Source organism: Phalangium opilio, unplaced genomic scaffold (assembly GCF_054372755.1).
Source record: "Phalangium opilio isolate 3A_F unplaced genomic scaffold, DU_Popi_V2 ptg000017l_1, whole genome shotgun sequence".
NCBI lineage: Eukaryota > Metazoa > Arthropoda > Arachnida > Opiliones > Phalangiidae > Phalangium > Phalangium opilio.
The window spans coordinates 11435789-11576190 of NW_028324151.1; the positions used below are offsets into that span (position 1 = coordinate 11435789).

At 34.6% G+C, this 140402-nt stretch overlaps 79 pseudogenes; all 79 read left to right on the forward strand.

Annotated features, from left to right (window-relative positions):
• The first annotated feature begins 4835 nt into the window (after positions 1-4835).
• On the forward strand, positions 4836-4954 carry LOC149703767 (5S ribosomal RNA; annotated as a pseudogene).
• Positions 4955-8781: 3827 nt separating this feature from the next.
• On the forward strand, positions 8782-8900 carry LOC149703768 (5S ribosomal RNA; annotated as a pseudogene).
• A 3264-nt stretch (positions 8901-12164) lies between these two features.
• Positions 12165-12283, forward strand: LOC149703769 (5S ribosomal RNA; annotated as a pseudogene).
• Positions 12284-15547: 3264 nt separating this feature from the next.
• Positions 15548-15666, forward strand: LOC149703770 (5S ribosomal RNA; annotated as a pseudogene).
• Positions 15667-19949: 4283 nt separating this feature from the next.
• Positions 19950-20068, forward strand: LOC149703771 (5S ribosomal RNA; annotated as a pseudogene).
• A 5063-nt stretch (positions 20069-25131) lies between these two features.
• Positions 25132-25250, forward strand: LOC149703772 (5S ribosomal RNA; annotated as a pseudogene).
• A 1399-nt stretch (positions 25251-26649) lies between these two features.
• LOC149703773 (5S ribosomal RNA) lies at positions 26650-26768 on the forward strand (annotated as a pseudogene).
• Positions 26769-28167: 1399 nt separating this feature from the next.
• LOC149703774 (5S ribosomal RNA) lies at positions 28168-28286 on the forward strand (annotated as a pseudogene).
• Positions 28287-28424: 138 nt separating this feature from the next.
• Positions 28425-28543, forward strand: LOC149703775 (5S ribosomal RNA; annotated as a pseudogene).
• A 3751-nt stretch (positions 28544-32294) lies between these two features.
• On the forward strand, positions 32295-32413 carry LOC149703776 (5S ribosomal RNA; annotated as a pseudogene).
• Positions 32414-33582: 1169 nt separating this feature from the next.
• LOC149703777 (5S ribosomal RNA) lies at positions 33583-33701 on the forward strand (annotated as a pseudogene).
• A 1171-nt stretch (positions 33702-34872) lies between these two features.
• Positions 34873-34991, forward strand: LOC149703778 (5S ribosomal RNA; annotated as a pseudogene).
• A 139-nt stretch (positions 34992-35130) lies between these two features.
• On the forward strand, positions 35131-35249 carry LOC149703779 (5S ribosomal RNA; annotated as a pseudogene).
• A 914-nt stretch (positions 35250-36163) lies between these two features.
• LOC149703780 (5S ribosomal RNA) lies at positions 36164-36282 on the forward strand (annotated as a pseudogene).
• A 1171-nt stretch (positions 36283-37453) lies between these two features.
• On the forward strand, positions 37454-37572 carry LOC149703781 (5S ribosomal RNA; annotated as a pseudogene).
• A 398-nt stretch (positions 37573-37970) lies between these two features.
• LOC149703782 (5S ribosomal RNA) lies at positions 37971-38089 on the forward strand (annotated as a pseudogene).
• Positions 38090-39002: 913 nt separating this feature from the next.
• Positions 39003-39121, forward strand: LOC149703783 (5S ribosomal RNA; annotated as a pseudogene).
• Positions 39122-39777: 656 nt separating this feature from the next.
• Positions 39778-39896, forward strand: LOC149703784 (5S ribosomal RNA; annotated as a pseudogene).
• A 1429-nt stretch (positions 39897-41325) lies between these two features.
• LOC149703785 (5S ribosomal RNA) lies at positions 41326-41444 on the forward strand (annotated as a pseudogene).
• Positions 41445-43130: 1686 nt separating this feature from the next.
• LOC149703786 (5S ribosomal RNA) lies at positions 43131-43249 on the forward strand (annotated as a pseudogene).
• Positions 43250-43903: 654 nt separating this feature from the next.
• LOC149703787 (5S ribosomal RNA) lies at positions 43904-44022 on the forward strand (annotated as a pseudogene).
• A 1171-nt stretch (positions 44023-45193) lies between these two features.
• LOC149703788 (5S ribosomal RNA) lies at positions 45194-45312 on the forward strand (annotated as a pseudogene).
• Positions 45313-45966: 654 nt separating this feature from the next.
• LOC149703789 (5S ribosomal RNA) lies at positions 45967-46085 on the forward strand (annotated as a pseudogene).
• Positions 46086-48592: 2507 nt separating this feature from the next.
• LOC149703790 (5S ribosomal RNA) lies at positions 48593-48711 on the forward strand (annotated as a pseudogene).
• A 1143-nt stretch (positions 48712-49854) lies between these two features.
• LOC149703791 (5S ribosomal RNA) lies at positions 49855-49973 on the forward strand (annotated as a pseudogene).
• Positions 49974-51372: 1399 nt separating this feature from the next.
• On the forward strand, positions 51373-51491 carry LOC149703792 (5S ribosomal RNA; annotated as a pseudogene).
• Positions 51492-51629: 138 nt separating this feature from the next.
• Positions 51630-51748, forward strand: LOC149703793 (5S ribosomal RNA; annotated as a pseudogene).
• A 4784-nt stretch (positions 51749-56532) lies between these two features.
• On the forward strand, positions 56533-56651 carry LOC149703794 (5S ribosomal RNA; annotated as a pseudogene).
• A 1169-nt stretch (positions 56652-57820) lies between these two features.
• LOC149703795 (5S ribosomal RNA) lies at positions 57821-57939 on the forward strand (annotated as a pseudogene).
• Positions 57940-59110: 1171 nt separating this feature from the next.
• Positions 59111-59229, forward strand: LOC149703796 (5S ribosomal RNA; annotated as a pseudogene).
• Positions 59230-59368: 139 nt separating this feature from the next.
• Positions 59369-59487, forward strand: LOC149703797 (5S ribosomal RNA; annotated as a pseudogene).
• A 914-nt stretch (positions 59488-60401) lies between these two features.
• LOC149703798 (5S ribosomal RNA) lies at positions 60402-60520 on the forward strand (annotated as a pseudogene).
• A 1169-nt stretch (positions 60521-61689) lies between these two features.
• LOC149703799 (5S ribosomal RNA) lies at positions 61690-61808 on the forward strand (annotated as a pseudogene).
• A 1171-nt stretch (positions 61809-62979) lies between these two features.
• LOC149703800 (5S ribosomal RNA) lies at positions 62980-63098 on the forward strand (annotated as a pseudogene).
• A 139-nt stretch (positions 63099-63237) lies between these two features.
• LOC149703801 (5S ribosomal RNA) lies at positions 63238-63356 on the forward strand (annotated as a pseudogene).
• A 914-nt stretch (positions 63357-64270) lies between these two features.
• Positions 64271-64389, forward strand: LOC149703802 (5S ribosomal RNA; annotated as a pseudogene).
• Positions 64390-65560: 1171 nt separating this feature from the next.
• Positions 65561-65679, forward strand: LOC149703803 (5S ribosomal RNA; annotated as a pseudogene).
• Positions 65680-66077: 398 nt separating this feature from the next.
• On the forward strand, positions 66078-66196 carry LOC149703804 (5S ribosomal RNA; annotated as a pseudogene).
• Positions 66197-66850: 654 nt separating this feature from the next.
• Positions 66851-66969, forward strand: LOC149703805 (5S ribosomal RNA; annotated as a pseudogene).
• A 1429-nt stretch (positions 66970-68398) lies between these two features.
• LOC149703806 (5S ribosomal RNA) lies at positions 68399-68517 on the forward strand (annotated as a pseudogene).
• A 396-nt stretch (positions 68518-68913) lies between these two features.
• Positions 68914-69032, forward strand: LOC149703807 (5S ribosomal RNA; annotated as a pseudogene).
• Positions 69033-71495: 2463 nt separating this feature from the next.
• On the forward strand, positions 71496-71614 carry LOC149703808 (5S ribosomal RNA; annotated as a pseudogene).
• A 1431-nt stretch (positions 71615-73045) lies between these two features.
• LOC149703809 (5S ribosomal RNA) lies at positions 73046-73164 on the forward strand (annotated as a pseudogene).
• A 1173-nt stretch (positions 73165-74337) lies between these two features.
• Positions 74338-74456, forward strand: LOC149703810 (5S ribosomal RNA; annotated as a pseudogene).
• Positions 74457-77692: 3236 nt separating this feature from the next.
• On the forward strand, positions 77693-77811 carry LOC149703811 (5S ribosomal RNA; annotated as a pseudogene).
• A 1170-nt stretch (positions 77812-78981) lies between these two features.
• Positions 78982-79100, forward strand: LOC149703812 (5S ribosomal RNA; annotated as a pseudogene).
• Positions 79101-82336: 3236 nt separating this feature from the next.
• On the forward strand, positions 82337-82455 carry LOC149703813 (5S ribosomal RNA; annotated as a pseudogene).
• A 3495-nt stretch (positions 82456-85950) lies between these two features.
• LOC149703814 (5S ribosomal RNA) lies at positions 85951-86069 on the forward strand (annotated as a pseudogene).
• A 2203-nt stretch (positions 86070-88272) lies between these two features.
• Positions 88273-88391, forward strand: LOC149703815 (5S ribosomal RNA; annotated as a pseudogene).
• Positions 88392-89817: 1426 nt separating this feature from the next.
• LOC149703816 (5S ribosomal RNA) lies at positions 89818-89936 on the forward strand (annotated as a pseudogene).
• A 140-nt stretch (positions 89937-90076) lies between these two features.
• On the forward strand, positions 90077-90195 carry LOC149703817 (5S ribosomal RNA; annotated as a pseudogene).
• Positions 90196-90333: 138 nt separating this feature from the next.
• Positions 90334-90452, forward strand: LOC149703818 (5S ribosomal RNA; annotated as a pseudogene).
• A 140-nt stretch (positions 90453-90592) lies between these two features.
• On the forward strand, positions 90593-90711 carry LOC149703819 (5S ribosomal RNA; annotated as a pseudogene).
• Positions 90712-93942: 3231 nt separating this feature from the next.
• On the forward strand, positions 93943-94061 carry LOC149703820 (5S ribosomal RNA; annotated as a pseudogene).
• A 654-nt stretch (positions 94062-94715) lies between these two features.
• On the forward strand, positions 94716-94834 carry LOC149703821 (5S ribosomal RNA; annotated as a pseudogene).
• Positions 94835-95231: 397 nt separating this feature from the next.
• Positions 95232-95350, forward strand: LOC149703822 (5S ribosomal RNA; annotated as a pseudogene).
• Positions 95351-96006: 656 nt separating this feature from the next.
• Positions 96007-96125, forward strand: LOC149703823 (5S ribosomal RNA; annotated as a pseudogene).
• Positions 96126-96263: 138 nt separating this feature from the next.
• LOC149703824 (5S ribosomal RNA) lies at positions 96264-96382 on the forward strand (annotated as a pseudogene).
• Positions 96383-97036: 654 nt separating this feature from the next.
• On the forward strand, positions 97037-97155 carry LOC149703825 (5S ribosomal RNA; annotated as a pseudogene).
• A 138-nt stretch (positions 97156-97293) lies between these two features.
• LOC149703826 (5S ribosomal RNA) lies at positions 97294-97412 on the forward strand (annotated as a pseudogene).
• Positions 97413-98066: 654 nt separating this feature from the next.
• LOC149703827 (5S ribosomal RNA) lies at positions 98067-98185 on the forward strand (annotated as a pseudogene).
• A 397-nt stretch (positions 98186-98582) lies between these two features.
• On the forward strand, positions 98583-98701 carry LOC149703828 (5S ribosomal RNA; annotated as a pseudogene).
• Positions 98702-99357: 656 nt separating this feature from the next.
• On the forward strand, positions 99358-99476 carry LOC149703829 (5S ribosomal RNA; annotated as a pseudogene).
• A 138-nt stretch (positions 99477-99614) lies between these two features.
• On the forward strand, positions 99615-99733 carry LOC149703830 (5S ribosomal RNA; annotated as a pseudogene).
• Positions 99734-100387: 654 nt separating this feature from the next.
• LOC149703831 (5S ribosomal RNA) lies at positions 100388-100506 on the forward strand (annotated as a pseudogene).
• Positions 100507-100644: 138 nt separating this feature from the next.
• Positions 100645-100763, forward strand: LOC149703832 (5S ribosomal RNA; annotated as a pseudogene).
• A 140-nt stretch (positions 100764-100903) lies between these two features.
• Positions 100904-101022, forward strand: LOC149703833 (5S ribosomal RNA; annotated as a pseudogene).
• A 395-nt stretch (positions 101023-101417) lies between these two features.
• LOC149703834 (5S ribosomal RNA) lies at positions 101418-101536 on the forward strand (annotated as a pseudogene).
• Positions 101537-101674: 138 nt separating this feature from the next.
• On the forward strand, positions 101675-101793 carry LOC149703835 (5S ribosomal RNA; annotated as a pseudogene).
• A 138-nt stretch (positions 101794-101931) lies between these two features.
• On the forward strand, positions 101932-102050 carry LOC149703836 (5S ribosomal RNA; annotated as a pseudogene).
• Positions 102051-102190: 140 nt separating this feature from the next.
• LOC149703837 (5S ribosomal RNA) lies at positions 102191-102309 on the forward strand (annotated as a pseudogene).
• A 653-nt stretch (positions 102310-102962) lies between these two features.
• On the forward strand, positions 102963-103081 carry LOC149703838 (5S ribosomal RNA; annotated as a pseudogene).
• Positions 103082-103477: 396 nt separating this feature from the next.
• Positions 103478-103596, forward strand: LOC149703839 (5S ribosomal RNA; annotated as a pseudogene).
• A 138-nt stretch (positions 103597-103734) lies between these two features.
• Positions 103735-103853, forward strand: LOC149703840 (5S ribosomal RNA; annotated as a pseudogene).
• A 140-nt stretch (positions 103854-103993) lies between these two features.
• On the forward strand, positions 103994-104112 carry LOC149703841 (5S ribosomal RNA; annotated as a pseudogene).
• A 910-nt stretch (positions 104113-105022) lies between these two features.
• On the forward strand, positions 105023-105141 carry LOC149703842 (5S ribosomal RNA; annotated as a pseudogene).
• Positions 105142-105797: 656 nt separating this feature from the next.
• On the forward strand, positions 105798-105916 carry LOC149703843 (5S ribosomal RNA; annotated as a pseudogene).
• A 654-nt stretch (positions 105917-106570) lies between these two features.
• LOC149703844 (5S ribosomal RNA) lies at positions 106571-106689 on the forward strand (annotated as a pseudogene).
• A 138-nt stretch (positions 106690-106827) lies between these two features.
• LOC149703845 (5S ribosomal RNA) lies at positions 106828-106946 on the forward strand (annotated as a pseudogene).
• The last annotated feature ends 33456 nt before the right edge of the window (positions 106947-140402 follow it).

The window sequence follows — 140402 nt, forward strand, 5'->3', positions numbered from 1 at the left end:
GGAATTCGTTTTACTTAAATTTAAATCAGAGTTACGCTCTGAGTCTATAATTTGATTTAAATCAGAGTTAAGCTCTGGGTCTACGCGTAAATCTAACTCAGAATTATGTTCTGAATCTACACTAGAATTTAAATCTAAATTATGATCTGAATTTTGATCAAAGTTCTCGTTAGATAGAGAATAATTTTCCGTACCTTCGGACGAGACTAAATCTAAATTATCTTGATTTGTCACAGAACGAGATTGTGATCGCGTACAAGGCCTAACTTTATCCATAAACATGCATAAAAAATTGTCCTTGACTTAAAACTTTTGGTAAAAAGTATTGTCCAACCTGATTTGATGTTCTTGTAGCGTCCCGCAGTCCGCTGATAATTGGAAGGATCTTGATCACAGTCTCTTATATAGTTTCTTATGATCACAGTCTCTTAATTTCTTTTACGTGAAGATAGAATCGTTGTCCCGCAGTGCAACGTCGGAAATTCTGTATTCCAGGGGGTCTACGTCCGTCCCGCAGTCCGGTAGTAGATGAGAAGAGTTGGTCCGCAGTCCAACGTCAGGAATTTAAGGTTATTATTTTATACCGTCCCGCAGTCCGGCAACAGAGAATCGTCGATGGTGAGCAGCCTCGTCAAAGTTAAGTCGTGAAGATGCGTCGTAGCTGAGGAGCCCCGCAGGTCACCTCCCAACGAAAAAGCGGATCTTCGATCAGCGACAGAAAAAGACGACAGATACGGCGATATGGGATCACCGTCGACAATCTGGATAACCTCAGGACCATCGGAAGAGTCCGGCGAAAAAGTTCATTTGGGCAGGCGTCTCGGGTAACCGAAAACGATGCAAACGGCGCCTCCACCAAAGTTGTAGCGGGCGTTGGGGTTGTTAGGCCCCGGGACGGTCGGCTATGCCGTCGTCGACCGGATACAAACGAATTTAAAAATGAAAAGCCGTGGGGGTAAAATATTCCAAAGAACTTTATTTACATGGTCCAGCGTGCTTCTCTTTCAATATACAAAAAAGGAATCTCGTCTTCCTATAATCCACGTTTCCTTTTATACCCTTTCGCTTGGTCTGAGATGAGGGGGACCTCGGCGGTGTTTTACCGTTTTAAAAACCCGGGGAAAAGGAAACGTGAATCTTACAAACATCGGAAGATTTTACAAAATACGAAAACCCAAGAGTTTTCTAAGCTCAGTGGTGAGTCATGGAAGAAACCAAGGGAGAAACCAAAGTGGTATCAGAAGTAAATAATAAGTGGCAAAAGTGCCTTGTTACATGTTTTAAAAAGATGCAGGAAGTTTAATTTGTCTAATTAATTTTAAATTCGAATTATTTACTAGTGCTCTCGGCAACGGCCATATCACGCGGAAAACACCGGTTCTCGTCCGACCATTGAAGTTAAGCAGCTTCGTGCGCAGGCAGAACTTGGGACTGAGGCCCTTTAGGAACACTGAGTGCCGTTGGCTTTTTCACTTTTGTTATCTCTTTTTAATTCCAACAGATATGAAAAAAGCAAACATATTTTATTTTTGTTATTGTTTAAAAAGATGCAGAAAGTTTAATTTGTCTAATTAATTTTAAATTCGAATTACCACAAGTAGAATAATCTTACACCAAGTTCCTATGTAAGATTTTTTGCCGTAGCCTCTGTGTCTGAATGTTCTGACGTTAAGCTTTTAAAAGTTTCCAACGGAGCTCGCGTGAATGGAGAGATAAAATTTCGAAAATCTCATCTCGGCCACGACCGAGAACGAGCTTTTGAAGCAGCGTTCCACAGCTGTGGAGAGTGAAGTAAAACAGGCGGGGCTAATTTTTTTAAAATGAGTAAGTTTAGCATGGAGGGTTTCTCCCACTGTGTTTACGTTTTTTATGGCAACGGCGTATCGTGTGGAGTGCTAAGGGGGGTCGAATTTTTTAAGTGAAACCCAGTTTTTACCTCTTCGTGTGACGTAGTCCAGGAGAGGTTCTGTAACGGCCGTGTCTGTGTGTGTGTGTGTGTCTGTCTGTCTGTCTGTCTGTCTGAAAAAGTCATGAAGGAGGCATAGATCATTAATACGATGGCGAATTACAACATTGTCTATTTTGAGGTTGTGTAACCGCTGAGGTGCCCGACTGTTTTCCATTCCTTGTGTAAGCTTAGAAAACTGATTTTGAGCTTTTTACCTCTCCGAGTGACGTATGTCACGGAGAAGTTCTGTAACGATCGTGTGTGTTTGTGTGTGTGTCTGTTGTTACACGCACGTGACCACGTTCGCTGTTTGCAAATCGGAGCAAACGTGTTCGCCATTTCCGAACTGCTTTCACAGTCACGGAAATGTCTCCTCTACTTGAGTTCTCACACCACCATCTTCTGGTCTTTGTCCATCCCACACATACACCAGTCTGTTCTTACTGGCTTCTAATCACCGCCATCTTTTATTCTTCGTCCATCCCCATGGACACCAGTCTGTACATAATGGCTTCTAATCACCACCATCTTCTGGTCTTCGTCCATTCCACTTGGACACCAGTCTGTACATACTGGCTTCTAATCACCACCATCTTCTGTTTTTTGTCAATCCCACATTGACACCAGTCTGCACTTACACTGGCTTCTAACACCACCATCCACTGGTCTTCCGTCTAATCCACATAGACACCAATCTGTATCATTGGCTTCTACTCCATTATCATCGTTTGGTTGTAGGATATACGCGGCGATCAGCTAGGGTTACGAGAAACGTCTAGCCTCCCTAAGGTGGGATCGCCACCAAAGGTTTTCGCAATTGCGCTTTTTCCTTTCTATTATAATGGAAACGAATCGTATATATACCCCAAAATTTGAAGAAAGTGGGCAAGAGGGGTATCCTTCACTTTAAACGTCAATATTAGCAAAGTGTGAGATGATAATAGGTATAACTTTATTTTAATCGATTTAACTATTATAAATGTTAATTATTGAAGATTAAAATAATTAAAAATAATTATATTTATTTAAATATTAAAGATAAACCTCTCGTGCAAAGAGAGAGATTATCATCGCCTCCTATATCTGCCAAGGCCCGTGCATGCGATATATTTCATTCATTGCCTCCTATATCTATCAAGGCCCGTGCATTGCGATATTTTTTTTTCAAAACAACAACCAAAATGGGAAGCTCCTCTCAGAAACATAATAATTTCTTTTCTCTGTATATGAAATGAAAATATGGATAATATTCCGCTCCTTCTTTAATGGTATCAATCCTTGCCTGTCTATTAATATTTTACGTAGTAGTAATACGTTTTTAGTGAAGTTTAGAGAGGATAAACGTAAGCGAGATTGTTTCGGAAAAAAAATACTGCTTCCACTAATGGGTTTATACTCCTTGTGTCTGTGTGTGTCCGTCCATTGTTACACTAGTGCGTCGCGTTAGCAGTTAGCCTTGTGTTGATGTGTTAAGAAATCATACAGAACCTTAATATTCCCTTTTTCCATAATATAAAGTGAATATGTGGAAGTATTTTTCGTAATTATGATGCATTAAGTACTTTTGTAGCTTTAAAGCTCTGTTTCATTTTGATATTCCAAAGATGTTTTTTAATATTGTTATTTGAAATGGCTGTTTACATATTGCTTAAGCTATACTACATCTGTATATAGAATAATCCTTGGTTTAGTGATTTCATGAAGAAAACTAAGACCTAGACTCCGGCGGGTATAACAAGTATTATCCGCAATAGGCTTAGTGAAATAAAGAGTGAATAATTGAGGCCTGAGGTGAAGTAAACTTGTGTCTGAAATGAAGAGACATCAACGGTTCAGAGTGAGCCGAAAGATAAATACACTCTTAAATAATCATGTAAAGATTTTATAATGGAAGAAAAGATCATGGTGGCAATTTAATTAGTAAAAGCGCTAATGGTGAACGGGTAGTAGCTACAGACTTATTATTCTCTTTATGGTGCGCATTGACTATTAGTGCGTCTAGCTACAATTTAGCTTTGGTGTTATTTAACGTTAACATTCATGTTGGCAAACTAGGAATATTGTTGAGGTGAGACGAGACGATAGTGTTTACACTGCAAACCAGTTGTGAATGAAGCTATAAGAATATAGGCTAAACAGCTGAAGCGTAGACTTCATTTCCTGTTCTTTTCCCCATTGACTGATTTCCATGTGCCCAAGATTTATCCTTATTGGATGTAAAATGTCGTCTGCTTTACTGTACATTCGCTATGTTTGGAATACTGCTTCAATATTTCGTAAATTTTTACTTCAAAAAAAAAGAAATAATTCCATATATAGGTAAATAAGTTTGTAGTAGTAGACCTCATGACACGGAGAGGTAATATTTTGGTTTTCCCAACTTGTTAGCGGCTAATGTTAGTTGGCGCCGAGAAAAATTGTTAGGAGAGAAAAACTTTGGGTGTTCAACCACTATTTACTCTACTGTAGATACATTCGGCCTAGCCTTGGGATATCAAGTTTTAGGAACACTCGAGATGAGACGTTCGTTAGAGAGAACCTGACACACAATACCCTCATTCCTAAGCTGGAAATCTAGGTCCTTGGTGTTAGATTTGTCACCTTGTGGAATTACTAACAAGTTCTCTCGGCAACGGCCATATCACGCTGATAACACCGGTTCCCGTCCAATCATTGAAGTTAAGCAGCTTCGAGCGCAGGCAGAACTTGGGAGGGAGACCATTTAGGAACGCTGCATGCCGTTGGCTTTTTAATTTTTGTTTTTTCTTTTAAATTCTACCAGATATGAAAAAAGCAAACATATTTTATTTGTGTTATTGTTTTAAAAGATGCAGGAAGTTTAATTTGTCTAGTTAATTTTAAATTCGAATTATTTACTAGTGCTCTTGGCGACGGCCATATCGCGCTGAAAACAACGGTTCTCGTCCGATCATTGAAGCTAAGCAGCTTCGAGCGCAGGCAGCACTCGGGAGGGAGACCATTTAGGAACAATGCGTGCCGTTGGCTTTTTCACTTTGTTATCTCTTTTAAATTCCACCAGATATGAAGAAAACTAACATATTTTCTTTTTGTTATTGTTTTTAAAACATACAGGAAGTTTAATTTGTCTAATTAATTTTAATTTCAAATTCGAATTATAAACTAGTGCTCTCGGCAACGGCCATATCACGCGGAAAACACCGGTTCTTGTCCGACCGTTGAAGTTAAGCAGCTTCGAGCGCAGGCAGTACTTGGGAGGGAGGCCATTAAGGAACACTGAGTGCCGTTGGCTTTTTAAATTTGGTTTTCTCTTTTAAATTCCACCAGATATGAAAAAAACAAAGATATTTTATTTTTGTTATTGTTTTACAAAGAAGCAGAAAGCTTAATTTGTCTAATTAATTTTGATTTCAAATTCGAATTATTTACTAGTGCTCTCGGCAATGGCCATATCACGCGGAAAACACCGGTTCTCGTCCTATCATTAAAGTTAAGTAACTTTGAGCGCAGGCAGTACTTGGGAGGGAGACCATTTAGGATCAATGCGTTCCGTTGGCTTTTTCACTTTTGTTTTCTCTTTTAAATTCCACCAGATATGAAGAAAACTAACATATTTTCTTTTTGTTATTGTTTTTAAAACATACAGGAAGTTTAATTTGTCTAATTAATTTTAATTTCAAATTCGAATTATAAACTAGTGCTCTCGGCAACGGCCATATCACGCGGAAAACACCGGTTCTTGTCCGACCGTTGAAGTTAAGCAGCTTCGAGCGCAGGCAGTACTTGGGAGGGAGGTCATTAAGGAACACTGAGTGCCGTTGGCTTTTTAAATTTGGTTTTCTCTTTTAAATTCTACCAGATATGAAAAAAGCAAACATATTTTGTTTTTGTTATTGTTTAAAAAGATGCAGAAAGTTTAATTTTTCCAATTAATTTCAAATTTGAATTATTAACTAGTGCTCTCGGCAACGGCCATATCACGCTGAAAACACCGGTTCTCGTCCTATCTTTAAAGTTAAGTAACTTCGAGCGCAGGCAGTACTTGGGAGGGAGACCATTTAGGATCAATGTGTTCCGTTGGCTTTTTCACTTTTGTTTTCTCTTTTAAATTCCACCAGATATGAAGAAAACTAACATATTTTCTTTTTGTTATTGTTTTTAAAACATACAGGAAGTTTAATTTGTCTAATTAATTTTAATTTCAAATTCGAATTATAAACTAGTGCTCTCGGCAACGGCCATATCACGCGGAAAACACCGGTTCTTGTCCGACCGTTGAAGTTAAGCAGCTTCGAGCGCAGGCAGTACTTGGGAGGGAGGCCATTAAGGAACACTGAGTGCCGTTGGCTTTTTAAATTTGGTTTTCTCTTTTAAATTCCACCAGATATGAAGAAAACTAACATATTTTCTTTTTGTTATAGTTTTTAAAACATACAGGAAGATTAATTTGTCTAATTAATTTTAATTTCAAATTCGAATTATAAACTAGTGCTCTCGGCAACGGCCATATCACGCGGAAAACACCGGTTCTTGTCCGACCGTTGAAGTTAAGCAGCTTCGAGCGCAGGCAGTACTTGGGAGGGAGGCCATTAAGGAACACTGAGTGCCGTTGGCTTTTTAAATTTGGTTTTCTCTTTTAAATTCTACCAGATATGAAAAAAGCAAACATATTTTGTTTTTGTTATTGTTTAAAAAGATGCAGAAAGTTTAATTTGTCCAATTAATTTCAAATTTGAATTATTAACTAGTGCTCTCGGCAACGGCCATATCACGCTGAAAACACCGGTTCTCGTCCTATCTTTAAAGTTAAGTAACTTCGAGCGCAGGCAGTACTTGGGAGGGAGACCATTTAGGATCAATGCGTTCCGTTGGCTTTTTCACTTTTGTTTTCTCTTTTAAATTCCACCAGATATGAAGAAAACTAACATATTTTCTTTTTGTTATTGTTTTTAAAACATACAGGAAGTTTAATTTGTCTAATTAATTTTAATTTCAAATTCGAATTATAAACTAGTGCTCTCGGCAACGGCCATATCACGCGGAAAACACCGGTTCTTGTCCGACCGTTGAAGTTAAGCAGCTTCGAGCGCAGGCAGTACTTGGGAGGGAGGCCATTAAGGAACACTGAGTGCCGTTGGCTTTTTAAATTTGGTTTTCTCTTTTAAATTCTACCAGATATGAAAAAAGCAAACATATTTTGTTTTTGTTATTGTTTAAAAAGATGCAGAAAGTTTAATTTGTCCAATTAATTTCAAATTTGAATTATTAACTAGTGCTCTCGGCAACGGCCATATCACGCTGAAAACACCGGTTCTCGTCCTATCTTTAAAGTTAAGTAACTTCGAGCGCAGGCAGTACTTGGGAGGGAGACCATTTAGGAACAATGCGTGCCGTTGGCTTTCTCACTTTTGTTTTCTCTTTTAAATTCCACCAGATATGAAATAAACAAACATGTTTTCTTTTTGTTATTGTTTTAAAACATGCAGGAAGTTTAATTTGTCTAAATAATTTTAATTTCAAATTCGAATAATAAACTAGTGCTCTCGGTAAGGGTCATATCACGCTGAAAACACCGGTTCCAGTCTGATCATTGAAGTTAAGCAGCTTCGAGCTTAGGCAGAACTTGGGAGGGAGACCAGTTAGGAACACTGGGTGCCGTTGGCTTTTTCACTTTTGTTATCTCTTTTAAATTTCAACAGATATGAAAAAAGCAAACATATTTTATTTTTGTTATTGTTTTAAAAAGATGCAGAAAGTTAAATTTGTCCAATTAATTTCAAATTTTAATTATTAACTAGTGCTATCGGCAACGGCCATATCACGCTGATAACACCGGTTCTTGTCCAATCATTGAAGTTAAGCAGCTTCTAGCGCAGGCAGAACTTGGGAGGGAGATCATTTAGGAACACTGCGAGCCGTTGGCTTTTTCACTTTTGTTTTCTCTTTTAAATTCCACCAGATATGAAGAAAACTAACATATTTTCTTTTTGTTATTGTTTTTAAAACATGCAGGAAGTTTAATTTGTCTAATTAATTTTAATTTCAAATTCGAATTATAAACTAATGGTCTCGGCAACGGCCATACCACGCTGAAAACACCGGTTCCAGTCCGATATTAGAAGTTAAGCAGCTCCGAGCGCAGGCAGCACTTGGGAGGGAGACCATTTAGGAACAATGCGTGTCGTTGGCCTTTTCAATTTTGTTTCTTCTTTTAAAATCCACCAGATATGAAATAAACAAACATGTTTTCTTTTTGTTATTGTTTTAAAACATGCAGGAAGTTTAATTTGTCTAAGTAATTTTAATTTCAAATTCGAATAATAAACTACTGCTCTCGGTAAGGGTCATATCACGCTGAAAACACCGGTTTCAGTCCGATCATTGAAGTTAAGCAGCTTCGAGCTTAGGCAGAACTTGGGAGGGAGACCATTTAGGAACACTGGGTGCCGTTGGTTTTTTCACTTTTGTTATCTCTTTTAAATTTCAACAGATATGAAAAAAGCAAACATATTTTATTTTTGCTATTGTTTTAAAAAAATGCAGGAAGTTTAATTTGTCTAATTAACTTTAAATTCGAATTTCTAACTAGTGTTCTCGGCAACGGCCATATCACGCGGAAAACACTGGTTCTCGTCCGACATTGACGTTAAGCAGCTTTGAGCGCAGGCAGAACTTGGGAGGGAGGCCATTTAGGAACACTGAGTGCCGTTGGCTTTTTCAGTTTTGTTATCTCTTTTTAATTCCACCAGATATGAAAAAAGTAAACAAATTTTATTTTTGTTATTGTTTTAAAAAGATGCAGAAAGTTTAATTTTCCACTTAATTTCAAATTTTAATTTTTAACTAGTCCTCTCGGCAACGGCCATATCACGATGATGACACCGGTTCTCGTCCGATCATTGAAGTTAAGCAGCTTCGAGCGCAGGCAGCACTTGGGAGGGAGACCATTTAGGAAAAATGCGTGTCGTTGGCTTTTTCAATATTGTTTTTTCTTTTAAATTCCACCTGATATGAAATAAACAAACATGTTTTCTTTTTGTTATTGTTTTAAAACATGCAGGAAGTTTAATTTGTCTATATAATTTTAATTTCAAATTCGAATAATAAACTAGTGCTCTCGGTAAGTGCCATATCACGCTGAAAACACCGGTTCCAGTCCGATCATTGAAGTTAAGAAGCTTCGAGCTTAGGCAGAACTTGGGAGGGAGACCATTTAGGAACACTGGGTGCCGTTGGCTTTTTCACTTTTGTTATCTCTTTTAAATTTCAACAGATATGAAAAAAGCAAACATATTTTATTTTTGTTATTGTTTTAAAAAGATGCAGGAAGTTTAATTTGTCCAATTAATTTCAAATACGAATTATTTACTAGTGCTCTCGGCAACGGCCATATCACGCTGACAACACCGGTTCTCGTCCAATCAGTGAAGTTAAGCAGCTTCGAGCGCAGGCAGAACTTGGGAGGGAGGCCATTTAGGAACACTGAGTGCCGTTGGCTTTTTCACTTTTGTTATCTCTTTTTAATTCCACCAGATATGAAAAAAGTAAACAAATATTATTTTTGTTATTGTTTTAAAAAGATGCAAAAAGTTTAATTTGTCCAATTAATTTCAAATACGAATTATTAACTAGTGCTCTCGGCAACGGCCATATCACGCTGACAACACCGGTTCTCGTCCAATCAATGAAGTTAAGCAGCTTCTAGCGCAGGCAGAACTTGGGAGGGAGACCATTTAGGAACACTGCGAGCCGTTGGGTTTTTCATTTTTGTTTTCTCTTTTAAATTCTACCAGATATCAAAAAAGCAAACATATTTTATTTTTGTTATTGTTTAAAAAGATGCAGGAAGTTTAATTTGTCTAATTATATTTAATTTCGAATTATTAACTAGTGCTCTCAGCAACGGCCATATCACGCGGAAAACACCGGTTCTCGTCCGACCATTGAAGTTAAGCAGCTTCGTGCGCAGGCAGAACTTGGGATTGAGGCCATTTAGGAACATTGTGTGCCCTCTGGCTTTTTCCCTTTTGTTATCTCTTTTAAATTCCTCCAGATATGAGAAAAGTAAACAAATTTTATTTTTGTTATTGTTTTAAAAAGATGCAGAAAGTTTAATTTGTCCAATTAAATTAAAATTCGAATTATTAACTAGTGCTCTCGGCAACAGCCATATCACGCTGATATCACCGGTTCTCGTCCAATCAATGAAGTTAAGCAGATTCTAGCGCAGACAGAACTTGGGAGGGAGACCATTTAGGAACAATGCGAGCCGTTGGCTTTTTCAATATTGTTTTTTCTTTTAAATTCCACCAGATATGAAATAAACAAACATGTTTTCTTTTTGTTATTGTTTTAAAACATGCAGGAAGTTTAATTTGTCTAAATAATTTTAATTTCAAATTCGAATAAAAAACTAGTGCTCTCGGTAAGGGCCATATCACGCTGAAAAAACCGGTTCCAGTCCGATCATTGAAGTTAAGCAGCTTCGAGCTTAGGCAGAACTTGGGAGGGAGACCATTTAGGAACACTGGGTGCCGTTGGCTTTTTCACTTTTGTTATCTCTTTTAAATTTCAACAGATATGAAAAAAGCAAACATATTTTATTTTTGTTATTGTTTTAAAAAGATGCAGGAAGTTTAATTTGTCTAATTAATTTTAAATTCGAATTACTAACTAGTGCTCTCGGCAACGGCCATATCACGCGGAAAACACCGGTTCTCGTCCGACATTGACGTTAAGCAGCTTCGTGCGCAGGCAGAACTTGGGATTGAGGCCATTAAGGAACATTGAGTGCCGTTGGCTTTTTCCCTTTTGTTATCTCTTTTTAATTCCTCCAGATATGAAAAAAGCAAACATATTTTATTTTTGTTATTGTTTTAAAAAGATGCAGAACGTTTAATTTGTCGAATTAATTTTAAATTCGAATTATTTACTAGTGCTCTCGGCAACGGCCATATCACGATGATAACACCGGTTCTCGTCCGATCATTGAAGTTAAGCAGCTTCGAGCGCAGGCAACACATGGGAAGGAGACCATTTAGGAAAAATGCGTGTCGTTGGCTTTTTCAATATTGTTTTTTCTTTTAAATTCCACCAGATATGAAATAAACAAACATGTTTTCTTTTTGTTATTGTTTTAAAACATGCAGGAAGTTTAATTTGTCTAAATAATTTTAATTTCAAATTCGAATAATAAACTAGTGCTCTGCGTAAAACACCGGTTCCAGTCCGATCATTGAGGTTAAGCAGCTTCGAGTATAGGCAGAACTTGGGAGGGAGACCATTTAGGAACACTGGGTGCCGTTGGCTTTTTCCCTTTTGTTATCTCTTTTTAATTCCTCTAGATATGAAAAAAGCAAACATATTTTATTTTTGTCATTGTTTTAAAAAGATGCAGAAAGTTTAATTTGTCTAATTAATTTTAATTTCAAATTTGAATTATAAACTAATGGTCTCGGCAACGGCCATACCACGCTGAAAACACCGGTTCCAGTCCGATCATAGAAGTTTAGCAGCTTCGAGCGCAGGCAGCACTTGGGAGGGAGACCATTTAGGAACAATGCGTGTCGTTGGCCTTTTCAATTTTGTTTTTTCTTTTAAAATCCACCAGATATGAAATAAACAAACATGTTTTCTTTTTGTTATTGTTTTAAAACATGCAGGAAGTTTAATTTGTCTAAATAATTTTAATTTCAAATTCGAATAATAAACTAGTGCTCTCGGTAAGGGTCATATCACGCTGAAAACACCGGTTCCAGTCCGATCATTGAAGTTAAGCAGCTTCAAGCTTAGGCAGAACTTGGGAGGGAGACCATTTAGGAACACTGGGTGCCGTTGGCTTTTTCACTTTTGTTATCTCTTTTAAATTTCAACAGATATGAAAAAGCAAACATATTTTATTTTTGCTATTGTTTTAAAAAGATGCAGGAAGTTTAATTTGTCTAATTAATTTAAATTCGAATTACTAACTAGTGTTCTCGGCAATGGCCATATCACGCGGAAAACACTGGTTCTCGTCCGACATTGACGTTAAGCAGCTTCGAGCGCAGGCAGAACTTGGGAGGGAGGCCATTTAGGAACACTGAGTGCCGTTGGCTTTTTCACTTTTGTAATCTCTTTTTAATTCCACCAGATATGAAAAAAGTAAACAAATTTTATTTTTGTTATTGTTTTAAAAAGATGCAGAAAGTTTAATTTTCCACTTAATTTCAAATTTTAATTTTTAACTAGTCCTCTCGGCAACGGCCATATCACGATGATGACACCGGTTCTCGTCCGATCATTGAAGTTAAGCAGCTTCGAGCGCAGGCAGCACTTGGGAGGGAGACCATTTAGGAAAAATGCGTGTCGTTGGCTTTTTCAATATTGTTTTTTCTTTTAAATTCCACCTGATATGAAATAAACAAACATGTTTTCTTTTTGTTATTGTTTTAAAACATGCAGGAAGTTTAATTTGTCTATATAATTTTAATTTCAAATTCGAATAATAAACTAGTGCTCTCGGTAAGTGCCATATCACGCTGAAAACACCGGTTCCAGTCCGATCATTGAAGTTAAGAAGCTTCGAGCTTAGGCAGAACTTGGGAGGGAGACCATTTAGGAACACTGGGTGCCGTTGGCTTTTTCACTTTTGTTATCTCTTTTAAATTTCAACAGATATGAAAAAAGCAAACATATTTTATTTTTGTTATTGTTTTAAAAAGATGCAGGAAGTTTAATTTGTCCAATTAATTTCAAATACGAATTATTTACTAGTGCTCTCGGCAACGGCCATATCACGCTGACAACACCGGTTCTCGTCCAATCAGTGAAGTTAAGCAGCTTCGAGCGCAGGCAGAACTTGGGAGGGAGGCCATTTAGGAACACTGAGTGCCGTTGGCTTTTTCACTTTTGTTATCTCTTTTTAATTCCACCAGATATGAAAAAAGTAAACAAATATTATTTTTGTTATTGTTTTAAAAAGATGCAAAAAGTTTAATTTGTCCAATTAATTTCAAATACGAATTATTAACTAGTGCTCTCGGCAACGGCCATATCACGCTGACAACACCGGTTCTCGTCCAATCAATGAAGTTAAGCAGCTTCTAGCGCAGGCAGAACTTGGGAGGGAGACCATTTAGGAACACTGCGAGCCGTTGGGTTTTTCATTTTTGTTTTCTCTTTTAAATTCTACCAGATATCAAAAAAGCAAACATATTTTATTTTTGTTATTGTTTAAAAAGATGCAGGAAGTTTAATTTGTCTAATTATATTTAATTTCGAATTATTAACTAGTGCTCTCAGCAACGGCCATATCACGCGGAAAACACCGGTTCTCGTCCGACCATTGAAGTTAAGCAGCTTCGTGCGCAGGCAGAACTTGGGATTGAGGCCATTTAGGAACATTGTGTGCCCTCTGGCTTTTTCCCTTTTGTTATCTCTTTTAAATTCCTCCAGATATGAGAAAAGTAAACAAATTTTATTTTTGTTATTGTTTTAAAAAGATGCAGAAAGTTTAATTTGTCCAATTAAATTAAAATTCGAATTATTAACTAGTGCTCTCGGCAACAGCCATATCACGCTGATATCACCGGTTCTCGTCCAATCAATGAAGTTAAGCAGATTCTAGCGCAGACAGAACTTGGGAGGGAGACCATTTAGGAACAATGCGAGCCGTTGGCTTTTTCAATATTGTTTTTTCTTTTAAATTCCACCAGATATGAAATAAACAAACATGTTTTCTTTTTGTTATTGTTTTAAAACATGCAGGAAGTTTAATTTGTCTAAATAATTTTAATTTCAAATTCGAATAAAAAACTAGTGCTCTCGGTAAGGGCCATATCACGCTGAAAAAACCGGTTCCAGTCCGATCATTGAAGTTAAGCAGCTTCGAGCTTAGGCAGAACTTGGGAGGGAGACCATTTAGGAACACTGGGTGCCGTTGGCTTTTTCACTTTTGTTATCTCTTTTAAATTTCAACAGATATGAAAAAAGCAAACATATTTTATTTTTGTTATTGTTTTAAAAAGATGCAGGAAGTTTAATTTGTCTAATTAATTTTAAATTCGAATTACTAACTAGTGCTCTCGGCAACGGCCATATCACGCGGAAAACACCGGTTCTCGTCCGACATTGACGTTAAGCAGCTTCGTGCGCAGGCAGAACTTGGGATTGAGGCCATTAAGGAACATTGAGTGCCGTTGGCTTTTTCCCTTTTGTTATCTCTTTTTAATTCCTCCAGATATGAAAAAAGCAAACATATTTTATTTTTGTTATTGTTTTAAAAAGATGCAGAACGTTTAATTTGTCGAATTAATTTTAAATTCGAATTATTTACTAGTGCTCTCGGCAACGGCCATATCACGATGATAACACCGGTTCTCGTCCGATCATTGAAGTTAAGCAGCTTCGAGCGCAGGCAACACATGGGAAGGAGACCATTTAGGAAAAATGCGTGTCGTTGGCTTTTTCAATATTGTTTTTTCTTTTAAATTCCACCAGATATGAAATAAACAAACATGTTTTCTTTTTGTTATTGTTTTAAAACATGCAGGAAGTTTAATTTGTCTAAATAATTTTAATTTCAAATTCGAATAATAAACTAGTGCTCTGCGTAAAACACCGGTTCCAGTCCGATCATTGAGGTTAAGCAGCTTCGAGTATAGGCAGAACTTGGGAGGGAGACCATTTAGGAACACTGGGTGCCGTTGGCTTTTTCCCTTTTGTTATCTCTTTTTAATTCCTCTAGATATGAAAAAAGCAAACATATTTTATTTTTGTCATTGTTTTAAAAAGATGCAGAAAGTTTAATTTGTCTAATTAATTTTAATTTCAAATTTGAATTATAAACTAATGGTCTCGGCAACGGCCATACCACGCTGAAAACACCGGTTCCAGTCCGATCATAGAAGTTTAGCAGCTTCGAGCGCAGGCAGCACTTGGGAGGGAGACCATTTAGGAACAATGCGTGTCGTTGGCCTTTTCAATTTTGTTTTTTCTTTTAAAATCCACCAGATATGAAATAAACAAACATGTTTTCTTTTTGTTATTGTTTTAAAACATGCAGGAAGTTTAATTTGTCTAAATAATTTTAATTTCAAATTCGAATAATAAACTAGTGCTCTCGGTAAGGGTCATATCACGCTGAAAACACCGGTTCCAGTCCGATCATTGAAGTTAAGCAGCTTCAAGCTTAGGCAGAACTTGGGAGGGAGACCATTTAGGAACACTGGGTGCCGTTGGCTTTTTCACTTTTGTTATCTCTTTTAAATTTCAACAGATATGAAAAAGCAAACATATTTTATTTTTGCTATTGTTTTAAAAAGATGCAGGAAGTTTAATTTGTCTAATTAATTTAAATTCGAATTACTAACTAGTGTTCTCGGCAATGGCCATATCACGCGGAAAACACTGGTTCTCGTCCGACATTGACGTTAAGCAGCTTCGAGCGCAGGCAGAACTTGGGAGGGAGGCCATTTAGGAACACTGAGTGCCGTTGGCTTTTTCACTTTTGTAATCTCTTTTTAATTCCACCAGATATGAAAAAAGTAAACAAATTTTATTTTTGTTATTGTTTTAAAAAGATGCAGAAAGTTTAATTTTCCACTTAATTTCAAATTTTAATTTTTAACTAGTCCTCTCGGCAACGGCCATATCACGATGATGACACCGGTTCTCGTCCGATCATTGAAGTTAAGCAGCTTCGAGCGCAGGCAGCACTTGGGAGGGAGACCATTTAGGAAAAATGCGTGTCGTTGGCTTTTTCAATATTGTTTTTTCTTTTAAATTCCACCTGATATGAAATAAACAAACATGTTTTCTTTTTGTTATTGTTTTAAAACATGCAGGAAGTTTAATTTGTCTATATAATTTTAATTTCAAATTCGAATAATAAACTAGTGCTCTCGGTAAGTGCCATATCACGCTGAAAACACCGGTTCCAGTCCGATCATTGAAGTTAAGAAGCTTCGAGCTTAGGCAGAACTTGGGAGGGAGACCATTTAGGAACACTGGGTGCCGTTGGCTTTTTCACTTTTGTTATCTCTTTTAAATTTCAACAGATATGAAAAAAGCAAACATATTTTATTTTTGTTATTGTTTTAAAAAGATGCAGGAAGTTTAATTTGTCCAATTAATTTCAAATACGAATTATTTACTAGTGCTCTCGGCAACGGCCATATCACGCTGACAACACCGGTTCTCGTCCAATCAGTGAAGTTAAGCAGCTTCGAGCGCAGGCAGAACTTGGGAGGGAGGCCATTTAGGAACACTGAGTGCCGTTGGCTTTTTCACTTTTGTTATCTCTTTTTAATTCCACCAGATATGAAAAAAGTAAACAAATATTATTTTTGTTATTGTTTTAAAAAGATGCAAAAAGTTTAATTTGTCCAATTAATTTCAAATACGAATTATTAACTAGTGCTCTCGGCAACGGCCATATCACGCTGACAACACCGGTTCTCGTCCAATCAATGAAGTTAAGCAGCTTCTAGCGCAGGCAGAACTTGGGAGGGAGACCATTTAGGAACACTGCGAGCCGTTGGGTTTTTCATTTTTGTTTTCTCTTTTAAATTCTACCAGATATCAAAAAAGCAAACATATTTTATTTTTGTTATTGTTTAAAAAGATGCAGGAAGTTTAATTTGTCTAATTATATTTAATTTCGAATTATTAACTAGTGCTCTCAGCAACGGCCATATCACGCGGAAAACACCGGTTCTCGTCCGACCATTGAAGTTAAGCAGCTTCGTGCGCAGGCAGAACTTGGGATTGAGGCCATTTAGGAACATTGTGTGCCCTCTGGCTTTTTCCCTTTTGTTATCTCTTTTAAATTCCTCCAGATATGAGAAAAGTAAACAAATTTTATTTTTGTTATTGTTTTAAAAAGATGCAGAAAGTTTAATTTGTCCAATTAAATTAAAATTCGAATTATTAACTAGTGCTCTCGGCAACAGCCATATCACGCTGATATCACCGGTTCTCGTCCAATCAATGAAGTTAAGCAGATTCTAGCGCAGACAGAACTTGGGAGGGAGACCATTTAGGAACAATGCGAGCCGTTGGCTTTTTCAATATTGTTTTTTCTTTTAAATTCCACCAGATATGAAATAAACAAACATGTTTTCTTTTTGTTATTGTTTTAAAACATGCAGGAAGTTTAATTTGTCTAAATAATTTTAATTTCAAATTCGAATAAAAAACTAGTGCTCTCGGTAAGGGCCATATCACGCTGAAAAAACCGGTTCCAGTCCGATCATTGAAGTTAAGCAGCTTCGAGCTTAGGCAGAACTTGGGAGGGAGACCATTTAGGAACACTGGGTGCCGTTGGCTTTTTCACTTTTGTTATCTCTTTTAAATTTCAACAGATATGAAAAAAGCAAACATATTTTATTTTTGTTATTGTTTTAAAAAGATGCAGGAAGTTTAATTTGTCTAATTAATTTTAAATTCGAATTACTAACTAGTGCTCTCGGCAACGGCCATATCACGCGGAAAACACCGGTTCTCGTCCGACATTGACGTTAAGCAGCTTCGTGCGCAGGCAGAACTTGGGATTGAGGCCATTAAGGAACATTGAGTGCCGTTGGCTTTTTCCCTTTTGTTATCTCTTTTTAATTCCTCCAGATATGAAAAAAGCAAACATATTTTATTTTTGTTATTGTTTTAAAAAGATGCAGAACGTTTAATTTGTCGAATTAATTTTAAATTCGAATTATTTACTAGTGCTCTCGGCAACGGCCATATCACGATGATAACACCGGTTCTCGTCCGATCATTGAAGTTAAGCAGCTTCGAGCGCAGGCAACACATGGGAAGGAGACCATTTAGGAAAAATGCGTGTCGTTGGCTTTTTCAATATTGTTTTTTCTTTTAAATTCCACCAGATATGAAATAAACAAACATGTTTTCTTTTTGTTATTGTTTTAAAACATGCAGGAAGTTTAATTTGTCTAAATAATTTTAATTTCAAATTCGAATAATAAACTAGTGCTCTGCGTAAAACACCGGTTCCAGTCCGATCATTGAGGTTAAGCAGCTTCGAGTATAGGCAGAACTTGGGAGGGAGACCATTTAGGAACACTGGGTGCCGTTGGCTTTTTCCCTTTTGTTATCTCTTTTTAATTCCTCTAGATATGAAAAAAGCAAACATATTTTATTTTTGTCATTGTTTTAAAAAGATGCAGAAAGTTTAATTTGTCTAATTAATTTTAATTTCAAATTTGAATTATAAACTAATGGTCTCGGCAACGGCCATACCACGCTGAAAACACCGGTTCCAGTCCGATCATAGAAGTTTAGCAGCTTCGAGCGCAGGCAGCACTTGGGAGGGAGACCATTTAGGAACAATGCGTGTCGTTGGCCTTTTCAATTTTGTTTTTTCTTTTAAAATCCACCAGATATGAAATAAACAAACATGTTTTCTTTTTGTTATTGTTTTAAAACATGCAGGAAGTTTAATTTGTCTAAATAATTTTAATTTCAAATTCGAATAATAAACTAGTGCTCTCGGTAAGGGTCATATCACGCTGAAAACACCGGTTCCAGTCCGATCATTGAAGTTAAGCAGCTTCAAGCTTAGGCAGAACTTGGGAGGGAGACCATTTAGGAACACTGGGTGCCGTTGGCTTTTTCACTTTTGTTATCTCTTTTAAATTTCAACAGATATGAAAAAGCAAACATATTTTATTTTTGCTATTGTTTTAAAAAGATGCAGGAAGTTTAATTTGTCTAATTAATTTAAATTCGAATTACTAACTAGTGTTCTCGGCAATGGCCATATCACGCGGAAAACACTGGTTCTCGTCCGACATTGACGTTAAGCAGCTTCGAGCGCAGGCAGAACTTGGGAGGGAGGCCATTTAGGAACACTGAGTGCCGTTGGCTTTTTCGCTTTTGTAATCTCTTTTTAATTCCACCAGATATGAAAAAAGTAAACATATTTTATTTTTGTTATTGTTTTAAAAAGATGCAGAAAGTTTAATTTGTCGAATTAATTTTAAATTCGAATTATTTACTAGTGCTCTCGGCAACGGCCATATCACGATGATAAAACCGGTTCTCGTCCGATCATTGAAGTTAAGCAGCTTCGAGCGCAGGCAACACATGGGAAGGAGACCATTTAGGAAAAATGCGTGTCGTTGGCTTTTTCAATATTGTTTTTTCTTTTAAATTCCACCAGATATGAAATAAACAAACATGTTTTCTTTTTGTTATTGTTTTAAAACATGCAGGAAGTTTAATTTGTCTAAATAATTTTAATTTCAAATTCGAATAATTAACTAGTGCTCTGCGTAAAACACCGGTTACAGTCCGATCATTGAGGTTAAGCAGCTTCGAGTATAGGCAGAACTTGGGAGGGAGACCATTTAGGAACACTGGGTGCCGTTGGCTTTTTCCCTTTTGTTATCTCTTTTTAATTCCTCCAGATATGAAAAAAGCAAACATATTTTATTTTTGTTATTGTTTAAAAAAGATGCAGAAAGTTTAATTTGTCTAATTAATTTTAATTTCAAATTTGAATTATAAACTAATGGTCTCGGCAACGGCCATACCTTGCTGAAAACACCGGTTCCAGTCCGATCATAGAAGTTTAGCAGCTTCGAGCGCAGGCAACACTTGGGAGGGAGACCATTAGGAACAATGCGTGTCGTTGGCCTTTTCAATTTTGTTTTTTCTTTTAAAATCCACCAGATATGAAATAAAAAAACATGTTTTCTTTTTGTTATTGTTTTAAAACATGCAGGAAGTTTAATTTGTCTAAATAATTTTAATTTCAATTCGAATAATAAACTAGTGCTCTGCGTATAACACCTTTTCCAGTCCGATCATTGAGGTTAAGCAGCTTCGAGTATAGGCAGAACTTGGGAGGGAGACCATTTCGGAACACTGGTTGCCGTTGGCTTTTTCACATTTGTTATCTCTTTTAAATTTCAACAGATATGAAAAAAGCAAACATATTTTATTTTTGATATTGTTTTAAAAAGATGCAGAAAGTTTAATTTGATTAATTAATTTTAAGTTCGAATTTTTAACTAGTGCTCTCGGCAACGGCCATATCACGCGGAAAACAACGGTTCTCGTCCGATCATTGAAGTTAAGCAGCTTCGAGCGCTGGTAGAACTTGGGAGGGAGACCATTTAGGAACTCTGCGTGCCGTTGGCTTTTTCATTTTTATTTCTCTTTTAATTTCCACCACATATGAAAAAAACAAACATTTTATTTTTGTTATTGTTTTAAAAAGATGCAGGAAGTTTAATTTGTCTAATTAATTTTAAATTCGAATTATTAACTAGTACTCTCGGCAATGGCCATATCACGCTGAAAACAACGGTTCTCGTCCGACCGTTGAAGTTCAGCTGCTTCGAGCGCAGGCAGTACTTGGGAGGGAGGCCATTTAGGAACACTGAGTGCCGTTGGCTTTTTAAATTTGGTTTTCTCTTTTAAATTCTACCAGTATTGAAAAAAGCAAACATATTTTGTTTTTGTTATTTTTTAAAAAGATGCAGGAAGTTTAATTTGTCTAATTTTTTTAAAATTCGAATTTTTAACTAGTGCTCTCGGCAACGGCCATATCACGCAGAAGACACCGGTTCTCGTCCGACCATTGAAGTTAAGCAGCTTCGAGAGCAGGCAGAACTTGGGAGGGAGACCATTTAGGAACAATGCGTGCCGTTGGCTTTTTCACTTTGTTATCTCTTTAAAATTCCACCAGATATGAAAAAAGCAAACATATTTTATTTTTGTTATTGTTTTAAAATGATGCAGGAAGTTTAATTTGTCTAATTAATTTTAAATTCGAATTATTTACTAGTGCTCTCGGCGACTGCCATATCATGCTGAAGTTTAGCAGCTTCGAGCGCAGGCAGAACTTTGGAGGGAGACCGTTTAGGAACACTGCGTGCCGTTGGCTTTTTCACTTTTGTTTTCCCTTTTAATTTCCACCAGATATGAAATAAACAAACATGTTTTCTTTTTGTTATTGTTTTAAAACATGCAGGAAGTTTAATTTGTCTAAATAATTTTAATTTCAAATTCGAATAAAAAACTAGTGCTCTCGGTAAGGGCCATATCACGATGAAAAAACCGGTTCCAGTCCGATCATTGAAGTTAAGCAGCTTCGAGCTTAGGCAGAACTTGGGAGGGAGACCATTTAGGAACACTGGGTGCCGTTGGCTTTTTCACTTTTGTTATCTCTTTTAAATTTCAACAGATATGAAAAAAGCAAACATATTTTATTTTTGTTATTGTTTTAAAAAGATGCAGGAAGTTTAATTTGTCTAATTAATTTTAAATTCGAATTACTAACTAGTGCTCTCGGCAACGGCCATATCACGCGGAAAACACCGGTTCTCGTCCGACATTGACGTTAAGCAGCTTCGTGCGCAGGCAGAACTTGGGATTGAGGCCATTAAGGAACATTGAGTGCCGTTGGCTTTTTCCCTTTTGTTATCTCTTTTTAATTCCTCCAGATATGAAAAAAGCAAACATATTTTATTTTTGTTATTGTTTTAAAAAGATGCAGAAAGTTTAATTTGTCGAATTAATTTTAAATTCGAATTATTTACTAGTGCTCTCGGCAACGGCCATATCACGATGATAACACCGGTTCTCGTCCGATCATTGAAGTTAAGCAGCTTCGAGCGCAGGCAACACATGGGAAGGAGACCATTTAGGAACAATGCGTGTCGTTGGCTTTTTCAATATTGTTTTTTCTTTTAAAATCCACCAGATATGAAATAAACAAACATGTTTTCTTTTTGTTATTGTTTTAAAACATGCAGGAAGTTTAATTTGTCTAAATAATTTTAATTTCAAATTCGAATAATAAACTAGTGCTCTCGGTAAGGGTCATATCACGCTGAAAACACCGGTTCCAGTCCGATCATTGAAGTTAAGCAGCTTCAAGCTTAGGCAGAACTTGGGAGGGAGACCATTTAGGAACACTGGGTGCCGTTGGCTTTTTCACTTTTGTTATCTCTTTTAAATTTCAACAGATATGAAAAAGCAAACATATTTTAATTTTGCTATTGTTTTAAAAAGATGCAGGAAGTTTAATTTGTCTAATTAATTTAAATTCGAATTACTAACTAGTGTTCTCGGCAATGGCCATATCACGCGGAAAACACTGGTTCTCGTCCGACATTGACGTTAAGCAGCTTCGAGCGCAGGCAGAACTTGGGAGGGAGGCCATTTAGGAACACTGAGTGCCGTTGGCTTTTTCACTTTTGTAATCTCTTTTTAATTCCACCAGATATGAAAAAAGTAAACATATTTTATTTTTGTTATTGTTTTAAAAAGATGCAGAAAGTTTAATTTGTCGAATTAATTTTAAATTCGAATTATTTACTAGTGCTCTCGGCAACGGCCATATCACGATGATAACACCGGTTCTCGTCCGATCATTGAAGTTAAGCAGCTTCGAGCGCAGGCAACACATGGGAAGGAGACCATTTAGGAAAAATGCGTGTCGTTGGCTTTTTCAATATTGTTTTTTCTTTTAAATTCCACCAGATATGAAATAAACAAACATGTTTTCTTTTTGTTATTGTTTTAAAACATGCAGGAATTTTAATTTGTCTAAATAATTTTAATTTCAAATTCGAATAATTAACTAGTGCTCTGCGTAAAACACCGGTTACAGTCCGATCATTGAGGTTAAGCAGCTTCGAGTATAGGCAGAACTTGGGAGGGAGACCATTTAGGAACACTGGGTGCCGTTGGCTTTTTCCCTTTTGTTATCTCTTTTTAATTCCTCCAGATATGAAAAAAGCAAACATATTTTATTTTTGTTATTGTTTAAAAAAGATGCAGAAAGTTTAATTTGTCTAATTAATTTTAATTTCAAATTTGAATTATAAACTAATGGTCTCGGCAACGACCATACCACGCTGAAAACACCGGTTCCAGTCCGATCATAGAAGTTTAGCAGCTTCGAGCGCAGGCAACACTTGGGAGGGAGACCATTAGGAACAATGCGTGTCGTTGGCCTTTTCAATTTTGTTTTTTCTTTTAAAATCCACCAGATATGAAATAAAAAAACATGTTTTCTTTTTGTTATTGTTTTAAAACATGCAGGAAGTTTAATTTGTCTAAATAATTTTAATTTCAATTCGAATAATAAACTAGTGCTCTGCGTAAAACACCGGTTCCAGTCCGATCATTGAGGTTAAGCAGCTTCGAGTATAGGCAGAACTTGGGAGGGAGACCATTTCGGAACACTGGTTGCCGTTGGCTTTTTCACATTTGTTATCTCTTTTAAATTTCAACAGATATGAAAAAAGCAAACATATTTTATTTTTGTTATGGTTTTAAAAAGATGCAGGAAGTTTAATTTGTCTAATTAATTTTAAATTCGAATTATTAACTAGTACTCTCGGCAATGGCCATATCACGCTGAAAACAACGGTTCTCGTCCGACCGTTGAAGTTCAGCTGCTTCGAGCGCAGGCAGTACTTGGGAGGGAGGTCATTTAGGAACACTGAGTGCCGTTGGCTTTTTAAATTTGGTTTTCTCTTTTAAATTCTACCAGTATTGAAAAAAGCAAACATATTTTGTTTTTGTTATTTTTTAAAAAGATGCAGGAAGTTTAATTTGTCTAATTTTTTTAAAATTCGAATTTTTAACTAGTGCTCTCGGCAACGGCCATATCACGCAGAAGACACCGGTTCTCGTCCGACCATTGAAGTTAAGCAGCTTCGAGAGCAGGCAGAACTTGGGAGGGAGACCATTTAGGAACAATGCGTGCCGTTGGCTTTTTCACTTTGTTATCTCTTTAAAATTCCACCAGATATGAAAAAAGCAAACATATTTTATTTTTGTTATTGTTTTAAAAAGATGCAGGAAGTTTAATTTGTCTAATTAGTTTTAAATTCGAATTATTTACTAGTGCTCTCGGCGACTGCCATATCATGCTGAAGTTTAGCAGCTTCGAGCGCAGGCAGAACTTTGGAGGGAGACCGTTTAGGAACACTGCGTGCCGTTGGCTTTTTCACTTTTGTTTTCCCTTTTAATTTCCACCACATATGAAAAAAGCAAACATATTTTATTTTTGTAATTGTTTTAAAAAGATGCAGGAAGGTTAATTTGTCTAATTAATTTTAAATTCCAATTATAATATTAAGCTAGCTAGCTAGCTAGCTTATTGGACCAAGTCATCTTGCGACTTATTGCCACTTATCTAGCACCTTTACAATGCATAGAGGGGTGGTGGCTAGCCCCTATGCCACAGTTAACCAACAGCGCCCTATACTAAATATTACCGTTAACCTCTGCAAGTTTTGATGGAAAGGAGAAACCGGGTTAGACCGCGGAGGAAATCTCCTTAAACAAGCGGGGAGAGAACTTGCAAACTCTACGCAGAAGGATTTCTTCCCAGATTTTCACCCGGTGCAACAGTCCGGGATCAAACCCGGGATCCTCTTGCTGCGAGGCGAAAGCGCTAACCGCTACGCCACCCCACCATATTTACTAGTGCTCTTGGCGACGGCCATATCACGCTGAAAACAACGGTTCTCGCCCGATCATTGAAGTTAAGCAGCTTCAAGCGCATTCAGCACTTGGGAGGGAGACCATTTAGGAACAATGCTAGCCGTTGGCTTTTTCACTTTTGTTTTCTCTTTTAAATTACACCAGATATGAAAAAAGCAAACATTTTATTTTTGTTATTGTTTTAAAAAGATGCAGGAAGTTTAATTTGTCTAATTAATTTTAAATTCGAATTATTTACTAGTGCTCTCGGCGACTGCCATATCATGCTGAAGTTTAGCAGCTTCGAGCGCAGGCAGAACTTTGGAGGGACACCATTTAGGAACACTGCGTGCCGTTAGCTTTTTCATTTTTTTTTCTCTTTTAAATTCTACCAGATATGAATAAAGCAAACATATTTTATTTTTGTTATTGTTTAAAAAGATGCAGAAAGTTTAATTGGTTTAATTAATTTTAAGTTCGAATTTTTAACTAGTGCTCTCGGCAACGGCCATATCACGCGGGAAACAACGGTTCTCGTCCGATCATTGAAGTTAAGCAGCTTCGAGCGCTGGTAGAACTTGAGAGGGAGACCATTTAGGAACTCTGCGTGCCGTTGGCTTTTTCATTTTTGTTTTCTCTTTTAATTTCCACCACATATGAAAAAAGCAAACATTTTATTTTTGTTATTGTTTTAAAAAGATGCAGGAAGTTTAATTTGTCTAATTAATTTTAAATTCGAATTATTAACTAGTGCTCTCGGCAGCGGCCATATCACGCTGATAACACCGGTTCTCGTCCGCTCATTGAAGTTAAGCAGCTTCGAGCGCAGGCTGTACTTGGGAGGGAGACCGTTTAGGAACACTGCGTGCCGTTTCCTTTTTCACTTTTGTTATCTCTTTAAATTCCACCAGATATGAAAAAAGCAATCATTTTGTTTTTGATATTGTTTTAAAAAGATGCAGGAAGTTTAATTTGTCAAATTAATTTTAAGTTCGAATTAATAACTAGTGCTCTCGGCAACGGCCATATCACGCGGAAAACGCCGGTTCTCGTCCGACCATTGAAAATAAGCAGCTTCGAACGCAGGCAGAACTTTGGAGGAAGACCATTTAGGAACACTGCGTGCCGTTGGCTTTTTCATTTTTGTTTTCTCTTTTAAATTCTACCAGATATGAAAAAAGCAAACATATTTTATTTTTGTCATTGTTTTAAATGATGCAGGAAGTTCAATTTGTCTAATTAACTTTAAATTCGAATTATTAACTAGTGCTCTCGGCAACGGCCATATCAAGCGGGAAATACCTTTTCTCGTCCGACCATTGAAGTTAAGCAGCTTCGAACGCAGGCAGAACTTGGGAGGGAGACAATTTAGGAACACTGCGTGCCGTTGGCTTTTTCACTTTTGTTTTCTCTTTTAATTCCACAAGATATGATAAAAGCAAACATTTTATTTTTGTTATTGTTTTAAAAAGATGCAGGAAGTTTAATTTGTCTAATTAATTTTAAATTTGAATTATTTACTAGTACTCTCGGCGACTGCCATATCACGCTGAAAACAAAGGTTCTCGTCCGCTCATTGAAGTTTAGCAGCTTCGAGCGCAGGCAGAACTTTGGAGGGACACCATTTAGGAACACTGCGTGCCGTTAGCTTTTTCATTTTTTTTTCTCTTTTAAATTCTACCAGATATGAAAAAAGCAAACATTTTATTTTTGTTATTGTTTTAAAAAGATGCAGGAAGTTTAATTTGTCTAATTAATTTTAAATTCGAATTATTTACTAGTGCTCTCGGCGACTGCCATATCATGCTGAAGTTTAGCAGCTTCGAGCGCAGGCAGAACTTTGGAGGGACACCATTTAGGAACACTGCGTGCCGTTAGCTTTTTCATTTTTTTTCTCTTTTAAATTCTACCAGATATGAATAAAGCAAACATATTTTATTTTTGTTATTGTTTAAAAAGATGCAGAAAGTTTAATTGGTTTAATTAATTTTAAGTTCGAATTTTTAACTAGTGCTCTCGGCAACGGCCATATCACGCGGGAAACAACGGTTCTCGTCCGATCATTGAAGTTAAGCAGCTTCGAGCGCTGGTAGAACTTGAGAGGGAGACCATTTAGGAACTCTGCGTGCCGTTGGCTTTTTCATTTTTGTTTTCTCTTTTAATTTCCACCACATATGAAAAAAGCAAACATTTTATTTTTGTTATTGTTTTAAAAAGATGCAGGAAGTTTAATTTGTCTAATTAATTTTAAATTCGAATTATTAACTAGTGCTCTCGGCAGCGGCCATATCACGCTGATAACACCGGTTCTCGTCCGCTCATTGAAGTTAAGCAGCTTCGAGCGCAGGCTGTACTTGGGAGGGAGACCGTTTAGGAACACTGCGTTCCGTTTCCTTTTTCACTTTTGTTATCTCTTTAAATTCCACCAGATATGAAAAAAGCAATCATTTTGTTTTTGATATTGTTTTAAAAAGATGCAGGAAGTTTAATTTGTCAAATTAATTTTAAGTTCGAATTAATAACTAGTGCTCTCGGCAACGGCCATATCACGCGGAAAACGCCGGTTCTCGTCCGACCATTGAAAATAAGCAGCTTCGAACGCAGGCAGAACTTTGGAGGAAGACCATTTAGGAACACTGCGTGCCGTTGGCTTTTTCATTTTTGTTTTCTCTTTTAAATTCTACCAGATATGAAAAAAGCAAACATATTTTATTTTTGTCATTGTTTTAAATGATGCAGGAAGTTCAATTTGTCTAATTAACTTTAAATTCGAATTATTAACTAGTGCTCTCGGCAACGGCCATATCAAGCGGGAAATACCTTTTCTCGTCCGACCATTGAAGTTAAGCAGCTTCGAACGCAGGCAGAACTTGGGAGGGAGACAATTTAGGAACACTGCGTGCCGTTGGCTTTTTTACTTTTGTTTTCTCTTTTAATTCCACAAGATATGATAAAAGCAAACATTTTATTTTTGTTATTGTTTTAAAAAGATGCAGGAAGTTTAATTTGTCTAATTAATTTTAAATTTGAATTATTTACTAGTACTCTCGGCGACTGCCATATCACGCTGAAAACAAAGGTTCTCGTCCGCTCATTGAAGTTTAGCAGCTTCGAGCGCAGGCAGAACTTTGGAGGGACACCATTTAGGAACACTGCGTGCCGTTAGCTTTTTCATTTTTTTTTCTCTTAGAAATTCTACCAGATATGAAAAAAGCAAACATTTTATTTTTGTTATTGTTTTAAAAAGATGCAGGAAGTTTAATTTGTCTAATTAATTTTAAATTCGAATTATTTACTAGTGCTCTCGGCGACTGCCATATCATGCTGAAGTTTAGCAGCTTCGAGCGCAGGCAGAACTTTGGAGGGACACCATTTAGGAACACTGCGTGCCGTTAGCTTTTTCATTTTTTCTCTCTTTTAAATTCTACCAGATATGAATTAAGCAAACATATTTTATTTTTGATATTGTTTTAAAAAGATGCAGGAAGTTTAATTTGTTTAATTAATTTTAAGTTCGAATTTTTAACTAGTGCTCTCGGCAACGGCCATATCACGCGGAAAACAACGGTTCTCGTCCGATCATTGAAGTTAATCAGCTTCGAGCGCTGGTAGAACTTGGGAGGGAGACCATTTAGGAACTCTGCGTGCCGTTGGCTTTTTCATTTTTATTTCTCTTTTAATTTCCACCACATATGAAAAAAGCAAACATTTTATTTTTGTTATTGTTTTAAAAAGATGCAGGAACTTTAATTTGTCTAATTAATTTTATATTCGAATTATTAACTAATGCTCTCGGCAGCGGCCATATCACGCTGATAACACCGGTTCTCGTCCGCTCATTGAAGTTAAGCAGCTTCGAGCGCAGGCTGTACTTGGGAGGGAGACCGTTTAGGAACACTGCGTGCCGTTTCCTTTTTCACTTTTGTTATCTCTTTAAATTCCACCAGATATGAAAAAAGCAATCATTTTATTTTTGATATTGTTTTAAAAAGATGCAGGAAGTTTAATTTGTCTAATTAATTTTAAGTTCGAATTAATAACTAGTGCTCTCGGCAACGGCCATATCACGCGGAAAACGCCGGTTCTCGTCCGACCATTGAAAATAAGCAGCTTCGAACGCAGGCAGTACTTGGGAGGGAGACCATTTAGGAACACTGCGTGCCGTTGGCTTATTCACTTTTGTTTTCTCTTTTAAATTCCACCAGATATGAAAAAAGCAAACATTTTATTTTTGTTATTGTTTTAAAAAGATGCAGGAAGTTTAATTTGTCTAATTAATTTTAAATTCGAATTATTTACTAGTGCTCTCGGCGACTGCCATATCACGCTGAAAACAACGGTTCTCGTCCGCTCATTGAAGTTAAGCAGCTTCGAGCGCAGGCAGAACTTTGGAGGGAGACCATTTAGGAACACTGCGTGCCGTTGGCTTTTTCATTTTTGTTTTCTCTTTTAAATTCTACCAGATATGAAAAAAGCAAATATATTTTATTTTTGTTATTGTTTAAAAAGGTGCAGAAAGTTTAATTTGTCTAATTAATTTTAAGTTCGAATTAATAACTAGTGCTCTCGGCAACGGCCATATCAAGCGGGAAATACCTTTTCTCGTCCGACCATTGAAGTTAAGCAGCTTCGAACGCAGGCAGAACTTGGGAGGGAGACAATTTAGGAACACTGCGTGCCGTTGGCTTTTTCACTTTTGTTTTCTCTTTTAATTCCACAAGATATGAAAAAAGCAAACATTTTATTTTTGTTATTGTTTTAAATAGATGCAGGAAGTTTAATTTGTCTAATTAATTTTAAATTTGAATTATTTACTAGTGCTCTCGGCAACGGCCATATCATGCGGAAAACGCCGGTTCTCGTCCGACCATTGAAGTTTAGCAGCTTCGAACGCAGGCAGAACTTGGGAGGGAGACCATTTAGGAACACTGCGTGCCGTTGGCTTTTTCACTTTTGTTTTCTCTTTTAAATTCCACCAGATATGAAAAAAGCAAATATTTTATTTTTGTTATTGTTTTAAAAAGATGAGGGAAGTTTAATTTGTCTAATTAATTTTAAATTCGAATTATTTACTAGTACTCTCGGCGACTGCCATATCACGCTGAAAACAACGGTTCTCGTCCGCTCATTGAAGTGAAGCAGCTTCGAGCGCAGGCAGAACTTTGGAGGGAGACCAATTAGGAACACTGCGTGCCGTTGGCTTTTTCATTTTTGTTTTCTCTTTTAAATTCTACCAGATATGAAAAAAGCAAACATATTTTATTTTTGTCATTGTTTAAAAAGATGCAGGAAGTTTAATTTGTCTAATTAGTTTTAAATTCGAATTATTTACTAGTGCTCTCGACAACGGCCATATAACGATGAAAACACCGGTTCTGGTCCGATAATTGAAGATAAGCAGCTTCGAGCGCAGACAGTACTTCGGAGGGACACCATTTAGGAACACTGCGTGCCGTTGGCTTTTTCACTTTTGTTTTCTCTTTTAAATTCCAACAGATATGAAAAAAGCAAACATTTTATTTTTGTTATTGTTTTAAAAGATGCAGGAAGTTTAATTTGTCTAATTAATTTTAAATTCGAATTATTTACTAGTGCTCTTGGCGACTGCCGTATCACGCTGAAAACAACGGTTCTCGTACGCTCATTGAAGTTTAGCAGCTTCGAGCGCAGGCAGAACTTTGGAGGGACACCATTTAGGAACACTGCGTGCCGTTGGCTTTTTCATTTTTTAATTCTCTTTTAAATTCTACCAGATATGAAAAAAGCAAACATATTTTATTTTTGTTATTGTTTAAAAAGATGCAGAAAGTTTAATTTGTTTAATTAATTTTAAGTTCGAATTTTTAACTAGTGCTCTCGGCAACGGCCATATCACGCGGAAAAAACGGTTCTCGTCCGATCATTGAAGTTAAGCAGCTTCGAGCGCTGGTAGAACTTGAGAGGAAGACCATTTAGGAACTCTGCGTGCCGTTGGCTTTTTCATGTTTGTTTTCTCTTTTAATTTCCACCACATATGAAAAAAGCAAACATTTTATTTTTGTTATTGTTTTAAAAAGATGCAGGAAGTTTAATTTGTCTAATTAATTTTAAATTCGAATTATTTACTAGTGCTCTCGGCGACTGCCATATCACGCTGAAAACAACGGTTCTCGTCCGCTCATTGAAGTTAAGCAGCTTCGAGCGCAGGCAGAACTTTGGAGGGAGACCATTTAGGAACACTGCGTGCCGTTGGCTTTTTCATTTTTGTTTTCTCTTTTAAATTCTACCAGATATGAAAAAAGCAAATATATTTTATTTTTGTTATTGTTTAAAAAGGTGCAGAAAGTTTAATTTGTCTAATTAATTTTAAGTTCGAATTAATAACTAGTGCTCTCGGCAACGGCCATATCAAGCGGGAAATACCTTTTCTCGTCCGACCATTGAAGTTAAGCAGCTTCGAACGCAGGCAGAACTTGGGAGGGAGACAATTTAGGAACACTGCGTGCCGTTGGCTTTTTCACTTTTGTTTTCTCTTTTAATTCCACAAGATATGAAAAAAGCAAACATTTTATTTTTGTTATTGTTTTAAATAGATGCAGGAAGTTTAATTTGTCTAATTAATTTTAAATTTGAATTATTTACTAGTGCTCTCGGCAACGGCCATATCATGCGGAAAACGCCGGTTCTCGTCCGACCATTGAAGTTTAGCAGCTTCGAACGCAGGCAGAACTTGGGAGGGAGACCATTTAGGAACACTGCGTGCCGTTGGCTTTTTCACTTTTGTTTTCTCTTTTAAATTCCACCAGATATGAAAAAAGCAAATATTTTATTTTTGTTATTGTTTTAAAAAGATGAGGGAAGTTTAATTTGTCTAATTAATTTTAAATTCGAATTATTTACTAGTACTCTCGGCGACTGCCATATCACGCTGAAAACAACGGTTCTCGTCCGCTCATTGAAGTGAAGCAGCTTCGAGCGCAGGCAGAACTTTGGAGGGAGACCAATTAGGAACACTGCGTGCCGTTGGCTTTTTCATTTTTGTTTTCTCTTTTAAATTCTACCAGATATGAAAAAAGCAAACATATTTTATTTTTGTCATTGTTTAAAAAGATGCAGGAAGTTTAATTTGTCTAATTAGTTTTAAATTCGAATTATTTACTATTGCTCTCGACAACGGCCATATAACGATGAAAACACCGGTTCTGGTCCGATAATTGAAGATAAGCAGCTTCGAGCGCAGACAGTACTTCGGAGGGACACCATTTAGGAACACTGCGTGCCGTTTGCTTTTTCACTTTTGTTTTCTCTTTTAAATTCCAACAGATATGAAAAAAGCAAACATTTTATTTTTGTTATTGTTTTAAAAGATGCAGGAAGTTTAATTTGTCTAATTAATTTTAAATTCGAATTATTTACTAGTGCTCTTGGCGACTGCCGTATCACGCTGAAAACAACGGTTCTCGTACGCTCATTGAAGTTTAGCAGCTTCGAGCGCAGGCAGAACTTTGGAGGGACACCATTTAGGAACACTGCGTGCCGTTGGCTTTTTCATTTTTTAATTCTCTTTTAAATTCTACCAGATATGAAAAAAGCAAACATATTTTATTTTTGTTATTGTTTAAAAAGATGCAGAAAGTTTAATTTGTTTAATTAATTTTAAGTTCGAATTTTTAACTAGTGCTCTCGGCAACGGCCATATCACGCGGAAAAAACGGTTCTCGTCCGATCATTGAAGTTAAGCAGCTTCGAGCGCTGGTAGAACTTGAGAGGGAGACCATTTAGGAACTCTGCGTGCCGTTGGCTTTTTCATTTTTGTTTTCTCTTTTAATTTCCACCACATATGAAAAAAGCAAACATTTTATTTTTGTTATTGTTTTAAAAAGATGCAGGAAGTTTAATTTGTCTAATTAATTTTAAATTCAAATTATTAACTAGTGCTCTCGGCAGCGGCCATATCACGCTGATAACACCGGTTCTCGTCCGCTCATTGTAGTTAAGCAGCTTCGAGCGCAGGCTGTACTTGGGAGGGAGACCGTTTAGGAACACTGCGTGCCGTTTCCTTTTTCACTTTTGTTATCTCTTTAAATTCCACCAGATATGAAAAAAGCAATCATTTTATTTTTGATATTGTTTTAAAAAGATGCAGGAAGTTTAATTTGTCTAATTAATTTTAAGTTCGAATTAATAACTAGTGCTCTCGGCAACGGCCATATCACGCGGAAAACGCCGGTTCTCGTCCGACCATTGAAAATAAGCAGCTTCGAACGCAGGCAGAACTTTGGAGGAAGACCATTTAGGAACACTGCGTGCCGTTGGCTTTTTCATTTTTGTTTTCTCTTTTAAATTCTACCAGACATGAAAAAAGCAAACATATTTTATTTTTTTCATTGTTTTAAATGATGCAGGAAGTTCAATTTGTCTAATTAACTTTAAATTCGAATTATTAACTAGTGCTCTCGGCAACGGCCATATCAAGCAGGAAATACCTTTTCTCGTCCGACCATTGAAGTTAAGCAGCTTCGAACGCAGGCAGAACTTGGGAGGGAGACAATTTAGGAACACTGCGTGCCGTTGGCTTTTTCACTTTTGTTTTCTCTTTTAATTCCACAGGATATGAAAAAAGCAAACATTTTATTTTTGTTATTGTTTTAAATAGATGCAGGAAGTTTAATTTGTCTAATTAATTTTAAATTCGAATTAGTTACTAGTGCTCTCGGCGACTGCCATATCACGCTGAAAACAACTGTTCTCGTCCGCTCATTGAAGTTAAGCAGCTTCGAGCGCAGGCAGAACTTTGGAGGGAGACCAATTAGGAACACTGCGTGCCGTTGGCTTTTCATTTTTGTTTTCTCTTTTAAATTCTACCAGATATGAAAAAAGCAAACATATTTTATTTTTGTTATTGTTTAAAAAGACGCAGAAAGTTTAATTTGTCTAATTAATTTTAAGTTCGAATTATTAACTAGTGCTCTCGGCGACTGCCATATCACGCTGAAAACATCGGTTCTCGTCCGCTCATTGAAGTTAAGCAGCTTTGAGCGCAGGCAGAACTTTGGAGGGAGACAATTTAGGAACACTGCGTGCCGTTGGCTTTTTCATTTTGTTTTCTCTTTTAATTTCCACCACATATGAAAAAAGCAAACATTTTATTTTTGTTATTGTTTTAAAAAGATGCAGGAAGTTTAATTTGTCTAATTAATTTTAAATTCAAATTATTAACTAGTGCTCTCGGCAGCGGCCATATCACGCTGATAACACCGGTTCTCGTCCGCTCATTGTAGTTAAGCAGCTTCGAGCGCAGGCTGTACTTGGGAGGGAGACCGTTTAGGAACACTGCGTGCCGTTTCCTTTTTCACTTTTGTTATCTCTTTAAATTCCACCAGATATGAAAAAAGCAATCATTTTATTTTTGATATTGTTTTAAAAAGATGCAGGAAGTTTAATTTGTCTAATTAATTTTAAGTTCGAATTAATAACTAGTGCTCTCGGCAACGGCCATATCACGCGGAAAACGCCGGTTCTCGTCCGACCATTGAAAATAAGCAGCTTCGAACGCAGGCAGAACTTTGGAGAAAGACCATTTAGGAACATTGCGTGCCGTTGGCTTTTTCATTTTTGTTTTCTCTTTTAAATTCTACCAGACATGAAAAAAGCAAACATATTTTATTTTTGTCATTGTTTTAAATGATGCAGGAAGTTCAATTTGTCTAATTAACTTTAAATTCGAATTATTAACTCGTGCTCTCGGCAACGGCCATATCAAGCGGGAAATACCTTTTCTCGTCCGACCATTGAAGTTAAGCAGCTTCGAACGCAGGCAGAACTTGGGAGGGAGACAATTTAGGAACACTGCGTGCCGTTGGCTTTTTCACTTTTGTTTTCTCTTTTAATTCCACAAGATATGAAAAAAGCAAACATTTTATTTTTTTTATTGTTTTAAATAGATGCAGGAAGTTTAATTTGTCTAATTAATTTTAAATTCGAATTAGTTACTAGTGCTCTCGGCGACTGCCATATCACGCTGAAAACAACTGTTCTCGTCCGCTCATTGAAGTTAAGCAGCTTCGAGCGCAGGCAGAACTTTGGAGGGAGACCAATTAGGAACACTTCGTGCCGTTGGCTTTTTCATTTTTGTTTTCTCTTTTAAATTCTACCAGATATGAAAAAAGCAAACATATTTTATTTTTGTTATTGTTTAAAAAGACGCAGAGAGTTTAATTTGTCTAATTAATTTTAAGTTCGAATTATTAACTAGTGCTCTCGGCGACTGCCATATCACGCTGAAAACATCGGTTCTCGTCCGCTCATTGAAGTTAAGCAGCTTTGAGCGCAGGCAGAACTTTGGAGGGAGACAATTTAGGAACACTGCGTGCCGTTGGCTTTTTCATTTTGTTTTCTCTTTTAAATTCTACCAGATATGAAAAAAGAAAACATATTTTATTTTTGTCATTGTTTAAAAAGATGCAGGAAGTTTAATTTGTCTAATTAATTTTAAATTCGAATTATTTACTAGTGCTCTCGGCGACGGCCATATCACGCTGAAAACAACGGTTCTCGTCCGATCATTGAAGCTAAGCAGCTTCGAGCGCAGGCAGTACTTGGGAGGGAGACCATTTAGGAACACTGCGTGCCGTTGGCTTATTCACTTTTGTTTTCTCTTTTAAATTCCACCAGATATGAAAAAAGGAAACATTTTATTTTTGTTATTTTTTAAAAAAGATGAGGGATGTTTAATTTGTCTAATTAATTTTAAATTTGACTTATCAACTAGAGCTCTCGGCAACGGCCATATCACGATGAAAACACCGGTTCTGGTCCGATCATTGAAGATAAGCAGCTTCGAGCGCAGACAGTACTTGGGAGGGACACCATTTAGGAACACTGCGTGCCGTTGGCTTTTTCATTTTTGTTTTCTCTTTTAAATTCTACCAGATATGAAAAAAGCAAATATATATTTTATTTTTGTTATTGTTTAAAAAGGTGCAGAAAGTTTAATTTGTCTAATTAATTTTAAGTTCGAATTAATAACTAGTGCTCTCGGCAACGGCCATATCACGCGGAAAACGCCGGTTCTCGTCCGACCATTGAAAATAAGCAGCTTCGAACGCAGGCAGAACTTTGGAGGAAGACCATTTAGGAACACTGCGTGCCGTTGGCTTTTTCATTTTTGTTTTCTCTTTTAAATTCTACCAGATATGAAAAAAGCAAACATATTTTATTTTTGTCATTGTTTTAAATGATGCAGGAAGTTCAATTTGTCTAATTAACTTTAAATTCGAATTATTAACTAGTGCTCTCGGCAACGGCCATATCAAGCGGGAAATACCTTTTCTCGTCCGACCATTGAAGTGAAGCAGCTTCGAGCGCAGGCAGAACTTGGGAGGGAGACAATTTAGTAACACTGCGTGCCGTTGGCTTTTTCACTTTTGTTTTCTCTTTAAATTCCACAAGATATGAAAAAAGCAAACATTTTATTTTTGTTATTGTTTTAAAAAGATGCAAGAAGTTTAATTTGTTTAATTAATTTTAAGTTCGAATTTTTAACTAGTGCTCTCGGCAACGGCCATATCACGCGGAAAAAACGGTTCTCGTCCGCTCATTGAAGTTAAGCAGCTTCGAGCGCAGGCAGAACTTTGGAGGGAGACAATTTAGGAACACTGCGTGCCGTTGGCTTTTTCATTTTGTTTTCTCTTTTAATTTCCACCACATATGAAAAAAGCAAACATTTTATTTTTGTTATTGTTTTAAAAAGATGCAGGAAGTTTAATTTGTCTAATTAATTTTAAATTCAAATTATTAACTAGTGCTCTCGGCAGCGGCCATATCACGCTGATAACACCGGTTCTCGTCCGCTCATTGTAGTTAAGCAGCTTCGAGCGCAGGCTGTACTTGGGAGGGAGACCGTTTAGGAACACTGCGTGCCGTTTCCTTTTTCACTTTTGTTATCTCTTTAAATTCCACCAGATATGAAAAAAGCAATCATTTTATTTTTGATATTGTTTTAAAAAGATGCAGGAAGTTTAATTTGTCTAATTAATTTTAAGTTCGAATTAATAACTAGTGCTCTCGGCAACGGCCATATCACGCGGAAAACGCCGGTTCTCGTCCGACCATTGAAAATAAGCAGCTTCGAACGCAGGCAGAACTTTGGAGGAAGACCATTTAGGAACACTGCGTGCCGTTGGCTTTTTCATTTTTGTTTTCTCTTTTAAATTCTACCAGACATAAAAAAAGCAAACATATTTTATTTTTGTCATTGTTTTAAATGATGCAGGAAGTTCAATTTGTCTAATTAACTTTAAATTCGAATTATTAACTAGTGCTCTCGGCAACGGCCATATCAAGCGGGAAATACCTTTTCTCGTCCGACCATTGAAGTTAAGCAGCTTCGAACGCAGGCAGAACTTGGGAGGGAGACAATTTAGGAACACTGCGTGCCGTTGGCTTTTTCACTTTTGTTTTCTCTTTTAATTCCACAAGATATGAAAAAAGCAAACACTTTATTTTTGTTATTGTTTTAAATAGATGCAGGAAGTTTAATTTGTCTAATTAATTTTAAATTCGAATTAGTTACTAGTGCTCTCGGCGACTGCCATATCACGCTGAAAACAACTGTTCTCGTCCGCTCATTGAAGTTAAGCAGCTTCGAGCGCAGGCAGAACTTTGGAGGGAGACCAATTAGGAACACTTCGTGCCGTTGGCTTTTTCATTTTTGTTTTCTCTTTTAAATTCTACCAGATATGAAAAAAGCAAACATATTTTATTTTTGTTATTGTTTAAAAAGACGCAGAAAGTTTAATTTGTCTAATTAATTTTAAGTTCGAATTATTAACTAGTGCTCTCGGCGACTGCCATATCACGCTGAAAACATCGGTTCTCGTCCGCTCATTGAAGTTAAGCAGCTTTGAGCGCAGGCAGAACTTTGGAGGGAGACAATTTAGGAACACTGCGTGCCGTTGGCTTTTTCATTTTGTTTTCTCTTTTAAATTCTACCAGATATGAAAAAAGAAAACATATTTTATTTTTGTCATTGTTTAAAAAGATGCAGGAAGTTTAATTTGTCTAATTAATTTTAAATTCGAATTATTTACTAGTGCTCTCGGCGACGGCCATATCACGCTGAAAACAACGGTTCTCGTCCGATCATTGAAGCTAAGTAGCTTCGAGCGCAGGCAGTACTTGGGAGGGAGACCATTTAGGAACACTGCGTGCCGTTGGCTTTTTCACTTTTGTTTTCTCTTTTAAATTCCACCAGATATGAAAAAAGCAAACATTTTATTTTTGTTATTGTTTTAAAAAGATGCAGGAAGTTTAATTTGTCTAATTAATTTTAAATTCGAATTATTTACTAGTGCTCTCGGCGACTGCCGTATCACGCTGAAAACAACGGTTCTCGTACGCTCATTGAAGTTTAGCAGCTTCGAGCGCAGGCAGAACTTTGGAGGGACACCATTTAGGAACACTGCGTGCCGTTGGCTTTTTCATTTTTTAATTCTCTTTTAAATTCTACCAGATATGAAAAAAGCAAACATATTTTATTTTTGTTATTGTTTAAAAAGATGCAGAAAGTTTAATTTGTTTAATTAATTTTAAGTTCGAATTTTTAACTAGTGCTCTCGGCAACGGCCATATCACGCGGAAAACAACGGTTCTCGTCCGCTCATTGAAGTTAAGCAGCTTCGAGCGCAGGCTGTACTTGGGAGGGAGACCGTTTAGGAACACTGCGTGCCGTTTCCTTTTTCACTTTTGTTATCTCTTTAAATTCCACCAGATATGAAAAAAGCAATCATTTTATTTTTGATATTGTTTTAAAAAGATGCAGGAAGTTTAATTTGTCTAATTAATTTTAAGTTCGAAATAATAACTAGTGCTCTCGGCAACGGCCATATCACACGGAAAACGCCGGTTCTCTTCCGACCATTGAAAATAAGCAGCTTCGAACGCAGGCAGAACTTTGGAGGAAGACCATTTAGGAACACTGCGTGCCGTTGGCTTTTTCATTTTTGTTTTCTCTTTTAAATTCTACCAGACATGAAAAAAGCAAACATATTTTATTTTTGTCATTGCTTTAAATGATGCAGGAAGTTCAATTTGTCTAATTAACTTTAAATTCGAATTATTAACTAGTGCTCTCGGCAACGGCCATATCAAGCGGGAAATACCTTTTCTCGTCCGACCATTGAAGTTAAGCAGCTTCGAACGCAGGCAGAACTTGGGAGGGAGACAATTTAGGAACACTGCGTGCCGTTGGCTTTTTAACTTTTGTTTTCTCTTTTAATTCCACAAGATATGAAAAAAGCAAACATTTTATTTTTGTTATTGTTATAAAAAGATGCAGGAAGTTTAATGTGTCTAATTAATTTTAAATTCGAATTATTTACTAGTGCTCTCGGCGACTGCCATATCACGCTGAAAACAACGGTTCTCGTCCGCTCATTGAAGTTAAGCAGCTTCGAGCGCAGGCAGAACTTTGGAGGGAGACCATTTAGGAACACTGCGTGCCGTTGGCTTTTTCATTTTTGTTTTCTCTTTTAAATTCTACCAGATATGAAAAAAGCAAACATATTTTATTTTTGATATTGTTTAAAAAGATGCAGAAAGTTTAATTTGTCTAATTAATTTTTAGTTCGAATTATTAACTAGTGCTCTCGGCAACGGCCATATCACGCGGAAAACACCGGTTCTCGTCCAACCATTGAAGTTAAGCAGCTTCGAGCGCAGGCAGAACTTTGGAGGGAGACCATTTAGGAACACTACGTGCCGTTGGCTTTTTCATTTTTGTTTTCTCTTTTAATTTCCACCACATATGAAAAAAGCAAACATTTTATTTTTGTTATTGTTTTAAAAAGATGCAGGAAGTTTAATTTGTCTAATTAATTTTAAATTCGAATTATTAACTAGTGCTCTCGGCAGCAGCCATATCACGCCGAAAACAACGGTTCTCGTCTGATCATTGAAGTTAAGCAGCTTCGAGCGAAGGCAGAACTTGGGAGGGAGACCATTTAGGTACTCTGCTTGCCGTTGGCTTTTTCACTTTTGTTTTCTCTTTTAAATTACACCAGATATGAAAAAAGCAAACATTTTATTTTTGTTATTGTTATAAAAAGATGCAGGAAGTTTAATGTGTCTAATTAATTTTAAATTCGAATTATTTACTAGTGCTCTCGGCGACTGCCATATCACGCTGAAAACAACGGTTCTCGTCCGCTCATTGAAGTTAAGCAGCTTCGAGCGCAGGAAAAACTTTGGAGGGAGACCATTTAGGAACACTGCGTGCCGTTGGCTTTTTCATTTTTGTTTTCTCTTTTAAATTCTACCAGATATGAAAAAAGCAAACATATTTTATTTTTGATATTGTTTAAAAAGATGCAGAAAGTTTAATTTGTCTAATTAATTTTTAGTTCGAATTATTAACTAGTGCTCTCGGCAACGGCCATATCACGCGGAAAACACCGGTTCTCGTCCAACCATTGAAGTTAAGCAGCTTCGAGCGCAGGCAGAACTTTGGAGGGAGACCATTTAGGAACACTACGTGCCGTTGGCTTTTTCATTTTTGTTTTCTCTTTTAATTTCCACCACATATGAAAAAAGCAAACATTTTATTTTTGTTATTGTTTTAAAAAGATGCAGGAAGTTTAATTTGTCTAATTAATTTTAAATTCGAATTATTAACTAGTGCTCTCGGCAGCAGCCATATCACGCCGAAAACAACGGTTCTCGTCTGATCATTGAAGTTAAGCAGCTTCGAGCGAAGGCAGAACTTGGGAGGGAGACCATTTAGGTACTCTGCTTGCCGTTGGCTTTTTCATTTTTGTTTTCTCTTTTAATTTCCACCACATATGAAAAAAGCAAACATTTTAATTTTGTTATTGTTTTAAAAAGATGCAGGAAGTTTAATTTGTCTAATTAATTTTAAATTCCAATTATTTACTAGTGCTCTCGGCGACTGCCATATCACGCTGAAAACAACGGTTCTCGTCCGCTCATTGAAGTTAAGCAGCTTCGAGCGCAGGAAAAACTTTGGAGGGAGACCATTTAGGAACACTGCGTGCCGTTGGCTTTTTCATTTTTGTTTTCTCTTTTAAATTCTACCAGATATGAAAAAAGCAAACATATTTTATTTTTGTTATTGTTTAAAAAGATGCAGAAAGTTAAATTTGTCTAATTAATTTTAAGTTCGAATTATTAACTAGTGCTCTTGGCAACGGCCATATCACGCGGAAAACACCGGTTCTCGTCCAACCATTGAAGTTAAGCAGCTTCGAGCGCAGGCAGAACTTTGGAGGGAGACCATTTAGGAACACTGCGTGGCGTTGGCTTTTTCATTTTTGTTTCCTCTTTTAAATTCTACCAGATACGAAAAAAGCAAACATATTTTATTTTTGTCATTATTTAAAAAGATGCAGGAAGTTTAATTTGTCTAATTAACTTTAAATTCGAATTATTAACTAGTGCTCTCGGCAACGGCCATATCAAGCGGGAAATACCTTTTCTCGTCCGACCATTGAAGTTAGCAGCTTCGAACGCAGGCAGAACTTGGGACGAGACCATTTAGGAACAATGCGTGCCGTTGGTTTTTCACTTTTGTTTTCTCTTTTAAATTACACCAGATATGAAAAAAGCAAACATTTTATTTTTGTTATTGTTATAAAAAGATGCAGGAAGTTTAATGTGTCTAATTAATTTTAAATTCGAATTATTTACTAGTGCTCTCGGCGACTGCCATATCACGCTGAAAACAACGGTTCTCGTCCGCTCATTGAAGTTAAGCAGCTTCGAGCGCAGGAAAAACTTTGGAGGGAGACCATTTAGGAACACTGCGTGCCGTTGGCTTTTTCATTTTTGTTTTCTCTTTTAAATTCTACCAGATATGAAAAAAGCAAACATATTTTATTTTTGTTATTGTTTAAAAAGATGCAGAAAGTTAAATTTGTCTAATTAATTTTAAGTTCGAATTATTAACTAGTGCTCTTGGCAACGGCCATATCACGCGGAAAACACCGGTTCTCGTCCAACCATTGAAGTTAAGCAGCTTCGAGCGCAGGCAGAACTTTGGAGGGAGACCATTTAGGAACACTGCGTGCCGTTGGCTTTTTCATTTTTGTTTTCTCTTTTAAATTCTACCAGATACGAAAAAAGCAAACATATTTTATTTTTGTCATTATTTAAAAAGATGCAGGAAGTTTAATTTGTCTAATTAACTTTAAATTCGAATTATTAACTAGTGCTCTCGGCAACGGCCATATCAAGCGGGAAATACCTTTTCTCGTCCGACCATTGAAGTTAGCAGCTTCGAACGCAGGCAGAACTTGGGACGAGACCATTTAGGAACAATGCGTGCCGTTGGTTTTTCACTTTTGTTTTCTCTTTTAAATTACACCAGATATGAAAAAAGCAAACATTTTATTTTTGTTATTGTTATAAAAAGATGCAGGAAGTTTAATGTGTCTAATTAATTTTAAATTCTAATTATTTACTAGTGCTCTCGGCGACTGCCATACTATGCTGAAAACAAAGGTTCTCGTTCGCTCATTGAAGTTTAGCAGCTTCGAGCGCAGGCAGGACTTTGGAGGGACACCATTTAGGAACACTGCGTGCCGTTGGCTTTTTCACTTTTCTTTTCTCTTTTAAATTCCACCAGATATGAAAAAAGCAAATATTTTATTTTTGTTATTGTTTTAAAAAGATGCAGCAAGTTTAATTTGTCTAATTAATTTTAAGTTCGAATTAATAACTAGTGCTCTCGGCAACGGCCATATCACGCGGAAAACGGCGGTTCTCGTCCGACCATTGAAAATAAGCAGCTTCGAACGCAGGCAGAACTTTGGAGGAAGACCATTTAGGAACACTGCGTGCCGTTGGCTTTTTCATTTTTGTTTTCTCTTTTAAATTCTACCAGATATGAAAAAAGCAAACATATTTTATTTTTGTCATTGTTTTAAATGATGCAGGAAGTTCAATTTGTCTAATTAACTTTAAATTCGAATTATTAACTGGTGCTCTCGGCAACGGCCATATCAAGCGGGAAATACCTTTTCTCGTCCGACCATTGAAAATAAGCAGCTTCGAACGCAGGCAGAACTTTGGAGGAAGACCATTTAGGAACACTGCTTGCCGTTGGCTTTTTCACTTTTGTTTTCTCTTTTAATTCCACAAGATATGAAAAAAGCAAACATTTTATTTTTGTTATTGTTTTAAAAAGATACAGGAAGTTTAATTTGTCTAATTAATTTTAAATTTGAATTATTTACTAGTGCTCTCGGCAACGGCCATATCATGCGGAAAACGCCGGTTCTCGTCCGACCATTGAAGTTTAGCAGCTTCGAACGCAGGCAGAACTTGGGAGGGAGACCATTTAGGAACACTGCGTGCCGTTGGCTTTTTCACTTTTGTTTTCTCTTTTAAATTCCACCAGATATGAAAAAAGCAAATATTTTATTTTTGTTATTGTTTTAAAAAGATGAGGGAAGTTTAATTTGTCTAATTAATTTTAAATTCGAATTATTTACTAGTACTCTCGGCGACTGCCATATCACGCTGAAAACAACGGTTCTCGTCCGCTCATTGAAGTGAAGCAGCTTCGAGCGCAGGCAGAACTTTAGAGGGAGACCAATTAGGAACACTGCGTGCCGTTGGCTTTTTCATTTTTGTTTTCTCTTTTAAATTCTACCAGATATGAAAAAAGCAAACATATTTTATTTTTGTCATTGTTTAAAAAGATGCAGGAAGTTTAATTTGTCTAATTAGTTTTAAATTCGAATTATTTACTAGTGCTCTCGACAACGGCCATATCACGATGAAAACACCGGTTCTGGTCCGATAATTGAAGATAAGCAGCTTCGAGCGCAGACAGTACTTGGGAGGGACACCATTTAGGAACACTGCGTGCCGTTGGCTTTTTCACTTTTGTTTTCTCTTTTAAATTCCAACAGATATGAAAAAGGCAAACATTTTATTTTTGTTATTGTTTTAAAAGATGCAGGAAGTTTAATTTGTCTAATTAATTTTAAATTCGAATTATTTACTAGTGCTCTTGGCGACTGCCGTATCACGCTGAAAACAACGGTTCTCGTACGCTCATTGAAGTTTAGCAGCTTCGAGTGCAGGCAGAACTTTGGAGGGACACCATTTAGGAACACTGCGTGCCGTTGGCTTTTTCATTTTTTAATTCTCTTTTAAATTCTACCAGATATGAAAAAAGCAAACATATTTTATTTTTGTTATTGTTTAAAAAGATGCAGAAAGTTTAATTTGTTTAATTAATTTTAAGTTCGAATTTTTAACTAGTGCTCTCGGCAACGGCCATATCACGCGGAAAAAACGGTTCTCGTCCGATCATTGAAGTTAAGCAGCTTCGAGCGCTGGTAGAACTTGGGAGGGAGACCATTTAGGAACTCTGCGTGCCGTTGGCTTTTTCATTTTTGTTTTCTCTTTTAATTTCCACCACATATGAACAAAGCAAACATTTTATTTTTGTTATTGTTTTAAAAAGATGCAGGAAGTTTAATTTGTCTAATTAATTTTAAATTCAAATTATTAACTAGTGCTCTCGGCAGCGGCCATATCACGCTGATAACACCGGTTCTCGTCCGCTCATTGTAGTTAAGCAGCTTCGAGCGCAGGCTGTACTTGGGAGGGAGACCGTTTAGGAACACTGCGTGTCGTTTCCTTTTTCACTTTTGTTATCTCTTTAAATTCCACCAGATATGAAAAAAGCAATCATTTTATTTTTGATATTGTTTTAAAAAGATGCAGGAAGTTTAATTTGTCTAATTAATTTTAAGTTCGAATTAATAACTAGTGCTCTCGGCAACGGCCATATCACGCGGAAAACGGCGGTTCTCGTCCGACCATTGAAAATAAGCAGCTTCGAACGCAGGCAGAACTTTGGAGGAAGACCATTTAGGAACACTGCGTGCCGTTGGCTTTTTCATTTTTGTTTTCTCTTTTAAATTCTACCAGATATGAAAAAAGCAAACATATTTTATTTTTGTCATTGTTTTAAATGATGCAGGAAGTTCAATTTGTCTAATTAACTTTAAATTCGAATTATTAACTGGTGCTCTCGGCAACGGCCATATCAAGCGGGAAATACCTTTTCTCGTCCGACCATTGAAAATAAGCAGCTTCGAACGCAGGCAGAACTTTGGAGGAAGACCATTTAGGAACACTGCTTGCCGTTGGCTTTTTCACTTTTGTTTTCTCTTTTAATTCCACAAGATATGAAAAAAGCAAACATTTTATTTTTGTTATTGGTTTAAAAAGATACAGGAAGTTTAATTTGTCTAATTAATTTTAAATTTGAATTATTTACTAGTGCTCTCGGCAACGGCCATATCATGCGGAAAACGCCGGTTCTCGTCCGACCATTGAAGTTTAGCAGCTTCGAACGCAGGCAGAACTTGGGAGGGAGACCATTTAGGAACACTGCGTGCCGTTGGCTTTTTCACTTTTGTTTTCTCTTTTAAATTCCACCAGATATGAAAAAAGCAAATATTTTATTTTTGTTATTGTTTTAAAAAGATGAGGGAAGTTTAATTTGTCTAATTAATTTTAAATTCGAATTATTTACTAGTACTCTCGGCGACTGCCATATCACGCTGAAAACAACGGTTCTCGTCCGCTCATTGAAGTGAAGCAGCTTCGAGCGCAGGCAGAACTTTAGAGGGAGACCAATTAGGAACACTGCGTGCCGTTGGCTTTTTCATTTTTGTTTTCTCTTTTAAATTCTACCAGATATGAAAAAAGCAAACATATTTTATTTTTGTCATTGTTTAAAAAGATGCAGGAAGTTTAATTTGTCTAATTAGTTTTAAATTCGAATTATTTACTAGTGCTCTCGACAACGGCCATATCACGATGAAAACACCGGTTCTGGTCCGATAATTGAAGATAAGCAGCTTCGAGCGCAGACAGTACTTGGGAGGGACACCATTTAGGAACACTGCGTGCCGTTGGCTTTTTCACTTTTGTTTTCTCTTTTAAATTCCAACAGATATGAAAAAGGCAAACATTTTATTTTTGTTATTGTTTTAAAAGATGCAGGAAGTTTAATTTGTCTAATTAATTTTAAATTCGAATTATTTACTAGTGCTCTTGGCGACTGCCGTATCACGCTGAAAACAACGGTTCTCGTACGCTCATTGAAGTTTAGCAGCTTCGAGTGCAGGCAGAACTTTGGAGGGACACCATTTAGGAACACTGCGTGCCGTTGGCTTTTTCATTTTTTAATTCTCTTTTAAATTCTACCAGATATGAAAAAAGCAAACATATTTTATTTTTGTTATTGTTTAAAAAGATGCAGAAAGTTTAATTTGTTTAATTAATTTTAAGTTCGAATTTTTAACTAGTGCTCTCGGCAACGGCCATATCACGCGGAAAAAACGGTTCTCGTCCGATCATTGAAGTTAAGCAGCTTCGAGCGCTGGTAGAACTTGGGAGGGAGACCATTTAGGAACTCTGCGTGCCGTTGGCTTTTTCATTTTTGTTTTCTCTTTTAATTTCCACCACATATGAACAAAGCAAACATTTTATTTTTGTTATTGTTTTAAAAAGATGCAGGAAGTTTAATTTGTCTAATTAATTTTAAATTCAAATTATTAACTAGTGCTCTCGGCAGCGGCCATATCACGCTGATAACACCGGTTCTCGTCCGCTCATTGTAGTTAAGCAGCTTCGAGCGCAGGCTGTACTTGGGAGGGAGACCGTTTAGGAACACTGCGTGTCGTTTCCTTTTTCACTTTTGTTATCTCTTTAAATTCCACCAGATATGAAAAAAGCAATCATTTTATTTTTGATATTGTTTTAAAAAGATGCAGGAAGTTTAATTTGTCTAATTAATTTTAAGTTCGAATTAATAACTAGTGCTCTCGGCAACGGCCATATCACGCGGAAAACGCCGGTTCTCGTCCGACCATTGAAAATAAGCAGCTTCGAACGCAGGCAGAACTTTGGAGGAAGACCATTTAGGAACACTGCGTGCCGTTGGCTTTTTCATTTTTGTTTTCTCTTTTAAATTCTACCAGACATGAAAAAAGCAAACATATTTTATTTTTGTCATTGTTTTAAATGATGCAGGAAGTTCAATTTGTCTAATTAACTTTAAATTCGAATTATTAACTAGTGCTCTCGGCAACGGCCATATCAAGCGGGAAATACCTTTTCTCGTCCGACCATTGAAGTTAAGCAGCTTCGAACGCAGGCAGAACTTGGGAGGGAGACAATTTAGGAACACTGCGTGCCGTTGTCTTTTTCACATTTGTTATCTCTTTTAAATTTCAACAGATATGAAAAAAGCAAACATATTTTATTTTTGTTATGGTTTTAAAAAGATGCAGGAAGTTTAATTTGTCTAATTAATTTTAAATTCGAATTATTAACTAGTACTCTCGGCAATGGCCATATCACGCTGAAAACAACGGTTCTCGTCCGACCGTTGAAGTTCAGCTGCTTCGAGCGCAGGCAGTACTTGGGAGGGAGGCCATTTAGGAACACTGAGTGCCGTTGGCTTTTTAAATTTGGTTTTCTCTTTTAAATTCTACCAGTATTGAAAAAAGCAAACATATTTTGTTTTTGTTATTTTTTAAAAAGATGCAGGAAGTTTAATTTGTCTAATTTTTTTAAAATTCGAATTTTTAACTAGTGCTCTCGGCAACGGCCATATCACGCAGAAGACACCGGTTCTCGTCCGACCATTGAAGTTAAGCAGCTTCGAGAGCAGGCAGAACTTGGGAGGGAGACCATTTAGGAACAATGCGTGCCGTTGGCTTTTTCACTTTGTTATCTCTTTAAAATTCCACCAGATATGAAAAAAGCAAACATATTTTATTTTTGTTATTGTTTTAAAAAGATGCAGGAAGTTTAATTTGTCTAATTAGTTTTAAATTCGAATTATTTACTAGTGCTCTCGGCGACTGCCATATCATGCTGAAGTTTAGCAGCTTCGAGCGCAGGCAGAACTTTGGAGGGAGACCGTTTAGGAACACTGCGTGCCGTTGGCTTTTTCACTTTTGTTTTCCCTTTTAATTTCCACCACATATGAAAAAAGCAAACATATTTTATTTTTGTAATTGTTTTAAAAAGATGCAGGAAGGTTAATTTGTCTAATTAATTTTAAATTCCAATTATAATATTAAGCTAGCTAGCTAGCTAGCTTATTGGACCAAGTCATCTTGCGACTTATTGCCACTTATCTAGCACCTTTACAATGCATAGAGGGGTGGTGGCTAGCCCCTATGCCACAGTTAACCAACAGCGCCCTATACTAAATATTACCGTTAACCTCTGCAAGTTTTGATGGAAAGGAGAAACCGGGTTAGACCGCGGAGGAAATCTCCTTAAACAAGCGGGGAGAGAACTTGCAAACTCTACGCAGAAGGATTTCTTCCCAGATTTTCACCCGGTGCAACAGTCCGGGATCAAACCCGGGATCCTCTTGCTGCGAGGCGAAAGCGCTAACCGCTACGCCACCCCACCATATTTACTAGTGCTCTTGGCGACGGCCATATCACGCTGAAAACAACGGTTCTCGCCCGATCATTGAAGTTAAGCAGCTTCAAGCGCATTCAGCACTTGGGAGGGAGACCATTTAGGAACAATGCTAGCCGTTGGCTTTTTCACTTTTGTTTTCTCTTTTAAATTACACCAGATATGAAAAAAGCAAACATTTTATTTTTGTTATTGTTTTAAAAAGATGCAGGAAGTTTAATTTGTCTAATTAATTTTAAATTCGAATTATTTACTAGTGCTCTCGGCGACTGCCATATCATGCTGAAGTTTAGCAGCTTCGAGCGCAGGCAGAACTTTGGAGGGACACCATTTAGGAACACTGCGTGCCGTTAGCTTTTTCATTTTTTTTTCTCTTTTAAATTCTACCAGATATGAATAAAGCAAACATATTTTATTTTTGTTATTGTTTAAAAAGATGCAGAAAGTTTAATTGGTTTAATTAATTTTAAGTTCGAATTTTTAACTAGTGCTCTCGGCAACGGCCATATCACGCGGGAAACAACGGTTCTCGTCCGATCATTGAAGTTAAGCAGCTTCGAGCGCTGGTAGAACTTGAGAGGGAGACCATTTAGGAACTCTGCGTGCCGTTGGCTTTTTCATTTTTGTTTTCTCTTTTAATTTCCACCACATATGAAAAAAGCAAACATTTTATTTTTGTTATTGTTTTAAAAAGATGCAGGAAGTTTAATTTGTCTAATTAATTTTAAATTCGAATTATTAACTAGTGCTCTCGGCAGCGGCCATATCACGCTGATAACACCGGTTCTCGTCCGCTCATTGAAGTTAAGCAGCTTCGAGCGCAGGCTGTACTTGGGAGGGAGACCGTTTAGGAACACTGCGTGCCGTTTCCTTTTTCACTTTTGTTATCTCTTTAAATTCCACCAGATATGAAAAAAGCAATCATTTTGTTTTTGATATTGTTTTAAAAAGATGCAGGAAGTTTAATTTGTCAAATTAATTTTAAGTTCGAATTAATAACTAGTGCTCTCGGCAACGGCCATATCACGCGGAAAACGCCGGTTCTCGTCCGACCATTGAAAATAAGCAGCTTCGAACGCAGGCAGAACTTTGGAGGAAGACCATTTAGGAACACTGCGTGCCGTTGGCTTTTTCATTTTTGTTTTCTCTTTTAAATTCTACCAGATATGAAAAAAGCAAACATATTTTATTTTTGTCATTGTTTTAAATGATGCAGGAAGTTCAATTTGTCTAATTAACTTTAAATTCGAATTATTAACTAGTGCTCTCGGCAACGGCCATATCAAGCGGGAAATACCTTTTCTCGTCCGACCATTGAAGTTAAGCAGCTTCGAACGCAGGCAGAACTTGGGAGGGAGACAATTTAGGAACACTGCGTGCCGTTGGCTTTTTCACTTTTGTTTTCTCTTTTAATTCCACAAGATATGATAAAAGCAAACATTTTATTTTTGTTATTGTTTTAAAAAGATGCAGGAAGTTTAATTTGTCTAATTAATTTTAAATTTGAATTATTTACTAGTACTCTCGGCGACTGCCATATCATGCTGAAGTTTAGCAGCTTCGAGCGCAGGCAGAACTTTGGAGGGACACCATTTAGGAACACTGCGTGCCGTTAGCTTTTTCATTTTTTTTTCTCTTTTAAATTCTACCAGATATGAATAAAGCAAACATATTTTATTTTTGTTATTGTTTAAAAAGATGCAGAAAGTTTAATTGGTTTAATTAATTTTAAGTTCGAATTTTTAACTAGTGCTCTCGGCAACGGCCATATCACGCGGGAAACAACGGTTCTCGTCCGATCATTGAAGTTAAGCAGCTTCGAGCGCTGGTAGAACTTGAGAGGGAGACCATTTAGGAACTCTGCGTGCCGTTGGCTTTTTCATTTTTGTTTTCTCTTTTAATTTCCACCACATATGAAAAAAGCAAACATTTTATTTTTGTTATTGTTTTAAAAAGATGCAGGAAGTTTAATTTGTCTAATTAATTTTAAATTCGAATTATTAACTAGTGCTCTCGGCAGCGGCCATATCACGCTGATAACACCGGTTCTCGTCCGCTCATTGAAGTTAAGCAGCTTCGAGCGCAGGCTGTACTTGGGAGGGAGACCGTTTAGGAACACTGCGTTCCGTTTCCTTTTTCACTTTTGTTATCTCTTTAAATTCCACCAGATATGAAAAAAGCAATCATTTTGTTTTTGATATTGTTTTAAAAAGATGCAGGAAGTTTAATTTGTCAAATTAATTTTAAGTTCGAATTAATAACTAGTGCTCTCGGCAACGGCCATATCACGCGGAAAACGCCGGTTCTCGTCCGACCATTGAAAATAAGCAGCTTCGAACGCAGGCAGAACTTTGGAGGAAGACCATTTAGGAACACTGCGTGCCGTTGGCTTTTTCATTTTTGTTTTCTCTTTTAAATTCTACCAGATATGAAAAAAGCAAACATATTTTATTTTTGTCATTGTTTTAAATGATGCAGGAAGTTCAATTTGTCTAATTAACTTTAAATTCGAATTATTAACTAGTGCTCTCGGCAACGGCCATATCAAGCGGGAAATACCTTTTCTCGTCCGACCATTGAAGTTAAGCAGCTTCGAACGCAGGCAGAACTTGGGAGGGAGACAATTTAGGAACACTGCGTGCCGTTGGCTTTTTTACTTTTGTTTTCTCTTTTAATTCCACAAGATATGATAAAAGCAAACATTTTATTTTTGTTATTGTTTTAAAAAGATGCAGGAAGTTTAATTTGTCTAATTAATTTTAAATTTGAATTATTTACTAGTACTCTCGGCGACTGCCATATCACGCTGAAAACAAAGGTTCTCGTCCGCTCATTGAAGTTTAGCAGCTTCGAGCGCAGGCAGAACTTTGGAGGGACACCATTTAGGAACACTGCGTGCCGTTAGCTTTTTCATTTTTTTTTCTCTTAGAAATTCTACCAGATATGAAAAAAGCAAACATTTTATTTTTGTTATTGTTTTAAAAAGATGCAGGAAGTTTAATTTGTCTAATTAATTTTAAATTCGAATTATTTACTAGTGCTCTCGGCGACTGCCATATCATGCTGAAGTTTAGCAGCTTCGAGCGCAGGCAGAACTTTGGAGGGACACCATTTAGGAACACTGCGTGCCGTTAGCTTTTTCATTTTTTTTCTCTTTTAAATTCTACCAGATATGAATTAAGCAAACATATTTTATTTTTGATATTGTTTTAAAAAGATGCAGGAAGTTTAATTTGTTTAATTAATTTTAAGTTCGAATTTTTAACTAGTGCTCTCGGCAACGGCCATATCACGCGGAAAACAACGGTTCTCGTCCGATCATTGAAGTTAATCAGCTTCGAGCGCTGGTAGAACTTGGGAGGGAGACCATTTAGGAACTCTGCGTGCCGTTGGCTTTTTCATTTTTATTTCTCTTTTAATTTCCACCACATATGAAAAAAGCAAACATTTTATTTTTGTTATTGTTTTAAAAAGATGCAGGAACTTTAATTTGTCTAATTAATTTTATATTCGAATTATTAACTAATGCTCTCGGCAGCGGCCATATCACGCTGATAACACCGGTTCTCGTCCGCTCATTGAAGTTAAGCAGCTTCGAGCGCAGGCTGTACTTGGGAGGGAGACCGTTTAGGAACACTGCGTGCCGTTTCCTTTTTCACTTTTGTTATCTCTTTAAATTCCACCAGATATGAAAAAAGCAATCATTTTATTTTTGATATTGTTTTAAAAAGATGCAGGAAGTTTAATTTGTCTAATTAATTTTAAGTTCGAATTAATAACTAGTGCTCTCGGCAACGGCCATATCACGCGGAAAACGCCGGTTCTCGTCCGACCATTGAAAATAAGCAGCTTCGAACGCAGGCAGTACTTGGGAGGGAGACCATTTAGGAACACTGCGTGCCGTTGGCTTATTCACTTTTGTTTTCTCTTTTAAATTCCACCAGATATGAAAAAAGCAAACATTTTATTTTTGTTATTGTTTTAAAAAGATGCAGGAAGTTTAATTTGTCTAATTAATTTTAAATTCGAATTATTTACTAGTGCTCTCGGCGACTGCCATATCACGCTGAAAACAACGGTTCTCGTCCGCTCATTGAAGTTAAGCAGCTTCGAGCGCAGGCAGAACTTTGGAGGGAGACCATTTAGGAACACTGCGTGCCGTTGGCTTTTTCATTTTTGTTTTCTCTTTTAAATTCTACCAGATATGAAAAAAGCAAATATATTTTATTTTTGTTATTGTTTAAAAAGGTGCAGAAAGTTTAATTTGTCTAATTAATTTTAAGTTCGAATTAATAACTAGTGCTCTCGGCAACGGCCATATCAAGCGGGAAATACCTTTTCTCGTCCGACCATTGAAGTTAAGCAGCTTCGAACGCAGGCAGAACTTGGGAGGGAGACAATTTAGGAACACTGCGTGCCGTTGGCTTTTTCACTTTTGTTTTCTCTTTTAATTCCACATGATATGAAAAAAGCAAACATTTTATTTTTGTTATTGTTTTAAATAGATGCAGGAAGTTTAATTTGTCTAATTAATTTTAAATTTGAATTATTTACTAGTGCTCTCGGCAACGGCCATATCATGCGGAAAACGCCGGTTCTCGTCCGACCATTGAAGTTTAGCAGCTTCGAACGCAGGCAGAACTTGGGAGGGAGACCATTTAGGAACACTGCGTGCCGTTGGCTTTTTCACTTTTGTTTTCTCTTTTAAATTCCACCAGATATGAAAAAAGCAAATATTTTATTTTTGTTATTGTTTTAAAAAGATGAGGGAAGTTTAATTTGTCTAATTAATTTTAAATTCGAATTATTTACTAGTACTCTCGGCGACTGCCATATCACGCTGAAAACAACGGTTCTCGTCCGCTCATTGAAGTGAAGCAGCTTCGAGCGCAGGCAGAACTTTGGAGGGAGACCAATTAGGAACACTGCGTGCCGTTGGCTTTTTCATTTTTGTTTTCTCTTTTAAATTCTACCAGATATGAAAAAAGCAAACATATTTTATTTTTGTCATTGTTTAAAAAGATGCAGGAAGTTTAATTTGTCTAATTAGTTTTAAATTCGAATTATTTACTAGTGCTCTCGACAACGGCCATATAACGATGAAAACACCGGTTCTGGTCCGATAATTGAAGATAAGCAGCTTCGAGCGCAGACAGTACTTCGGAGGGACACCATTTAGGAACACTGCGTGCCGTTGGCTTTTTCACTTTTGTTTTCTCTTTTAAATTCCAACAGATATGAAAAAAGCAAACATTTTATTTTTGTTATTGTTTTAAAAGATGCAGGAAGTTTAATTTGTCTAATTAATTTTAAATTCGAATTATTTACTAGTGCTCTTGGCGACTGCCGTATCACGCTGAAAACAACGGTTCTCGTACGCTCATTGAAGTTTAGCAGCTTCGAGCGCAGGCAGAACTTTGGAGGGACACCATTTAGGAACACTGCGTGCCGTTGGCTTTTTCATTTTTTAATTCTCTTTTAAATTCTACCAGATATGAAAAAAGCAAACATATTTTATTTTTGTTATTGTTTAAAAAGATGCAGAAAGTTTAATTTGTTTAATTAATTTTAAGTTCGAATTTTTAACTAGTGCTCTCGGCAACGGCCATATCACGCGGAAAAAACGGTTCTCGTCCGATCATTGAAGTTAAGCAGCTTCGAGCGCTGGTAGAACTTGAGAGGAAGACCATTTAGGAACTCTGCGTGCCGTTGGCTTTTTCATTTTTGTTTTCTCTTTTAATTTCCACCACATATGAAAAAAGCAAACATTTTATTTTTGTTATTGTTTTAAAAAGATGCAGGAAGTTTAATTTGTCTAATTAATTTTAAATTCGAATTATTTACTAGTGCTCTCGGCGACTGCCATATCACGCTGAAAACAACGGTTCTCGTCCGCTCATTGAAGTTAAGCAGCTTCGAGCGCAGGCAGAACTTTGGAGGGAGACCATTTAGGAACACTGCGTGCCGTTGGCTTTTTCATTTTTGTTTTCTCTTTTAAATTCTACCAGATATGAAAAAAGCAAATATATTTTATTTTTGTTATTGTTTAAAAAGGTGCAGAAAGTTTAATTTGTCTAATTAATTTTAAGTTCGAATTAATAACTAGTGCTCTCGGCAACGGCCATATCAAGCGGGAAATACCTTTTCTCGTCCGACCATTGAAGTTAAGCAGCTTCGAACGCAGGCAGAACTTGGGAGGGAGACAATTTAGGAACACTGCGTGCCGTTGGCTTTTTCACTTTTGTTTTCTCTTTTAATTCCACAAGATATGAAAAAAGCAAACATTTTATTTTTGTTATTGTTTTAAATAGATGCAGGAAGTTTAATTTGTCTAATTAATTTTAAATTTGAATTATTTACTAGTGCTCTCGGCAACGGCCATATCATGCGGAAAACGCCGGTTCTCGTCCGACCATTGAAGTTTAGCAGCTTCGAACGCAGGCAGAACTTGGGAGGGAGACCATTTAGGAACACTGCGTGCCGTTGGCTTTTTCACTTTTGTTTTCTCTTTTAAATTCCACCAGATATGAAAAAAGCAAATATTTTATTTTTGTTATTGTTTTAAAAAGATGAGGGAAGTTTAATTTGTCTAATTAATTTTAAATTCGAATTATTTACTAGTACTCTCGGCGACTGCCATATCACGCTGAAAACAACGGTTCTCGTCCGCTCATTGAAGTGAAGCAGCTTCGAGCGCAGGCAGAACTTTGGAGGGAGACCAATTAGGAACACTGCGTGCCGTTGGCTTTTTCATTTTTGTTTTCTCTTTTAAATTCTACCAGATATGAAAAAAGCAAACATATTTTATTTTTGTCATTGTTTAAAAAGATGCAGGAAGTTTAATTTGTCTAATTAGTTTTAAATTCGAATTATTTACTAGTGCTCTCGACAACGGCCATATAACGATGAAAACACCGGTTCTGGTCCGATAATTGAAGATAAGCAGCTTCGAGCGCAGACAGTACTTCGGAGGGACACCATTTAGGAACACTGCGTGCCGTTGGCTTTTTCACTTTTGTTTTCTCTTTTAAATTCCAACAGATATGAAAAAAGCAAACATTTTATTTTTGTTATTGTTTTAAAAGATGCAGGAAGTTTAATTTGTCTAATTAATTTTAAATTCGAATTATTTACTAGTGCTCTTGGCGACTGCCGTATCACGCTGAAAACAACGGTTCTCGTACGCTCATTGAAGTTTAGCAGCTTCGAGCGCAGGCAGAACTTTGGAGGGACACCATTTAGGAACACTGCGTGCCGTTGGCTTTTTCATTTTTTAATTCTCTTTTAAATTCTACCAGATATGAAAAAAGCAAACATATTTTATTTTTGTTATTGTTTAAAAAGATGCAGAAAGTTTAATTTGTTTAATTAATTTTAAGTTCGAATTTTTAACTAGTGCTCTCGGCAACGGCCATATCATGCGGAAAACGCCGGTTCTCGTCCGACCATTGAAGTTTAGCAGCTTCGAACGCAGGCAGAACTTGGGAGGGAGACCATTTAGGAACACTGCGTGTAGTTGGCTTTTTCACTTTTGTTTTCTCTTTTAAATTCCACCAGATATGAAAAAAGCAAATATTTTATTTTTGTTATTGTTTTAAAAAGATGAGGGAAGTTTAATTTGTCTAATTAATTTTAAATTCGAATTATTTACTAGTACTCTCGGCGACTGCCATATCACGCTGAAAACAACGGTTCTCGTCCGCTCATTGAAGTGAAGCAGCTTCGAGCGCAGGCAGAACTTTGGAGGGAGACCAATTAGGAACACTGCGTGCCGTTGGCTTTTTCATTTTTGTTTTCTCTTTTAAATTCTACCAGATATGAAAAAAGCAAACATATTTTATTTTTGTCATTGTTTAAAAAGATGCAGGAAGTTTAATTTGTCTAATTAGTTTTAAATTCGAATTATTTACTATTGCTCTCGACAACGGCCATATAACGATGAAAACACCGGTTCTGGTCCGATAATTGAAGATAAGCAGCTTCGAGCGCAGACAGTACTTCGGAGGGACACCATTTAGGAACACTGCGTGCCGTTTGCTTTTTCACTTTTGTTTTCTCTTTTAAATTCCAACAGATATGAAAAAAGCAAACATTTTATTTTTGTTATTGTTTTAAAAGATGCAGGAAGTTTAATTTGTCTAATTAATTTTAAATTCGAATTATTTACTAGTGCTCTTGGCGACTGCCGTATCACGCTGAAAACAACGGTTCTCGTACGCTCATTGAAGTTTAGCAGCTTCGAGCGCAGGCAGAACTTTGGAGGGACACCATTTAGGAACACTGCGTGCCGTTGGCTTTTTCATTTTTTAATTCTCTTTTAAATTCTACCAGATATGAAAAAAGCAAACATATTTTATTTTTGTTATTGTTTAAAAAGATGCAGAAAGTTTAATTTGTTTAATTAATTTTAAGTTCGAATTTTTAACTAGTGCTCTCGGCAACGGCCATATCACGCGGAAAAAACGGTTCTCGTCCGATCATTGAAGTTAAGCAGCTTCGAGCGCTGGTAGAACTTGAGAGGGAGACCATTTAGGAACTCTGCGTGCCGTTGGCTTTTTCATTTTTGTTTTCTCTTTTAATTTCCACCACATATGAAAAAAGCAAACATTTTATTTTTGTTATTGTTTTAAAAAGATGCAGGAAGTTTAATTTGTCTAATTAATTTTAAATTCAAATTATTAACTAGTGCTCTCGGCAGCGGCCATATCACGCTGATAACACCGGTTCTCGTCCGCTCATTGTAGTTAAGCAGCTTCGAGCGCAGGCTGTACTTGGGAGGGAGACCGTTTAGGAACACTGCGTGCCGTTTCCTTTTTCACTTTTGTTATCTCTTTAAATTCCACCAGATATGAAAAAAGCAATCATTTTATTTTTGATATTGTTTTAAAAAGATGCAGGAAGTTTAATTTGTCTAATTAATTTTAAGTTCGAATTAATAACTAGTGCTCTCGGCAACGGCCATATCACGCGGAAAACGCCGGTTCTCGTCCGACCATTGAAAATAAGCAGCTTCGAACGCAGGCAGAACTTTGGAGGAAGACCATTTAGGAACACTGCGTGCCGTTGGCTTTTTCATTTTTGTTTTCTCTTTTAAATTCTACCAGACATGAAAAAAGCAAACATATTTTATTTTTTTCATTGTTTTAAATGATGCAGGAAGTTCAATTTGTCTAATTAACTTTAAATTCGAATTATTAACTAGTGCTCTCGGCAACGGCCATATCAAGCAGGAAATACCTTTTCTCGTCCGACCATTGAAGTTAAGCAGCTTCGAACGCAGGCAGAACTTGGGAGGGAGACAATTTAGGAACACTGCGTGCCGTTGGCTTTTTCACTTTTGTTTTCTCTTTTAATTCCACAGGATATGAAAAAAGCAAACATTTTATTTTTGTTATTGTTTTAAATAGATGCAGGAAGTTTAATTTGTCTAATTAATTTTAAATTCGAATTAGTTACTAGTGCTCTCGGCGACTGCCATATCACGCTGAAAACAACTGTTCTCGTCCGCTCATTGAAGTTAAGCAGCTTCGAGCGCAGGCAGAACTTTGGAGGGAGACCAATTAGGAACACTGCGTGCCGTTGGCTTTTCATTTTTGTTTTCTCTTTTAAATTCTACCAGATATGAAAAAAGCAAACATATTTTATTTTTGTTATTGTTTAAAAAGACGCAGAAAGTTTAATTTGTCTAATTAATTTTAAGTTCGAATTATTAACTAGTGCTCTCGGCGACTGCCATATCACGCTGAAAACATCGGTTCTCGTCCGCTCATTGAAGTTAAGCAGCTTTGAGCGCAGGCAGAACTTTGGAGGGAGACAATTTAGGAACACTGCGTGCCGTTGGCTTTTTCATTTTGTTTTCTCTTTTAATTTCCACCACATATGAAAAAAGCAAACATTTTATTTTTGTTATTGTTTTAAAAAGATGCAGGAAGTTTAATTTGTCTAATTAATTTTAAATTCAAATTATTAACTAGTGCTCTCGGCAGCGGCCATATCACGCTGATAACACCGGTTCTCGTCCGCTCATTGTAGTTAAGCAGCTTCGAGCGCAGGCTGTACTTGGGAGGGAGACCGTTTAGGAACACTGCGTGCCGTTTCCTTTTTCACTTTTGTTATCTCTTTAAATTCCACCAGATATGAAAAAAGCAATCATTTTATTTTTGATATTGTTTTAAAAAGATGCAGGAAGTTTAATTTGTCTAATTAATTTTAAGTTCGAATTAATAACTAGTGCTCTCGGCAACGGCCATATCACGCGGAAAACGCCGGTTCTCGTCCGACCATTGAAAATAAGCAGCTTCGAACGCAGGCAGAACTTTGGAGAAAGACCATTTAGGAACATTGCGTGCCGTTGGCTTTTTCATTTTTGTTTTCTCTTTTAAATTCTACCAGACATGAAAAAAGCAAACATATTTTATTTTTGTCATTGTTTTAAATGATGCAGGAAGTTCAATTTGTCTAATTAACTTTAAATTCGAATTATTAACTCGTGCTCTCGGCAACGGCCATATCAAGCGGGAAATACCTTTTCTCGTCCGACCATTGAAGTTAAGCAGCTTCGAACGCAGGCAGAACTTGGGAGGGAGACAATTTAGGAACACTGCGTGCCGTTGGCTTTTTCACTTTTGTTTTCTCTTTTAATTCCACAAGATATGAAAAAAGCAAACATTTTATTTTTTTTATTGTTTTAAATAGATGCAGGAAGTTTAATTTGTCTAATTAATTTTAAATTCGAATTAGTTACTAGTGCTCTCGGCGACTGCCATATCACGCTGAAAACAACTGTTCTCGTCCGCTCATTGAAGTTAAGCAGCTTCGAGCGCAGGCAGAACTTTGGAGGGAGACCAATTAGGAACACTTCGTGCCGTTGGCTTTTTCATTTTTGTTTTCTCTTTTAAATTCTACCAGATATGAAAAAAGCAAACATATTTTATTTTTGTTATTGTTTAAAAAGACGCAGAGAGTTTAATTTGTCTAATTAATTTTAAGTTCGAATTATTAACTAGTGCTCTCGGCGACTGCCATATCACGCTGAAAACATCGGTTCTCGTCCGCTCATTGAAGTTAAGCAGCTTTGAGCGCAGGCAGAACTTTGGAGGGAGACAATTTAGGAACACTGCGTGCCGTTGGCTTTTTCATTTTGTTTTCTCTTTTAAATTCTACCAGATATGAAAAAAGAAAACATATTTTATTTTTGTCATTGTTTAAAAAGATGCAGGAAGTTTAATTTGTCTAATTAATTTTAAATTCGAATTATTTACTAGTGCTCTCGGCGACGGCCATATCACGCTGAAAACAACGGTTCTCGTCCGATCATTGAAGCTAAGCAGCTTCGAGCGCAGGCAGTACTTGGGAGGGAGACCATTTAGGAACACTGCGTGCCGTTGGCTTATTCACTTTTGTTTTCTCTTTTAAATTCCACCAGATATGAAAAAAGGAAACATTTTATTTTTGTTATTTTTTAAAAAAGATGAGGGATGTTTAATTTGTCTAATTAATTTTAAATTTGACTTATCAACTAGAGCTCTCGGTAACGGCCATATCACGATGAAAACACCGGTTCTGGTCCGATCATTGAAGATAAGCAGCTTCGAGCGCAGACAGTACTTGGGAGGGACACCATTTAGGAACACTGCGTGCCGTTGGCTTTTTCATTTTTGTTTTCTCTTTTAAATTCTACCAGATATGAAAAAAGCAAATATATATTTTATTTTTGTTATTGTTTAAAAAGGTGCAGAAAGTTTAATTTGTCTAATTAATTTTAAGTTCGAATTAATAACTAGTGCTCTCGGCAACGGCCATATCACGCGGAAAACGCCGGTTCTCGTCCGACCATTGAAAATAAGCAGCTTCGAACGCAGGCAGAACTTTGGAGGAAGACCATTTAGGAACACTGCGTGCCGTTGGCTTTTTCATTTTTGTTTTCTCTTTTAAATTCTACCAGATATGAAAAAAGCAAACATATTTTATTTTTGTCATTGTTTTAAATGATGCAGGAAGTTCAATTTGTTTAATTAACTTTAAATTCGAATTATTAACTAGTGCTCTCGGCAACGGCCATATCAAGCGGGAAATACCTTTTCTCGTCCGACCATTGAAGTGAAGCAGCTTCGAGCGCAGGCAGAACTTGGGAGGGAGACAATTTAGTAACACTGCGTGCCGTTGGCTTTTTCACTTTTGTTTTCTCTTTAAATTCCACAAGATATGAAAAAAGCAAACATTTTATTTTTGTTATTGTTTTAAAAAGATGCAAGAAGTTTAATTTGTTTAATTAATTTTAAGTTCGAATTTTTAACTAGTGCTCTCGGCAACGGCCATATCACGCGGAAAAAACGGTTCTCGTCCGCTCATTGAAGTTAAGCAGCTTCGAGCGCAGGCAGAACTTTGGAGGGAGACAATTTAGGAACACTGCGTGCCGTTGGCTTTTTCATTTTGTTTTCTCTTTTAATTTCCACCACATATGAAAAAAGCAAACATTTTATTTTTGTTATTGTTTTAAAAAGATGCAGGAAGTTTAATTTGTCTAATTAATTTTAAATTCAAATTATTAACTAGTGCTCTCGGCAGCGGCCATATCACGCTGATAACACCGGTTCTCGTCCGCTCATTGTAGTTAAGCAGCTTCGAGCGCAGGCTGTACTTGGGAGGGAGACCGTTTAGGAACACTGCGTGCCGTTTCCTTTTTCACTTTTGTTATCTCTTTAAATTCCACCAGATATGAAAAAAGCAATCATTTTATTTTTGATATTGTTTTAAAAAGATGCAGGAAGTTTAATTTGTCTAATTAATTTTAAGTTCGAATTAATAACTAGTGCTCTCGGCAACGGCCATATCACGCGGAAAACGCCGGTTCTCGTCCGACCATTGAAAATAAGCAGCTTCGAACGCAGGCAGAACTTTGGAGGAAGACCATTTAGGAACACTGCGTGCCGTTGGCTTTTTCATTTTTGTTTTCTCTTTTAAATTCTACCAGACATGAAAAAAGCAAACATATTTTATTTTTTTCATTGTTTTAAATGATGCAGGAAGTTCAATTTGTCTAATTAACTTTAAATTCGAATTATTAACTAGTGCTCTCGGCAACGGCCATATCAAGCAGGAAATACCTTTTCTCGTCCGACCATTGAAGTTAAGCAGCTTCGAACGCAGGCAGAACTTGGGAGGGAAACAATTTAGGAACACTGCGTGCCGTTGGCTTTTTCACTTTTGTTTTCTCTTTTAATTCCACAGGATATGAAAAAAGCAAACATTTTATTTTTGTTATTGTTTTAAATAGATGCAGGAAGTTTAATTTGTCTAATTAATTTTAAATTCGAATTAGTTACTAGTGCTCTCGGCGACTGCCATATCACGCTGAAAACAACTGTTCTCGTCCGCTCATTGAAGTTAAGCAGCTTCGAGCGCAGGCAGAACTTTGGAGGGAGACCAATTAGGAACACTGCGTGCCGTTGGCTTTTCATTTTTGTTTTCTCTTTTAAATTCTACCAGATATGAAAAAAGCAAACATATTTTATTTTTGTTATTGTTTAAAAAGACGCAGAAAGTTTAATTTGTCTAATTAATTTTAAGTTCGAATTATTAACTAGTGCTCTCGGCGACTGCCATATCACGCTGAAAACATCGGTTCTCGTCCGCTCATTGAAGTTAAGCAGCTTTGAGCGCAGGCAGAACTTTGGAGGGAGACAATTTAGGAACACTGCGTGCCGTTGGCTTTTTCATTTTGTTTTCTCTTTTAATTTCCACCACATATGAAAAAAGCAAACATTTTATTTTTGTTATTGTTTTAAAAAGATGCAGGAAGTTTAATTTGTCTAATTAATTTTAAATTCAAATTATTAACTAGTGCTCTCGGCAGCGGCCATATCACGCTGATAACACCGGTTCTCGTCCGCTCATTGTAGTTAAGCAGCTTCGAGCGCAGGCTGTACTTGGGAGGGAGACCGTTTAGGAACACTGCGTGCCGTTTCCTTTTTCACTTTTGTTATCTCTTTAAATTCCACCAGATATGAAAAAAGCAATCATTTTATTTTTGATATTGTTTTAAAAAGATGCAGGAAGTTTAATTTGTCTAATTAATTTTAAGTTCGAATTAATAACTAGTGCTCTCGGCAACGGCCATATCACGCGGAAAACGCCGGTTCTCGTCCGACCATTGAAAATAAGCAGCTTCGAACGCAGGCAGAACTTTGGAGAAAGACCATTTAGGAACATTGCGTGCCGTTGGCTTTTTCATTTTTGTTTTCTCTTTTAAATTCTACCAGACATGAAAAAAGCAAACATATTTTATTTTTGTCATTGTTTTAAATGATGCAGGAAGTTCAATTTGTCTAATTAACTTTAAATTCGAATTATTAACTCGTGCTCTCGGCAACGGCCATATCAAGCGGGAAATACCTTTTCTCGTCCGACCATTGAAGTTAAGCAGCTTCGAACGCAGGCAGAACTTGGGAGGGAGACAATTTAGGAACACTGCGTGCCGTTGGCTTTTTCACTTTTGTTTTCTCTTTTAATTCCACAAGATATGAAAAAAGCAAACATTTTATTTTTTTTATTGTTTTAAATAGATGCAGGAAGTTTAATTTGTCTAATTAATTTTAAATTCGAATTAGTTACTAGTGCTCTCGGCGACTGCCATATCACGCTGAAAACAACTGTTCTCGTCCGCTCATTGAAGTTAAGCAGCTTCGAGCGCAGGCAGAACTTTGGAGGGAGACCAATTAGGAACACTTCGTGCCGTTGGCTTTTTCATTTTTGTTTTCTCTTTTAAATTCTACCAGATATGAAAAAAGCAAACATATTTTATTTTTGTTATTGTTTAAAAAGACGCAGAGAGTTTAATTTGTCTAATTAATTTTAAGTTCGAATTATTAACTAGTGCTCTCGGCGACTGCCATATCACGCTGAAAACATCGGTTCTCGTCCGCTCATTGAAGTTAAGCAGCTTTGAGCGCAGGCAGAACTTTGGAGGGAGACAATTTAGGAACACTGCGTGCCGTTGGCTTTTTCATTTTGTTTTCTCTTTTAAATTCTACCAGATATGAAAAAAGAAAACATATTTTATTTTTGTCATTGTTTAAAAAGATGCAGGAAGTTTAATTTGTCTAATTAATTTTAAATTCGAATTATTTACTAGTGCTCTCGGCGACGGCCATATCACGCTGAAAACAACGGTTCTCGTCCGATCATTGAAGCTAAGCAGCTTCGAGCGCAGGCAGTACTTGGGAGGGAGACCATTTAGGAACACTGCGTGCCGTTGGCTTATTCACTTTTGTTTTCTCTTTTAAATTCCACCAGATATGAAAAAAGGAAACATTTTATTTTTGTTATTTTTTAAAAAAGATGAGGGATGTTTAATTTGTCTAATTAATTTTAAATTTGACTTATCAACTAGAGCTCTCGGTAACGGCCATATCACGATGAAAACACCGGTTCTGGTCCGATCATTGAAGATAAGCAGCTTCGAGCGCAGACAGTACTTGGGAGGGACACCATTTAGGAACACTGCGTGCCGTTGGCTTTTTCATTTTTGTTTTCTCTTTTAAATTCTACCAGATATGAAAAAAGCAAATATATATTTTATTTTTGTTATTGTTTAAAAAGGTGCAGAAAGTTTAATTTGTCTAATTAATTTTAAGTTCGAATTAATAACTAGTGCTCTCGGCAACGGCCATATCACGCGGAAAACGCCGGTTCTCGTCCGACCATTGAAAATAAGCAGCTTCGAACGCAGGCAGAACTTTGGAGGAAGACCATTTAGGAACACTGCGTGCCGTTGGCTTTTTCATTTTTGTTTTCTCTTTTAAATTCTACCAGATATGAAAAAAGCAAACATATTTTATTTTTGTCATTGTTTTAAATGATGCAGGAAGTTCAATTTGTTTAATTAACTTTAAATTCGAATTATTAACTAGTGCTCTCGGCAACGGCCATATCAAGCGGGAAATACCTTTTCTCGTCCGACCATTGAAGTGAAGCAGCTTCGAGCGCAGGCAGAACTTGGGAGGGAGACAATTTAGTAACACTGCGTGCCGTTGGCTTTTTCACTTTTGTTTTCTCTTTAAATTCCACAAGATATGAAAAAAGCAAACATTTTATTTTTGTTATTGTTTTAAAAAGATGCAAGAAGTTTAATTTGTTTAATTAATTTTAAGTTCGAATTTTTAACTAGTGCTCTCGGCAACGGCCATATCACGCGGAAAAAACGGTTCTCGTCCGCTCATTGAAGTTAAGCAGCTTCGAGCGCAGGCAGAACTTTGGAGGGAGACAATTTAGGAACACTGCGTGCCGTTGGCTTTTTCATTTTGTTTTCTCTTTTAATTTCCACCACATATGAAAAAAGCAAACATTTTATTTTTGTTATTGTTTTAAAAAGATGCAGGAAGTTTAATTTGTCTAATTAATTTTAAATTCAAATTATTAACTAGTGCTCTCGGCAGCGGCCATATCACGCTGATAACACCGGTTCTCGTCCGCTCATTGTAGTTAAGCAGCTTCGAGCGCAGGCTGTACTTGGGAGGGAGACCGTTTAGGAACACTGCGTGCCGTTTCCTTTTTCACTTTTGTTATCTCTTTAAATTCCACCAGATATGAAAAAAGCAATCATTTTATTTTTGATATTGTTTTAAAAAGATGCAGGAAGTTTAATTTGTCTAATTAATTTTAAGTTCGAATTAATAACTAGTGCTCTCGGCAACGGCCATATCACGCGGAAAACGCCGGTTCTCGTCCGACCATTGAAAATAAGCAGCTTCGAACGCAGGCAGAACTTTGGAGGAAGACCATTTAGGAACACTGCGTGCCGTTGGCTTTTTCATTTTTGTTTTCTCTTTTAAATTCTACCAGACATAAAAAAAGCAAACATATTTTATTTTTGTCATTGTTTTAAATGATGCAGGAAGTTCAATTTGTCTAATTAACTTTAAATTCGAATTATTAACTAGTGCTCTCGGCAACGGCCATATCAAGCGGGAAATACCTTTTCTCGTCCGACCATTGAAGTTAAGCAGCTTCGAACGCAGGCAGAACTTGGGAGGGAGACAATTTAGGAACACTGCGTGCCGTTGGCTTTTTCACTTTTGTTTTCTCTTTTAATTCCACAAGATATGAAAAAAGCAAACACTTTATTTTTGTTATTGTTTTAAATAGATGCAGGAAGTTTAATTTGTCTAATTAATTTTAAATTCGAATTAGTTACTAGTGCTCTCGGCGACTGCCATATCACGCTGAAAACAACTGTTCTCGTCCGCTCATTGAAGTTAAGCAGCTTCGAGCGCAGGCAGAACTTTGGAGGGAGACCAATTAGGAACACTTCGTGCCGTTGGCTTTTTCATTTTTGTTTTCTCTTTTAAATTCTACCAGATATGAAAAAAGCAAACATATTTTATTTTTGTTATTGTTTAAAAAGACGCAGAAAGTTTAATTTGTCTAATTAATTTTAAGTTCGAATTATTAACTAGTGCTCTCGGCGACTGCCATATCACGCTGAAAACATCGGTTCTCGTCCGCTCATTGAAGTTAAGCAGCTTTGAGCGCAGGCAGAACTTTGGAGGGAGACAATTTAGGAACACTGCGTGCCGTTGGCTTTTTCATTTTGTTTTCTCTTTTAAATTCTACCAGATATGAAAAAAGAAAACATATTTTATTTTTGTCATTGTTTAAAAAGATGCAGGAAGTTTAATTTGTCTAATTAATTTTAAATTCGAATTATTTACTAGTGCTCTCGGCGACGGCCATATCACGCTGAAAACAACGGTTCTCGTCCGATCATTGAAGCTAAGTAGCTTCGAGCGCAGGCAGTACTTGGGAGGGAGACCATTTAGGAACACTGCGTGCCGTTGGCTTTTTCACTTTTGTTTTCTCTTTTAAATTCCACCAGATATGAAAAAAGCAAACATTTTATTTTTGTTATTGTTTTAAAAAGATGCAGGAAGTTTAATTTGTCTAATTAATTTTAAATTCGAATTATTTACTAGTGCTCTCGGCGACTGCCGTATCACGCTGAAAACAACGGTTCTCGTACGCTCATTGAAGTTTAGCAGCTTCGAGCGCAGGCAGAACTTTGGAGGGACACCATTTAGGAACACTGCGTGCCGTTGGCTTTTTCATTTTTTAATTCTCTTTTAAATTCTACCAGATATGAAAAAAGCAAACATATTTTATTTTTGTTATTGTTTAAAAAGATGCAGAAAGTTTAATTTGTTTAATTAATTTTAAGTTCGAATTTTTAACTAGTGCTCTCGGCAACGGCCATATCACGCGGAAAACAACGGTTCTCGTCCGCTCATTGAAGTTAAGCAGCTTCGAGCGCAGGCTGTACTTGGGAGGGAGACCGTTTAGGAACACTGCGTGCCGTTTCCTTTTTCACTTTTGTTATCTCTTTAAATTCCACCAGATATGAAAAAAGCAATCATTTTATTTTTGATATTGTTTTAAAAAGATGCAGGAAGTTTAATTTGTCTAATTAATTTTAAGTTCGAAATAATAACTAGTGCTCTCGGCAACGGCCATATCAAGCGGGAAATACCTTTTCTCGTCCGACCATTGAAGTTAAGCAGCTTCGAACGCAGGCAGAACTTGGGAGGGAGACAATTTAGGAACACTGCGTGCCGTTGGCTTTTTAACTTTTGTTTTCTCTTTTAATTCCACAAGATATGAAAAAAGCAAACATTTTATTTTTGTTATTGTTATAAAAAGATGCAGGAAGTTTAATGTGTCTAATTAATTTTAAATTCGAATTATTTACTAGTGCTCTCGGCGACTGCCATATCACGCTGAAAACAACGGTTCTCGTCCGCTCATTGAAGTTAAGCAGCTTCGAGCGCAGGCAGAACTTTGGAGGGAGACCATTTAGGAACACTGCGTGCCGTTGGCTTTTTCATTTTTGTTTTCTCTTTTAAATTCTACCAGATATGAAAAAAGCAAACATATTTTATTTTTGATATTGTTTAAAAAGATGCAGAAAGTTTAATTTGTCTAATTAATTTTTAGTTCGAATTATTAACTAGTGCTCTCGGCAACGGCCATATCACGCGGAAAACACCGGTTCTCGTCCAACCATTGAAGTTAAGCAGCTTCGAGCGCAGGCAGAACTTTGGAGGGAGACCATTTAGGAACACTACGTGCCGTTGGCTTTTTCATTTTTGTTTTCTCTTTTAATTTCCACCACATATGAAAAAAGCAAACATTTTATTTTTGTTATTGTTTTAAAAAGATGCAGGAAGTTTAATTTGTCTAATTAATTTTAAATTCGAATTATTAACTAGTGCTCTCGGCAGCAGCCATATCACGCCGAAAACAACGGTTCTCGTCTGATCATTGAAGTTAAGCAGCTTCGAGCGAAGGCAGAACTTGGGAGGGAGACCATTTAGGTACTCTGCTTGCCGTTGGCTTTTTCATTTTTGTTTTCTCTTTTAATTTCCACCACATATGAAAAAAGCAAACATTTTAATTTTGTTATTGTTTTAAAAAGATGCAGGAAGTTTAATTTGTCTAATTAATTTTAAATTCCAATTATTTACTAGTGCTCTCGGCGACTGCCATATCACGCTGAAAACAACGGTTCTCGTCCGCTCATTGAAGTTAAGCAGCTTCGAGCGCAGGAAAAACTTTGGAGGGAGACCATTTAGGAACACTGCGTGCCGTTGGCTTTTTCATTTTTGTTTTCTCTTTTAAATTCTACCAGATATGAAAAAAGCAAACATATTTTATTTTTGTTATTGTTTAAAAAGATGCAGAAAGTTAAATTTGTCTAATTAATTTTAAGTTCGAATTATTAACTAGTGCTCTTGGCAACGGCCATATCACGCGGAAAACACCGGTTCTCGTCCAACCATTGAAGTTAAGCAGCTTCGAGCGCAGGCAGAACTTTGGAGGGAGACCATTTAGGAACACTGCGTGGCGTTGGCTTTTTCATTTTTGTTTCCTCTTTTAAATTCTACCAGATACGAAAAAAGCAAACATATTTTATTTTTGTCATTATTTAAAAAGATGCAGGAAGTTTAATTTGTCTAATTAACTTTAAATTCGAATTATTAACTAGTGCTCTCGGCAACGGCCATATCAAGCGGGAAATACCTTTTCTCGTCCGACCATTGAAGTTAGCAGCTTCGAACGCAGGCAGAACTTGGGACGAGACCATTTAGGAACAATGCGTGCCGTTGGTTTTTCACTTTTGTTTTCTCTTTTAAATTACACCAGATATGAAAAAAGCAAACATTTTATTTTTGTTATTGTTATAAAAAGATGCAGGAAGTTTAATGTGTCTAATTAATTTTAAATTCGAATTATTTACTAGTGCTCTCGGCGACTGCCATATCACGCTGAAAACAACGGTTCTCGTCCGCTCATTGAAGTTAAGCAGCTTCGAGCGCAGGAAAAACTTTGGAGGGAGACCATTTAGGAACACTGCGTGCCGTTGGCTTTTTCATTTTTGTTTTCTCTTTTAAATTCTACCAGATATGAAAAAAGCAAACATATTTTATTTTTGTTATTGTTTAAAAAGATGCAGAAAGTTAAATTTGTCTAATTAATTTTAAGTTCGAATTATTAACTAGTGCTCTTGGCAACGGCCATATCACGCGGAAAACACCGGTTCTCGTCCAACCATTGAAGTTAAGCAGCTTCGAGCGCAGGCAGAACTTTGGAGGGAGACCATTTAGGAACACTGCGTGCCGTTGGCTTTTTCATTTTTGTTTTCTCTTTTAAATTCTACCAGATACGAAAAAAGCAAACATATTTTATTTTTGTCATTATTTAAAAAGATGCAGGAAGTTTAATTTGTCTAATTAACTTTAAATTCGAATTATTAACTAGTGCTCTCGGCAACGGCCATATCAAGCGGGAAATACCTTTTCTCGTCCGACCATTGAAGTTAGCAGCTTCGAACGCAGGCAGAACTTGGGACGAGACCATTTAGGAACTCTGCGTGCCGTTGGCTTTTTCATTTTTGTTTTCTCTTTTAATTTCCACCACATATGAACAAAGCAAACATTTTATTTTTGTTATTGTTTTAAAAAGATGCAGGAAGTTTAATTTGTCTAATTAATTTTAAATTCAAATTATTAACTAGTGCTCTCGGCAGCGGCCATATCACGCTGATAACACCGGTTCTCGTCCGCTCATTGTAGTTAAGCAGCTTCGAGCGCAGGCTGTACTTGGGAGGGAGACCGTTTAGGAACACTGCGTGTCGTTTCCTTTTTCACTTTTGTTATCTCTTTAAATTCCACCAGATATGAAAAAAGCAATCATTTTATTTTTGATATTGTTTTAAAAAGATGCAGGAAGTTTAATTTGTCTAATTAATTTTAAGTTCGAATTAATAACTAGTGCTCTCGGCAACGGCCATATCACGCGGAAAACGCCGGTTCTCGTCCGACCATTGAAAATAAGCAGCTTCGAACGCAGGCAGAACTTTGGAGGAAGACCATTTAGGAACACTGCGTGCCGTTGGCTTTTTCATTTTTGTTTTCTCTTTTAAATTCTACCAGACATGAAAAAAGCAAACATATTTTATTTTTGTCATTGTTTTAAATGATGCAGGAAGTTCAATTTGTCTAATTAACTTTAAATTCGAATTATTAACTAGTGCTCTCGGCAACGGCCATATCAAGCGGGAAATACCTTTTCTCGTCCGACCATTGAAGTTAAGCAGCTTCGAACGCAGGCAGAACTTGGGAGGGAGACAATTTAGGAACACTGCGTGCCGTTGTCTTTTTCACTTTTGTTTTCTCTTTTAAATTCCACAAGATATGAAAAAAGCAAACATTTTATTTTTGTTATTGTTTTAAAAAGATGCAGCAAGTTTAATTTGTCTAATTAATTTTAAATTCGAATTATTTACTAGTGCTCTCGGCGACTGCCATATCACGCTGAAAACAACGGTTCTCGTCCGCTCATTGAAGTTAAGCAGCTTCGAGCGCAGGCAGAACTTTGGAGAGAGACCAATTTGGAACACTGCGTGCCGTTGGCTTTTTCATTTTTGTTTTCTCTTTTAAATTCTACCAGATATGAAAAAAGCAAACATATTTTATTTTTGTTATTGTTTAAAAAGACGCAGAAAGTTTAATTTGTCTAATTAATTTTAAGTTCGAATTATTAACTAGTGCTCTCGGCGACTGCCATATCACGCTGAAAACATCGGTTCTCGTCCGCTCATTGAAGTTAAGCAGCTTTGAGCGCAGGCAGAACTTTGGAGGGAGACAATTTAGGAACACTGCGTGCCGTTGGCTTTTTCATTTTGTTTTCTCTTTTAAATTCTACCAGATATGAAAAAAGCAAACATATTTTATTTTTGTTATTGTTTAAAAAGACGCAGAAAGTTTAATTTGTCTAATTAATTTTAAGTTCTAATTATTAACTAGTGCTCTCGGCGACTGCCATATCACGCTGAAAACATCGGTTCTCGTCCGCTCATTGAAGTTAAGCAGCTTTGAGCGCAGGCAGAACTTTGGAGGGAGACAATTTAGGAACACTGCGTGCCGTTGGCTTTTTCATTTTGTTTTCTCTTTTAAATTCTACCAGACATGAAAAAAGCAAACATATTTTATTTTTGTCATTGTTTTAAATGATGCAGGAAGTTCAATTTGTCTAATTAACTTTAAATTCGAATTATTAACTAGTGCTCTCGGCAACGGCCATATCAAGCGGGAAATACCTTTTCTCGTCCGACCATTGAAGTTAAGCAGCTTCGAACGCAGGCAGAACTTGGGAGGGAGACAATTTAGGAACACTGCGTGCCGTTGTCTTTTTCACTTTTGTTTTCTCTTTTAAATTCCACAAGATATGAAAAAAGCAAACATTTTATTTTTGTTATTGTTTTAAAAAGATGCAGCAAGTTTAATTTGTCTAATTAATTTTAAATTCGAATTATTTACTAGTGCTCTCGGCGACTGCCATATCACGCTGAAAACAACGGTTCTCGTCCGCTCATTGAAGTTAAGCAGCTTCGAGCGCAGGCAGAACTTTGGAGAGAGACCAATTTGGAACACTGCGTGCCGTTGGCTTTTTCATTTTTGTTTTCTCTTTTAAATTCTACCAGATATGAAAAAAGCAAACATATTTTATTTTTGTTATTGTTTAAAAAGACGCAGAAAGTTTAATTTGTCTAATTAATTTTAAGTTCGAATTATTAACTAGTGCTCTCGGCGACTGCCATATCACGCTGAAAACATCGGTTCTCGTCCGCTCATTGAAGTTAAGCAGCTTTGAGCGCAGGCAGAACTTTGGAGGGAGACAATTTAGGAACACTGCGTGCCGTTGGCTTTTTCATTTTGTTTTCTCTTTTAAATTCTACCAGATATGAAAAAAGCAAACATATTTTATTTTTGTTATTGTTTAAAAAGACGCAGAAAGTTTAATTTGTCTAATTAATTTTAAGTTCTAATTATTAACTAGTGCTCTCGGCGACTGCCATATCACGCTGAAAACATCGGTTCTCGTCCGCTCATTGAAGTTAAGCAGCTTTGAGCGCAGGCAGAACTTTGGAGGGAGACAATTTAGGAACACTGCGTGCCGTTGGCTTTTTCATTTTGTTTTCTCTTTTAAATTCTACCAGATATGAAAAAAGAAAACATATTTTATTTTTGTCATTGTTTAAAAAGATGCAGGAAGTTTAATTTGTCTAATTAATTTTAAATTCGAATTATTTACTAGTGCTCTCGGCGACGACCATATCACGCTGAAAACAACGGTTCTCGTCCGATCATTGAAGCTAAGCAGCTTCGAGCGCAGGCAGTACTTGGGAGGGAGACCATTTAGGAACACTGCGTGCCGTTGGCTTATTCACTTTTGTTTTCTCTTTTAAATTCCACCAGATATGAAAAAAGGAAACATTTTATTTTTGTTATTGTTTTAAAAAGATGCAGGAAGTTTAATTTGTCTAATTAATTTTAAATTCGAATTATTTACTAGTGCTCTCGGCGACTGCCATATCACGCTGAAAACAACGGTTCTCGTCCGCTCATTGAAGTTAAGCAGCTTCGAGCGCAGGCAGAACTTTGGAGGGAGACCATTTAGGAACACTGCGTGCCGTTGGCTTTTTCATTTTTGTTTTCTCTTTTAAATTCTACCAGATATGAAAAAAGCAAATATATTTTATTTTTGTTATTGTTTAAAAAGGTGCAGAAAGTTTAATTTGTCTAATTAATTTTAAGTTCGAATTAATAACTAGTGCTCTCGGCAACGGCCATATCACGCGGAAAACGCCGGTTCTCGTCCGACCATTGAAAATAAGCAGCTTCGAACGCAGGCAGAACTTTGGAGGAAGACCATTTAGGAACACTGCGTGCCTTTGGCTTTTTCATTTTTGTTTTCTCTTTTAAATTCTACCAGATATGAAAAAAGCAAACATATTTTATTTTTGTCATTGTTTTAAATGATGCAGGAAACTCAATTTGTTTAATTAACTTTAAATTCGAATTATTAACTAGTGCTCTCGGCAACGGCCATATCAAGCGGGAAATACCTTTTCTCGTCCGACCATTGAAGTTAAGCAGCTTCGAACGCAGGCAGAACTTGGGAGGGAGACAATTTAGTAACACTGCGTGCCGTTGGCTTTTTCACTTTTGTTTTCTCTTTTAATTCCACAAGATATGAAAAAAGCAAACATTTTATTTTTGTTATTGTTTTAAAAAGATGCAGGAAGTTTAATTTGTCTAATTAATTTTAAATTTGAATTATTTACTAGTACTCTCGGCGACTGCCATATCACGCTGAAAACAACGGTTCTCGTCCGCTCATTGAAGTGAAGCAGCTTCGAGCGCAGGCAGAACTTTGGAGGGAGACCAATTAGGAACACTGCGTGCCGTTGGCTTTTTCATTTTTGTTTTCTCTTTTAAATTCTACCAGATATGAAAAAAGCAAACATATTTTATTTTTGTTATTGTTTAAAAAGACGCAGAAAGTTTAATTTGTCTAATTAATTTTAAGTTCGAATTATTAACTAGTGCTCTCGGCGACTGCCATATCACGCTGAAAACATCGGTTCTCGTCCGCTCATTGAAGTTAAGCAGCTTTGAGCGCAGGCAGAACTTTGGAGGGAGACAATTTAGGAACACTGCGTGCCGTTGGCTTTTTCATTTTGTTTTCTCTTTTAAATTCTACCAGATATGAAAAAAGAAAACATATTTTATTTTTGTCATTGTTTAAAAAGATGCAGGAAGTTTAATTTGTCTAATTAATTTTAAATTCGAATTATTTACTAGTGCTCTCGGCGACGACCATATCACGCTGAAAACAACGGTTCTCGTCCGATCATTGAAGCTAAGCAGCTTCGAGCGCAGGCAGTACTTGGGAGGGAGACCATTTAGGAACACTGCGTGCCGTTGGCTTATTCACTTTTGTTTTCTCTTTTAAATTCCACCAGATATGAAAAAAGGAAACATTTTATTTTTGTTATTGTTTTAAAAAGATGCAGGAAGTTTAATTTGTCTAATTAATTTTAAATTCGAATTATTTACTAGTGCTCTCGGCGACTGCCATATCACGCTGAAAACAACGGTTCTCGTCCGCTCATTGAAGTTAAGCAGCTTCGAGCGCAGGCAGAACTTTGGAGGGAGACCATTTAGGAACACTGCGTGCCGTTGGCTTTTTCATTTTTGTTTTCTCTTTTAAATTCTACCAGATATGAAAAAAGCAAATATATTTTATTTTTGTTATTGTTTAAAAAGGTGCAGAAAGTTTAATTTGTCTAATTAATTTTAAGTTCGAATTAATAACTAGTGCTCTCGGCAACGGCCATATCACGCGGAAAACGCCGGTTCTCGTCCGACCATTGAAAATAAGCAGCTTCGAACGCAGGCATAACTTTGGAGGAAGACCATTTAGGAACACTGCGTGCCTTTGGCTTTTTCATTTTTGTTTTCTCTTTTAAATTCTACCAGATATGAAAAAAGCAAACATATTTTATTTTTGTCATTGTTTTAAATGATGCAGGAAACTCAATTTGTTTAATTAACTTTAAATTCGAATTATTAACTAGTGCTCTCGGCAACGGCCATATCAAGCGGGAAATACCTTTTCTCGTCCGACCATTGAAGTTAAGCAGCTTCGAACGCAGGCAGAACTTGGGAGGGAGACAATTTAGTAACACTGCGTGCCGTTGGCTTTTTCACTTTTGTTTTCTCTTTTAATTCCACAAGATATGAAAAAAGCAAACATTTTATTTTTGTTATTGTTTTAAAAAGATGCAGGAAGTTTAATTTGTCTAATTAATTTTAAATTTGAATTATTTACTAGTACTCTCGGCGACTGCCATATCACGCTGAAAACAACGGTTCTCGTCCGCTCATTGAAGTGAAGCAGCTTCGAGCGCAGGCAGAACTTTGGAGGGAGACCAATTAGGAACACTGCGTGCCGTTGGCTTTTTCATTTTTGTTTTCTCTTTTAAATTCTACCAGATATGAAAAAAGCAAACATATTTTATTTTTGTCATTGTTTAAAAAGATGCAGGAAGTTTAATTTGACTAATTAGTTTTAAATTCGAATTATTTACTAGTGCTCTCGGCGTCGGCCATATCACGCTGAAAACAACGGTTCTCGTACGATCATTGAAGTTAAGCAGCATCGAGCGCAGGCAGTACTTGGGAGGGAGACCATTTAGGAACACTGCGTGCCGTTGGCTTATTCACTTTTGTTTTCTCTTTTAAATTCCACCAGATATGAAAAAACGAAACATTTTATTTTTGTTATTTTTTAAAAAAGATGAGGGATGTTTAATTTGTCTAATTAATTTTAAATTTGACTTATCAACTAGAGCTCTCGACAACGGCCATATCACGATGAAAACACCGGTTCTGGTCCGATAATTGAAGATAAGCAGCTTCGAGGGCAGACAGTACTTGGGAGGGACACCATTTAGGAACACTGCGTGCCGTTGGCTTTTTCACTTTTGTTTTCTCTTTTAAATTCCAACAGATATGAAAAAAGCAAACATTTTATTTTTGTTATTGTTTTAAAAAGATGCAGGAAGCTTAATTTGTCTAATTAATTTTAAATTCGAATTATTTACTAGTGCTCTCGGCGACTGCCGTATCACGCTGAAAACAACGGTTCTCGTACGCTCATTGAAGTTTAGCAGCTTCGAGCGCAGGCAGAACTTGGGAGGGAGACCATTTAGGAACTCTGCGTGCCGTTGGCTTTTTCATTTTTGTTTTCTCTTTTAATTTCCACCACATATGAAAAAAGCAAACATTTTATTTTTGTTATTGTTTTAAAAAGATGCAGGAAGTTTAATTTGTCTAATTAATTTTAAATTCGAATTATTAACTAGTGCTCTCGGCAGCGGCCATATCACGCTGATAACACCGTTCTCGTCCACTCATTGAAGTTAAGCAGCTTCGAGCGCAGGCTGTACTTGGGAGGGAGACCGTTTAGGAACACTGCGTGCCGTTTCCTTTTTCACTTTTGTTATCTCTTTAAATTCCACCAGATATGAAAAAAGCAATCATTTTATTTTTGATATTGTTTTAAAAAGATGCAGGAAGTTTAATTTGTCTAATTAATTTTAAGTTCGAAATAATAACTAGTGCTCTCGGCAACGGCCATATCACGCAGAAAACGCCGGTTCTCTTCCGACCATTGAAAATAAGCAGCTTCGAACGCAGGCAGAACTTTGGAGGAAGACCATTTAGGAACACTGCGTGCCGTTGACTTTTTCATTTTTGTTTTCTCTTTTAAATTCTACCAGACATGAAAAAAGCAAACATATTTTATTTTTGTCATTGTTTTAAATGATGCAGGAAGTTCAATTTGTCTAATTAACTTTAAATTCGAATTATTAACTAGTGCTCTCGGCAACGGCCATATCAAGCGGGAAATACCTTTTCTCGTCCGACCTCTGAAGTTAAGCAGCTTCGAACGCAGGCAGAACTTGGGAGGGAGACAATTTAAAAACACTGCGTGCCGTTGGCTTTTTAACTTTTGTTTTCTCTTTTAATTCCACAAGATATGAAAAAAGCAAACATTTTATTTTTGTTATTGTTTTAAATAGATGCAGGAAGTTTAATTTGTCTAATTAATTTTAAATTCGAATTATTTACTAGTGCTCTCGGCGACTACAATATCACGCTGAAAACAATTGTTCTCGTCCGCTCATTGAAGTTAAGCAGCTTCGAGCGCAGGCAGAACTTTGGAGGGAGACCAATTAGGAACACTGCGTGCCGTTGGCTTTTTCATTTTTGTTTTCTCTTTTAAATTCCACCAGATATGAAAAAAGCAAATATTTTATTTTTGTTATTGTTTTAAAAAGATGCAGCAAGTTTAATTTGTCTAATTAATTTTAAATTCGAATTATTTACTAGTGCTCTCGGCGACTGCCATATCACGCTGAAAACAACGGTTCTCGTCCGCTCATTGAAGTTAAGCAGCTTCGAGCGCAGGAAAAACTTTGGAGGGAGACCATTTAGGAACACTGCGTGCCGTTGGCTTTTTCATTTTTGTTTTCTCTTTTAAATTCTACCAGATATGAAAAAAGCAAACATATTTTATTTTTGTTATTGTTTAAAAAGATGCAGAAAGTTAAATTTGTCTAATTAATTTTAAGTTCGAATTATTAACTAGTGCTCTTGGCAACGGCCATATCACGCGGAAAACACCGGTTCTCGTCCAACCATTGAAGTTAAGCAGCTTCGAGCGCAGGCAGAACGCTGGAGGGAGACCATTTAGGAACACTGCGTGCCGTTGGCTTATTCACTTTTGTTTTCTCTTTTAAATTCCACCAGATATGAAAAAAGGAAACATTTTATTTTTGTTATTGTTTTAAAAAGATGCAGGAAGTTTAATTTGTCTAATTAATTTTAAATTCGAATTATTTACTAGTGCTCTCGGCGACTGCCATATCACGCTGAAAACAACGGTTCTCGTCCGCTCATTGAAGTTAAGCAGCTTCGAGCGCAGGCAGAACTTTGGAGGGAGACCATTTAGGAACACTGCGTGCCGTTGGCTTTTTCATTTTTGTTTTCTCTTTTAAATTCTACCAGATATGAAAAAAGCAAATATATTTTATTTTTGTTATTGTTTAAAAAGGTGCAGAAAGTTTAATTTGTCTAATTAATTTTAAGTTCGAATTAATAACTAGTGCTCTCGGCAACGGCCATATCACGCGGAAAACGCCGGTTCTCGTCCGACCATTGAAAATAAGCAGCTTCGAACGCAGGCAGAACTTTGGAGGAAGACCATTTAGGAACACTGCGTGCCTTTGGCTTTTTCATTTTTGTTTTCTCTTTTAAATTCTACCAGATATGAAAAAAGCAAACATATTTTATTTTTGTCATTGTTTTAAATGATGCAGGAAATTCAATTTGTTTAATTAACTTTAAATTCGAATTATTAACTAGTGCTCTCGGCAACGGCCATATCAAGCGGGAAATACCTTTTCTCGTCCGACCATTGAAGTTAAGCAGCTTCGAACGCAGGCAGAACTTGGGAGGGAGACAATTTAGTAACACTGCGTGCCGTTGGCTTTTTCACTTTTGTTTTCTCTTTTAATTCCACAAGATATGATAAAAGCAAACATTTTATTTTTGTTATTGTTTTAAAAAGATGCAGGAAGTTTAATTTGTCTAATTAATTTTAAATTTGAATTATTTACTAGTACTCTCGGCGACTGCCATATCACGCTGAAAACAACGGTTCTCGTCCGCTCATTGAAGTGAAGCAGCTTCGAGCGCAGGCAGAACTTTGGAGGGAGACCAATTAGGAACACTGCGTGCCGTTGGCTTTTTCATTTTTGTTTTCTCTTTTAAATTCTACCAGATATGAAAAAAGCAAACATATTTTATTTTTGTCATTGTTTAAAAAGATGCAGGAAGTTTAATTTGTCTAATTAGTTTTAAATTCGAATTATTTACTAGTGCTCTCGGCGACGGCCATATCACGCTGAAAACAACGGTTCTCGTACGATCATTGAAGTTAAGCAGCATCGAGCGCAGGCAGTACTTGGGAGGGAGACCATTTAGGAACACTGTGTGCCGTTGGCTTATTCACTTTTGTTTTCTCTTTTAAATTCCACCAGATATGAAAAAACGAAACATTTTATTTTTGTTATTTTTTAAAAAAGATGAGGGATGTTTAATTTGTCTAATTAATTTTAAATTTGACTTATCAACTAGAGCTCTCGACAACGGCCATATCACGATGAAAACACCGGTTCTGGTCCGATAATTGAAGATAAGCAGCTTCGAGGGCAGACAGTACTTGGGAGGGACACCATTTAGGAACACTGCGTGCCGTTGGCTTTTTCACTTTTGTTTTCTCTTTTAAATTCCAACAGATATGAAAAAAGCAAACATTTTATTTTTGTTATTGTTTTAAAAAGATGCAGGAAGCTTAATTTGTCTAATTAATTTTAAATTCGAATTATTTACTAGTGCTCTCGGCGACTGCCGTATCACGCTGAAAACAACGGTTCTCGTACGCTCATTGAAGTTTAGCAGCTTCGAGCGCAGGCAGAACTTTGGAGGGACACCATTTAGGAACACTGCGTGCCGTTGGCTTTTTCATTTTTTAATTCTCTTTTAAATTCTACCAGATATGAAAAAAGCAAACATATTTTATTTTTGTTATTGTTTAAAAAGATGCAGAAAGTTTAATTTGTTTAATTAATTTTAAGTTCGAATTTTTAACTAGTGCTCTCGGCAACGGCCATATCACGCGGAAAACAACGGTTCTCGTCCGATCATTGAAGTTAAGCAGCTTCGAGCGCTTGTAGAACTTGGGAGGGAGACCATTTAGGAACTCTGCGTGCCGTTGGCTTTTTCATTTTTGTTTTCTCTTTTAATTTCCACCACATATGAAAAAAGCAAACATTTTATTTTTGTTATTGTTTTAAAAAGATGCAGGAAGTTTAATTTGTCTAATTAATTTTAAATTCGAATTATTAACTAGTGCTCTCGGCAGCGGCAATATCACGCTGATAACACCGTTCTCGTCCACTCATTGAAGTTAAGCAGCTTCGAGCGCAGGCTGTACTTGGGAGGGAGACCGTTTAGGAACACTGCGTGCCGTTTCCTTTTTCACTTTTGTTATCTCTTTAAATTCCACCAGATATGAAAAAAGCAATCATTTTATTTTTGATATTGTTTTAAAAAGATGCAGGAAGTTTAATTTGTCTAATTAATTTTAAGTTCGAAATAATAACTAGTGCTCTCGGCAACGGCCATATCACGCGGAAAACACCGGTTCTCGTACGATCATTGAAGTTAAGCAGCATCGAGCGCAGGCAGTACTTGGGAGGGAGACCATTTAGGAACACTGCGTGCCGTTGGCTTATTCACTTTTGTTTTCTCTTTTAAATTCCACCAGATATGAAAAAACGAAACATTTTATTTTTGTTATTTTTTAAAAAAGATGAGGGATGTTTAATTTGTCTAATTAATTTTAAATTTGACTTATCAACTAGAGCTCTCGACAACGGCCATATCACGATGAAAACACCGGTTCTGGTCCGATAATTGAAGATAAGCAGCTTCGAGGGCAGACAGTACTTGGGAGGGACACCATTTAGGAACACTGCGTGCCGTTGGCTTTTTCACTTTTGTTTTCTCTTTTAAATTCCAACAGATATGAAAAAAGCAAACATTTTATTTTTGTTATTGTTTTAAAAAGATGCAGGAAGCTTAATTTGTCTAATTAATTTTAAATTCGAATTATTTACTAGTGCTCTCGGCGACTGCCGTATCACGCTGAAAACAACGGTTCTCGTACGCTCATTGAAGTTTAGCAGCTTCGAGCGCAGGCAGAACTTGGGAGGGAGACCATTTAGGAACTCTGCGTGCCGTTGGCTTTTTCATTTTTGTTTTCTCTTTTAATTTCCACCACATATGAAAAAAGCAAACATTTTATTTTTGTTATTGTTTTAAAAAGATGCAGGAAGTTTAATTTGTCTAATTAATTTTAAATTCGAATTATTAACTAGTGCTCTCGGCAGCGGCCATATCACGCTGATAACACCGTTCTCGTCCACTCATTGAAGTTAAGCAGCTTCGAGCGCAGGCTGTACTTGGGAGGGAGACCGTTTAGGAACACTGCGTGCCGTTTCCTTTTTCACTTTTGTTATCTCTTTAAATTCCACCAGATATGAAAAAAGCAATCATTTTATTTTTGATATTGTTTTAAAAAGATGCAGGAAGTTTAATTTGTCTAATTAATTTTAAGTTCGAAATAATAACTAGTGCTCTCGGCAACGGCCATATCACGCAGAAAACGCCGGTTCTCTTCCGACCATTGAAAATAAGCAGCTTCGAACGCAGGCAGAACTTTGGAGGAAGACCATTTAGGAACACTGCGTGCCGTTGACTTTTTCATTTTTGTTTTCTCTTTTAAATTCTACCAGACATGAAAAAAGCAAACATATTTTATTTTTGTCATTGTTTTAAATGATGCAGGAAGTTCAATTTGTCTAATTAACTTTAAATTCGAATTATTAACTAGTGCTCTCGGCAACGGCCATATCAAGCGGGAAATACCTTTTCTCGTCCGACCTCTGAAGTTAAGCAGCTTCGAACGCAGGCAGAACTTGGGAGGGAGACAATTTAAAAACACTGCGTGCCGTTGGCTTTTTAACTTTTGTTTTCTCTTTTAATTCCACAAGATATGAAAAAAGCAAACATTTTATTTTTGTTATTGTTTTAAATAGATGCAGGAAGTTTAATTTGTCTAATTAATTTTAAATTCGAATTATTTACTAGTGCTCTCGGCGACTACAATATCACGCTGAAAACAATTGTTCTCGTCCGCTCATTGAAGTTAAGCAGCTTCGAGCGCAGGCAGAACTTTGGAGGGAGACCAATTAGGAACACTGCGTGCCGTTGGCTTTTTCATTTTTGTTTTCTCTTTTAAATTCCACCAGATATGAAAAAAGCAAATATTTTATTTTTGTTATTGTTTTAAAAAGATGCAGCAAGTTTAATTTGTCTAATTAATTTTAAATTCGAATTATTTACTAGTGCTCTCGGCGACTGCCATATCACGCTGAAAACAACGGTTCTCGTCCGCTCATTGAAGTTAAGCAGCTTCGAGCGCAGGAAAAACTTTGGAGGGAGACCATTTAGGAACACTGCGTGCCGTTGGCTTTTTCATTTTTGTTTTCTCTTTTAAATTCTACCAGATATGAAAAAAGCAAACATATTTTATTTTTGTTATTGTTTAAAAAGATGCAGAAAGTTAAATTTGTCTAATTAATTTTAAGTTCGAATTATTAACTAGTGCTCTTGGCAACGGCCATATCACGCGGAAAACACCGGTTCTCGTCCAACCATTGAAGTTAAGCAGCTTCGAGCGCAGGCAGAACGCTGGAGGGAGACCATTTAGGAACACTGCGTGCCGTTGGCTTATTCACTTTTGTTTTCTCTTTTAAATTCCACCAGATATGAAAAAAGGAAACATTTTATTTTTGTTATTGTTTTAAAAAGATGCAGGAAGTTTAATTTGTCTAATTAATTTTAAATTCGAATTATTTACTAGTGCTCTCGGCGACTGCCATATCACGCTGAAAACAACGGTTCTCGTCCGCTCATTGAAGTTAAGCAGCTTCGAGCGCAGGCAGAACTTTGGAGGGAGACCATTTAGGAACACTGCGTGCCGTTGGCTTTTTCATTTTTGTTTTCTCTTTTAAATTCTACCAGATATGAAAAAAGCAAATATATTTTATTTTTGTTATTGTTTAAAAAGGTGCAGAAAGTTTAATTTGTCTAATTAATTTTAAGTTCGAATTAATAACTAGTGCTCTCGGCAACGGCCATATCACGCGGAAAACGCCGGTTCTCGTCCGACCATTGAAAATAAGCAGCTTCGAACGCAGGCAGAACTTTGGAGGAAGACCATTTAGGAACACTGCGTGCCTTTGGCTTTTTCATTTTTGTTTTCTCTTTTAAATTCTACCAGATATGAAAAAAGCAAACATATTTTATTTTTGTCATTGTTTTAAATGATGCAGGAAATTCAATTTGTTTAATTAACTTTAAATTCGAATTATTAACTAGTGCTCTCGGCAACGGCCATATCAAGCGGGAAATACCTTTTCTCGTCCGACCATTGAAGTTAAGCAGCTTCGAACGCAGGCAGAACTTGGGAGGGAGACAATTTAGTAACACTGCGTGCCGTTGGCTTTTTCACTTTTGTTTTCTCTTTTAATTCCACAAGATATGAAAAAAGCAAACATTTTATTTTTGTTATTGTTTTAAAAAGATGCAGGAAGTTTAATTTGTCTAATTAATTTTAAATTTGAATTATTTACTAGTACTCTCGGCGACTGCCATATCACGCTGAAAACAACGGTTCTCGTCCGCTCATTGAAGTGAAGCAGCTTCGAGCGCAGGCAGAACTTTGGAGGGAGACCAATTAGGAACACTGCGTGCCGTTGGCTTTTTCATTTTTGTTTTCTCTTTTAAATTCTACCAGATATGAAAAAAGCAAACATATTTTATTTTTGTCATTGTTTAAAAAGATGCAGGAAGTTTAATTTGTCTAATTAGTTTTAAATTCGAATTATTTACTAGTGCTCTCGGCGACGGCCATATCACGCTGAAAACAACGGTTCTCGTACGATCATTGAAGTTAAGCAGCATCGAGCGCAGGCAGTACTTGGGAGGGAGACCATTTAGGAACACTGTGTGCCGTTGGCTTATTCACTTTTGTTTTCTCTTTTAAATTCCACCAGATATGAAAAAACGAAACATTTTATTTTTGTTATTTTTTAAAAAAGATGAGGGATGTTTAATTTGTCTAATTAATTTTAAATTTGACTTATCAACTAGAGCTCTCGACAACGGCCATATCACGATGAAAACACCGGTTCTGGTCCGATAATTGAAGATAAGCAGCTTCGAGGGCAGACAGTACTTGGGAGGGACACCATTTAGGAACACTGCGTGCCGTTGGCTTTTTCACTTTTGTTTTCTCTTTTAAATTCCAACAGATATGAAAAAAGCAAACATTTTATTTTTGTTATTGTTTTAAAAAGATGCAGGAAGCTTAATTTGTCTAATTAATTTTAAATTCGAATTATTTACTAGTGCTCTCGGCGACTGCCGTATCACGCTGAAAACAACGGTTCTCGTACGCTCATTGAAGTTTAGCAGCTTCGAGCGCAGGCAGAACTTTGGAGGGACACCATTTAGGAACACTGCGTGCCGTTGGCTTTTTCATTTTTTAATTCTCTTTTAAATTCTACCAGATATGAAAAAAGCAAACATATTTTATTTTTGTTATTGTTTAAAAAGATGCAGAAAGTTTAATTTGTTTAATTAATTTTAAGTTCGAATTTTTAACTAGTGCTCTCGGCAACGGCCATATCACGCGGAAAACAACGGTTCTCGTCCGATCATTGAAGTTAAGCAGCTTCGAGCGCTTGTAGAACTTGGGAGGGAGACCATTTAGGAACTCTGCGTGCCGTTGGCTTTTTCATTTTTGTTTTCTCTTTTAATTTCCACCACATATGAAAAAAGCAAACATTTTATTTTTGTTATTGTTTTAAAAAGATGCAGGAAGTTTAATTTGTCTAATTAATTTTAAATTCGAATTATTAACTAGTGCTCTCGGCAGCGGCAATATCACGCTGATAACACCGTTCTCGTCCACTCATTGAAGTTAAGCAGCTTCGAGCGCAGGCTGTACTTGGGAGGGAGACCGTTTAGGAACACTGCGTGCCGTTTCCTTTTTCACTTTTGTTATCTCTTTAAATTCCACCAGATATGAAAAAAGCAATCATTTTATTTTTGATATTGTTTTAAAAAGATGCAGGAAGTTTAATTTGTCTAATTAATTTTAAGTTCGAAATAATAACTAGTGCTCTCGGCAACGGCCATATCACGCAGAAAACGCCGGTTCTCTTCCGACCATTGAAAATAAGCAGCTTCGAACGCAGGCAGAACTTTGGAGGAAGACCATTTAGGAACACTGCGTGCCGTTGACTTTTTCATTTTTGTTTTCTCTTTTAAATTCTACCAGACATGAAAAAAGCAAACATATTTTATTTTTGTCATTGTTTTAAATGATGCAGGAAGTTCAATTTGTCTAATTAACTTTAAATTCGAATTATTAACTAGTGCTCTCGGCAACGGCCATATCAAGCGGGAAATACCTTTTCTCGTCCGACCTCTGAAGTTAAGCAGCTTCGAACGCAGGCAGAACTTGGGAGGGAGACAATTTAAAAACACTGCGTGCCGTTGGCTTTTTAACTTTTGTTTTCTCTTTTAATTCCACAAGATATGAAAAAAGCAAACATTTTATTTTTGTTATTGTTTTAAATAGATGCAGGAAGTTTAATTTGTCTAATTAATTTTAAATTCGAATTATTTACTAGTGCTCTCGGCGACTACAATATCACGCTGAAAACAATTGTTCTCGTCCGCTCATTGAAGTTAAGCAGCTTCGAGCGCAGGCAGAACTTTGGAGGGAGACCAATTAGGAACACTGCGTGCCGTTGGCTTTTTCATTTTTGTTTTCTCTTTTAAATTCCACCAGATATGAAAAAAGCAAATATTTTATTTTTGTTATTGTTTTAAAAAGATGCAGCAAGTTTAATTTGTCTAATTAATTTTAAATTCGAATTATTTACTAGTGCTCTCGGCGACTGCCATATCACGCTGAAAACAACGGTTCTCGTCCGCTCATTGAAGTTAAGCAGCTTCGAGCGCAGGAAAAACTTTGGAGGGAGACCATTTAGGAACACTGCGTGCCGTTGGCTTTTTCATTTTTGTTTTCTCTTTTAAATTCTACCAGATATGAAAAAAGCAAACATATTTTATTTTTGTTATTGTTTAAAAAGATGCAGAAAGTTAAATTTGTCTAATTAATTTTAAGTTCGAATTATTAACTAGTGCTCTTGGCAACGGCCATATCACGCGGAAAACACCGGTTCTCGTCCAACCATTGAAGTTAAGCAGCTTCGAGCGCAGGCAGAACGCTGGAGGGAGACCATTTAGGAACACTGCGTGCCGTTGGCTTATTCACTTTTGTTTTCTCTTTTAAATTCCACCAGATATGAAAAAAGGAAACATTTTATTTTTGTTATTGTTTTAAAAAGATGCAGGAAGTTTAATTTGTCTAATTAATTTTAAATTCGAATTATTTACTAGTGCTCTCGGCGACTGCCATATCACGCTGAAAACAACGGTTCTCGTCCGCTCATTGAAGTTAAGCAGCTTCGAGCGCAGGCAGAACTTTGGAGGGAGACCATTTAGGAACACTGCGTGCCGTTGGCTTTTTCATTTTTGTTTTCTCTTTTAAATTCTACCAGATATGAAAAAAGCAAATATATTTTATTTTTGTTATTGTTTAAAAAGGTGCAGAAAGTTTAATTTGTCTAATTAATTTTAAGTTCGAATTAATAACTAGTGCTCTCGGCAACGGCCATATCACGCGGAAAACGCCGGTTCTCGTCCGACCATTGAAAATAAGCAGCTTCGAACGCAGGCAGAACTTTGGAGGAAGACCATTTAGGAACACTGCGTGCCTTTGGCTTTTTCATTTTTGTTTTCTCTTTTAAATTCTACCAGATATGAAAAAAGCAAACATATTTTATTTTTGTCATTGTTTTAAATGATGCAGGAAATTCAATTTGTTTAATTAACTTTAAATTCGAATTATTAACTAGTGCTCTCGGCAACGGCCATATCAAGCGGGAAATACCTTTTCTCGTCCGACCATTGAAGTTAAGCAGCTTCGAACGCAGGCAGAACTTGGGAGGGAGACAATTTAGTAACACTGCGTGCCGTTGGCTTTTTCACTTTTGTTTTCTCTTTTAATTCCACAAGATATGAAAAAAGCAAACATTTTATTTTTGTTATTGTTTTAAAAAGATGCAGGAAGTTTAATTTGTCTAATTAATTTTAAATTTGAATTATTTACTAGTACTCTCGGCGACTGCCATATCACGCTGAAAACAACGGTTCTCGTCCGCTCATTGAAGTGAAGCAGCTTCGAGCGCAGGCAGAACTTTGGAGGGAGACCAATTAGGAACACTGCGTGCCGTTGGCTTTTTCATTTTTGTTTTCTCTTTTAAATTCTACCAGATATGAAAAAAGCAAACATATTTTATTTTTGTCATTGTTTAAAAAGATGCAGGAAGTTTAATTTGTCTAATTAGTTTTAAATTCGAATTATTTACTAGTGCTCTCGGCGACGGCCATATCACGCTGAAAACAACGGTTCTCGTACGATCATTGAAGTTAAGCAGCATCGAGCGCAGGCAGTACTTGGGAGGGAGACCATTTAGGAACACTGTGTGCCGTTGGCTTATTCACTTTTGTTTTCTCTTTTAAATTCCACCAGATATGAAAAAACGAAACATTTTATTTTTGTTATTTTTTAAAAAAGATGAGGGATGTTTAATTTGTCTAATTAATTTTAAATTTGACTTATCAACTAGAGCTCTCGACAACGGCCATATCACGATGAAAACACCGGTTCTGGTCCGATAATTGAAGATAAGCAGCTTCGAGGGCAGACAGTACTTGGGAGGGACACCATTTAGGAACACTGCGTGCCGTTGGCTTTTTCACTTTTGTTTTCTCTTTTAAATTCCAACAGATATGAAAAAAGCAAACATTTTATTTTTGTTATTGTTTTAAAAAGATGCAGGAAGCTTAATTTGTCTAATTAATTTTAAATTCGAATTATTTACTAGTGCTCTCGGCGACTGCCGTATCACGCTGAAAACAACGGTTCTCGTACGCTCATTGAAGTTTAGCAGCTTCGAGCGCAGGCAGAACTTTGGAGGGACACCATTTAGGAACACTGCGTGCCGTTGGCTTTTTCATTTTTTAATTCTCTTTTAAATTCTACCAGATATGAAAAAAGCAAACATATTTTATTTTTGTTATTGTTTAAAAAGATGCAGAAAGTTTAATTTGTTTAATTAATTTTAAGTTCGAATTTTTAACTAGTGCTCTCGGCAACGGCCATATCACGCGGAAAACAACGGTTCTCGTCCGATCATTGAAGTTAAGCAGCTTCGAGCGCTTGTAGAACTTGGGAGGGAGACCATTTAGGAACTCTGCGTGCCGTTGGCTTTTTCATTTTTGTTTTCTCTTTTAATTTCCACCACATATGAAAAAAGCAAACATTTTATTTTTGTTATTGTTTTAAAAAGATGCAGGAAGTTTAATTTGTCTAATTAATTTTAAATTCGAATTATTAACTAGTGCTCTCGGCAGCGGCAATATCACGCTGATAACACCGTTCTCGTCCACTCATTGAAGTTAAGCAGCTTCGAGCGCAGGCTGTACTTGGGAGGGAGACCGTTTAGGAACACTGCGTGCCGTTTCCTTTTTCACTTTTGTTATCTCTTTAAATTCCACCAGATATGAAAAAAGCAATCATTTTATTTTTGATATTGTTTTAAAAAGATGCAGGAAGTTTAATTTGTCTAATTAATTTTAAGTTCGAAATAATAACTAGTGCTCTCGGCAACGGCCATATCACGCAGAAAACGCCGGTTCTCTTCCGACCATTGAAAATAAGCAGCTTCGAACGCAGGCAGAACTTTGGAGGAAGACCATTTAGGAACACTGCGTGCCGTTGACTTTTTCATTTTTGTTTTCTCTTTTAAATTCTACCAGACATGAAAAAAGCAAACATATTTTATTTTTGTCATTGTTTTAAATGATGCAGGAAGTTCAATTTGTCTAATTAACTTTAAATTCGAATTATTAACTAGTGCTCTCGGCAACGGCCATATCAAGCGGGAAATACCTTTTCTCGTCCGACCTTTGAAGTTAAGCAGCTTCGAACGCAGGCAGAACTTGGGAGGGAGACAATTTAAAAACACTGCGTGCCGTTGGCTTTTTAACTTTTGTTTTCTCTTTTAATTCCACAAGATATGAAAAAAGCAAACATTTTATTTTTGTTATTGTTTTAAATAGATGCAGGAAGTTTAATTTGTCTAATTAATTTTAAATTCGAATTATTTACTAGTGCTCTCGGCGACTACAATACCACGCTGAAAACAATTGTTCTCGTCCGCTCATTGAAGTTAAGCAGCTTCGAGCGCAGGCAGAACTTTGGAGGGAGACCAATTAGGAACACTGCGTGCCGTTGGCTTTTTCATTTTTGTTTTCTCTTTTAAATTCCACCAGATATGAAAAAAGCAAATATTTTATTTTTGTTATTGTTTTAAAAAGATGCAGCAAGTTTAATTTGTCTAATTAATTTTAAATTCGAATTATTTACTAGTGCTCTCGGCGACTGCCATATCACGCTGAAAACAACGGTTCTCGTCCGCTCATTGAAGTTAAGCAGCTTCGAGCGCAGGAAAAACTTTGGAGGGAGACCATTTAGGAACACTGCGTGCCGTTGGCTTTTTCATTTTTGTTTTCTCTTTTAAATTCTACCAGATATGAAAAAAGCAAACATATTTTATTTTTGTTATTGTTTAAAAAGATGCAGAAAGTTAAATTTGTCTAATTAATTTTAAGTTCGAATTATTAACTAGTGCTCTTGGCAACGGCCATATCACGCGGAAAACACCGGTTTTCGTCCAACCATTGAAGTTAAGCAGCTTCGAGCGCAGGCAGAACTCTGGAGGGAGACCATTTAGGAACACTGCGTGCCGTTGGCTTTTTCATTTTTGTTTTCTCTTTTAAATTCTACCAGATACGAAAAAAGCAAACATATTTTATTTTTGTCATTATTTAAAAAGATGCAGGAAGTTTAATTTGTCTAATTAACTTTAAATTCGAATTATTAACTAGTGCTCTCGGCAACGGCCATATCAAGCGGGAAATACCTTTTCTCGTCCGACCATTGAAGTTAGCAGCTTCGAACGCAGGCAGAACTTGGGAGGGAGACCATTTAGGAACAATGCGTGCCGTTGGTTTTTCACTTTTGTTTTCTCTTTTAAATTACACCAGATATGAAAAAACCAAACATTTTATTTTTGTTATTGTTATAGAAAGATGCAGGAAGTTTAATGTGTCTAATTAATTTTAAATTCTAATTATTTACTAGTGCTCTTGGCGACTGCCATACTATGCTGAAAACAAAGGTTCTCGTTCGCTCATTGAAGTTTAGCAGCTTCGAGCGCAGGCAGAACTTTGGAGGGACACCATTTAGGAACACTGCGTGCCGTTGGCTTTTTCACTTTTGTTTTCTCTTTTAAATTCCACCAGATATGAAAAAAGCAAATATTTTATTTTTGTTATTGTTTTAAAAAGATGCAGCAAGTTTAATTTGTCTAATTAATTTTAAATTGGAATTATTTACTAGTGCTCTCGGCGACTGCCATACTATGCTGAAAACAAAGGTTCTCGTTCGCTCATTGAAGTTAAGCAGCTTCGAGCGCAGGCAGAACTTTGGAGGGAGACCATTTAGGAACACTGCGTGCCGTTGGCTTTTTCATTTTTGTTTTGTCTTTTAAATTCTACCAGATATGAAAAAAGCAAACATATTTTATTTTTGATATTGTTTTAAAAGATGCAGAAAGTTTAATTTGTCTAATTAATTTTTAGTTCGAATTATTAACTAGTGCTCTCGGCAACGGCCATATCACGCGGAAAACACCGGTTCTCGTCCAACCATTGAAGTTAAGCAGCTTCGAGCGCAGGCAGAAGTTTGGAGGGAGACCATTTAGGAACACTACGTGCCGTTGGCTTTTTCATTTTTGTTTTCTCTTTTAATTTCCACCACATATGAAAAAAGCAAACATTTTATTTTTGTTATTGTTTTAAAAAGATGCAGGAAGTTTAATTTGTCTAATTAATTTTAAATTCGAATTATTAACTAGTGCTCTCGGCAGCAGCCATATCACGCTGAAAACAACGGTTCTCGTCTGATCATTGAAGTTAAGCAGCTTCGAGCGAAGGCAGAACTTGGGAGGGAGACCATTTAGGTACTCTGCCTGCCGTTGGCTTTTTCATTTTTGTTTTCTCTTTTAATTTCCACCACATATGAAAAAAGCAAACATTTTATTTTTGTTATTGTTTTAAAAAGATGCAGGAAGTTTAATTTGTCTAATTAATTTTAAATTCGAATTAACTAGTGCTTTCGGCAACGGCCATATCACGCGGAAAACACCGGTTCTCGTCCGACCATTGAAGTTAAGCAGCTTCGAGCGCAGGCAGAACTTTGGAGGGAGACCATTAAGGAACACTGCGTGCCGTTGGCTTTTTCATTTTTGTTTTCTCTTTTAAATTCTACCAGATATGAAAAAAGCAAACATATTTTATTTTTGTTATTGTTTAAAAAGATGCAGAAAGTTTAATTTGTCTAATTAATTTTAAGTTCGAATTATTAACTAGTGCTCTCGGCAACGGCCATATCACGCGGAAAACACCGGTTCTCGTCCGATCATTGAAGTTAAGCAGCTTCGAGCGCAGGCAGTACTTGGGAGGGAGACCATTTAGGAACACTGCGTGCCGTTGGCTTATTCACTTTGTTTTCTCTTTTAAATTCCACCAGATATGAAGAAAGGAAACATTTTATTTTTGTTATTTTTTTAAAAAGATGAGGGTAGTTTAATTTGTCTAATTAATTTTAAATTTGACTTATCAACTAGACCTCTCGGCCACGGCCATATCACGATGAAAACACCGGTTCTGGTCCGATCATTGAAGTTAAGCAGCTTCGAGCGCAGACAGTACTTGGGAGGGACACCATTTAGGAACACTGCGTGCCGTTGTCTTTTTCACTTTTGTTTTCTCTTTTAAATTCCACCAGATATGAAAAAAGCAAACATATTTTATTTTTTTTATTGTTTAAAAAGATGCAGAAAGTTTAATTTGTCTAATTAATTTTAAGTTCGAATTATTAACTAGTGCTCTCGGCAACGGCCATATCACGCGGAAAACACCGGTTCTCGTCCGATCATTGAAGTTAGGCAGCTTCGAGCGCAGGCAGTACTTGGGAGGGAGACCATTTAGGAACACTGCGTGCCGTTGGCTTATTCACTTTGTTTTCTCTTTTAAATTCCACCAGATATGAAAAAAGGAAACATTTTATTTTTGTTATTTTTTAAAAAGATGAGGGAAGTTGAATTTGTCTAATTAATTTTAAATTTGACTTATCAACTAGAGCTCTCGGCAACGGCCATATCACGATCAAACCACCGGTTCTGGTCCGATCATTGAATTTAAGCAGCTTCGAGCGCAGACAGTACTTGGGAGGGACACCATTTAGGAACACTGCGTGCCGTTGGCTTTTTCACTTTTGTTTTCTCTTTTAAATTCCACCAGATATGAAAAAAGCAAACATATTTTATTTTTGTCATTATTTAAAAAGATGCAGGAAGTTTAATTTGTCTAATTAATTTTAAATTCGAATTATTAACTAGTGCTCTCGGCAGCGGCCATATCACGCTGAAAACAACGGTTTTCGTCTGATCATTGAAGTTAAGCAGCTTCGAGCGCAGGCAGAACTCGGGAGGGAGACCATTTAGGACCTCTGCGTGCCGTTGGCTTTTTCATTTTTGTTTTTTCTTTTAAATTACACCAGATATGAAAAAAGCAAACATTTTATTTTTGTTATTGTTTTGAAAAGATGCAGGAAGTTTAATTTGTCTAATTAATTTTAAATTCGAATTATTTACTAGTGCTCTCGGCGACTCCCATATCACGCTGAAAACAACGGTTCTCGTCCGCTCATTGAAGTTAAGCAGCTTCGAACGCAGGCAGAACTTGGGAGGGAGACCATTTAGGAACACTGCGTGCTTTGGCTTTTTCACTTTTGTTTTCTCCTTTAAATTCCACCAGATATGAAAAAAGCAAACATTTTATTTTTGTTATTGTTTTAAAAAGATGCAGGAAGTTTAATTTGTCTAATTACTTTTAAATTCGAATTTTTTACTAGTGCTCTCGGCGACTGCCATATCACGCTGAAAACAACGGTTCTCGTCCGCTCATTGAAGTTAAGCAGCTTCGAGCGCAGGCAGAACTTTGGAGGGAGACCATTTAGGAACACTGCGTGCCGTTGGCTTTTTCATTTTTGTTTTTTCTTTTAAATTACACCAGATATGAAAAAAGCAAACATTTTATTTTTGTTATTGTTTTGAAAAGATGCAGCAAGTTTAATTTGTCTAATTAATTTTAAGTTCGAATTAATAACTAGTGCTCTCGGCAACGGCCATATCACGCGGAAAACGCCGGTTCTCGTCCGACCATTGAAGTTTAGCAGCTTCGAGCGCAGGCAGAACTTTGGAGGGAGACCATTTAGGAACACTGCGTGCCTTTGGCTTTTTCACTTTTGTTTTCTCTTTTAAATTCCACCAGATATGAAAAAAGCAAACATTTTATTTTTGTTATTGTTTTAAAAAGATGCAGCAAGTTTAATTTGTCTAATTACTTTTAAATTCGAATTATTTACTAGTGCTCTCGGCGACTGCCATATCACGCTGAAAACAACGGTTCTCGTCCGCTCATTGAAGTTAAGCAGCTTCGAGCGCAGGCAGAACTTTGGAGGGAGACCATTTAGGAACACTGCGTGCCGTTGGCTTTTTCATTTTTGTTTTCTCTTTTAAATTCCACCAGATATGAAAAAAGCAAACATTTTATTTTTGTTATTGTTTTAAAAAGATGCAGGAAGTTTAATTTGTCTAATTAATTTTAAGTTCGAAATAATAACTAGTGCTCTCGGCAACGGCCATATCACGCGGAAAACGCCGGTTCTCGTCCGACCATTGAAGTTTAGCAGCTTCGAACGCAGGCAAAACTTGGTATGGAGACCATTTAGGAACACTGCGTGCCGTTGGCTTTTTCACTTTTGTTTTCTCTTTTAAATTCCACCAGATATGAAAAAAGCAAACATTTTATTTTTGTTATTGTTTAAAAAAGATGCAGCAAGTTTAATTTGTCTAATTAATTTTAAGTTCGAATTAATAACTAGTGCTCTCGGCAACGGCCATATCACGCGGAAAACGCCGGTTCTCGTCCGACCATTGAAGCTTAGCAGCTTCGAACGCAGGCAGAACTTGGGAGGGAGACCATTTAGGAACACTGCGTGCCGTTGGCTTTTTCACTTTTGTTTTCTCTTTTAAATTCCACCAGATATGAAAAAAGCAAACATTTTATTTTTGTTATTGTTTTAAAAAGATGCAGGAAGTTTATTTTGTCTAATTAATTTTAAATTCGAATTATTTACTAGTGCTCTCGGCAACGACCATATCATGCGGAAAACGCCGGTTGTCGTCCGACCATTGAAGTTTAGCAGCTTCGAACGCAGGCAGAACTTGGGAGGGAGACCATTTAGGAACACTGCGTGCCGTTGGCTTTTTCACTTTTGTTTTCTCTTTTAAATTCCACCAGATATGAAAAAAGGAAACATTTTATTTTTGTTATTTTTTAGAAAGATGAGGGAAGTTTAATTTGTCTAATTAATTTTAAGTTCGAATTAATAACTAGTGCTCTCGGCAACGGCCATATCACGCGGAAAACGCCGGTTCTCGTCCGACCATTGAAGTTTAGCAGCTTCGAACGCAGGCAGAAATTGGGAGGGAGACCATTTAGGAACACTGCGTGCCTTTGGCTTTTTCACTTTTGTTTTCTCTTTTAAATTCCACCAGATATGAAAAAAGCAAACATTTTATTTTTGTTATTGTTTTAAAAAGATGCAGCAAGTTTAATTTGTCTAATTGATTTTAAATTCGAATTATTTACTAGTGCTCTCGGCGACTGCCATATCAGGCTGAAAACAACGGTTCTCGTCCGCTCATTGAAGTTAAGCAGCTTCGAGCGCAGGCAGAACTTTGGAGGGAGACCATTTAGGAACACTGCGTGCCGTTGGCTTTTTCATTTTTGTTTTCTCTTTTAAATTCCACCAGATATGAAAAAAGCAAACATTTTATTTTTGTTATTGTTTTAAAAAGATGCAGGAAGTTTATTTTGTCTAATTAATTTTAAATTCGAATTATTTACTAGTGCTCTCGGCAACGACCATATCATGCGGAAAACGCCGGTTGTCGTCCGACCATTGAAGTTTAGCAGCTTCGAACGCAGGCAGAACTTGGGAGGGAGACCATTTAGGAACACTGCGTGCCGTTGGCTTTTTCACTTTTGTTTTCTCTTTTAAATTCCACCAGATATGAAAAAAGGAAACATTTTATTTTTGTTATTTTTTAGAAAGATGAGGGAAGTATAATTTGTCTAATTAATTTTAAATTTGACTTATCAACTAGAGCTCTCGGCAACGGCCATATCACGATGAAAACACCGGTTCTGGTCCGATCATTGAAGTTAAGCAGCTTCGAGCGCAGACAGTACTTGGGAGGGACACCATTTAGGAACACTGCGTGCAGTTGGCTTTTTCACTTTTGTTTTCTCTTTTAAATTCCACCAGATATGAAAAAAGCAAACATTTTATTTTTGTTATTGTTTTAAAAAGATGCAGCAAGTTTAATTTGTCTAATTGATTTTAAATTCGAATTATTTACTAGTGCTCTCGGCGACTGCCATATCAGGCTGAAAACAACGGTTCTCGTCCGCTCATTGAAGTTAAGCAGCTTCGAGCGCAGGCAGAACTTTGGAGGGAGACCATTTAGGAACACTGCGTGCCGTTGGCTTTTTCATTTTTGTTTTCTCTTTTAAATTCCACCAGATATGAAAAAAGCAAACATTTTATTTTTGTTATTGTTTTAAAAAGATGCAGGAAGTTTATTTTGTCTAATTAATTTTAAATTCGAATTATTTACTAGTGCTCTCGGCAACGACCATATCATGCGGAAAACGCCGGTTGTCGTCCGACCATTGAAGTTTAGCAGCTTCGAACGCAGGCAGAACTTGGGAGGGAGACCATTTAGGAACACTGCGTGCCGTTGGCTTTTTCACTTTTGTTTTCTCTTTTAAATTCCACCAGATATGAAAAAAGGAAACATTTTATTTTTGTTATTTTTTAGAAAGATGAGGGAAGTATAATTTGTCTAATTAATTTTAAATTTGACTTATCAACTAGAGCTCTCGGCAACGGCCATATCACGATGAAAACACCGGTTCTGGTCCGATCATTGAAGTTAAGCAGCTTCGAGCGCAGACAGTACTTGGGAGGGACACCATTTAGGAACACTGCGTGCAGTTGGCTTTTTCACTTTTGTTTTCTCTTTTAAATTCCACCAGATATGAAAAAAGCAAACATTTTATTTTTGTTATTGTTTTAAAAAGATGCAGCAAGTTTAATTTGTCTAATTAATTTTAAATTCGAATTATTTACTAGTGCTCTCGGCGACTGCCATATCACGCTGAAAACAACGGTTCTCGTCCGCTCATTGAAGTTAAGCAGTTTCGAGCGCAGGCAGTCCTTGGGAGGGAGACCATTTAGGAACACTTCGTGGCGTTGGCTTTTTCATTTTTGTTTTCTCTTTTAAATTCCACCAGATATGAAAAAAGCAAACATTTTATTTTTGTTATTGTTTTAAAAAGATGCAGGAAGTTTAATTTGTCTAATCAACTTTAAATTCGAGTTTTTAACTAGTGCTCTCGGCAACGGCCATATCAAGCGGGAAATACCTTTTCTCGTCCGACCATTGAAGTTAAGCAGCTTCGAACGCAGGCAGAACTTGGGAGGGAGACCATTTAGGAACACTGCGTGCCGTTGGCTTTTTCATATTTGTTTTCTTTTTTAAATTCCACCAGATATGAAAAAAGCAAACATTTTATTTTTGTTATTGTTTTAAAAAGATGCAGGAAGTTTAATTTGTCTAATTAATTTTAAGTTCGAATTAATAACTAGTGCTCTCGGCAACGGCCATATCACGCGGAAAACGCCGGTTCTCGTCCGACCATTGAAGTTTAGCAGCTTCGAACGCAGAAAGAACTTGGGAGGGAGACCATTTAGGAACACTGCGTGCCGTTGGCTTTTTCACTTTTGTTTTCTCTTTTAAATTCCACCAGATATGAAAAAAGCAAACATTTTATTTTTGTTATTGTTTTAAAAAGATGCAACAAGTTTAATTTGTCTAATTAATTTTAAATTCGAATTATTTACTAGTGCTCTCGGCGACAGCCATATCATGCTGAAAACAACGGTTCTCGTCCGCTCATTGAAGTTAAGCAGCTTCGAGCGCAGGCAGAACTTTGGAGGGAGACCATTAAGGAACACTGCGTGCCGTTGGCTTTTTCATTTTTGTTTTTTCTTTTAAATTCTACCAGATATGAAAAAAGCAAACATATTTTATTTTTGTTATTGTTTAAAAAGATGCAGAAAGTTTAATTTGTCTAATTAATTTTAAGTTCGAATTATTAACTAGTGCTCTCGGCAACGGCCATATCACGCGGAAAACACCGGTTCTCGTCCGATCATTGAAGTTAAGCAGTTGCGAGCGCAGGCAGTACTTGGGAGGGAGACCATTTAGGAACACTGCGTGCCGTTGGCTTATTCACTTTGTTTTCTCTTTTAAATTCCACCAGATATGAAAAAAGGAAACATTTTATTTTTGTTATTTTTTTAAAAAGATGAGGGAAGTTTAATTTGTCTAATTAATTTTAAATTTGACTTATCAACTAGAGCTCTCGGCAACGGCCATATCACGATGAAAACACCGGTTCTGGTCCGATCATTGAAGTTAAGAAGCTTCGAGCGCAGGCAGTACTTGGGAGGGACACCATTTAGGAACACTGCGTGCCGTTGGCTTATTCACTTTGTTTTCTCTTTTAAATTCCACCAGATATGAAAAAAGGAAATATTTTGTTTTTGTTATTTTTTAAAAAGATGAGGGAAGTTGAATTTGTCTAATTAATTTTAAATTTGACTTATCAACTAGAGCTCTCGGCAACGGCCATATCACGATCAAACCACCGGTTCTGGTCCGATCATTGAATTTAAGCAGCTTCGAGCGCAGACAGTACTTGGGAGGGACACCATTTAGGAACACTGCGTGCCGTTGGCTTTTTCACTTTTGTTTTCTCTTTTAAATTCCACCAGATATGAAAAAAGCAAACATTTTATTTTTGTTATTGTTTTAAAAAGATGCAGCAAGTTTAATTTGTCTAATTAATTTTAAATTCGAATTATTTACAAGTGCTCTCGGCGACTGCCATATCACGCTGAAAACAACGGTTCTCGTCCGCTCATTGAAGTTAAGCAGCTTCGAGCGCAGGCAGAACTTTGGAGGGAGACCATTAAGGAACACTGCGTGCCGTTGGCTTTTTCATTTTTGTTTTCTCTTTTAAATTCTACCAGATATGAAAAAAGCAAACATATTTTATTTTTGTTATTGTTTAAAAAGATGCAGAAAGTTTAATTTGTCTAATTAATTTTAAGTTCGAATTATTAACTAGTGCTCTCGGCAACGGCCATATCACGCGGAAAACACCGGTTCTCGTCCGTTCATTGAAGTTAAGCAGCTTCGAGCGCAGGCAGAACTTGGGAGGGAGACCATTTAGGAACACTGCGTGCCGTTGGCTTTTTCACTTTTGTTTTCTCTTTTAAATTCCACCAGATATGAAAAAAGGAAACATTTTATTTTTGTTATTTTTTAGAAAGATGAGGGAAGTATAATTTGTCTAATTAATTTTAAATTTGACTTATCAACTAGAGCTCTCGGCAACGGCCATATCACGATGAAAACACCGGTTCTGGTCCGATCATTGAAGTTAAGCAGCTTCGAGCGCAGACAGTACTTGGGAGGGACACCATTTAGGAACACTGCGTGCAGTTGGCTTTTTCACTTTTGTTTTCTCTTTTAAATTCCACCAGATATGAAAAAAGCAAACATTTTATTTTTGTTATTGTTTTAAAAAGATGCAGCAAGTTTAATTTGTCTAATTGATTTTAAATTCGAATTATTTACTAGTGCTCTCGGCGACTGCCATATCAGGCTGAAAACAACGGTTCTCGTCCGCTCATTGAAGTTAAGCAGCTTCGAGCGCAGGCAGAACTTTGGAGGGAGACCATTTAGGAACACTGCGTGCCGTTGGCTTTTTCATTTTTGTTTTCTCTTTTAAATTCCACCAGATATGAAAAAAGCAAACATTTTATTTTTGTTATTGTTTTAAAAAGATGCAGGAAGTTTATTTTGTCTAATTAATTTTAAATTCGAATTATTTACTAGTGCTCTCGGCAACGACCATATCATGCGGAAAACGCCGGTTGTCGTCCGACCATTGAAGTTTAGCAGCTTCGAACGCAGGCAGAACTTGGGAGGGAGACCATTTAGGAACACTGCGTGCCGTTGGCTTTTTCACTTTTGTTTTCTCTTTTAAATTCCACCAGATATGAAAAAAGGAAACATTTTATTTTTGTTATTTTTTAGAAAGATGATGGAAGTATAATTTGTCTAATTAATTTTAAATTTGACTTATCAACTAGAGCTCTCGGCAACGGCCATATCACGATGAAAACACCGGTTCTGGTCCGATCATTGAAGTTAAGCAGCTTCGAGCGCAGACAGTACTTGGGAGGGACACCATTTAGGAACACTGCGTGCAGTTGGCTTTTTCACTTTTGTTTTCTCTTTTAAATTCCACCAGATATGAAAAAAGCAAACATTTTATTTTTGTTATTGTTTTAAAAAGATGCAGCAAGTTTAATTTGTCTAATTAATTTTAAATTCGAATTATTTACTAGTGCTCTCGGCGACTGCCATATCACGCTGAAAACAACGGTTCTCGTCCGCTCATTGAAGTTAAGCAGTTTCGAGCGCAGGCAGTCCTTGGGAGGGAGACCATTTAGGAACACTTCGTGGCGTTGGCTTTTTCATTTTTGTTTTCTCTTTTAAATTCCACCAGATATGAAAAAAGCAAACATTTTATTTTTGTTATTGTTTTAAAAAGATGCAGGAAGTTTAATTTGTCTAATCAACTTTAAATTCGAGTTTTTAACTAGTGCTCTCGGCAACGGCCATATCAAGCGGGAAATACCTTTTCTCGTCCGACCATTGAAGTTAAGCAGCTTCGAACGCAGGCAGAACTTGGGAGGGAGACCATTTAGGAACACTGCGTGCCGTTGGCTTTTTCATATTTGTTTTCTTTTTTAAATTCCACCAGATATGAAAAAAGCAAACATTTTATTTTTGTTATTGTTTTAAAAAGATGCAGGAAGTTTAATTTGTCTAATTAATTTTAAGTTCGAATTAATAACTAGTGCTCTCGGCAACGGCTATATCACGCGGAAAACGCCGGTTCTCGTCCGACCATTGAAGTTTAGCAGCTTCGAACGCAGAAAGAACTTGGGAGGGAGACCATTTAGGAACACTGCGTGCCGTTGGCTTTTTCACTTTTGTTTTCTCTTTTAAATTCCACCAGATATGAAAAAAGCAAACATTTTATTTTTGTTATTGTTTTAAAAAGATGCAACAAGTTTAATTTGTCTAATTAATTTTAAATTCGAATTATTTACTAGTGCTCTCGGCGACAGCCATATCATGCTGAAAACAACGGTTCTCGTCCGCTCATTGAAGTTAAGCAGCTTCGAGCGCAGGCAGAACTTTGGAGGGAGACCATTAAGGAACACTGCGTGCCGTTGGCTTTTTCATTTTTGTTTTTTCTTTTAAATTCTACCAGATATGAAAAAAGCAAACATATTTTATTTTTGTTATTGTTTAAAAAGATGCAGAAAGTTTAATTTGTCTAATTAATTTTAAGTTCGAATTATTAACTAGTGCTCTCGGCAACGGCCATATCACGCGGAAAACACCGGTTCTCGTCCGATCATTGAAGTTAAGCAGTTGCGAGCGCAGGCAGTACTTGGGAGGGAGACCATTTAGGAACACTGCGTGCCGTTGGCTTATTCACTTTGTTTTCTCTTTTAAATTCCACCAGATATGAAAAAAGGAAACATTTTATTTTTGTTATTTTTTTAAAAAGATGAGGGAAGTTTAATTTGTCTAATTAATTTTAAATTTGACTTATCAACTAGAGCTCTCGGCAACGGCCATATCACGATGAAAACACCGGTTCTGGTCCGATCATTGAAGTTAAGAAGCTTCGAGCGCAGGCAGTACTTGGGAGGGACACCATTTAGGAACACTGCGTGCCGTTGGCTTATTCACTTTGTTTTCTCTTTTAAATTCCACCAGATATGCAAAAAGGAAATATTTTGTTTTTGTTATTTTTTAAAAAGATGAGGGAAGTTGAATTTGTCTAATTAATTTTAAATTTGACTTATCAACTAGAGCTCTCGGCAACGGCCATATCACGATCAAACCACCGGTTCTGGTCCGATCATTGAATTTAAGCAGCTTCGAGCGCAGACAGTACTTGGGAGGGACACCATTTAGGAACACTGCGTGCCGTTGGCTTTTTCACTTTTGTTTTCTCTTTTAAATTCCACCAGATATGAAAAAAGCAAACATTTTATTTTTGTTATTGTTTTAAAAAGATGCAGCAAGTTTAATTTGTCTAATTAATTTTAAATTCGAATTATTTACAAGTGCTCTCGGCGACTGCCATATCACGCTGAAAACAACGGTTCTCGTCCGCTCATTGAAGTTAAGCAGCTTCGAGCGCAGGCAGAACTTTGGAGGGAGACCATTAAGGAACACTGCGTGCCGTTGGCTTTTTCATTTTTGTTTTCTCTTTTAAATTCTACCAGATATGAAAAAAGCAAACATATTTTATTTTTGTTATTGTTTAAAAAGATGCAGAAAGTTTAATTTGTCTAATTAATTTTAAGTTCGAATTATTAACTAGTGCTCTCGGCAACGGCCATATCACGCGGAAAACACCGGTTCTCGTCCGTTCATTGAAGTTAAGCAGCTTCGAGCGCAGGCAGTACCTGGGAGGGAGTCCATTTAGGAACACTGCGTGCCGTTGGCTTATTCACTTTGTTTTCTCTTTTAAATTCCACCAGATATGAAAAAAGGAAACATTTTATTTTTGTTATTTTTTTAAAAAGATGAGGAAAGTTTAATTTGTCTAATTAATTTTAAATTTGACTTATCAACTAGAGCTCTCGGCAACGGCCATATCACGATGAAAACACCGGTTCTGGTCCGATCATTGAAGTTAAGCAGCTTCGAACGCAGACAGTACTTGGGAGGGACACCATTTAGGAACACTGCGTGCCGTTGTCTTTTTCACTTTTGCTTTCTCTTTTAAATTCCACCAGATATGAGAAAAGCAAACATATTTTATTTTTGTTATTGTTTAAAAAGATGCAGAAAGTTTAATTTGTCTAATTAATTTTAAGTTCGAATTATTAACTAGTGCTCTCGGCAACGGAAATATCACGCGGAAAACACCGGTTCTCGTCCGATCATTGAAGTTAAGCAGCTTCGAGCGCAGGAAGTACTTGGGAGGGAGACCATTTAGGAACACTGCGTGCCGTTGGCTTATTCACTTTGTTTTCTCTTTTAAATTCCACCAGATATGAAAAAAGGAAACATTTTATTTTTGTTATTTTTTATAAAGATGAGGGAAGTTGAATTTGTCTAATTAATTTTAAATTTGACTTATCAACTAGAGCTCTCGGCAACGGCCATATCACGATCAAACCACCGGTTCTGGTCCGATCATTGAATTTAAGCAGCTTCGAGCGCAGACAGTACTTGGGAGGGACACCATTTAGGAACACTGCGTGCCGTTGGCTTTTTCACTTTTGTTTTCTCTTTTAAATTCCACCAGATATGAAAAAAGCAAACATTTTATTTTTGTTATTGTTTTGAAAAGATGCCGGAAGTTTAATTTGTCTAATTAATTTTAAATTCGAATTATTAACAAGTGCTCTCGGCAGCGGCCATATCACGCTGATAACACCGGTTCTCGTCCGCTTATTGAAGTTAAGCAGCTTCGAGCGCAGGCTGTACTTGGGAGGGAGACCGTTTAGGAACACTGCGTGCCGTTGGCTTTTTCACTTTTGTTATCTCTTTTAAATTCCACCAGATATAAAAAAGCAATCATTTTATTTTTGGTATTTTTTTAAAAAGATGAGGGAAGTTTAATTTGTCTAATTAATTTTAAATTCGAATTATTTACTAGTGCTCTCGGCGACTGCCATATCACGCTGAAAACAACGGTTCTCGTCCGCTCATTGAAGTTAAGCAGCTTCGAGCGCAGGCAGTACTTGGGAGGGAGACCATTTAGGAACACTGCGTGCCGTTGGCTTATTCACTTTGTTTTCTCTTTTAAATTCCACCAGATATGAAAAAAGGAAACATTTTATTTTTGTTATTTTTTTAAAAAGATGAGGGAAGTTTAATTTGTCTAATTTATTTTAAATTTGACTTATCAACTAGACCTCTCGGCCACGGCCATATCACGATGAAAACACCGGTTCTGGTCCGATCATTGAAGTTAAGCAGCTTAGAGCGCAGGCAGAACTTTGGAGGGAGACCATTTAGGAACACTGCGTGCCGTTGGCTTTTTCACTTTTGTTTTCTCTTTTAAATTCCACCAGATATGAAAAAAGCAAACATATTTTATTTTTGTTATTGTTTAAAAAGATGCAGAAAGTTTAATTTGTCTAATTAATTTTAAGTTCGAATTATTAACTAGTGCTCTCGGCAACGGCCATATCACGCGGAAAACACCGGTTCTCGTCCGATCATTGAAGTTAAGCAGCTTCGAGCGCAGGCAGTACTTGGGAGGGAGACCATTTAGGAACACTGCGTGCCGTTGGCTTATTCACTTTGTTTTCTCTTTTAAATTCCACCAGATATGAAAAAAGGAAATATTTTATTTTTGTTATTTTTTAAAAAGATGAGGGAAGTTGAATTTGTCTAATTAATTTTAAATTTGACTTATCAACTAGAGCTCTCGGCAACGGCCATATCACGATCAAACCACCGGTTCTGGTCCGATCATTGAATTTAAGCAGCTTCGAGCGCAGACAATACTTGGGAGGGACACCATTTAGGAACACTGCGTGCCGTTGGCTTTTTCACTTTTGTTTTCTCTTTTAAATTCCACCAGATATGAAAAAAGCAAACATTTTATTTTTGTTATTGTTTTGAAAAGATGCACGAAGTTAAATTTGTCTAATTAATTTTAAATTCGAATTATTTACTAGTGCTCTCGGCGACTGCCATATCACGCTGAAAACAACGGTTCTCGTCCGCTCATTGAAGTTAAGCAGCTTCGAGCGCAGGCAGAACTTTGGAGGGAGACCATTTAGGAACAATGCGTGCCGTTGGCTTTTACATTTTTGTTTTCTCTTTTAAATTCTACCAGATATGAAAAAAGCAAACATTTTATTTTTGTTATTGTTTTAAAAAGATGCAAGAAGGTTAATTTGTCTAATTAATTTTAAATTCGAATTATTAACAAGTGCTCTCGGCAGCGGCCATATCACGCTGATAACACCGGTTCTCGTCCGCTTATTGAAGTTAAGCAGCTTCGAGCGCAGGCTGTACTTGGGAGGGAGACCGTTTAGGAACACTGCGTGCCGTTGGCTTTTTCACTTTTGTTATCTCTTTTAAATTCCACCAGATATAAAAAAGCAATCATTTTATTTTTGTTATTGTTTTAAAAAGATGCAGCAAGTTTAATTTGTCTAATTAATTTTAAATTCGAATTATTTACTAGTGCTCTCGGCGACTGCCATATCACGCTGAAAACAACGGTTCTCGTCCGCTCATTGAAGTTAAGCAGCTTCGAGCGCAGGCAGAACTTTGGAGGGAGACCATTTAGGAACAATGCGTGCCGTTGGCTTTTTCATTTTTGTTTTCTCTTTTAAATTCTACAAGATATGAAAAAAGCAAACATTTTATTTTTGTTATTGTTTTAAAAAGATGCAGGAAGTTTAATTTGTCTAATTAATTTTAAGTTCGTATTAATAACTAGTGCTCTCGGCAACGGCCATATCACGCGGAAAACACCGGTTCTCGTCCGTTCATTGAAGTTAAGCAGCTTCGAGCGCAGGCAGTACCTGGGAGGGAGTCCATTTAGGAACACTGCGTGCCGTTGGCTTATTCACTTTGTTTTCTCTTTTAAATTCCACCAGATATGAAAAAAGGAAACATTTTATTTTTGTTATTTTTTTAAAAAGATGAGGAAAGTTTAATTTGTCTAATTAATTTTAAATTTGACTTATCAACTAGAGCTCTCGGCAACGGCCATATCACGATGAAAACACCGGTTCTGGTCCGATCATTGAAGTTAAGCAGCTTCGAACGCAGACAGTACTTGGGAGGGACACCATTTAGGAACACTGCGTGCCGTTGTCTTTTTCACTTTTGTTTTCTCTTTTAAATTCCACCAGATATGAGAAAAGCAAACATATTTTATTTTTGTTATTGTTTAAAAAGATGCAGAAAGTTTAATTTGTCTAATTAATTTTAAGTTCGAATTATTAACTAGTGCTCTCGGCAACGGAAATATCACGCGGAAAACACCGGTTCTCGTCCGATCATTGAAGTTAAGCAGCTTCGAGCGCAGGAAGTACTTGGGAGGGAGACCATTTAGGAACACTGCGTGCCGTTGGCTTATTCACTTTGTTTTCTCTTTTAAATTCCACCAGATATGAAAAAAGGAAACATTTTATTTTTGTTATTTTTTATAAAGATGAGGGAAGTTGAATTTGTCTAATTAATTTTAAATTTGACTTATCAACTAGAGCTCTCGGCAACGGCCATATCACGATCAAACCACCGGTTCTGGTCCGATCATTGAATTTAAGCAGCTTCGAGCGCAGACAATACTTGGGAGGGACACCATTTAGGAACACTGCGTGCCGTTGGCTTTTTCACTTTTGTTTTCTCTTTTAAATTCCACCAGATATGAAAAAAGCAAACATTTTATTTTTGTTATTGTTTTGAAAAGATGCACGAAGTTAAATTTGTCTAATTAATTTTAAATTCGAATTATTTACTAGTGCTCTCGGCGACTGCCATATCACGCTGAAAACAACGGTTCTCGTCCGCTCATTGAAGTTAAGCAGCTTCGAGCGCAGGCAGAACTTTGGAGGGAGACCATTTAGGAACAATGCGTGCCGTTGGCTTTTTCATTTTTGTTTTCTCTTTTAAATTCTACAAGATATGAAAAAAGCAAACATTTTATTTTTGTTATTGTTTTAAAAAGATGCAGGAAGTTTAATTTGTCTAATTAATTTTAAGTTCGTATTAATAACTAGTGCTCTCGGCAACGGCCATATCACGCGGAAAACGCCGGTTCTCGTCCGACCATTAAAGTTTAGCAGCTTCGAACGCAGGCAGAACTTGGGTGGGAGACCATTTAGGAACACTGCGTGCCGTTGGCTTATTCACTTTGTTTTCTCTTTTAAATTCCACCAGATATGAAAAAAGGAAACATTTTATTTTTGTTATTTTTTTAAAAAGATGAGTTAAGTTTAATTTATCTAATTAATTTTAAATTTGACTTATCAACTAGAGATCTCGGTAACGGCCATATCACGATGAAAACACCGGATCTGGTGCGATCATTGAAGTTAAGCAGCTTCGAGCGCAGACAGTACTTGGGAGGGACACCATTTAGGAACACTGCGTGCCGTTGTCTTTTTCACTTTTGTTTTCTCTTTTAAATTCCACCAGATATGAAAAAAGCAAACATTTTATTTTTGTTATTGTTTTGAAAAGATGCAGGAAGTTTAATTTGTCTAATTAATTTTAAATTCGAATTATTTACTAGTGCTCTCGGCGACTGCGATATCACGCTGAAAACAACGGTTCTCGTCCGCTCATTGAAGTTAAGCAGCTTAGAGCGCAGGCAGAACTTTGGAGGGAGACCATTTAGGAACACTGCGTGCCGTTGGCTTTTTCACCTTTGTTTTCTCTTTTAAATTCCACCAGATATGAAAAAAGCAAACATTTTATTTTTGTTATTGTTTTAAAAAGATGCAGCAAGTTTAATTTGTCTAATTAATTTTAAATTCGAATTATTTACTAGTGCTCTCGGCGACTGCCATATCACGCTGAAAACAACGGTTCTCGTCCGCTCATTGAAGTTAAGCAGCTTCGAGCGCAGGCAGAACTTTGGAGGGAGACCATTAAGGAACACTGCGTGCCGTTGGCTTTTTCATTTTTGTTTTCTCTTTTAAATTCTACCAGATATGAAAAAAGCAAACATATTTTATTTTTGTTATTGTTTAAAAAGATGCAGAAAGTTTAATTTGTCTAATCAATTTTAAGTTCGAATTATTAACTAGTGCTCTCGGCAACGGCCATATCACGCGGAAAACACCGGTTCTCGTCCGATCATTGAATTTAAGCAGCTTCGAGCGCAGGCAGTACTTGGGAGGGAGACCACTTAGGAACACTGCGTGCCGTTGGCTTATTCACTTTGTTTTCTCTTTTAAATTCCACCAGATATGAAAAAAGGAAACATTTTATTTTTGTTATTTTTTTAAAAAGATGAGGGAAGTTTAATTTGTCTAATTAATTTTAAATTTGACTTATCAACTAGAGCTCTCGGCAACGGCCATATCACGATAAAACACCGGTTCTGGTCCGATCATTGAAGTTAAGCAGCTTCGAGCGCAGACAGTACTTGGGAGGGAGACCATTTAAGAACACTGCGTGCCGTTGGCTTTTTCACTTTTGTTTTCTCTTTTAAATTCCACCAGATATGAAAAAAGCAAACATTTTATTTTTGTTATTGTTTTAAAAAGATGCAGCAAGTTTAATTTGTCTAATTAATTTTAAATTCGAATTATTTACTAGTGCTCTCGGCGACTGCCATATCACGCTGAAAACAGCGGTTCTCGTCCGCTCATTGAAGTTAAGCAGCTTCGAGCGCAGGCAGAACTTTGGAGGGAGACCATTAAGGAACACTGCGTGCCGTTGGCTTTTTCATTTTTGTTTTCTCTTTTAAATTCTACCAGATATGAAAAACGCAAACATATTTTATTTTTGTTATTGTTTAAAAAGATGCAGAAAGTTTAATTTGTCTAATTAATTTTAAGTTCGAATTATTATCTAGTGCTCTCGGCAACGGCCATATCACGCGGAAAACACCGGTTCTCGTCCGATCATTGAAGTTAAGCAGCTTCGAGCGCAGGCAGTACTTGGGAGGGAGACCATTTAGGTACACTGCGTGCCGTTGGCTTATTCACTTTGTTTTCTCTTTTAAATTCCACCAGATATGAAAAAAGGAAACATTTTATTTTTGTTATTTTTTTAAAAAGATGAGGGAAGTTTAATTTGTCTAATTAATTTTAAATTTGACTTATCAACTAGAGCTCTCGGCAACGGCCATATCACGATGAAAACACCGGTTCTGGTCCGATCATTGAAGTTAAGCAGCTTCGAGCGCAGACAGTACTTGGGAGGGACACCATTTAGGAACACTGCGTGTCGTTGTCTTATTCACTTTTGTTTTCTCTTTTAAATTCCACCAGATATGAAAAAGCAAACATATATTATTTTTGTTATTGTTTAAAAAGATGCAGAAAGTTTAATTTGTCTAATTAATTTTAAGTTCGAATGATTAACTAGTGCTCTCGGCAACGGCCATATCACGCGGAAAACACCGGTTCTCGTCCGATCACTGAAGTTAAGCAGCTTCGAGCGCAGGCAGTACTTGGGAGGGAGACCATTTAGGAATTCAAGCAAATGTAACGATATTCATTCAAAAAAATGTATAAATTCAATTTTCAATAAGAAATCGTTGTCACGGATTTTTTATCTTGAAGAAAAAAACATGCGATTTTTTCGGTACACTTTTGAATGCATTTTTTTCTGGACAAATGTTTGACCGTATTCAACTTAATTACCTACAAAATATTCAATAAATGTGATTTCATCTCGATTGATCAATAAATAAAAATGTACCTCGATTTTTAATACCATTTTCAAAATCGACGTTTCTCGACCAGAAAAGCACATTTTTAGAATTTTTTCACTATTTTAAAATATGACCACTGAAACCATTATTTTTGTATTTTTTGCTGTAATTCAAGCAAATGTAACGATATTCATTCAAAAAACTGTATAAATTCAATTTTCAATAAGAAATCGTTGTCACGGATTTTGTATCTTGAATAAAAAAAACATGCGATTTTTTCGGTACATTTTTGAATGCATTTTTTTCTGGACAAATGTTTGACCGAATTCAGCTTAATTACCTATAAAATACTCATTAAAAGTGATTTCATCTCGATTGATCAATAAATAAAAATGTACCTCGATTTTTAATACCATTTTCAAAATCGACGTTTCTCGACCAGAAAAGCACAATTTGAGTATTTTTTCACTATTTTCAAATATGACCACTGAAACCATTATTTTTGTACTTTTTGCTTTAATTCAAGCAAATGTAACGATATTCATTCAAAAAACTGTATAAATTCAATTTTCAATAAGAAATCGTTGTCACGGATTTTGTATCTTGAAGAAAAAAAACATGCGATTTTTTCGGTACACTTTTGAACGCATTTTTTTCTGGACAAATGTTTGACCGAATTCAGCTTAATTACCTACAAAATATTCAATAAAAGTGATTTCATCTCGATTGATCAATAAATAAAAATGTACCTCGATTTTTAATACCATTTTCAAAATCGACGTTTCTCGACCAGAAAAGCACATTTTGAGTATTTTTTCACTATTTTCAAATATGACCACTGAAACCATTATTTTTGTACTTTTTGCTTTAATTCAAGCAAATGTAACGATATTCATTCAAAAAAATGTATAAATTCAATTTTCAATAAGAAATCGTTGTCACGGATTTTGTATCTTGAAGAAAAAAAACATGCGATTTTTTCGGTACACTTTTGAATGCATTTTTTTCTGGACAAATGTTTGACCGAATTCAGCTTAATTACCTATAAAATACTCATTAAAAGTGATTTCATCTCGATTGATCAATAAATAAAAATGTACCTCGATTTTTAATACCATTTTCAAAATCGACGTTTCTCGACCAGAAAAGCACATTTTGAGTATTTTTTCACTATTTTCAAATATGACCACTGAAACCATTATTTTTGTACTTTTTGCTTTAATTCAAGCAAATGTAACGATATTCATTCAAAAAACTGTATAAATTCAATTTTCAATAAGAAATCGTTGTCACGGATTTTGTATCTTGAAGAAAAAAAACATGCGATTTTTTCGGTACATTTTTGAATGCATTTTTTTCTGGACAAATTTTTGACCGAATTCAGCTTAATTACCTATAAAATACTCATTAAAAGTGATTTCATCTCGATTGATCACTAAATAAAAATGTACCTCGATTTTTAATACCACTTTCAAAATCGACGTTTCTCGACCAGAAAAGCACATTTTGAGTATTTTTTCACTATTTTCAAATATGACCACTGAAACCATTATTTTTGTACTTTTTGCTTTAATTCAAGCAAATGTAACGATATTCATTCAAAAAACTGTATAAATTCAATTTTCAATAAGAAATCGTTGTCACGGATTTTGTATCTTGAATAAAAAAAACATGCGATTTTTTCGGTACACTTTTGAACGCATTTTTTTCTGGACAAATGTTTGACCGAATTCAGCTTAATTACCTATAAAATACTCATTAAAAGTGATTTCATCTCGATTGATCAATAAATAAAAATGTACCTCGATTTTTAATACCATTTTCAAAATCGACGTTTCTCGACCAGAAAAGCACATTTTGAGTATTTTTTCACTATTTTCAAATATGACCACTGAAACCATTATTTTTGTACTTTTTGCTTTAATTCAAGCAAATGTAACAATATTCATTCAAAAAAATGTATAAATTCAATTTTCAATAAGAAATCGTTGTCACGGATTTTGTATCTTGAAGAAAAAAAACATGCGATTTTTTCGGTACACTTTTGAATGCATTTTTTTCTGGACAAATGTTTGACCGAATTCAGCTTAATTACCTATAAAATACTCATTAAAAGTGATTTCATCTCGATTGATCAATAAATAAAAATGTACCTCGATTTTTAATACCATTTTCAAAATCGACGTTTCTCGACCAGAAAAGCACATTTTGAGTATTTTTTCACTATTTTCAAATATGACCACTGAAACCATTATTTTTGTACTTTTTGCTTTAATTCAAGCAAATGTAACGATATTCATTCAAAAAACTGTATAAATTCAATTTTCAATAAGAAATCGTTGTCACGGATTTTGTATCTTGAAGAAAAAAAATATGCGATTTTTTCGGTACACTTTTGAATGCATTTTTTTCTGGACAAATGTTTGACCGAATTCAGCTTAATTATCTATAAAATACTCATTAAAAGTGATTTCATCTCGATTGATCACTAAATAAAAATGTACCTCGATTTTTAATACCACTTTCAAAATCGACGTTTCTCGACCAGAGAAGCACATTTTGAGTATTTTTTCACTATTTTCAAATATGACCACTGAAACCATTATTTTTGTACTTTTTGCTTTAATTCAAGCAAATGTAACGATATTCATTCAAAAAACTGTATAAATTCAATTTTCAATAAGAAATCGTTGTCACGGATTTTGTATCTTGAAGAAAAAAAATATGCGATTTTTTCGGTACACTTTTGAATGCATTTTTTTCTGGACAAATGTTTGACCGAATTCAGCTTAATTACCTATAAAATACTCATTAAAAGTGACTTCATCTCGATTGATCAATAAATAAAAATGTACCTCGATTTTTAATACCATTTTCAAAATCGACGTTTCTCGACCAGAAAAGCACATTTTTAGAATTTTTTCACTATTTTCCAATATAACCACTGAAACCATTATTTTTGTATTTTTTGCTGTAATTCAAGCAAATGTAACGATATTCATTCTAAAAACTGTTTAAATTTAATTTTCAATAAGAAATCGTTGTCACGGATTTTGTATCTTGAAGAAAAAAAACATGCGATTTTTTCGGTACACTTTTGAATGCATTTTTTTCTGGATAAATGTTTGACCGTATTCAGCTTAATTACCTATAAAATACTCATTAAAAGTGATTTCATCTCGATTGATCAATAAATAAAAATGTACCTCGATTTTTAATACCATTTTCAAAATCGACGTTTCTCGACCAGAAAAGCACATTTTTAGAATTTTTTCACTATTTTCAAATATAACCACTGAAACCATTATTTTTGTATTTTTTGCTGTAATTCAAGCAAATGTAACGATATTCATTCTAAAAACTGTTTAAATTTAATTTTCAATAAGAAATCGTTGTCACGGATTTTGTATCTTGAAGAAAAAAAACATGCGATTTTCTCGGTACACTTTTGAATGCATTTTTTTCTGGACAAATGTTTGACCGTATTCAGCTTAATTACCTATAAAATACTCATTAAAAGTGATTTCATCTCGATTGATCAATAAATAAAAATGTACCTCGATTTTTAATACCATTTTCAAAATCGACGTTTCTCGACCAGAAAAGCACATTTTGAGTATTTTTTCACTATTTTCAAATATGACCACTGAAACCATTATTTTTGTACTTTTTGCTTTAATTCAAGCAAATGTAACGATATTCATTCAAAAAACTGTTTAAATTTAATTTTCAATAAGAAATCGTTGTCACGGATTTTGTATCTTGAAGAAAAAAAACATGCGATTTTTTCGGTACACTTTTGAATGCATTTTTTTCTGGACAAATGTTTGACCGAATTCAGCTTAATTACCTATAAAATACTCATTAAAAGTGATTTCATCTCGATTGATCAATAAATAAAAATGTACCTCGATTTTTAATACCATTTTCAAAATCGACGTTTCTCGACCAGAAAAGCACATTTTTAGAATTTTTTCACTATTTTCCAATATAACCACTGAAACCATTATTTTTGTATTTTTTGCTGTAATTCAAGCAAATGTAACGATATTCATTCTAAAAACTGTTTAAATTTAATTTTCAATAAGAAATCGTTGTCACGGATTTTGTATCTTGAAGAAAAAAAACATGCGATTTTTTCGGTACACTTTTGAATGCATTTTTTTCTGGACAAATGTTTGACCGTATTCAGCTTAATTACCTATAAAATACTCATTAAAAGTGATTTCATCTCGATTGATCAATAAATAAAAATGTACCTCGATTTTTAATACCATTTTCAAAATCGACGTTTCTCGACCAGAAAAGCACATTTTGAGTATTTTTTCACTATTTTCAAATATGACCACTGAAACCATTATTTTTGTACTTTTTGCTTTAATTCAAGCAAATGTAACGATATTCATTCAAAAAACTGTATAAATTCAATTTTCAATAAGAAATCGTTGTCACGGATTTTGTATCTTGAATAAAAAAAACATGCGATTTTTTCGGTACATTTTTGAATGCATTTTTTTCTGGACAAATGTTTGACCGAATTCAGCTTAATTACCTATAAAATACTCATTAAAAGTGATTTCATCTCGATTGATCAATAAATAAAAATGTACCTCGATTTTTAATACCATTTTCAAAATCGACGTTTCTCGACCAGAAAAGCACAATTTGAGTATTTTTTCACTATTTTCAAATATGACCACTGAAACCATTATTTTTGTACTTTTTGCTTTAATTCAAGCAAATGTAACGATATTCATTCAAAAAACTGTATAAATTCAATTTTCAATAAGAAATCGTTGTCACGGATTTTGTATCTTGAAGAAAAAAAACATGCGATTTTTTCGGTACACTTTTGAATGCATTTTTTTCTGGACAAATGTTTGACCGAATTCAGCTTAATTACCTACAAAATATTCAATAAAAGTGATTTCATCTCGATTGATCAATAAATAAAAATGTACCTCGATTTTTAATACCATTTTCAAAATCGACGTTTCTCGACCAGAAAAGCACATTTTGAGTATTGGTTCACTATTTTCAAATATGACCACTGAAACCATTATTTTTGTACTTTTTGCTTTAATTCAAGCAAATGTAACGATATTCATTCAAAAAACTGTATAAATTCAATTTTCAATAAGAAATCGTTGTCACGGATTTTGTATCTTGAAGAAAAAAACATGCGATTTTTTCGGTACACTTTTGAATGCATTTTTTTCTGGACAAATTTTTGACCGAATTCAGCTTGATTACCTATAAAATACTCATTAAAAGTGATTTCATCTCGATTGATCACTAAATAAAAATGTACCTCGATTTTTAATACCACTTTCAAAATCGACGTTTCTCGACCAGAGAAGCACATTTTGAGTATTTTTTCACAATTTTCAAATATGACCACTGAAACCATTATTTTTGTACTTTTTGCTTTAATTCAAGCAAATGTAACGATATTCATTCAAAAAACTGTATAAATTCAATTTTCAATAAGAAATCGTTGTCACGGATTTTGTATCTTGAAGAAAAAAAATATGCGATTTTTTCGGTACACTTTTGAATGCATTTTTTTCTGGACAAATGTTTGACCGAATTCAGCTTAATTACCTATAAAATACTCATTAAAAGTGATTTCATCTCGATTGATCAATAAATAAAAATGTACCTCGATTTTTAATACCATTTTCAAAATCGACGTTTCTCGATCAGAAAAGCACATTTTTAGAATTTTTTCACTATTTTCCAATATAACCACTGAAACCATTATTTTTGTATTTTTTGCTGTAATTCAAGCAAATGTAACGATATTCATTCTAAAAACTGTTTAAATTTAATTTTCAATAAGAAATCGTTGTCACGGATTTTGTATCTTGAAGAAAAAAAACATGCGATTTTTTCGGTACACTTTTGAATGCATTTTTTTCTGGACAAATGTTTGACCGTATTCAGCTTAATTACCTATAAAATACTCATTAAAAGTGATTTCATCTCGATTGATCACTAAATAAAAATGTACCTCGATTTTTAATACCACTTTCAAAATCGACGTTTCTCGACCAGTGAAGCACATTTTGAGTATTTTTTCACTATTTTCAAATATGACCACTGAAACCATTATTTTTGTACTTTGTGCTTTAATTCAAGCAAATATAACGATATTCATTCAAAAAACTGTATAAATTCAATTTTCAATAAGAAATCGTTGTCACGGATTTTGTATCTTGAATAAAAAAAACATGCGATTTTTTCGGTACACTTTTGAACGCATTTTTTTCTGGACAAATGTTTGACCGAATTCAGCTTAATTACCTATAAAATACTCATTAAAAGTAATTTCATCTCGATTGATCACTAAATAAAAATGTACCTCGATTTTTAATACCACTTTCAAAATCGACGTTTCTCGACCAGAGAAGCACATTTTGAGTATTTTTTCACTATTTTCAAATATGACCACTGAAACCATTATTTTTGTACTTTTTGCTTTAATTCAAGCAAATGTAACGATATTCATTCAAAAAACTGTATAAATTCAATTTTCAATAAGAAATCGTTGTCACGGATTTTGTATCTTGAATAAAAAAACATGCGATTTTTTCGGTACATTTTTGAATGCATTTTTTTCTGAACAAATGTTTGACCGAATTCAGCTTAATTACCTATAAAATACTCATTAAAAGTGATTTCATCTCGATTGATCAATAAATAAAAATGTACCTCGATTTTTAATACCATTTTCAAAATCGACGTTTCTCGACCAGAAAAGCACAATTTGAGTATTTTTTCACTATTTTCAAATATGACCACTGAAACCATTATTTTTGTACTTTTTGCTTTAATTCAAGCAAATGTAACGATATTCATTCAAAAAACTGTATAAATTCAATTTTCAATAAGAAATCGTTGTCACGGATTTTGTATCTTGAAGAAAAAAAACATGCGATTTTTTCGGTACACTTTTGAATGCATTTTTTTCTGGACAAATGTTTGACCGAATTCAGCTTAATTACCTACAAAATATTCAATAAAAGTGATTTCATCTCGATTGATCAATAAATAAAAATGTACCTCGATTTTTAATACCATTTTCAAAATCGACGTTTCTCGACCAGAAAAGCACATTTTGAGTATTGTTTCACTATTTTCAAATATGACCACTGAAACCATTATTTTTGTACTTTTTGCTTTAATTCAAGCAAATGTAACGATATTCATTCAAAAAACTGTATAAATTCAATTTTCAATAAGAAATCGTTGTCACGGATTTTGTATCTTGAAGAAAAAAACATGCGATTTTTTCGGTACACTTTTGAATGCATTTTTTTCTGGACAAATTTTTGACCGAATTCAGCTTAATTATCTATAAAATACTCATTAAAAGTGATTTCATCTCGATTGATCACTAAATAAAAATGTACCTCGATTTTTAATACCACTTTCAAAATCGACGTTTCTCGACCAGAGAAGCACATTTTGAGTATTTTTTCACTATTTTCAAATATGACCACTGAAACCATTATTTTTGAACTTTTTGCTTTAATTCAAGCAAATATAACGATATTCATTCAAAAAACTGTATAAATTCAATTTTCAATAAGAAATCGTTGTCACGGATTTTGTATCTTGAATAAAAAAAACATGCGATTTTTTCGGTACACTTTTGAATGCATTTTTTTCTGGACAAATGTTTGACCGAATTCAGCTTAATTATCTACAAAATACTCATTAAAAGTGATTTCATCTCGATTGATCACTAAATAAAAATGTACCTCGATTTTTAATACCACTTTCAAAATCGACGTTTCTCGACCAGAGAAGCACATTTTGAGTATTTTTTCAGAATTTTCAAATATGACCACTGAAACCATTATTTTTGTACTTTTTGCTTTAATTCAAGCAAATGTAACGATATTCATTCAAAAAGCTGTTTAAATTCAATTTTCAATAAGAAATCGTTGTCACGGATTTTGTATCTTGAAGAAAAAAACATGCGATTTTTTCGGTACACTTTTGAATGCATTTTTTTCTGGACAAATGTTTGACCGTATTCAGCTTAATTACCTACAAAATATTCAATAAATGTGATTTCATCTCGATTGATCAATAAATAAAAATGTACCTCGATTTTTAATACCATTTTCAAAATCGACGTTTCTCGACCAGAAAAGCACATTTTTAGAATTTTTTCACTATTTTCAAATATAACCACTGAAACCATTATTTTTGTATTTTTTGCTGTAATTCAAGCAAATGTAACGATATTCATTCAAGAAACGGTATAAATTCAATTTTCAATAAGAAATCGTTGTCACGGATTTTGTATCTTGAAGAAAAAAAACATGCGATTTTTTCGGTACACTTTTGAATGCATTTTTTTCTGGACAAATGTTTGACCGAATTCAGCTTAATTACCTATAAAATACTCATTAAAAGTGATTTCATCTCGATTGATCAATAAATAAAAATGTACCTCGATTTTTAATACCATTTTCAAAATCGACGTTTCTCGACCAGAAAAGCACATTTTTAGAATTTTTTCACTATTTTAAAATATGACCACTGAAACCATTATTTTTGTATTTTTGCTGTAATTCAAGCAAATGTAAAGATATTCATTCAAAAAACTGTTCAAATTCAATTTTCAATAAGAAATCGTTGTCACGGATTTTGTATCTTGAAGAAAAAAAACATGCGATTTTTTCGGTACACTTTTGAATGCATTTTTTTCTGGACAAAGTTTTGACCGAATTCAGCTTAATTACCTATAAAATTCTCATTAAAAGTGATTTCATCTCGATTGATCAATAAATAAAAATGTACCTCGATTTTTAATACCATTTTCAAAATCGACGTTTCTCGACCAGAGAAGCACATTTTGAGTATTTTTTCACTATTTTCAAATATGACCACTGAAACCATTATTTTTGTACTTTTTGCTTTAATTCAACCAAATGTAACGATATTCATTCAAAAAAATGTATAAATTCAATTTTCAATAAGAAATCGTTGTCACGGATTTTGTATCTTGAAGAAAAAAAACATGCGATTTTTTCGGTACACTTTTGAATGCATTTTTTTCTGGACAAATGTTTGACCGAATTCAGCTTAATTACCTATAAAATACTCATTAAAAGTGATTTCATCTCGATTGATCAATAAATAAAAATGTACCTCGATTTTTAATACCATTTTCAAAATCGACGTTTCTCGACCAGAAAAGCACATTTTGAGTATTGTTTCACTATTTTCAAATATGACCACTGAAACCATTATTTTTGTACTTTTTGCTTTAATTCAAGCAAATGTAACGATATTCATTCAAAAAAATGTATAAATTCAATTTTCAATAAGAAATCGTTGTCACGGATTTTGTATCTTGAAGAAAAAAAACATGCGATTTTTTCGGTACACTTTTGAATGCATTTTTTTCTGGACAAATGTTTGACCGAATTCAGCTTAATTACCTATAAAATACTCATTAAAAGTGATTTCATCTCGATTGATCACTAAATAAAAATGTACCTCGATTTTTAATACCACTTTCAAAATCGACGTTTCTCGACCAGAGAAGCACATTTTGAGTATTTTTTCACAATTTTCAAATATGACCACTGAAACCATTATTTTTGTACTTTTTGCTTTAATTCAAGCAAATGTAACGATATTCATTCAAAAAGCTGTTTAAATTCAATTTTCAATAAGAAATCGTTGTCACGGATTTTGTATCTTGAAGAAAAAAACATGCGATTTTTTCGGTACACTTTTGAATGCATTTTTTTCTGGACAAATTTTTGACCGAATTCAGCTTAATTACCTATAAAATACTCATTAAAAGTGATTTCATCTCGATTGATCAATAAATAAAAATGTACCTCGATTTTTAATACCATTTTCAAAATCGACGTTTCTCGACCAGAGAAGCACATTTTGAGTATTTTTTCACTATTTTCAAATATGACCACTGAAACCATTATTTTTGTAGTTTTTGCTTTAATTCAAGCAAATGTAACGATATTCATTCAAAAAGCTGTTTAAATTCAATTTTCAATAAGAAATCGTTGTCACGGATTTTTTATCTTGAAGAAAAAAACATGCGATTTTTTCGGTACACTTTTGAATGCATTTTTTTCTGGACAAATGTTTGACCGTATTCAGCTTAATTACCTACAAAATATTCAATAAATGTGATTTCATCTCGATTGATCAATAAATAAAAATGTACCTCGATTTTTAATACCATTTTCAAAATCGACGTTTCTCGACCAGAAAAGCACATTTTTAGAATTTTTTCACTATTTTCAAATATAACCACTGAAACCATTATTTTTGTACTTTTTGCTTTAATTCAAGCAAATGTAACGATATTCATTCAAAAAAATGTATAAATTCAATTTTCAATAAGAAATCGTTGTCACGGATTTTGTATCTTGAAGAAAAAAAACATGCGATTTTTTCGGTACACTTTTGAATGCATTTTTTTCTGGACAAATGTTTGACCGAATTCAGCTTAATTACCTATAAAATACTCATTAAAAGTGATTTCATCTCGATTGATCAATAAATAAAAATGTACCTCGATTTTTAATACCATTTTCAAAATCGACGTTTCTCGACCAGAAAAGCACATTTTGAGTATTTTTTCACTATTTTCAAATATGACCACTGAAACCATTATTTTTGTACTTTTTGCTTTAATTCAAGCAAATGTAACGATATTCATTCAAAAAACTGTATAAATTCAATTTTCAATAAGAAATCGTTGTCACGGATTTTGTATCTTGAAGAAAAAAAATATGCGATTTTTTCGGTACACTTTTGAATGCATTTTTTTCTGGACAAATGTTTGACCGAATTCAGCTAAATTATCTACAAAATACTCATTAAAAGTGATTTCATCTCGATTGATCACTAAATAAAAATGTACCTCGATTTTTAATACCACTTTCAAAATCGACGTTTCTCGACCAGAGAAGCACATTTTGAGTATTTTTTCACAATTTTCAAATATGACCACTGAAACCATTATTTTTGTACTTTTTGCTTTAATTCAAGCAAATGTAACGATATTCATTCAAAAAGCTGTTTAAATTCAATTTTCAATAAGAAATCGTTGTCACGGATTTTGTATCTTGAAGAAAAAAACATGCGATTTTTTCGGTACACTTTTGAATGCATTTTTTTCTGGACAAATGTTTGACCGTATTCAGCTTAATTACCTACAAAATATTCAATAAATGTGATTTCATCTCGATTGATCAATAAATAAAAATGTACCTCGATTTTTAATACCATTTTCAAAATCGACGTTTCTCGACCAGAAAAGCACATTTTTAGAATTTTTTCACTATTTTCAAATATAACCACTGAAACCATTATTTTTGTATTTTTTGCTGTAATTCAAGCAAATGTAACGATATTCATTCAAGAAACGGTATAAATTCAATTTTCAATAAGAAATCGTTGTCACGGATTTTGTATCTTGAAGAAAAAAAACATGCAATTTTTTCGGTACACTTTTGAATGCATTTTTTTCTGGACAAATTTTTGACCGAATTCAGCTTAATTACCTATAAAATACTCATTAAAAGTGATTTCATCTCGATTGATCAATAAATAAAAATGTACCTCGATTTTTAATACCATTTTCAAAATCGACGTTTCTCGACCAGAAAAGCACATTTTTAGAATTTTTTCACTATTTTAAAATATGACCACTGAAACCATTATTTTTGTATTTTTTGCTGTAATTCAAGCAAATGTAAAGATATTCATTCAAAAAACTGTTCAAATTCAATTTTCAATAAGAAATCGTTGTCACGGATTTTGTATCTTGAAGAAAAAAAACATGCGATTTTTTCGGTACACTTTTGAATGCATTTTTTTCTGGACAAAGTTTTGACCGAATTCAGCTTAATTACCTATAAAATACTCATTAAAAGTGATTTCATCTCGATTGATCAATAAATAAAAATGTACCTCGATTTTTAATACCATTTTCAAAATCGACGTTTCTCGACCAGAAAAGCACATTTTTAGAATTTTTTCACTATTTTCCAATATAACCACTGAAACCATTATTTTTGTATTTTTTGCTGTAATTCAAGCAAATGTAACGATATTCATTCTAAAAACTGTTTAAATTTAATTTTCAATAAGAAATCGTTGTCACGGATTTTGTATCTTGAAGAAAAAAAACATGCGATTTTTTCGGTACACTTTTGAATGCATTTTTTTCTGGACAAATGTTTGACCGTATTCAGCTTAATTACCTATAAAATACTCATTAAAAGTGATTTCATCTCGATTGATCAATAAATAAAAATGTACCTCGATTTTTAATACCATTTTCAAAATCGACGTTTCTCGACCAGAAAAGCACATTTTGAGTATTTTTTCACTATTTTCAAATATGACCACTGAAACCATTATTTTTGTACTTTTTGCTTTAATTCAAGCAAATGTAACGATATTCATTCAAAAAACTGTATAAATTCAATTTTCAATAAGAAATCGTTGTCACGGATTTTGTATCTTGAATAAAAAAAACATGCGATTTTTTCGGTACATTTTTGAATGCATTTTTTTCTGGACAAATGTTTGACCGAATTCAGCTTAATTACCTATAAAATACTCATTAAAAGTGATTTCATCTCGATTGATCAATAAATAAAAATGTACCTCGATTTTTAATACCATTTTCAAAATCGACGTTTCTCGACCAGAAAAGCACAATTTGAGTATTTTTTCACTATTTTCAAATATGACCACTGAAACCATTATTTTTGTACTTTTTGCTTTAATTCAAGCAAATGTAACGATATTCATTCAAAAAACTGTATAAATTCAATTTTCAATAAGAAATCGTTGTCACGGATTTTGTATCTTGAAGAAAAAAAACATGCGATTTTTTCGGTACACTTTTGAATGCATTTTTTTCTGGACAAATGTTTGACCGAATTCAGCTTAATTACCTACAAAATATTCAATAAAAGTGATTTCATCTCGATTGATCAATAAATAAAAATGTACCTCGATTTTTAATACCATTTTCAAAATCGACGTTTCTCGACCAGAAAAGCACATTTTGAGTATTGGTTCACTATTTTCAAATATGACCACTGAAACCATTATTTTTGTACTTTTTGCTTTAATTCAAGCAAATGTAACGATATTCATTCAAAAAACTGTATAAATTCAATTTTCAATAAGAAATCGTTGTCACGGATTTTGTATCTTGAAGAAAAAAACATGCGATTTTTTCGGTACACTTTTGAATGCATTTTTTTCTGGACAAATTTTTGACCGAATTCAGCTTGATTACCTATAAAATACTCATTAAAAGTGATTTCATCTCGATTGATCACTAAATAAAAATGTACCTCGATTTTTAATACCACTTTCAAAATCGACGTTTCTCGACCAGAGAAGCACATTTTGAGTATTTTTTCACAATTTTCAAATATGACCACTGAAACCATTATTTTTGTACTTTTTGCTTTAATTCAAGCAAATGTAACGATATTCATTCAAAAAACTGTATAAATTCAATTTTCAATAAGAAATCGTTGTCACGGATTTTGTATCTTGAAGAAAAAAAATATGCGATTTTTTCGGTACACTTTTGAATGCATTTTTTTCTGGACAAATGTTTGACCGAATTCAGCTTAATTACCTATAAAATACTCATTAAAAGTGATTTCATCTCGATTGATCAATAAATAAAAATGTACCTCGATTTTTAATACCATTTTCAAAATCGACGTTTCTCGATCAGAAAAGCACATTTTTAGAATTTTTTCACTATTTTCCAATATAACCACTGAAACCATTATTTTTGTATTTTTTGCTGTAATTCAAGCAAATGTAACGATATTCATTCTAAAAACTGTTTAAATTTAATTTTCAATAAGAAATCGTTGTCACGGATTTTGTATCTTGAAGAAAAAAAACATGCGATTTTTTCGGTACACTTTTGAATGCATTTTTTTCTGGACAAATGTTTGACCGTATTCAGCTTAATTACCTATAAAATACTCATTAAAAGTGATTTCATCTCGATTGATCACTAAATAAAAATGTACCTCGATTTTTAATACCACTTTCAAAATCGACGTTTCTCGACCAGTGAAGCACATTTTGAGTATTTTTTCACTATTTTCAAATATGACCACTGAAACCATTATTTTTGTACTTTGTGCTTTAATTCAAGCAAATATAACGATATTCATTCAAAAAACTGTATAAATTCAATTTTCAATAAGAAATCGTTGTCACGGATTTTGTATCTTGAATAAAAAAAACATGCGATTTTTTCGGTACACTTTTGAACGCATTTTTTTCTGGACAAATGTTTGACCGAATTCAGCTTAATTACCTATAAAATACTCATTAAAAGTAATTTCATCTCGATTGATCACTAAATAAAAATGTACCTCGATTTTTAATACCACTTTCAAAATCGACGTTTCTCGACCAGAGAAGCACATTTTGAGTATTTTTTCACTATTTTCAAATATGACCACTGAAACCATTATTTTTGTACTTTTTGCTTTAATTCAAGCAAATGTAACGATATTCATTCAAAAAACTGTATAAATTCAATTTTCAATAAGAAATCGTTGTCACGGATTTTGTATCTTGAATAAAAAAACATGCGATTTTTTCGGTACATTTTTGAATGCATTTTTTTCTGAACAAATGTTTGACCGAATTCAGCTTAATTACCTATAAAATACTCATTAAAAGTGATTTCATCTCGATTGATCAATAAATAAAAATGTACCTCGATTTTTAATACCATTTTCAAAATCGACGTTTCTCGACCAGAAAAGCACAATTTGAGTATTTTTTCACTATTTTCAAATATGACCACTGAAACCATTATTTTTGTACTTTTTGCTTTAATTCAAGCAAATGTAACGATATTCATTCAAAAAACTGTATAAATTCAATTTTCAATAAGAAATCGTTGTCACGGATTTTGTATCTTGAAGAAAAAAAACATGCGATTTTTTCGGTACACTTTTGAATGCATTTTTTTCTGGACAAATGTTTGACCGAATTCAGCTTAATTACCTACAAAATATTCAATAAAAGTGATTTCATCTCGATTGATCAATAAATAAAAATGTACCTCGATTTTTAATACCATTTTCAAAATCGACGTTTCTCGACCAGAAAAGCACATTTTGAGTATTGTTTCACTATTTTCAAATATGACCACTGAAACCATTATTTTTGTACTTTTTGCTTTAATTCAAGCAAATGTAACGATATTCATTCAAAAAACTGTATAAATTCAATTTTCAATAAGAAATCGTTGTCACGGATTTTGTATCTTGAAGAAAAAAACATGCGATTTTTTCGGTACACTTTTGAATGCATTTTTTTCTGGACAAATTTTTGACCGAATTCAGCTTAATTATCTATAAAATACTCATTAAAAGTGATTTCATCTCGATTGATCACTAAATAAAAATGTACCTCGATTTTTAATACCACTTTCAAAATCGACGTTTCTCGACCAGAGAAGCACATTTTGAGTATTTTTTCACTATTTTCAAATATGACCACTGAAACCATTATTTTTGAACTTTTTGCTTTAATTCAAGCAAATATAACGATATTCATTCAAAAAACTGTATAAATTCAATTTTCAATAAGAAATCGTTGTCACGGATTTTGTATCTTGAATAAAAAAAACATGCGATTTTTTCGGTACACTTTTGAATGCATTTTTTTCTGGACAAATGTTTGACCGAATTCAGCTTAATTATCTACAAAATACTCATTAAAAGTGATTTCATCTCGATTGATCACTAAATAAAAATGTACCTCGATTTTTAATACCACTTTCAAAATCGACGTTTCTCGACCAGAGAAGCACATTTTGAGTATTTTTTCAGAATTTTCAAATATGACCACTGAAACCATTATTTTTGTACTTTTTGCTTTAATTCAAGCAAATGTAACGATATTCATTCAAAAAGCTGTTTAAATTCAATTTTCAATAAGAAATCGTTGTCACGGATTTTGTATCTTGAAGAAAAAAACATGCGATTTTTTCGGTACACTTTTGAATGCATTTTTTTCTGGACAAATGTTTGACCGTATTCAGCTTAATTACCTACAAAATATTCAATAAATGTGATTTCATCTCGATTGATCAATAAATAAAAATGTACCTCGATTTTTAATACCATTTTCAAAATCGACGTTTCTCGACCAGAAAAGCACATTTTTAGAATTTTTTCACTATTTTCAAATATAACCACTGAAACCATTATTTTTGTATTTTTTGCTGTAATTCAAGCAAATGTAACGATATTCATTCAAGAAACGGTATAAATTCAATTTTCAATAAGAAATCGTTGTCACGGATTTTGTATCTTGAAGAAAAAAAACATGCGATTTTTTCGGTACACTTTTGAATGCATTTTTTTCTGGACAAATGTTTGACCGAATTCAGCTTAATTACCTATAAAATACTCATTAAAAGTGATTTCATCTCGATTGATCAATAAATAAAAATGTACCTCGATTTTTAATACCATTTTCAAAATCGACGTTTCTCGACCAGAAAAGCACATTTTTAGAATTTTTTCACTATTTTAAAATATGACCACTGAAACCATTATTTTTGTATTTTTGCTGTAATTCAAGCAAATGTAAAGATATTCATTCAAAAAACTGTTCAAATTCAATTTTCAATAAGAAATCGTTGTCACGGATTTTGTATCTTGAAGAAAAAAAACATGCGATTTTTTCGGTACACTTTTGAATGCATTTTTTTCTGGACAAAGTTTTGACCGAATTCAGCTTAATTACCTATAAAATTCTCATTAAAAGTGATTTCATCTCGATTGATCAATAAATAAAAATGTACCTCGATTTTTAATACCATTTTCAAAATCGACGTTTCTCGACCAGAGAAGCACATTTTGAGTATTTTTTCACTATTTTCAAATATGACCACTGAAACCATTATTTTTGTACTTTTTGCTTTAATTCAACCAAATGTAACGATATTCATTCAAAAAAATGTATAAATTCAATTTTCAATAAGAAATCGTTGTCACGGATTTTGTATCTTGAAGAAAAAAAACATGCGATTTTTTCGGTACACTTTTGAATGCATTTTTTTCTGGACAAATGTTTGACCGAATTCAGCTTAATTACCTATAAAATACTCATTAAAAGTGATTTCATCTCGATTGATCAATAAATAAAAATGTACCTCGATTTTTAATACCATTTTCAAAATCGACGTTTCTCGACCAGAAAAGCACATTTTGAGTATTGTTTCACTATTTTCAAATATGACCACTGAAACCATTATTTTTGTACTTTTTGCTTTAATTCAAGCAAATGTAACGATATTCATTCAAAAAAATGTATAAATTCAATTTTCAATAAGAAATCGTTGTCACGGATTTTGTATCTTGAAGAAAAAAAACATGCGATTTTTTCGGTACACTTTTGAATGCATTTTTTTCTGGACAAATGTTTGACCGAATTCAGCTTAATTACCTATAAAATACTCATTAAAAGTGATTTCATCTCGATTGATCACTAAATAAAAATGTACCTCGATTTTTAATACCACTTTCAAAATCGACGTTTCTCGACCAGAGAAGCACATTTTGAGTATTTTTTCACAATTTTCAAATATGACCACTGAAACCATTATTTTTGTACTTTTTGCTTTAATTCAAGCAAATGTAACGATATTCATTCAAGAAACGGTATAAATTCAATTTTCAATAAGAAATCGTTGTCACGGATTTTGTATCTTGAAGAAAAAAAACATGCGATTTTTTCGGTACACTTTTGAATGCATTTTTTTCTGGACAAATGTTTGACCGAATTCAGCTTAATTACCTATAAAATACTCATTAAAAGTGATTTCATCTCGATTGATCAATAAATAAAAATGTACCTCGATTTTTAATACCATTTTCAAAATCGACGTTTCTCGACCAGAAAAGCACATTTTTAGAATTTTTTCACTATTTTAAAATATGACCACTGAAACCATTATTTTTGTATTTTTGCTGTAATTCAAGCAAATGTAAAGATATTCATTCAAAAAACTGTTCAAATTCAATTTTCAATAAGAAATCGTTGTCACGGATTTTGTATCTTGAAGAAAAAAAACATGCGATTTTTTCGGTACACTTTTGAATGCATTTTTTTCTGGACAAAGTTTTGACCGAATTCAGCTTAATTACCTATAAAATTCTCATTAAAAGTGATTTCATCTCGATTGATCAATAAATAAAAATGTACCTCGATTTTTAATACCATTTTCAAAATCGACGTTTCTCGACCAGAGAAGCACATTTTGAGTATTTTTTCACTATTTTCAAATATGACCACTGAAACCATTATTTTTGTACTTTTTGCTTTAATTCAACCAAATGTAACGATATTCATTCAAAAAAATGTATAAATTCAATTTTCAATAAGAAATCGTTGTCACGGATTTTGTATCTTGAAGAAAAAAAACATGCGATTTTTTCGGTACACTTTTGAATGCATTTTTTTCTGGACAAATGTTTGACCGAATTCAGCTTAATTACCTATAAAATACTCATTAAAAGTGATTTCATCTCGATTGATCAATAAATAAAAATGTACCTCGATTTTTAATACCATTTTCAAAATCGACGTTTCTCGACCAGAAAAGCACATTTTGAGTATTGTTTCACTATTTTCAAATATGACCACTGAAACCATTATTTTTGTACTTTTTGCTTTAATTCAAGCAAATGTAACGATATTCATTCAAAAAAATGTATAAATTCAATTTTCAATAAGAAATCGTTGTCACGGATTTTGTATCTTGAAGAAAAAAAACATGCGATTTTTTCGGTACACTTTTGAATGCATTTTTTTCTGGACAAATGTTTGACCGAATTCAGCTTAATTACCTATAAAATACTCATTAAAAGTGATTTCATCTCGATTGATCACTAAATAAAAATGTACCTCGATTTTTAATACCACTTTCAAAATCGACGTTTCTCGACCAGAGAAGCACATTTTGAGTATTTTTTCACAATTTTCAAATATGACCACTGAAACCATTATTTTTGTACTTTTTGCTTTAATTCAAGCAAATGTAACGATATTCATTCAAAAAGCTGTTTAAATTCAATTTTCAATAAGAAATCGTTGTCACGGATTTTGTATCTTGAAGAAAAAAACATGCGATTTTTTCGGTACACTTTTGAATGCATTTTTTTCTGGACAAATTTTTGACCGAATTCAGCTTAATTACCTATAAAATACTCATTAAAAGTGATTTCATCTCGATTGATCAATAAATAAAAATGTACCTCGATTTTTAATACCATTTTCAAAATCGACGTTTCTCGACCAGAGAAGCACATTTTGAGTATTTTTTCACTATTTTCAAATATGACCACTGAAACCATTATTTTTGTAGTTTTTGCTTTAATTCAAGCAAATGTAACGATATTCATTCAAAAAGCTGTTTAAATTCAATTTTCAATAAGAAATCGTTGTCACGGATTTTTTATCTTGAAGAAAAAAACATGCGATTTTTTCGGTACACTTTTGAATGCATTTTTTTCTGGACAAATGTTTGACCGTATTCAGCTTAATTACCTACAAAATATTCAATAAATGTGATTTCATCTCGATTGATCAATAAATAAAAATGTACCTCGATTTTTAATACCATTTTCAAAATCGACGTTTCTCGACCAGAAAAGCACATTTTTAGAATTTTTTCACTATTTTCAAATATAACCACTGAAACCATTATTTTTGTACTTTTTGCTTTAATTCAAGCAAATGTAACGATATTCATTCAAAAAAATGTATAAATTCAATTTTCAATAAGAAATCGTTGTCACGGATTTTGTATCTTGAAGAAAAAAAACATGCGATTTTTTCGGTACACTTTTGAATGCATTTTTTTCTGGACAAATGTTTGACCGAATTCAGCTTAATTACCTATAAAATACTCATTAAAAGTGATTTCATCTCGATTGATCAATAAATAAAAATGTACCTCGATTTTTAATACCATTTTCAAAATCGACGTTTCTCGACCAGAAAAGCACATTTTGAGTATTTTTTCACTATTTTCAAATATGACCACTGAAACCATTATTTTTGTACTTTTTGCTTTAATTCAAGCAAATGTAACGATATTCATTCAAAAAACTGTATAAATTCAATTTTCAATAAGAAATCGTTGTCACGGATTTTGTATCTTGAAGAAAAAAAATATGCGATTTTTTCGGTACACTTTTGAATGCATTTTTTTCTGGACAAATGTTTGACCGAATTCAGCTAAATTATCTACAAAATACTCATTAAAAGTGATTTCATCTCGATTGATCACTAAATAAAAATGTACCTCGATTTTTAATACCACTTTCAAAATCGACGTTTCTCGACCAGAGAAGCACATTTTGAGTATTTTTTCACAATTTTCAAATATGACCACTGAAACCATTATTTTTGTACTTTTTGCTTTAATTCAAGCAAATGTAACGATATTCATTCAAAAAGCTGTTTAAATTCAATTTTCAATAAGAAATCGTTGTCACGGATTTTGTATCTTGAAGAAAAAAACATGCGATTTTTTCGGTACACTTTTGAATGCATTTTTTTCTGGACAAATGTTTGACCGTATTCAGCTTAATTACCTACAAAATATTCAATAAATGTGATTTCATCTCGATTGATCAATAAATAAAAATGTACCTCGATTTTTAATACCATTTTCAAAATCGACGTTTCTCGACCAGAAAAGCACATTTTTAGAATTTTTTCACTATTTTCAAATATAACCACTGAAACCATTATTTTTGTATTTTTTGCTGTAATTCAAGCAAATGTAACGATATTCATTCAAGAAACGGTATAAATTCAATTTTCAATAAGAAATCGTTGTCACGGATTTTGTATCTTGAAGAAAAAAAACATGCAATTTTTTCGGTACACTTTTGAATGCATTTTTTTCTGGACAAATTTTTGACCGAATTCAGCTTAATTACCTATAAAATACTCATTAAAAGTGATTTCATCTCGATTGATCAATAAATAAAAATGTACCTCGATTTTTAATACCATTTTCAAAATCGACGTTTCTCGACCAGAAAAGCACATTTTTAGAATTTTTTCACTATTTTAAAATATGACCACTGAAACCATTATTTTTGTATTTTTTGCTGTAATTCAAGCAAATGTAAAGATATTCATTCAAAAAACTGTTCAAATTCAATTTTCAATAAGAAATCGTTGTCACGGATTTTGTATCTTGAAGAAAAAAAACATGCGATTTTTTCGGTACACTTTTGAATGCATTTTTTTCTGGACAAAGTTTTGACCGAATTCAGCTTAATTACCTATAAAATTCTCATTAAAAGTGATTTCATCTCGATTGATCAATAAATAAAAATGTACCTCGATTTTTAATACCATTTTCAAAATCGACGTTTCTCGACCAGAAAAGCACATTTTTAGAATTTTTTCACTATTTTCAAATATAACCACTGAAACCATTATTTTTGTATTTTTTGCTGTAATTCAAGCAAATGTAACGATATTCATTCAAGAAACGGTATAAATTCAATTTTCAATAAGAAATCGTTGTCACGGATTTTGTATCTTGAAGAAAAAAAACATGCGATTTTTTCGGTACACTTTTGAATGCATTTTTTTCTGGACAAATTTTTGACCGAATTCAGCTTAATTACCTATAAAATACTCATTAAAAGTGATTTCATCTCGATTGATCAATAAATAAAAATGTACCTCGATTTTTAATACCATTTTCAAAATCGACGTTTCTCGACCAGAAAAGCACATTTTTAGAATTTTTTCACTATTTTAAAATATGACCACTGAAACCATTATTTTTGTATTTTTGCTGTAATTCAAGCAAATGTAAAGATATTCATTCAAAAAACTGTTCAAATTCAATTTTCAATAAGAAATCGTTGTCACGGATTTTGTATCTTGAAGAAAAAAAACATGCGATTTTTTCGGTACACTTTTGAATGCATTTTTTTCTGGACAAAGTTTTGACCGAATTCAGCTTAATTACCTATAAAATTCTCATTAAAAGTGATTTCATCTCGATTGATCAATAAATAAAAATGTACCTCGATTTTTAATACCATTTTCAAAATCGACGTTTCTCGACCAGAGAAGCACATTTTGAGTATTTTTTCACTATTTTCAAATATGACCACTGAAACCATTATTTTTGTAAATTTTGCTTTAATTCAAGCAAATGTAACGATATTCATTCAAAAAAATGTATAAATTCAATTTTCAATAAGAAATCGTTGTCACGGATTTTGTATCTTGAAGAAAAAAAACATGCGATTTTTTCGGTACACTTTTGAATGCATTTTTTTCTGGACAAATGTTTGACCGAATTCAGCTTAATTACCTATAAAATACTCATTAAAAGTGATTTCATCTCGATTGATCAATAAATAAAAATGTACCTCGATTTTTAATACCATTTTCAAAATCGACGTTTCTCGACCAGAAAAGCACATTTTGAGTATTTTTTCACTATTTTCAAATATGACCACTGAAACCATTATTTTTGTACTTTTTGCTTTAATTCAAGCAAATGTAACGATATTCATTCAAAAAACTGTATAAATTCAATTTTCAATAAGAAATCGTTGTCACGGATTTTGTATCTTGAAGAAAAAAAATATGCGATTTTTTCGGTACACTTTTGAATGCATTTTTTTCTGGACAAATGTTTGACCGAATTCAGCTAAATTATCTACAAAATACTCATTAAAAGTGATTTCATCTCGATTTATCACTAAATAAAAATGTACCTCGATTTTTAATACCACTTTCAAAATCGACGTTTCTCGACCAGAGAAGCACATTTTGAGTATTTTTTCACAATTTTCAAATATGACCACTGAAACCATTATTTTTGTACTTTTTGCTTTAATTCAAGCAAATGTAACGATATTCATTCAAAAAGCTGTTTAAATTCAATTTTCAATAAGAAATCGTTGTCACGGATTTTGTATCTTGAAGAAAAAAACATGCGATTTTTTCGGTACACTTTTGAATGCATTTTTTTCTGGACAAATGTTTGACCGTATTCAGCTTAATTACCTACAAAATATTCAATAAATGTGATTTCATCTCGATTGATCAATAAATAAAAATGTACCTCGATTTTTAATACCATTTTCAAAATCGACGTTTCTCGACCAGAAAAGCACATTTTTAGAATTTTTTCACTATTTTCAAATATAACCACTGAAACCATTATTTTTGTATTTTTTGCTGTAATTCAAGCAAATGTAACGATATTCATTCAAGAAACGGTATAAATTCAATTTTCAATAAGAAATCGTTGTCACGGATTTTGTATCTTGAAGAAAAAAAACATGCGATTTTTTCGGTACACTTTTGAATGCATTTTTTTCTGGACAAATTTTTGACCGAATTCAGCTTAATTACCTATAAAATACTCATTAAAAGTGATTTCATCTCGATTGATCAATAAATAAAAATGTACCTCGATTTTTAATACCATTTTCAAAATCGACGTTTCTCGACCAGAAAAGCACATTAGAATTTTTTCACTATTTTAAAATATGACCACTGAAACCATTATTTTTGTATTTTTTGCTGTAATTCAAGCAAATGTAAAGATATTCATTCAAAAAACTGTTCAAATTCAATTTTCAATAAGAAATCGTTGTCACGGATTTTGTATCTTGAAGAAAAAAAACATGCGATTTTTTCGGTACACTTTTGAATGCATTTTTTTCTGGACAAAGTTTTGACCGAATTCAGCTTAATTACCTATAAAATTCTCTTTAAAAGTGATTTCATCTCGATTGATCAATAAATAAAAATGTACCTCGATTTTTAATACCATTTTCAAAATCGACGTTTCTCGACCAGAGAAGCACATTTTGAGTATTTTTTCACTATTTTCAAATATGACCACTGAAACCATTATTTTTGTACTTTTTGCTTTAATTCAAGCAAATGTAACGATATTCATTCAAAAAACTGTATAAATTCAATTTTCAATAAGAAATCGTTGTCACGGATTTTGTATCTTGAAGAAAAAAAATATGCGATTTTTTCGGTACACTTTTGAATGCATTTTTTTCTGGACAAATGTTTGACCGAATTCAGCTAAATTATCTACAAAATACTCATTAAAAGTGATTTCATCTCGATTTATCACTAAATAGAAATGTACCTCGATTTTTAATACCACTTTCAAAATCGACGTTTCTCGACCAGAGAAGCACATTTTGAGTATTTTTTCACAATTTTCAAATATGACCACTGAAACCATTATTTTTGTACTTTTTGCTTTAATTCAAGCAAATGTAACGATATTCATTCAAAAAGCTGTTTAAATTCAATTTTCAATAAGAAATCGTTGTCACGGATTTTGTATCTTGAAGAAAAAAACATGCGATTTTTTCGGTACACTTTTGAATGCATTTTTTTCTGGAAAAATGTTTGACCGTATTCAGCTTAATTACCTACAAAATATTCAATAAATGTGATTTCATCTCGATTGATCAATAAATAAAAATGTACCTCGATTTTTAATACCATTTTCAAAATCGACGTTTCTCGACCAGAAAAGCACATTTTTAGAATTTTTTCACTATTTTCAAATATAACCACTGAAACCATTATTTTTGTATTTTTTGCTGTAATTCAAGCAAATGTAACGATATTCATTCAAGAAAGGGTATAAATTCAATTTTCAATAAGAAATCGTTGTCACGGATTTTGTATCTTGAAGAAAAAAAACATGCGATTTTTTCGGTACACTTTTGAATGCATTTTTTTCTGGACAAATTTTTGACCGAATTCAGCTTAATTACCTATAAAATACTCATTAAAAGTGATTTCATCTCGATTGATCAATAAATAAAAATGTACCTCGATTTTTAATACCATTTTCAAAATCGACGTTTCTCGACCAGAAAAGCACATTTTTAGAATTTTTTCACTATTTTAAAATATGACCACTGAAACCATTATTTTTGTATTTTTTGCTGTAATTCAAGCAAATGTAAAGATATTCATTCAAAAAACTGTTCAAATTCAATTTTCAATAAGAAATCGTTGTCACGGATTTTGTATCTTGAAGAAAAAAAACATGCGATTTTTTCGGTACACTTTTGAATGCATTTTTTTCTGGACAAAGTTTTGACCGAATTCAGCTTAATTACCTATAAAATTCTCATTAAAAGTGATTTCATCTCGATTGATCAATAAATAAAAATGTACCTCAATTTTTAATACCATTTTCAAAATCGACGCTTCTCGACCAGAGAAGCACATTTTGAGTATTTTTTCACTATTTTCAAATATGACCACTGAAACCATTATTTTTGTACTTTTTGCTTTAAATAAAGCAAATGTAACGATATTCATTCAAAAAACTGTATAAATTCAATTTTCAATAAGAAATCGTTGTCACGGATTTTGTATCTTGAAGAAAAAAAACATGCGATTTTTTCGGTACACTTTTGAATGCATTTTTTTCTGGACAAAGTTTTGACCGAATTCAGCTTAATTACCTATAAAATTCTCATTAAAAGTGATTTCATCTCGATTGATCAGTAAATAAAAATGTACCTCGATTTTTAATACCATTTTCAAAATCGACGTTTCTCGACCAGAGAAGCACATTTTGAGTATTTTTTCACTATTTTCAAATATGACCATTGAAACCATTATTTTTGTACTTTTTGCTTTAATTCAAGCAAATGTAACGATATTCATTCAAAAAGCTGTTTAAATTCAATTTTCAATAAGAAATCGTTGTCACGGATTTTTTATCTTGAAGAAAAAAACATGCGATTTTTTCGGTACACTTTTGAATGCATTTTTTTCTGGACAAATGTTTGACCGTATTCAGCTTAATTACCTACAAAATATTCAATAAATGTGATTTCATCTCGATTGATCAATAAATAAAAATGTACCTCGATTTTTAATACCATTTTCAAAATCGACGTTTCTCGACCAGAAAAGCACAATTTTAGAATTTTTTCACTATTTTCAAATATAACCACTGAAACCATTATTTTTGTATTTTTTGCTGTAATTCAAGCAAATGTAACGATATTCATTCAAGAAACGGTATAAATTCAATTTTCAATAAGAAATCGTTGTCACGGATTTTGTATCTTGAAGAAAAAAAACATGCGATTTTTTCGGTACACTTTTGAATGCATTTTTTTCTGGACAAATTTTTGACCGAATTCAGCTTAATTACCTATAAAATACTCATTAAAAGTGATTTCATCTCGATTGATCAATAAATAAAAATGTACCTCGATTTTTAATACCATTTTCAAAATCGACGTTTTTCGACCAGAAAAGCACATTTTTAGAATTTTTTCACTATTTTAAAATATGACCACTGAAACCATTATTTTTGTATTTTTTGCTGTAATTCAAGCAAATGTAACGATATTCATTCAAAAAACTGTTCAAATTCAATTTTCAATAAGAAATCGTTGTCACGGATTTTGTATCTTGAAGAAAAAAAACATGCGATTTTTTCGGTACACTTTTGAATGCATTTTTTTCTGGACAAAGTTTTGACCGAATTCAGCTTAATTACCTATAAAATTCTCATTAAAAGTGATTTCATCTCGATTGATCAATAAATAAAAATGTACCTCAATTTTTAATACCATTTTCAAAATCGACGCTTCTCGACCAGAGAAGCACATTTTGAGTATTTTTTCACTATTTTCAAATATGACCACTGAAACCATTATTTTTGTACTTTTTGCTTTAAATAAAGCAAATGTAACGATATTCATTCAAAAAACTGTATAAATTCAATTTTCAATAAGAAATCGTTGTCACGGATTTTGTATCTTGAAGAAAAAAAACATGCGATTTTTTCGGTACACTTTTGAATGCACTTTTTTTCTCGACAAATTTTTGACCGAATTCAGCTTAATTACCTATAAAATACTCATTAAAAGTAATTTCATCTCGATTGATCAATAAATAAAAATGTACCTCGATTTTTAATACCATTTTCAAAATCGACGTTTCTCGACCAGAGAAGCACATTTTGAGTATTTTTTCACTATTTTCAAATATGACCACTGAAACCATTATTTTTGTACTTTTTGCTTTAATTCGAGCAAATGTAACGATATTCATTCAAAAAGCTGTTTAAATTCAATTTTCAATAAGAAATCGTTGTCACGGATTTTGTATCTTGAAGAAAAAAACATGCGATTTTTTCGGTACACTTTTGAATGCATTTTTTTCTGGACAAATTTTTGACCGAATTCAGCTTAATTACCTATAAAATACTCATTAAAAGTGATTTCATCTCGATTGATCACCAAATAAAAATGTACCTCGATTTTTAATACCACTTTCAAAATCGACGTTTCTCGACCAGAGAAGCACATTTTTAGAATTTTTTCACTATTTTCAAATATAACCACTGAAACCATTATTTTTGTATTTTTTGCTGTAATTCAAGCAAATGTAACGATATTCATTCAAAAAACTGTATAAATTCAATTTTCAATAAGAAATCGTTGTCACGGATTTTGTATCTTGAAGAAAAAAAACATGCGATTTTTTCGGTACACTTTTGAATGCATTTTTTTCTGGACAAATGTTTGACCGAATTCAGCTTAATTACCTACAAAATATTCAATAAAAGTGATTTCATCTCGATTGATCAATAAATAAAAATGTACCTCGATTTTTAATACCATTTTCAAAATCGACGTTTCTCGACCAGAAAAGCACATTTTGAGTATTGTTTCACTATTTTCAAATATGACCACTGAAACCATTATTTTTGTACTTTTTGCTTTAATTCAAGCAAATGTAACGATATTCATTCAAAAAACTGTATAAATTCAATTTTCAATAAGAAATCGTTGTCACGGATTTTGTATCTTGAAGAAAAAAAACATGCGATTTTTTCGGTACACTTTTGAATGCATTTTTTTCTGGACAAATGTTTGACCGAATTCAGCTTAATTACCTATAAAATACTCATTAAAAGTGATTTCATCTCGATTGATCACTAAATAAAAATGTACCTCGATTTTTAATACCACTTTCAAAATCGACGTTTCTCGACCTGAGAAGCACATTTTGAGTATTTTTTCACTATTTTCAAATATGACCACTGAAACCATTATTTTTGTACTTTTTGCTTTAATTCAAGCAAATGTAACGATATTCATTCAAAAAGATGTATAAATTCAATTTTCAATAAGAAATCGTTGTCACGGATTTTGTATCTTGAAGAAAAAAAACATGCGATTTTTTCGGTACACTTTTGAATGCACTTTTTTTCTGGACAAATTTTTGACCGAATTCAGCTTAATTACCTATAAAATACTCATTAAAAGTGATTTCATCTCGATTGATCAATAAATAAAAATGTACCTCGATTTTTAATACCATTTTCAAAATCGACGTTTTTCGACCAGAAAAGCACATTTTTAGAATTTTTTCACTATTTTAAAATATGACCACTGAAACCATTATTTTTGTATTTTTTGCTGTAATTCAAGCAAATGTAACGATATTCATTCAAAAAACTGTTCAAATTCAATTTTCAATAAGAAATCGTTGTCACGGATTTTGTATCTTGAAGAAAAAAAACATGCGATTTTTTCGGTACACTTTTGAATGCATTTTTTTCTGGACAAAGTTTTGACCGAATTCAGCTTAATTACCTATAAAATTCTCATTAAAAGTGATTTCATCTCGATTGATCAATAAATAAAAATGTACCTCAATTTTTAATACAATTTTCAAAATCGACGCTTCTCGACCAGAGAAGCACATTTTGAGTATTTTTTCACTATTTTCAAATATGACCACTGAAACCATTATTTTTGTACTTTTTGCTTTAAATAAAGCAAATGTAACGATATTCATTCAAAAAACTGTATAAATTCAATTTTCAATAAGAAATCGTTGTCACGGATTTTGTATCTTGAAGAAAAAAAACATGCGATTTTTTCGGTACACTTTTGAATGCACTTTTTTTCTCGACAAATTTTTGACCGAATTCAGCTTAATTACCTATAAAATACTCATTAAAAGTAATTTCATCTCGATTGATCAATAAATAAAAATGTACCTCGATTTTTAATACCATTTTCAAAATCGACGTTTCTCGACCAGAGAAGCACATTTTGAGTATTTTTTCACTATTTTCAAATATGACCACTGAAACCATTATTTTTGTACTTTTTGCTTTAATTCGAGCAAATGTAACGATATTCATTCAAAAAGCTGTTTAAATTCAATTTTCAATAAGAAATCGTTGTCACGGATTTTGTATCTTGAAGAAAAAAACATGCGATTTTTTCGGTACACTTTTGAATGCATTTTTTTCTGGACAAATTTTTGACCGAATTCAGCTTAATTACCTATAAAATACTCATTAAAAGTGATTTCATCTCGATTGATCACCAAATAAAAATGTACCTCGATTTTTAATACCACTTTCAAAATCGACGTTTCTCGACCAGAGAAGCACATTTTTAGAATTTTTTCACTATTTTCAAATATAACCACTGAAACCATTATTTTTGTATTTTTTGCTGTAATTCAAGCAAATGTAACGATATTCATTCAAAAAACTGTATAAATTCAATTTTCAATAAGAAATCGTTGTCACGGATTTTGTATCTTGAAGAAAAAAAACATGCGATTTTTTCGGTACACTTTTGAATGCATTTTTTTCTGGACAAATGTTTGACCGAATTCAGCTTAATTACCTACAAAATATTCAATAAAAGTGATTTCATCTCGATTGATCAATAAATAAAAATGTACCTCGATTTTTAATACCATTTTCAAAATCGACGTTTCTCGACCAGAAAAGCACATTTTGAGTATTGTTTCACTATTTTCAAATATGACCACTGAAACCATTATTTTTGTACTTTTTGCTTTAATTCAAGCAAATGTAACGATATTCATTCAAAAAACTGTATAAATTCAATTTTCAATAAGAAATCGTTGTCACGGATTTTGTATCTTGAAGAAAAAAAACATGCGATTTTTTCGGTACACTTTTGAATGCATTTTTTTCTGGACAAATGTTTGACCGAATTCAGCTTAATTACCTATAAAATACTCATTGAAAGTGATTTCATCTCGATTGATCACTAAATAAAAATGTACCTCGATTTTTAATACCACTTTCAAAATCGACGTTTCTCGACCTGAGAAGCACATTTTGAGTATTTTTTCACTATTTTCAAATATGACCACTGAAACCATTATTTTTGTACTTTTTGCTTTAATTCAAGCAAATGTAACGATATTCATTCAAAAAGATGTATAAATTCAATTTTCAATAAGAAATCGTTGTCACGGATTTTGTATCTTGAAGAAAAAAAACATGCGATTTTTTCGGTACACTTTTGAATGCACTTTTTTTCTCGACAAATTTTTGACCGAATTCAGCTTAATTACCTATAAAATACTCATTAAAAGTGATTTCATCTCGATTGATCAATAAATAAAAATGTACCTCGATTTTTAATACCATTTTCAAAATCGACGTTTCTCGACCAGAGAAGCACATTTTGAGTATTTTTTCACTATTATCAAATATGACCACTGAAACCATTATTTTTGTACTTTTTGCTTTAATTCAAGCAAATGTAACGATATTCATTCAAAAAGCTGTTTAAATTCAATTTTCAATAAGAAATCGTTGTCACGGATTTTGTATCTTGAAGAAAAAAACATGCGATTTTTTCGGTACACTTTTGAATGCATTTTTTTCTGGACAAATTTTTGACCGAATTCAGCTTAATTACCTATAAAATACTCATTAAAAGTGATTTCATCTCGATTGATCACTAAATAAAAATGTACCTCGATTTTTAATACCACTTTCAAAATCGACGTTTCTCGACCAGAGAAGCACATTTTTAGAATTTTTTCACTATTTTCAAATATAACCACTGAAACCATTATTTTTGTATTTTTTGCTGTAATTCAAGCAAATGTAACGATATTCATTCAAAAAACTGTATAAATTCAATTTTCAATAAGAAATCGTTGTCACGGATTTTGTATCTTGAAGAAAAAAAACATGCGATTTTTTCGGTACACTTTTGAATGCATTTTTTTCTGGACAAATGTTTGACCGAATTCAGCTTAATTACCTACAAAATATTCAATAAAAGTGATTTCATCTCGATTGATCAATAAATAAAAATGTACCTCGATTTTTAATACCATTTTCAAAATCGACGTTTCTCGACCAGAAAAGCACATTTTGAGTATTGTTTCACTATTTTCAAATATGACCACTGAAACCATTATTTTTGTACTTTTTGCTTTAATTCAAGCAAATGTAACGATATTCATTCAAAAAACTGTATAAATTCAATTTTCAATAAGAAATCGTTGTCACGGATTTTGTATCTTGAAGAAAAAAAACATGCGATTTTTTCGGTACACTTTTGAATGCATTTTTTTCTGGACAAATGTTTGACCGAATTCAGCTTAATTACCTATAAAATACTCATTAAAAGTGATTTCATCTCGATTGATCACTAAATAAAAATGTACCTCGATTTTTAATACCACTTTCAAAATCGACGTTTCTCGACCTGAGAAGCACATTTTGAGTATTTTTTCACTATTTTCAAATATGACCACTGAAACCATTATTTTTGTACTTTTTGCTTTAATTCAAGCAAATGTAACGATATTCATTCAAAAAGATGTATAAATTCAATTTTCAATAAGAAATCGTTGTCACGGATTTTGTATCTTGAAGAAAAAAAACATGCGATTTTTTCGGTACACTTTTGAATGCACTTTTTTTCTCGACAAATTTTTGACCGAATTCAGCTTAATTACCTATAAAATACTCATTAAAAGTGATTTCATCTCGATTGATCAATAAATAAAAATGTACCTCGATTTTTAATACCATTTTCAAAATCGACGTTTCTCGACCAGAGAAGCACATTTTGAGTATTTTTTCACTATTTTCAAATATGACCACTGAAACCATTATTTTTGTACTTTTTGCTTTAATTCAAGCAAATGTAACGATATTCATTCAAAAAGCTGTTTAAATTCAATTTTCAATAAGAAATCGTTGTCACGGATTTTGTATCTTGAAGAAAAAAACATGCGATTTTTTCGGTACACTTTTGAATGCATTTTTTTCTGGACAAATTTTTGACCGAATTCAGCTTAATTACCTATAAAATACTCATTAAAAATGATTTCATCTCGATTGATCACTAAATAAAAATGTACCTCGATTTTTAATACCACTTTCAAAATCGACGTTTCTCGACCAGAGAAGCACATTTTTAGAATTTTTTCACTATTTTCAAATATAACCACTGAAACCATTATTTTTGTATTTTTTGCTGTAATTCAAGCAAATGTAACGATATTCATTCAAAAAACTGTATAAATTCAATTTTCAATAAGAAATCGTTGTCACGGATTTTGTATCTTGAAGAAAAAAAACATGCGATTTTTTCGGTACACTTTTGAATGCATTTTTTCTGGACAAATGTTTGACCGAATTCAGCTTAATTACCTACAAAATATTCAATAAAAGTGATTTCATCTCGATTGATCAATAAATAAAAATGTACCTCGATTTTTAATACCATTTTCAAAATCGACGTTTCTCGACCAGAAAAGCATATTTTGAGTATTGTTTCACTATTTTCAAATATGACCACTGAAACCATTATTTTTGTACTTTTTGCTTTAATTCAAGCAAATGTAACGATATTCATTCAAAAAACTGTATAAATTCAATTTTCAATAAGAAATCGTTGTCACGGATTTTGTATCTTGAAGAAAAAAACATGCGATTTTTTCGGTACACTTTTGAATGCATTTTTTTCTGGACAAATGTTTGACCGAATTCAGCTTAATTACCTATAAAATACTCATTAAAAGTGATTTCATCTCGATTGATCACTAAATAAAAATGTACCTCGATTTTTAATACCACT